Source organism: Procambarus clarkii, chromosome 38, assembly GCF_040958095.1.
Source record: "Procambarus clarkii isolate CNS0578487 chromosome 38, FALCON_Pclarkii_2.0, whole genome shotgun sequence".
NCBI classification, from domain to species: Eukaryota; Metazoa; Arthropoda; class Malacostraca; order Decapoda; family Cambaridae; genus Procambarus; species Procambarus clarkii.
The window spans coordinates 34,132,910-34,277,088 of NC_091187.1; positions in this window are offsets into that span (position 1 = coordinate 34,132,910).

A 144,179-nucleotide genomic window follows, 5' to 3' on the forward strand; every position below is an offset into this window, starting at 1 on the left:
CTCCTGGGGTACAGTGTGGGGATTATCTCCTGGGGAACAGTGTGGGGATTATCTCTTAGGGGTACAGTGTGGGGATTATCTCCTTTGGTACAGTGTGGGGATTATCTCCTGGGGAACAGTGAGGGGATTTTCTCTTAGGGGTACAGTGTGGGGATTATCTCCTGGGGTACAGTGTGGGGATTATCTCCTTTGGTACAGTGTGGTGATTATCTCCTTTGGTACAATGTGGGGATTATCTCCTGGGGTACAGTGTGGGGATTATCTCCTTTGGTACAGTGTGGGGATTATCTCCTGGGGAACAGAGTGGGGATTATCTCCTGGGGTACAGTGTGGGGATTATCTCCTGGGGTATAATGTGGGGATTATCTCCTGGGGTACAGTGTGGGGATTATCTCCTGGGGAACAGTGTGGGGATTATCTCTTAGGGGTACAGTGTGGGGATTATCTCCTGGGGAACAGTGTAAGGATTATCTCCTGGGGTACAGTGTGAGGATTATCTCCTGGGGTACAGTGTGGGGATTATCTCCTGGGGAACAGTGTAGGGATTATCTCCTGGGGAACAGTGTGAGGATTATCTCCTGGGGTACAGTGTGAGGATTATCTCCTGGGGTACAGTGTGGGGATTATCTCCTGGGGAAAAGTGTGGGGATTATCTCCTGGGGAACAGTGTGGGGATTATCTCCTGGGGAACAGTGTGGGGATTATCTCCTGGGGTACAGTGTGGGGATTATCTCCTGGGGTACAGTGTGGGGATTATCTCGTGTGGTACAGTGTGGGGATTATCTCCTGGGGAACAGTGTGGGGATTTTCTCTTAGGGGAACAGTGTGGGGATTATCTCCTGGGGTACAGTGTGGGGATTATCTCCTGGGGAACAGTGTGGGGATTATCTCTTAGGGGTACAGTGTGGGGATTATCTCCTTTGGTACAGTGTGGGGATTATCTCCTGGGGAACAGTGAGGGGATTTTCTCTTAGGGGTACAGTGTGGGGATTATCTCCTGGGGTACAGTGTGGGGATTATCTCCTTTGGTACAGTGTGGTGATTATCTCCTTTGGTACAATGTGGGGATTATCTCCTGGGGTACAGTGTGGGGATTATCTCCTTTGGTACAGTGTGGGGATTATCTCCTGGGGAACAGAGTGGGGATTATCTCCTGGGGTACAGTGTGGGGATTATCTCCTGGGGAACAGTGTGGGGATTATCTCTTAGGGGTACAGTGTGGGGATTATCTCCTTTGGTACAGTGTGGGGATTATCTCCTGCGGAACAGTGTGGGGATTAACTCCTGAGGAAGAGTGTGGGGATTATCTCCTGGGGAACAGGGTGGGGATTATCTCCTTTGGTACAGTGTGGGGATTATCTCCTTTGGTACAGTGTGGGGATTATCTCCTGGGGTACAGTGAGGGGATTATCCCCTTTGGTACAGTGTGGGGATTATCTCCTGGGGTATAGTGTGGGGATTATCTCCTGGGGTATAGTGTGGGGATTATCTCCTGGGGTACAGTGTGGGGATTATCTCCTGTGGCACAGTGTGGGGATTATCTCCTGTGGTACAGTGTGGGGATTATCTCCTGGGGTACAGTGTGGGGATAATCTCCTGGGGTAAAGTGTGGGGATTATCTCCTGGGGAACAGTGTGGGGATTATCTTCTGGGGTATAGTGTGGGGATTATCTCCTGGGGTATAGTGTGGGGATTATCTTCAGGGGAATAGTGTGGGGATTATCTCCTGGGGTATAGTGTGGGGATTATCTCCTGGGGTACAGTGTGGGGATTATCTCCTTGGGAACAATGTGGGGATTATCTCCTGGGGTATAGTGTGGGGATTATCTTCTAGGGTATAGTGTGGGGATTATCTCCTAGGGTACAGTGTGGGGATTATCTCCTGTGGTACAGTGTGGGGATTATCTCCTGTGGTATAGTGTGGGGATTATCTCCTGGGGTACAGTGTGGGGATTATCTCCTAGGGTATAGTGTGGGGATTATCTCCTGGGGTATAGTGTGGGGATTATCTCCTGGGATATAGTGTGGGGATTATCTCCTGGGGTACAGTGTGGGGATTGTCTCCTGGGGTACAGTGTGGGGATTATCTCCTGGGGTACAGTGTGGGGATTATCTCCTGGGGAACAGTGTGGGGATTATCTCCTAGGGTATAGTGTGGGGATTATCTCCAGGGTATAGTGTGGGGATTATCTCCTGGGGTACAGTGTGGGGATTATCTCCTGGGGAACAGTGTGGGGATTATCTCCTGGGGTATAGTGTGGGGATTATCTCCTGGGGTACAGTGTGGGGATTTTCTCCTGGAGAACAGTGTGGGGATTATCTCTTAGGGGTACAGTGTGGGGATTATCTCCTGGGGAACAGTGTGGGGATTATCTCCTGAGGTATAATGTGGGGATTATCTCCTGGGGTACAGTGTGGGGATTATCTCCTGGGGAACAGTGTGGGGATTATCTCTTAGGGGTACAGTGTAGGGATTATCTCCTGGGGAACAGTGTAAGGATTATCTCCTGGGGTACAGTGTGAGGATTATCTCCTGTGGTACAGTGTGGGGATTATCTCCTATGGAACAGTGTGGGGATTATCTCCTGGGGAACAGTGTGAGGACTATCTCCTGGGGTACAGTGTGAGGATTATCTCCTGGGGTACAGTGTGGGGATTATCTCCTGGGGAACAGTGTGGGGATTATCTCCTGGGGAACAGTGTGGGGATTATCTCCTGGGGTACAGTGTGGGGATTATCTCCTGGGGTACAGTGTGGGGATTATCTCCTGTGGTACAGTGTGGGGATTATCTCCTGTGGAACAGTGTGGGGATTTTCTCTTAGGGGTACAGTGTGGGGATTATCTCCTTTGGTACAGTGTGGGGATTATCTCCTTTGGTACAATGTGGGGATTATCTCCTGGGGTACAGTGTAGGGATTATCTCCTTTGGTACAGTGTGGGGATTATCTCCTGGGGAACAGTGTGGGGATTATCTCCTGGGGTACAGTGTGGGGGTTATCTCCTGGGGAACAGTGTGGGGATTATCTCCTTTGGTACATTGTGGGGATTATCTCCTTTGGTACAGTGTGGGGATTATCTCCTGGGGTACAGTGTGGGGATTATCTCCTTTGGTACAGTGTGGGGATTATCTCCTGGGGTATAGTGTGGGGATTATCTCCTGGGGTATAGTGTGGGGATTATCTCCTGGGGTACAGTGTGGGGATAATCTCCTGGGGTACAGTGTGGGGATTATCTCCTGGGGTATAGTGTGGGGATTATCTCCTGGGGTACAGTGTAGGGATTATCTCCTGGGGAACATTGTGGAGATTATCTCCTGGAGAACAGTGTGGGGATTATCTGCTGGGGTACAGTGTGGGGATTATCTCCTGGGGAACAGTGTGGAGATTATCTCCTGGGGTACAGTGTGGGGATTATCTCCTGGGGTATAGTGTGGGTATTATCTCCAGGGGTACAGTGTGGGGATTATCTCCTGGGGAACAGTGTGGAGATTATCTCCTGGAGAACAGTGTGGGGTTTATCTCCTGGGGTATAGTGTGGGGATTATCTCCTGGGGTACAGTGTGGGGATTATCTCCTGGGGTACAGTGTGGGGATTATTTCCTGGGGTACAGTGTGGGGATTATCTCCTTTGGTAGTGTGTGGGGATTATCTCCTAGGGAACAGTGTGGGGATTATCTTCTGGGGAACAGTGTGGGGATTATCTCCTGGGGTACAGTGTGGGGATTATCTCCTGGGGTACAGTGTGGGGATTATCTCCTGTGGTACAGTGTGGGGATTATCTCCTGGGGAACAGTGTGGGGATTTTCTCTTTGGGGTACAGTGTGGGGATTATCTCCTTTGGTACAGTGTGGGGATTATCTCCTTTGGTACAGTGTGGGGATTATCTCCTGGGGTACAGTGTGGGGATTATCTCCTTTGGTACAGTGTGGGGATTATCTCCTGGGGTACAGTGTGGGGATTATCTCCTGGGGAACAGTGTGGAGATTATCTCCTGGAGAGCAGTGTGGGGTTTATCTCCTGGGGTATAGTGTGGGGATTATCTCCTGGAATACAGTGTGGGGATTATCTCCTGGGAACAGTGTGGGGATTATCTCCTGGGGTACAGTGTGGGGATTATCTCCTGGTGTACAGTGTAGGGATTATCTCCTGGGGTACAGTGTGGGGATTATCTCCTGGGTTACAGTGTGGGGATTATCTCCTTTGGTACAGTGTGGGGATTATCTCCTGGGGAACAGTGTGGGGATTATCTTCTGAGGAACAGTGTGGGGATTATCTCCTGGGGTACAGTGTGGGGATTATCTCCTGGGGTACAGTGTGGGGATTATCTCCTGTGGTACAGTGTGGGGATTATCTCCTGGGGAACAGTGTGGGGATTTTCTCTTAGGGGTACAGTGTGGGGATTATCTCCTTTGGTACAGTGTGGGGATTATCTCCTTTGGTACAGTGTGGGGATTATCTCCTGGGGTACAGTGTGGGGATTATCTCTTAGGGGTACAGTGTGGGGATTATCTCCTGAGGAAGAGTGTGGGGATTATCTCCTGGGGAACAGTGTGGGGATTATCTCCTTTGGTACAGTGTGGGGATTATCTCCTTTGGTACAGTGTGGGGATTATCTCCTGGGGTACAGTGTGGGGATTATCTCTTAGGGGTACAGTGTGAGGATTATCTCCTGAGGAAGAGTGTGGGGATTATCTCCTGGGGAACAGTGTGGGGATTATCTCCTTTGGTACAGTGTGGGGATTATCTCCTTTGGTACAGTGTGGGGATTATCTCTTAGGGGTACAGTGTGGGGATTATCTCCTTTGGTACAGTGTGGGGATTATCTCCTGGGGAACAGTGAGGGGATTTTCTCTTAGGGGTACAGTGTGGGGATTATCTCCTGGGGTACAGTGTGGGGATTATCTCCTTTGGTACAGTGTGGTGATTATCTCCTTTGGTACAATGTGGGGATTATCTCCTGGGGTACAGTGTGGGGATTATCTCCTTTGGTACAGTGTGGGGATTATCTCCTGGGGAACAGAGTGGGGATTATCTCCTGGGGTACAGTGTGGGGATTATCTCCTGGGGTATAATGTGGGGATTATCTCCTGGGGTACAGTGTGGGGATTATCTCCTGGGGAACAGTGTGGGGATTATCTCTTAGGGGTACAGTGTGGGGATTATCTCCTGGGGAACAGTGTAAGGATTATCTCCTGGGGTACAGTGTGAGGATTATCTCCTGGGGTACAGTGTGGGGATTATCTCCTGGGGAACAGTGTAGGGATTATCTCCTGGGGAACAGTGTGAGGATTATCTCCTGGGGTACAGTGTGAGGATTATCTCCTGGGGTACAGTGTGGGGATTATCTCCTGGGGAAAAGTGTGGGGATTATCTCCTGGGGAACAGTGTGGGGATTATCTCCTGGGGAACAGTGTGGGGATTATCTCCTGGGGTACAGTGTGGGGATTATCTCCTGGGGTACAGTGTGGGGATTATCTCGTGTGGTACAGTGTGGGGATTATCTCCTGGGGAACAGTGTGGGGATTTTCTCTTAGGGGAACAGTGTGGGGATTATCTCCTGGGGTACAGTGTGGGGATTATCTCCTGGGGAACAGTGTGGGGATTATCTCTTAGGGGTACAGTGTGGGGATTATCTCCTTTGGTACAGTGTGGGGATTATCTCCTGGGGAACAGTGAGGGGATTTTCTCTTAGGGGTACAGTGTGGGGATTATCTCCTGGGGTACAGTATGGGGATTATCTCCTTTGGTACAGTGTGGTGATTATCTCCTTTGGTACAATGTGGGGATTATCTCCTGGGGTACAGTGTGGGGATTATCTCCTTTGGTACAGTGTGGGGATTATCTCCTGGGGAACAGAGTGGGGATTATCTCCTGGGGTACAGTGTGGGGATTATCTCCTGGGGAACAGTGTGGGGATTATCTCTTAGGGGTACAGTGTGGGGATTATCTCCTTTGGTACAGTGTGGGGATTATCTCCTGCGGAACAGTGTGGGGATTAACTCCTGAGGAAGAGTGTGGGGATTATCTCCTGGGGAACAGGGTGGGGATTATCTCCTTTGGTACAGTGTGGGGATTATCTCCTTTGGTACAGTGTGGGGATTATCTCCTGGGGTACAGTGAGGGGATTATCCCCTTTGGTACAGTGTGGGGATTATCTCCTGGGGTATAGTGTGGGGATTATCTCCTGGGGTATAGTGTGGGGATTATCTCCTGGGGTACAGTGTGGGGATTATCTCCTGTGGCACAGTGTGGGGATTATCTCCTGTGGTACAGTGTGGGGATTATCTCCTGGGGTACAGTGTGGGGATAATCTCCTGGGGTAAAGTGTGGGGATTATCTCCTGGGGAACAGTGTGGGGATTATCTTCTGGGGTATAGTGTGGGGATTATCTCCTGGGGTATAGTGTGGGGATTATCTTCAGGGGAATAGTGTGGGGATTATCTCCTGGGGTATAGTGTGGGGATTATCTCCTGGGGTACAGTGTGGGGATTATCTCCTTGGGAACAATGTGGGGATTATCTCCTGGGGTATAGTGTGGGGATTATCTTCTAGGGTATAGTGTGGGGATTATCTCCTAGGGTACAGTGTGGGGATTATCTCCTGTGGTACAGTGTGGGGATTATCTCCTGTGGTATAGTGTGGGGATTATCTCCTGGGGTACAGTGTGGGGATTATCTCCTAGGGTATAGTGTGGGGATTATCTCCTGGGGTATAGTGTGGGGATTATCTCCTGGGATATAGTGTGGGGATTATCTCCTGGGGTACAGTGTGGGGATTGTCTCCTGGGGTACAGTGTGGGGATTATCTCCTGGGGTACAGTGTGGGGATTATCTCCTGGGGAACAGTGTGGGGATTATCTCCTAGGGTATAGTGTGGGGATTATCTCCAGGGTATAGTGTGGGGATTATCTCCTGGGGTACAGTGTGGGGATTATCTCCTGGGGAACAGTGTGGGGATTATCTCCTGGGGTATAGTGTGGGGATTATCTCCTGGGGTACAGTGTGGGGATTTTCTCCTGGAGAACAGTGTGGGGATTATCTCTTAGGGGTACAGTGTGGGGATTATCTCCTGGGGAACAGTGTGGGGATTATCTCCTGAGGTATAATGTGGGGATTATCTCCTGGGGTACAGTGTGGGGATTATCTCCTGGGGAACAGTGTGGGGATTATCTCTTAGGGGTACAGTGTAGGGATTATCTCCTGGGGAACAGTGTAAGGATTATCTCCTGGGGTACAGTGTGAGGATTATCTCCTGTGGTACAGTGTGGGGATTATCTCCTATGGAACAGTGTGGGGATTATCTCCTGGGGAACAGTGTGAGGACTATCTCCTGGGGTACAGTGTGAGGATTATCTCCTGGGGTACAGTGTGGGGATTATCTCCTGGGGAACAGTGTGGGGATTATCTCCTGGGGAACAGTGTGGGGATTATCTCCTGGGGTACAGTGTGGGGATTATCTCCTGGGGTACAGTGTGGGGATTATCTCCTGTGGTACAGTGTGGGGATTATCTCCTGTGGAACAGTGTGGGGATTTTCTCTTAGGGGTACAGTGTGGGGATTATCTCCTTTGGTACAGTGTGGGGATTATCTCCTTTGGTACAATGTGGGGATTATCTCCTGGGGTACAGTGTAGGGATTATCTCCTTTGGTACAGTGTGGGGATTATCTCCTGGGGAACAGTGTGGGGATTATCTCCTGGGGTACAGTGTGGGGATTATCTCCTGGGGAACAGTGTGGGGATTATCTCCTTTGGTACATTGTGGGGATTATCTCCTTTGGTACAGTGTGGGGATTATCTCCTGGGGTACAGTGTGGGGATTATCTCCTTTGGTACAGTGTGGGGATTATCTCCTGGGGTATAGTGTGGGGATTATCTCCTGGGGTATAGTGTGGGGATTATCTCCTGGGGTACAGTGTGGGGATAATCTCCTGGGGTACAGTGTGGGGATTATCTCCTGGGGTATAGTGTGGGGATTATCTCCTGGGGTACAGTGTAGGGATTATCTCCTGGGGAACATTGTGGAGATTATCTCCTGGAGAACAGTGTGGGGATTATCTGCTGGGGTACAGTGTGGGGATTATCTCCTGGGGAACAGTGTGGAGATTATCTCCTGGGGTACAGTGTGGGGATTATCTCCTGGGGTATAGTGTGGGTATTATCTCCAGGGGTACAGTGTGGGGATTATCTCCTGGGGAACAGTGTGGAGATTATCTCCTGGAGAACAGTGTGGGGTTTATCTCCTGGGGTATAGTGTGGGGATTATCTCCTGGGGTACAGTGTGGGGATTATCTCCTGGGGTACAGTGTGGGGATTATTTCCTGGGGTACAGTGTGGGGATTATCTCCTTTGGTAGTGTGTGGGGATTATCTCCTAGGGAACAGTGTGGGGATTATCTTCTGGGGAACAGTGTGGGGATTATCTCCTGGGGTACAGTGTGGGGATTATCTCCTGGGGTACAGTGTGGGGATTATCTCCTGTGGTACAGTGTGGGGATTATCTCCTGGGGAACAGTGTGGGGATTTTCTCTTTGGGGTACAGTGTGGGGATTATCTCCTTTGGTACAGTGTGGGGATTATCTCCTTTGGTACAGTGTGGGGATTATCTCCTGGGGTACAGTGTGGGGATTATCTCCTTTGGTACAGTGTGGGGATTATCTCCTGGGGTACAGTGTGGGGATTATCTCCTGGGGAACAGTGTGGAGATTATCTCCTGGAGAGCAGTGTGGGGTTTATCTCCTGGGGTATAGTGTGGGGATTATCTCCTGGAATACAGTGTGGGGATTATCTCCTGGGAACAGTGTGGGGATTATCTCCTGGGGTACAGTGTGGGGATTATCTCCTGGTGTACAGTGTAGGGATTATCTCCTGGGGTACAGTGTGGGGATTATCTCCTGGGTTACAGTGTGGGGATTATCTCCTTTGGTACAGTGTGGGGATTATCTCCTGGGGAACAGTGTGGGGATTATCTTCTGAGGAACAGTGTGGGGATTATCTCCTGGGGTACAGTGTGGGGATTATCTCCTGGGGTACAGTGTGGGGATTATCTCCTGTGGTACAGTGTGGGGATTATCTCCTGGGGAACAGTGTGGGGATTTTCTCTTAGGGGTACAGTGTGGGGATTATCTCCTTTGGTACAGTGTGGGGATTATCTCCTTTGGTACAGTGTGGGGATTATCTCCTGGGGTACAGTGTGGGGATTATCTCTTAGGGGTACAGTGTGGGGATTATCTCCTGAGGAAGAGTGTGGGGATTATCTCCTGGGGAACAGTGTGGGGATTATCTCCTTTGGTACAGTGTGGGGATTATCTCCTTTGGTACAGTGTGGGGATTATCTCCTGGGGTACAGTGTGGGGATTATCTCTTAGGGGTACAGTGTGAGGATTATCTCCTAAGGAAGAGTGTGGGGATTATCTCCTGGGGAACAGTGTGGGGATTATCTCCTTTGGTACAGTGTGGGGATTATCTCCTTTGGTACAGTGTGGGGATTATCTCTTAGGGGTACAGTGTGGGGATTATCTCCTTTGGTACAGTGTGGGGATTATCTCCTGGGGAACAGTGTGAGGATTATCTCCTGAGGAAGAGTGTGGGGATTATCTCCTGGGGAACAGTGTGGGGATTATCTCCTTTGGTACAGTGTGGGGATTATCTCCTTGGGTATAGTGTGGGGATTATCTCCTGGGGTATAGTGTGGGAATTATCTCCTGGGGTACAGTGTGGGGATTATCTCCTGGGGAACAGTGTGGAGATTATCTCCTGGGGAACAGTGTGGGGTTTATCTCCTGGGGTATAGTGTGGGGATTATCTCCTGGGGTACAGTGTGGGGATTATCTCCTTTGGTACAGTGTGGGGATTATCTCCTTTGGTACAATGTGGGGATTATCTCCTGGGGTACAGTGTGGGGATTATCTCCTTTGGTACAGTGTGGGGATTATCTCCTGGGGAACAGTGTGGGGATTATCTCCTGGGGTACAGTGTGGGGATTATCTCCTGGGGAACAGTGTGGGGATTATCTCCTTTGGTACAGTGTGGGGATTATCTCCTTTGGTACAGTGTGGGGATTATCTCCTGGGGTACAGTGTGGGGATTATCTCCTTTGGTACAGTGTGGGGATTATCTCCTGGGATATAGTGTGGGGATTATCTCCTGGGGTATAGTGTGGGGATTATCTCCTGGGGTACAGTGTGGGGATAATCTCCTGGGGTACAGTGTGGGGATTATCTCCTGGGGTATAGTGTGGGGATTATCTCCTGGGGTACAGTGTAGGGATTATCTCCTGGGGAACATTGTGGAGATTATCTCCTGGGGAACAGTGTGGGGATTATCTGCTGGGGTACAGTGTGGGGATTATCTCCTGGGGAACAGTGTGGAGATTATCTCCTGGGGTACAGTGTGGGGATTATCTCCTGGGGTATAGTGTGGGTATTATCTCCAGGGGTACAGTGTGGGGATTATCTCCTGGGGAACAGTGTGGAGATTATCTCCTGGAGAACAGTGTGGGGTTTATCTCCTGGGGTATAGTGTGGGGATTATCTCCTGGGGTACAGTGTGGGGATTATCTCCTGGGAACAGTGTGGGGATTATCTCCTGGGGTACAGTGTGGGGATTATCTCCTGGGGTACAGTGTGGGGATTATCTCCTGGGGTACAGTGTGGGGATTATTTCCTGGGGTACAGTGTGGGGATTATCTCCTTTGGTACTGTGTGGGGATTATCTCCTGGGGAACAGTGTGGGGATTATCTTCTGGGGAACAGTGTGGGGATTATCTCCTGGGGTACAGTGTGGGGATTATCTCCTGGGGTACAGTGTGGGGATTATCTCCTGTGGTACAGTGTGGGGATTATCTCCTGGGGAACAGTGTGGGGATTTTCTCTTAGGGGTACAGTGTGGGGATTATCTCCTTTGGTACAGTGTGGGGATTATCTCCTTTGGTACAGTGTGGGGATTATCTCCTGGGGTACAGTGTGGGGATTATCTCCTTTGGTACAGTGTGGGGATTATCTCCTGGGGTACAGTGTGGGGATTATCTCCTGGGGAACAGTGTGGAGATTATCTCCTGGAGAACAGTGTGGGGTTTATCTCCTGGGGTATAGTGTGGGGATTATCTCCTGGAATACAGTGTGGGGATTATCTCCTGGGAACAGTGTGGGGATTATCTCCTGGGGTACAGTGTGGGGATTATCTCCTGGTGTACAGTGTGGGGATTATCTCCTGGGGCACAGTGTGGGGATTATCTCCTGGGTTACAGTGTGGGGATTATCTCCTTTGGTACAGTGTGGGGATTATCTCCTGGGGAACAGTGTGGGGATTATCTTCTGGGGAACAGTGTGGGGATTATCTCCTGGGGTACAGTGTGGGGATTATCTCCTGGGGTACAGTGTGGGGATTATCTCCTGTGGTACAGTGTGGGGATTATCTCCTGGGGAACAGTGTGGGGATTTTCTCTTAGGGGTACAGTGTGGGGATTATCTCCTTTGGTACAGTGTTGGGATTATCTCCTTTGGTACAGTGTGGGGATTATCTCCTGGGGTACAGTGTGGGGATTATCTCTTAGGGGTACAGTGTGGGGATTATCTCCTTTGGTACAGTGTGAGGATTATCTCCTGGGGAACAGTGTGAGGATTATCTCGTGAGGAAGAGTGTGGGGATTATCTCCTGGGGAACAGTGTGGGGATTATCTCCTTTGTTACAGTGTGGGGATTATCTGCTTTGGTACAGTGTGGGGATTATCTCTTAGGGGTACAGTGTGGGGATTATCTCCTTTGGTACAGTGTGGGGATTATCTCCTGGGGAACAGTGTGAGGATTATCTCCTGAGGAAGAGTGTGGGGATTATCTCCTGGGGAACAGTGTGGGGATTATCTCCTTTGGTACAGTGCGGGGATTATCTCCTGGGGTATAGTGTGGGGATTATCTCCTGGGGTATAGTGTGGGGATTATCTCCTGGGGTACAGTGTGGGGATTATCTCCTGGGGAACAGTGTGGAGATTATCTCCTGGGGAACAGTGTGGGGTTTATCTCCTGGGGTATAGTGTGGGGATTATCTCCTGGGGTACAGTGTGGGGATTATCTCCTGGGGTACAGTGTGGGGATTATCTCCTGGGGTACAGTGTGGGGATTATCTCCTGGGGTACAGTGTGGGGATTATCTCCTGTAACTTAACTGTCTAAACGAACGGTTTATCAGCCACGATAAGTTAGGTTAGGTTATGGGGGATGTTTGGGTTAAGTTAGGTTAGGTGGGTTGCTTGGGTTGGTACTTTTCGTGTTAGGCTTAAAGGTGGAAGTGTTTATGGAGTGACATAATCAAGAGAAGGGCTCAGCACCCGGTAAATATTGACACCAAACCCACACATCTTAAGAAGAAAGGAAAGGAGGAAAATATCAGAGTGATAGCGCCAAGTTATTACGACTATATAGCACTGGGAAGGGTCAGGATAAGTATTAGGTATGGGACAGTGGTTGGGGGAAGGCAACCCGTTCTCGCACTTTCTTACAGTCAATATTGACTTATTAAATACGTGCATATGTGACATACTAAACATACTAGTTTACCTTGAAAAGCTTCATAGAAAACACCGACCTTACCTAACCTTCTTAGTATGTTAAGATAAGCATCTTATTGCTTCGTAATTACAATTATTACTTAACCTATACCTATAATAGGTTAAGTAATAATTGTAGGCCTTTTTTATAATTACAATTATTACTTAACCTATACCTATAATAGGTTAAGTAATAATCGTAATTACGAAGCAATAAGATGCTTATCTTAAGATACTAAGAAGGTTAGGTAAGGTTGGTGTTTTCTATGAAGCTTTTCAAGGTAAACTAGTATGTTAAGTATTTCACATATGTACGTATTTAATAAGTCAATATTGTCTATACGAAAGTGCGAGAACGGGTTGCGGAAGGAATGTTGCCCAACCACTTGTGGACGGTCGGGTATTGAACGCCGATCAGCATGAAGCGAGACCGTCGCTCTGCCGTCCAGCCCAAGTGTTTGGTTGAATGGACCAAGATGCTTCGGTCCGTCTTGGACCCTTTTAGAAGGAGTGTTAGTAAAAAGATATCTAACATTTTTAAGCCTTATTTGGCCCTTATTAAGGACTTATTTATCATTTAGACATTATTTGTCCTTATTTAGTTTTATAATGAGCATAAATTCTCCATACTTACATGAGAGGAAAGAGTGTGGGAGGAATGGGCAATGGTTTAACAATGCCACAAAGCAAAAGTGTAACATAGGAGGAAGTGGAACAAATTCATAGAAAAAACTCTGATGCAGTAAGCCTAGAAGCGAATACGTCAACATATACTGATAATCAGACAAAAAATATAATGAAAATCACATTTCATCCAACCAATCGAAGCTGTTTCATAACAGCATTTAAAGGAAAATGATATTGAATGACTAGCTAAGTTAAACCAACGTAGAGGAAAAGAAGCAATAAAATGATGAAAGCAGGAAAATAGGTCGGGGGTCAGTACATAGGCAATTGACGATCATTAAGGCGGTGTCTTACACCTAACATCTCAATCCAGCCGGCACAAATAGTAAACACACACACACACACATAGCTGGCTAATGTTCAACCCTGTCAACACACACACACACGCACACACACACACACACACACACAGGCAAGAGGCACTGAACTACAGGTCAGTGTCCTGGACTTGTATACCATGCAAGGTGATGGAGAAGATCGTGAGAAAAAACCTGGTAGCACATCTGGAGAGAAGGGACTTCGTGACAAATCGCCAACATGGGTTCAGGGAGGGTGAATCTTGCCTTACAGGCTTGATAGAATTCTACGATCAGGTGACAGATTAAGCACGAAAGAGAGGGCTGGGCGGACTGCATTTTCTTGGATTGTCGGAAAGCCTTTGACACAGTACCGCATAAGAGGCTGGTACATAAGCTGGAGAGACAGGCAGATGTAGCTGGTAAGGTGCTCCAGTGGATAAGGGAGTACCTAAGCAATAGGAAGCAGACAGTTACGGTGAGGGGTGAGACCTCCAATAAGCGTGAAGTCACCAGTGGAGTCCCACAGGGCTCTGTACTCGGTCCTATCTTGTTTCTGATATATGTAAATGATCTCCCGGAGGGTATCGATTCATTTCTCTCAATGTTTGCGGACGATGCCAAAATTATGAGAAGAATTAAAACAGAAGAGGACTGTTTGAGGCTTCAAGAAGACCTAGACAAGCTGAAGGAATGGTCGAACAAATGGTTGTTAGAGTTTAACCCAACCAAATGTAATGTAATGAAGATAGGTGTAGGGAGCAGGAGGCCAGATACAGGGTATCATCTGGGAGGGGAAATTCTTCAGGAGTCAGAGAAAGAAAAAGACTTGGGGGTTGATATCACGCCAGACCTGTCTCCTGCAGCACATATCAAGAGGATAACATCAGCGGCATATGCCAGGCTGGCCAACATACGAACGGCATTCAGAAATTTGTGTAAAGAATCATTCAGAACTTTGTATACCACATATGTCAGGCCAATCCTGGAGTATGCAGCCCCAGCATGGAGTCCATATCTAGTCAAGGATAAGACTAAACTGGAAAAGGTTCAAAGGTTTGCCACCAGACTAGTACCCGAGCTGAGAGGTATGAGCTATGAGGAGAGACTATGGGAATTAAACCTCACTTCGCTGGAAGACAGAAGAGTTAGGGGGGGACATGATCACCACATTCAAGATTCTGAAGGGAATTGATAAGGTAGATAAAGACAGGATATTTAACACAAGGGGCACACGCACAAGGGGACACAGGTGGAAACTGAGTGCCCAAATGAGCCACAGAGATATTAGAAAGAACTTTTTTAGTGTCAGAGCGGTTGACAAATGGAATGCATTAGGAAGTGATGTGGTGGAGGCTGACTACATACACAGTTTCAAGTGTAGATATGATAGAGCCCAATAGGCTCAGGAATCTATACACCTGTTGATTGACGGTTGAGAGGCGGGACCAAAGAGCCAGAGCTCAACCCCTCCCCACAAACACAACTAGGTGAGTACACACAGCTTCCTTCACTAGTGGGGGAGGGTGGGTGAAAATGGATATAGGAAAGTGAGCTTCAAGGTAATGTACTCAAACATCGATGGGATTACCAACAAAGCAAGTGAACTGGCAGAAAGGGCGCAGGAAAAAAACCCTGATGTAATAGAACTCACAGAAACAAAATTGCCAGGAGTCATAACAAATGCTGCGTTTCCAAAGGACTACTATATAGTAAGGATAGAGAGGAAAGAGAGAGGAGGAGGAGGAGGAATGGCTCTGCTGATAAGGAAGGACTGGAGCTTTGAAGAGATGAAAATTCCGGGCTGCAACGGATTCAGAGATTACATAACAGGAACTATGACAATGGAGGGACCTAAGATAATAGTGGCAGTCATTTACAACCCTCCACTAAATGACAGAAGACCCAGACAAGAGTTCCACAGAAACAACATGGCTACCATTTACATAATAGAGAGAGCAGCTTCAGTTGCCTGCAGGAATGTATCCAGGCTCTTAATCATGGGCGATTTCAACCATGGAAAGATAGACTGAGAGAATGGAGACCCACATGGAGGTGAAGATACATGGAGAACTAAACATTTGGAAGTGAGTACAAGGAACTTCCCGAGCCAACATGTCAAGGGACATGTTGGCTTCACAAGAATGAGAGGAAATGACGAACCAGCTAGACTCGACCTGATATTCCCCTTAAATGACTCAGAAATAAGGAAACTCAAATTTGAAGCCCCCTTTAGGAATGAGTGACCACAATGTATTAACATTTAAGTATCTGGTATAAGTAGAGATAACCTATCCAAGGATGGGATTGGAAGGAAAAAGGCTAAATTACCGAAGAGGAAAATATGACGAGATGAGGAACTTCCTAATGGTAATACCATGGGAAACCGAACTCAGAGAAAAGACTGTACATGATATGATGGATTATGTCATTCAGAAGTGTCAGGAGGCTGCAGACAGGTTTATCCAAGTGCAAAAAGAGAAAAATGAAAAGCAACAGAAGAATCCGTGATTCAATCAGGAATGTGCGGCAGCGAAGCAATTGCGTAAAAGAACATGGAGAAACTACAGGAATAGCAGAACACCAGATAGCAGGAAGAGATACAAGAGGGCCAGAAATGAGTACCTCAGAGTGAGAAGGGAAGCAGAGAGACAGTATGAAAAGGACATCGCGAGTAAAGCTAAGACCCAACCAAAACTGCTCCACAGCCACATCAGGAGGAAAACAGCAGTGAATGAACAAGTGATGAAACTCAGAAAAGAGGAGAACAGATACACAGAGAACGACAAGGAGGTGTGTGAAAAACTCAACAAGAGATTCCAGGAGGTCTTCACAATAGAACATGGAGAGGTCCCTGCACTAAATGAGGAGGAAAACCGAGCAACCATGGATGAATTTGACCTCACCAGTGATGACGTCAAATGGAATCTGTTGGACCTGACAGAATCTCACCTTGGATACTAAATGAAGGTGCAGAGGCACTAAGTGTGCCACTCTCTATGGTGTATAACAGGTCACTGGAAACGGGAGACCTTCCGAAAAGCTGGAAGACAGCTAATGTAGTCCAAATTTACAAAAAGGGTGACAAGTAAGAGGCACTGAACTACAGGCCAGTTTCCCTAACTTGTATACCACGCAAGGTATGGTATACAAGATCGTGAGGAAAAGGATTGTAGAGCATCTGGAGGGAAACAGCTTTGTAACACACCACCAGCATGGGTTCAGAGTTGGTAAATCGTGCCTCACAGGTCTAATAGAATTCTATGACCAAGCAACACAAATTAGGCAAGAAAGAGAAGGGTGGCAGACTGCATTTTCTTGGACTGTCAGAAAGGCTTTGACACAGTACGTCACAAAAGGCTGTTACAAAAGTTGGAGCAACAGGCATGAGTAAAATGTAAGGTGCTCCAGTGGATAAAGGAGTATCTAAGCAACAGGAAACAGCGAGTAACTGTGAGAGGGAGGCATCAGAGTGGCGAGATGTCACCAGCGGGGTTCCACAGGGCTCTGTACTTGGACCCATTCTGTTTCTAATACATGTAAACGATCTTCCAGAGGGTATAGACTCATTGCTCTCAATGTTTGCTGATGATGCAAAAATTATGAGAAGAATCAAAACAGATGAAGATAGACAGAGACTACAGGACGACCTGGACAAACTGGTGGAATGGCCTAGAAAATGGCTACTACAGTTCAATTCAGGAAAGTGTAAAGTAATGAAATTTGGCAAAGGGAACAGAAGGCTGAATACAATGTACCATCTGAGAGGTGATATCCTGCAAGAGTCAAAGAGAGAGAAAGATCTGGGGGTTGATATCACACTGAACCTGTCTCCAGAGGCCCATATCAAAAGGATATCATCAGCGGCATATGCTAGACTAGCCAACATAGGAACTGCCTTTAGAAACTTGTGTAAGGAATCGTTCAGGACCTTGTATACCACTTATGTCAGACCAATCCTGGAGTATGCAGCTCCAGCCTGGAGTCCATACCTAGTTAAACACAAGACGAAGTTAGAGAAGATTCAGAGGTATGCCACAAGACTGGTCCCGGAACTGAGAGGTATGAGCTACGAAGAAAGGCCAAGGTAGCTGTACCTCACATCCCTGGAAAACAGAAGAGTTAGGGGAGACATGATAACCACCTACAAAATTCTCAGGGAAATTGACAGGGTGGACAAAGCCAAACTCTTTAGCACGGGTGAAACACGAACAAGGGGACACAGGTGGAAACTTAGTACCCAGATGAGCCACAGAGATATTAGAAAGATTTTTTTCAGTGTCAGGGTAGTTAACAAATGGAATGCATTATGTAGTGATGTGGTGGAGGGTGGCTCCATACACGGTTTCAAATGTAGATATGATAGAGCCCAGTAGGCTCAGGAATCTTTACACCAGTTGATTGACAGTTGAGAGGCAGGACCAAAGAGCCAGAGCTCAACCCCCGCAAGCACAAATAGATGAGTAATAGGTGAGTACACACATACATACATACACACACACACATCCACCCACACCCAGACAAACACTGCATATGTGTGAATGCATAAGAGCTGCCAGTCAGAGAGTTGGGGCAGGTGAGGGTTAAAATGCTCTCAGAGGCCAACTTTAGTCTTCTACCTTTAATCTCGCGGGGGACAAGATGCAGCACAGACGCCTGTCGCTAATATTTCGCTCATGGCGCTAGATTTATCGGCCGCAACTTGCTCGTGGGGTTTATTTCAGTACTTAAGCAGCAGTCGGGTTTTATGTGAAAGATTCGATTTTAGAAGCTTAGTTACCAACAGGAAACACATCGCAAAGGTTATTGTTCCACGTGGTAGCCTGTATCTTGTTATTTTGTGGAAATTGCTTGACAAAAGCTTGACTCAAAGGGGCAAGCTCTTGAAAGGAGGCGGCAAGGCAACTTAATGACTATATGGCACTTGGAAAGGTTATGAGGATAATGAGCTGGGATACGAGGACAACGAGCTGAGATACGAGGACAAGGAGCTGGGATATGATTACAAGGAACTGGGATATGAGGACAAGGAGCTGGGATATGAGGACAAGGAACTGGGATATGAGGACAAGGAACTGGAATAACAGGACAAGGAACCGAAATAACAGGGCAAAGAGCCGAGATTGGACAAAGGCGAGTAACGATCGGTAACCACTTGGATCATCAAAGGTCGAACAACCACCTATATGAAGCGAGTCCGTTGCCGTACAGACTATTCCTACTGACTGGAACGAAGTCTCGTTAATCCATAATGAGGCCACCTCCACGTAGAATCTTGATAAAGTGAACGAGCTACTCATAGTCGAGAACGAAGAGGGGAAGCGAACACATGTTTGGCTGCAAAGCTGGCCATGATGGGTACTTTTGTGTTTCCACAGGCTCTGTGGAAACACAAATGCTTCAGGTGAAGCATTTCAGGTGAAGCATTTCGATCTGTCCTAAAACCTTGCTCCAGTTGATCTTTCATTTTTCTTGTTTGAGGAGGGAAGGATGGCTGTCACACCTCTCAGCATCCTTCAATTTCCCATGATTTTGGCACAAAACAGGTGTCAGAGAGTAAGCATGAGGGGCGAAGAGTCGGACTGGCGTAGAGTAACAAGCGGGGTGCCTCAAGGATCGGTGCTGGGACCCATACTATTCCTCATTTATGTCAATGACTTGACTGCAGCAATCGAGCCTTTTATGTCAATGTTTGCAGATGACGCAAAACTAATGAGGAGGGTTGAGACAGATTAGGATTGTAAAATTCTCCAGGATAACTTCAACAGGTTGCAGAGCTGGTCTGAGAAATGATTGCTACAGTTCAACAGTAACAAGTGCAAGGTGATGGAAATGGGGACAAGAGCCAGTGACGTCACTGAGTGCCCGTGGCAGCGCCAGCGGAGGTGGCGTCAGAGTTGACACGACTGTGGGCGTGAGAGGACTTGTGTCGATCAGCTCTCGAGGATTGGAGTCTCTGGGAGTCTCCCTCAGTGGATAATAGGCAGTAATCGCAGCCCAACATTGTTACTGGAGACCCTGTGCTTCTGGGAAGCAAGAAGAAACCAAGTTTATTGGGCAAAGAAGTGTAAAACTTGAGGAATCAGTCAGCGACGATGCTGAAGGGCGCCGCCTGAGGCCCAAGGGCCTGGATGGTGTGGCAGGCAGGCCTGCTGTTCCTAGGTTAAGAAGCAATGCCTTTGTGGAAAGAACGATTGTGAATACAGTGATTAGCTCAGTGACCACTTGTTGGACCAGGACTGGAATATCTGAACTCTTTGAGTGGCATGGCAATGATGCAACAGCTTCACGACACCTGTGGTCTTGCAACACGTTACTGGATCGTCAAGGACCGACTCAGGAAGCGTGGGCACCTCACACCATCGAGGGACAGGCGTCGTGAGCCAAAAATGTTGAAGGTAGATCAATTTTCCCTCCCATTACCCCTTGTTGATTAGGCTAGTTAGACCACAATATATATATATATATATATATATATATATATATATATATATATATATATATATATATATATATATACATATAATATATATATATATATATATATATATATATATATATATATATATATATATATATATATATATACATTTATATATATATATATATATATATATATATATATATATATATATATATATATAAATGTATATATATATATATATATATATATATATATATATATATATATATATATATATATATATATATATATATATATATATATATATATATATATGTTTCAGTACATTATTGGTACATTAGTATTAGGATAGGCTGCAGGGCAGCGTGTGTCTACGACTGTTGAAGAGGACGGTGTGTGTGTGTGTGGATGTCGCGACAGTTCGAGAGGCGGTGGCCGACATTGACGAAGGGTCCCCAGTATGAGGGTGAGAGATCCCTCTTTAAATCTGCCCAGCTGAACGAGTTGCCAGAGGTAGAGAGAGAGGAATTGTCGACGATCTCCAGATCATTTATTCTCTATATCCATTCCTGTATCATTATTAATTGTATATGTGATCATGTAGCTTATGTTAGTAAATATCACAGAATAGAGAACAGTAAGTTTTACATAGAAGTTTCTTAGTGGCTGGAGAGCGGTAAAGTAAGTAAGAAATTATCAAAAGGAAGGCACCAAACCGGGAAGACTATGTAGCACCATCAAATGCACGGGATAATCAAAGGGCGCTAAATATCACCAAGGATGCCAATACAAGAACAGAAACGCATAAAGTGAATGATTTCAAAAGTATCCGAATCACTAAGAATACTATCGAGGGACAAGCGACTGCGGGGGATGGTCGGAAAACAAGACACACGCTTGTCCCGGAAGTCAGGACATTCAACAAGGATATACATGACTGTAAGAGGGACAATGCAATTAGGACAATAAGGAGAAGGGCGGCGCTCCATCAAGTGACCATGAGTTAAGCAAGTATGGTCAATACTCAATCTCGCCAGGGCTGTTTCCCATCGCCGGTTACAGTGGTAGGAGGACAGCCACGAGGACACACAACTTTTAAAAGAACGTAGTTTGTTACCAGTAACAGACGACCAACAAGCTTGCCAATGGGTAAGGGTGGAGGAATGGATAACCGGGTAAAAGTCGTAATAAGGAATACCTTTACGAGAGATGAGACAAGAGCGGACAGCCTCCCTGGTGGCAGCATCTGCATGCTCATTTAAAGAGACACCAATATGGCTGGGAACCCAATAAAACTCAACCGACTTAAATTTACTGTGAACAATGAAACAGCCAATGCTGGATCTCGACAACCACTGGATGAACCGGATTAAAGGACCCGAGAGCCATGAGGGCACTACGAGAGTCAACAACAACTACAAAGGAAGATTGACAACGAGAGAGCAGGAGACAAAGAGCATAGAGAATAGCATAAAGCTCCGCTGTGAAGATGCTAGTCTCCGGAGGTAAGCGACACATATAAGTGTGATCAGGAAAAACAACAGAGTAGCCAACACCATCCGCAGACTTAGACCCATCAGTGAAGATGGAAACGGAGTAGGAGTGAGAAGAAAAGTGCTCGAGAAAAAGGCGTTTTAGAACCGTAGGAGGGGTAATAGCTTTAGGGATGCGGGTCAAGGACGTACAAAACTGTGGAAGGGGGGACTCTCCAAAAGGCAAAGAAGGAACTACACGAGGAGAAATATTAGAAATACGAACGGAAAGAGAATCCTGTAAGCGAGATAACCGAACAGAAAAAGGGAGGCGGTGAAGAGGAACAGGAACCGCAGGACGGGTAAAAGTTAAAGCATGACAGAAGCGAGAGGAAGGATGTTTAAAGGACCTCGCTAGTTAGCGAAGATAGTAGCGATCACGGCGGTCCTGAAGAGATAGGAAGCCAGTGTCAACATACAAGCTGAGGACGGGAGTCGAACAAAAGGCACCAGAACTGAGGCGCAACCCAGTATGGTGCAAAGCATCAAGACAGCGAAGAGTGCAAGGAGAAGCCGTCGAGTAAGCAGGGCAACCATAATTGAGCTTAGACAGGACGAGAGAGGAATGTAAAGCAAGGAGAGTGCACCTATCCACTCCCCAAGAAGTATGGGACAATACCCAAAGGAGGGTAAGGGCCTTAGAGTACTCAACACGGAGGTAAGAGATATGGGGAGACCAAGACAAACGAGTGTCAAAGAATAACCCCAAAAGCTTCAAGGAATCTTTGTACTCAAGGGGATGACCATAGAGTGACAAAGAGAGGACAAAGAACGACCCGTTTCCGAGTAAAAGTCATAGCACAAGTCTTAGTAGTAGAGAACTTGAAGCCATGATCGGTAGTCCAAGACAACACGGCATCAATCGCAAGTTAAAGCTGGCGTTGAAGGAGAAGCGAATCATCACCCTGACAGCAAAGGGTAAGATCATCCACATAGAGAGCGAGGAAGACGCCTGAAGAAAGAGAGGAAAGAAGACCATTGAGGGAAACCAGAAAAAGAGCAGTGCTCTGAACACTACCCTGGGGCACACCTTCGTATTGCTGAAAAGAGGCAGAGAGAGTGGTACCAAGCCGCACCCGAAAGGAACGACGAGAGAGGAAGCTGCGGAGAAAGAGAGCGAGATGACCACGAAGGCCAAAAGAATGAAGCTGGGATAGAATATGATATCGCCAAGTGGTGTCGTAAGCCTTTTCCAGGTCAAAAAGGACGGCAACAACGGAGGTCTTCGCAGCAAAATCAGTACGAATATAGACCTCCAAGTTCACCAGGACATCTGTTGTGCTGCGGCACTTGCGGAAACCAAACTGAGAAGGGGAGAGGAGGTGATGGTGTTCCAGAAACCACATCAGACGAACATTAATCATACGTTCAAAGAGTTTGCAGACACAACTTGTGAGGGAAATAGGGCGAAAGTCCTTAGTGGATGTTCCCAGAGACCCTGGTTTGAGAATAGGGAGGACAACGGCATCGAGCCAGTTCTCAGGGACTGACGACGACTCCCAGATCCGATTATACAGACTCAGTAAACACCGAGACGTGCACGGAGGGAGATGGCGAAGCATCTAATAATGAATACCATCGGAGCCCGCCGCCATAGAACCACAGAGGGTCAGGGCAAAACGAAGTTCAGAGAGAGAGAAGGGATCATTATAGGGAAGTCGAAGACGAGTGCAGAAATCTAAAGGACGAGACTCAAGGACAGGTTTACAAAGAAGGAAAGATTGGGGAAGATGAAGACCAGAGCTAACAGAAGAAAAGTGGAAGCTCAGTTCGGTAGCGACCTGCAATGGGTCCGCCACAAGAGTACAATGGAGGTGAAGGACCGGTGAAACATCGGGAACGAACTTACCTGCTATCTTGCGGATGTGCTTCCAGATCTGTGGTAGAGGAGTTTCAGACGTAATGGTGGAGACATAAGATGCCCAACATTCACGTTTAGCCATACGGATGGCCCTACGGGCCACCGCACTCGCCTTCCAAAAAAAAAGAAAAGAATCGGCTGTCTGCCGACGGCGGTGTCTCTTCCAGGCTGCATGCTTACAGCGGACAGGCCAAGCACAGTCTGCATTCCACCAGGGAACGCACTTCCGTAGACCCCGAGAGGAAGAGCGAGAAATAGAGCGGAGAGCAGCGTCGAAGACAGTGTCATGAAAAAGGAAGAAAGAGCGAAAGAGTGGCAGAAGGGAAAAGTCAGAAAGAGCAGCACTGAGGGTAAAGAGGTTCCAGTTCGCTATCGCAAACTGCCACCTAGGGAAAGAGAGGGGGAGGGCAAAAAGAGAAAAAGGTAACAAGGATGGGGAAATGGTCACTGCCATGGAGGTCATCAAGAACCTGCCACGTGAAATCTAAGTAAAGAGAAAACGAGCAAAGGAAGACGAAGAGAAAGATCAAGACAGGAAAGGGTGCGAGTCTGAGAGTCCAAATGCGTGGGCTCACCAGAATTCAGAAGAGACAGGGAAAAAGAGAGGATAAACGGCTCAAGAAGGTGCAACCGGGTGTTCGTCAGAACATCACCCCAAAGGGAATGCCGACAATTGAAATCACCCAGCAGGAGCACAGGCTCCGGCAAGGAGTCCAGTAGGTGTCTCAGATCAGGAAGAGAAAGCGGGACACTCAGGGGGAGATAAATGGAGCAAACAGTGTACCATTTCCCCACAAAGATACGAGCAGCAGAACAATGGAGAGGCGAAGGAAAAAGTAAGGGGACAAAGGGAACATCAGAGCGAATCAAGAGAGCAGAAGTTAGGAGCCCCAGCAACAGCTGGGGGGGGGGGGAGAGAAAGGAATAGCCATGAAAGCGACTAAGAAGAGCACCAAGCATCGGCTCCTAGAGACAGACACAAAGGGGCGAAAATCGCGAAATCAGAAATTGGAGTTCAAGAATTGGCGTAATAACCTCGAACGTTCCATTGAAGAATAGACATCAACAAGAAGAGAAAGGACAACAACAGAGAACAAGGAAGAGACAAAGGCAAAAGAGCAAAATAACACTTTAAAGAAGATCAGGGTTAGGGTTCGGGTCAGCAAAGTCAGGGTTAAGGGGCATGGGTAAACTGAGCAAAGATGGAGGGAAGGAAGTGGGCGAACAGACCAGAGGTGGACAGGCGGAGTCCGGAGGAGGAAGAGGAGGAGGCAACGGAGAGGAGTAGTCAAGGACAGCCGCAGGAGGAGAGGGAGTATAAAGAGGGGAGCGCACCTCAGCAAGGGCAGCAAACGAGAGGGAAACGGGGGCCAAAGAAACCTCCATAGCAGGAACAGGGGGCGCAACCACCGAAATGGGAGGGGAAGGGGCGATAGAGTCAGAAGTACGGGCCGAGGAAGAAAGCGAAGCCTTCTTACCCACCGAGGAGGAGGAAGGAGAGGAGCCAGACTTACGCTTCTGACTTAAAGAGACAGGTGTCCCAGCAACTAAGTACTGGGCAACGGATTCCAGCGTCTCAACAGGAGAAGCTGAACGAGAGCACACACGACGGCTGTTAGGAGAGCGATGGACATCATCCCGCACTGACAGGCGGTGGGGAGAGTCAATAGATGGAGGAGAAGGATGGGAAGGAGGATCGGAGGGAGACGAGGAAGAAGACACAGGAGACATTTATTTATTTATTTATTTATTTATATATATACAAGAAGGTACATTGGGTTTGTGAGAATACATTGGATAGTACAGTATTTACATTCTTGCAAAGCCACTAGTACGCGCAGCGTTTCGGGCAAGTCCTTAATCTAGCTGATAATTTTAAGTAGGTAATTTCAATCAGAATTGATAAATGAAAGATACATTACAAGAGAAAAATGAGATGAGAGAGATAAGTAAGTATATTAAAGCACATTGTTATATTAAAGCTCTGATTGATTACATTGACAGCTTGATTAGTAATTTAAACAAGATTAATAGACACCATACAGCAGATTGACAGCACATATAAGACAGTAATGATCACAATGGTAAAGATGTTCAGAATGGGTACATAAAGATTGAGAGACTGGGTAGCAAAAGATACAGATAACAAGATTTATAAACACCATATAACAGATTGGCAGCACATATAAGAAAACAGCAATGTTCACAATGGTAAAGATGTTCAAATTGGGAACATAAAGGTTGGGAGATTGGGTAGCAATAGATACAGTGCAATTTTAAGGCAAAAGTGAAAAATTATGAAGATGAAATTAGGTACTTTTTAGTATTGATTTTGAATGATGTAAAAGTTGGACAGCTTTTCAATTCAGTAGGGAGTGAGTTCCATAAACTGGGTCCCTTTATTTGCATAGAGTGTTTACACAGATTAAGTTTAACTCTGGGGATATCGAAGAGATATTTATTTCTGGTGTGGTGATAATGGGTCCTATTACATCTGTCCAGGAAGAGTTTCAGACAAGGATTTGCATTTAAGAACAGGGTTTTGTAAATGTAGTTGACACAAGAGAATTTGTGGAGAGAGATTATGTTTAGCATGTTTAGGGAGTTAAACAAGGGGGCTGTGTGTTGTCTGAAAGCAGAATTTGATATAATTCTGATAGCAGATTTTTGCTGGGTGATGATGGACTTGAGGTGGTTTGTAGTGGTTGAACCCCATGCACAGATACCATAGTTGAGATAGGGATAGATTAGTGCATAATATAGAGAGATGAGAGCAGAGTTACGAACATAATATCTGATTTTGGAGAGTATACCAACTGTTTTAGAGACTTTCTTAGTTGTGTTGTATGTGGGTACTGAAGTTGAGTCTCTTGTCTAGGAATATGCCTAGAAACTTTCCATCATTTTTAATGCTAATGTTTACATTATCAATCTGAAGCTGAATTGCATTTGTAGATTTGCTTCCAAATAGGATGTAGTAGGTCTTTTCTATGTTAAGTGTTAGTTTGTTGGTTGACATCCATAAGTGGACTTTTTTTAGTTCAATATTAACAACATCATTTAGTGTATGTGGGTTGGGGTTGGAGTAAATGAGGGTACTATCATCAGCAAACAAAATAGGTTTCAGAATGTTAGAGACATTAGGCAGATCATTAATGTATATAAGAAATAGTAGGGGTCCCAAGATGCTGCCCTGTGGCACTCCAACGGTTATTGGTAGAATGGGAGAGATAATATTATTGATGGCTACACATTGGTGTCTATCAATAAGATAGGATTGGATATAGTCCAGTGCATGGCCTCGGATTCCATAATGATGGAGTTTACATAAGAGGTAATCGTGATTAACCGTATTAAAGGCCTTTCTCAGGTCAATGAAGAGTCCAATTGGAAACTCATTTTTGTCAAGGGCTGAGTAAATTATATCAAGGAGACTAATAATTGCATCGTTGGTACTCTTTTGAGAGCGGAAGCCAAACTGACAGGGGCTAAGAATGTCGTATTTTACGAGATAGGAGTAGAGCTCTTTGTGGATAATTTTTTCAAATGTTTTTGATAGTATGGGTAGGTTCGATATTGGTCTGTAGTTGTTTATGTCTGACGGATTACCTCCTTTATGAACTGGCGTTACTCTTGCGTTTTTAAGGATATCAGGGAAGGTATGACACTCAAGGGATTTGTTGAACAGCAGAGCTATAGGTGGTGCAAGGGCATGGGAGGCGCTCTTGTATACAATGGATGGGATTTCACTGATGTTCCCAGCTTTGGTTTTTAGTGAGTGTATGATGGACACAACATCTGACGGGCTGACTGGTGAGAGGAGAAAGAGTTTGGATAGCTGCCTGAGAGATATGTATTGATATGCGTCTGAGTCTGTGGGATTTTACTTGCAAGGTTAGCACCAATCGATGAAAAGAAGCTATTAAATTCATTCGCCATTTCTAAGTCAGATGACGGTGTAAGGCCATCTTTAGAGAGTGTTATCTGGTTGTGGGAGTGTTGTTTAGTTCCCAGGATGTTAGAGATGGTATTCCATGTGCTTTTCATGTTGCCTTTTGCTTCTTTGAATCTAGTCTCATAATACGAAAGTTTTGCTTTTCTTATGATACTGGTAAGCACTGATGAGTACCTTTTAACTACTTCCATTGAAACTAGGCCACCCCTAAATTTCTTTTCGTATTCATGTTTTTTGTTGATTGATTTAATTATGCCACTTGTGAGCCACGGGTTATTTTTTCTTTTATCAGTTACTTGTTTGGTAAGGAGGGGACAGTGAGTGTTGTAGAGGCTTAGAATTTTGGAGAGAAAGAGGTTAGTTGATGAGTTTATATCCTGTGAATTATTAAATTCAGATTCCCAGTTAATATTGTGAAGTGCATTAGAGAGATTGCCTAAAGCTGATTCACTATGTAGCCTGAATGAGAGTTTTTTGGTTTCTGGTGGTGATGTGTCAATGTTTGCTATGAGGAAAGTAGGATAGTGGTCAGTTGTTCTGTCATAAATTACCCCAGATGTAAGGGGAGCTGTTATATTAGTCCATAGGTGATCCAGGGTAGTGGCAGATGTTTGAGTGACTCGGGTGGGCTTGGTGATTGTGGGGATTAGCATACAGGAGTGCATGCTGTTACGGAAATAGTCAACTTGAGGGTTGTTTTGAAGACCCAGGTCAATACTGAAATCACCTCCCAGAATGATGTGATTTTTGTTGAGATTGTTATTTATGATAAGATTCCTTACATTGTCAGAGAATAAAGCTATGTTGGTATTAGGAAATCTATAGATGGCACCGATTATCAGGGAAGATTTAAGGGATTTACTGGAGAACTTGGCAAAGGTATATTCACAATAGTCGTCTCTATCACTAATGACACTATTGCAAGTGAAGGTATCTTTGTAATATATTGCTGTACCGCCACCTTTTGTATTAGGCCTGCAGTTATGAATGGCTTTATAACCAGCTAAATTGTAGAGTTGGGTATAGTCATTACTTAGCCAAGTTTCTGTTAAAATGATGAAAGATAATTTAGTACCTAGTGCTGTAAGTAGTGCATTTATATCATCAAAATGTTTACCAATTGACCTAACATTTTGGTTGTAAACTGATAAGCAGGTGCTATTTAGGAGTTTGTTTTTTGCAAGATTTGCTGTGTAATACCTGCAATAATGATGATCAATGTGCTGATTTGTGTGGATATGGGACAGAAGATTTCGATCAGGATCAATATCAGTAAGCATATAGATAAGATAATGTCACGATACAATAAGATAAGCAATTACAGGAACAGATGAAAACTAAATCTGCTGTAAAATAGAAAGTAATTATAGCAAAACACAACAATATAATAATATAACAATACAATAAGAGCTTACAAAGTATTGAGTCTGCTAAAATTAGAAATAATTATGGCAAAACACAACAGTAAATGCAAGTAAACAAAAGAATTGAAACAATTAAAGGTAGAATTAAGGTCACTAGATAGCCATGGAGGATACACAAGTTTGGTGGAGAAAACAAAAAATCAGTAGAGACTGTCAAGATGAATATATATAAAAAATTTGACAAATGATAATTGTAAAGTAAAATAATCTTAAAGATAATAAATTTTATTTAGCTTAGTTTTAACCTATAAGTAGTAGGAACTTAATTAAAAGAACAAAAATGAGATCAATAATTGATTTCAATAAATGACATAGATCAATACAATTAAATTTAAAATTTAAATGGAATAGGGTAAGATTAGGTTTAAGAGTAAAATTTTACAATGAAACTGAGGTAGATGCTTGCATAAGTGCATGGAGACTTGATGGATTATTTAGGAAATTATATGAATGAGAGAACATTAGGTAAAAGGTAAGGCAGAGACAGCACCGTAGACAAAGTTAGATTAAGTTAGGTTAGGCTCAGGCACTGAAAGAGTTATTTTAAGTACTGGCATTGGTCGGGTTCAGGTTTTCAGATATACCACAATCACTAAAGAAGGCCAGTAGTTGTTGGTCACATTTTATTTCATATCTTTTTCCTGTACTTTCCTTCTTCGCACAAATCGTTCCATTCCTAGTGTAGCACTGCTTGATAAGACCAAAGTTTTGTTTGCGAATTTGACGCAGCCTGAAGAGGAGGGAGCCACGCTGCTTTGTAAGACACTCATTTATATAGAGGTTGGTTTTTTGCTTAGCAGCTGATTGTATGAGGTCAAACTTCGCAGAGGGATTTGCAAGTTTGATGAGCATTCTCCTACTGTTACGGGGACTGTTTTTATCTATCCTGATAGCTGATTTGATTTCAACATTGACTCTGATCTTTGAATTAATTAGGGTGTGGGCTATGTTACAACAATTCTCACCTTGTTGTTCATCAGGTAGATCAGTAGAGCTAATTATCAGGGAGTCATGAAGTTGTTGTTGCTCTTGGTCATCTTCGGAAGCCGCCTGGTGAATCTGAAGGTGATTGATCTGTTTTTCCAGCTTTTTAAGGAGGTCACTTTGAGCTGAGAGGGTTTCCTCGGCCTGAATCTTATGTATTTGATCCATTGCACCATTTGCAACAGTTTGTAAGTTGAGAATTTCTTGGTTGTTGTTCGTCGACGATTCAAGGAGGCAGTCTATGGTTTGTTGTTGTCGGGTGACTGTGGCTTGGAGGGCCGAAATAGCTTCAGATTGCATTTTCACAAGGTTGTGCAGTTTCTGAAGCCATGGGTTACTTCTGAGAGGTTTGAAGTTTAGACAGGGAGCCATAGATTGAATGAATTCTACAGCTAGAGATTCGAGGTGAGTTGAAGGGGGGGGGAGTGAGGAGGGGGAGCGGATGCTGTGTTTACCAACATCGGCGAGGGTTGCAGCGTTGCCAGTGTTTCACTCAGATCTCTAGGAGTAATGGATCCAGAGCGAGAGGCACCCCTACCTTGCTTGTTGTTATGTTTGGGCATGTTTTCGGCGAATAGATTCTTGGTAGTGTTTCTAGAGGTAGATACTTGGTGAATTATAGTAGGGATGGGCGGATAGGGAACGTTTGGCAGAAGGGTCGTAGAAAGGCAGGCGAAAATTGGTTAATTTTGGTTGATTACTGTTGAGGTTCACTGTGAGTTATGGCATATTAAGTCTCCATGCACTTAACTCGTGCTGGGCAGAGCACAGACATGACAGACCAGGCAGAAAGAAGGGGAACCCCAGACAGAGGACCAGGAGGGGGACAGGGTCTAAGGGTCCCTGAAACAGTTGTGGGTCTGAGGAAGGTGGGAAGGATGAGCGCAACACGCGAGCATAAGAGACGTTAGCATAAGGCGGGAGCCAGCAAACCTGGCGCCTTGCCTCAGGAAAAGATAAACACTCCCGGTGCTTCAAGTTGAGGACGACTGCCTCAAGCTTGTAATAGATACAGGCACGGGAGAAGGTAGGATGGGCCTCACCGCAGTTGAGGCAGCGAGCCTGGGGAGAAGTGCATTCCGACTTAGAGTGACTTTCGCCCCCACACAAAGAACAGAGAGAGACAGTCCCAGAGCAGTGGAGGGCACCATGCCCAAACCTCCAGCGCTTGTTACAAAGCCTAGGAGAAGGAATGTACTCCTGGACAGAGCACCTGGCACCAGCAAGAATGACAGAGGATGGAAGGATCCTACCATCAAAGGTAATCTTCACAACCTGAAGGGGTTGAAGGCGACGACCACGAGGGGGACGAGGTAAACGAGTCTACCTGGAGGACAGAATGGCCCTGGGCATCGAGGATATGCCGAATATCATCGTGGCAGTCCTGCAGATTCCGAACACCGGTTGCAACATGGGGCGGGAGGAAAATAGTGCCAACATTGGCATTCAACCAAGTGTTCTTTGAGACCCGAACAGGGATCTCGCCAAGGCAGGATAAGGCAGCCAAGCGAGAAGCCGCATCCTGAGAAGGAGCAGCAACGACACATGTACCGAGACGAGTGGGGTTGAAGGTAACAGAGGCATCCACGGAATCAACAAGATGCCGATGGAGGGAGAAATCGTCAGGAGGCACAAAATCAAGAGGGAGATCAAAGTATTTGGCTCATGAAGCGGGACCAAACAAGGCCTGATACGCTTCAGTACGGGAAGGAATCGAGCGAGTGCAGCCGTGGCACGAACGGCGTTGAGAACTTCCAGAGAGAGAGGGGTTAAAAGGCGCAGTAGTCACAACGAGAGACTTGGCCGCACCAGGGGACAGAGAGGTCACCACTGGGGGCTATCTTGAGATGATTTCGGGCATTTTAGTGTCCCCGCAGCCCGGTCCTCGACCAGGCCTCCATCCCCAGGAAGCAGCCTGTGACAGCTGACTAACACCCAGGTACCTATTTTACTGCTAGGTAATAGGAGCATAGGGTGAAAGAAACTCTGCCCATTGTTTCTCACTGGCACCTGGGATCGAACCCAGGACCACAGGATCACAAGTCCATCGTGCTGTCCGCTCGACTGACTGGCTCCCATCCGGGGCTTGAGGCTCGACCCAACCACAGAGGAGGGAGGGGAGCTGGGGGAAGAAGTCAGGAGGGTCAAAGGGGGAGCAAGGTTGGGGCCCAACGCAACGGGGGCTACAGAGCCTAGTCTTCCAATACAGGCCAACTCGGGGCTTGGTCGCCCACCCAATGAGCCTGAGGGGGTACAACAGAAACATTCAATGACATACAGACGAAGAGTAACAAATTCATCCACGAATGTGCCCCAATACCCACCATGGAGCCACAATTAGAGGCAGGACACCCAACAGGAAGCTATCGCCGATCATGCCGGGGCCCTCTAGGGGTGCGTCGTGAGTATATGCCCCACAAATGCCACCTAAGAACCGTCAGTCCGTCGAGATCAGGTTCAGTGACGAAAGGGGGATTGACAATAAAAAGTTCTCCTCGCTCTCGACGTTGGGTACTACAGTTCTACGGGTGTAAGAGTATGCCTCCTCAAGCACCCGGGCGTCAAAATAGAAGAAGTATAAAGGAATAACCAAATCAAGCAAAAGGTCGGCAGGAAACGACAAGCAGATAGGAGTCGAGGGGGGGAGAAAAACGAAACAGAAGGAAAAGGAAAAGTCGTTCAGCACAATTAGAGAGGACAGCAGCATGAGCACAAGGCCACAAAAGGACAGAGGACTGTCCAAAGGAGCATCACACTCCGACAGCCGCCCACTAAGCCCCCCCTCATGGCGTCAACGGGCTGAACAGGGAGGGGGGGGGGGAGAGAGCGGTAAAACAACACAAACATTTATGAAAGCATACCCTAGGCTGGGCGGTCCTGTGTCAACGCTGTTATAGTAGCAACACTTTGGCAACAGACACATGGTGTATACCCACTGAACTGCATTGCTGGGGTGCAGAGATATTAACCCCAGCTGGCGATCTTGTTGTAAACAGAGAAACGCAGGTGGGAAAGGAATTCCTGCAACTTTTTGTTTGGCAGGCAAGGACTCAGGGGAGATGTTATTAAAGATAAGTCTGAGTCTTACTTCACTCCTTCATGGGACTAGCCGGAATTGCTAATAGCAGTGTCCCCGTGGTTAACTGAAGGGCTCCCAGGGTGAGTCAGCGGCACCTCGGTGGTGGGAGCGAAGACCTGTGGTGGTGGGCATTTCTTGGTCCTCTCCTGTGGGATCATTTGACTAGTGAATCACTTGAGTCTGGGGGACTGAGTATACTGTCTCCTGAGCCCCTACAGCCCCCCTTGGCTAACAGAGCCCCAGCACCCCCCCCCCCCGTAACAAAAATTGGAGTAAAAAATTGGCTCCAACAAATGGCAAACCACTTTGGGATCAGACTGAGGGACAACTAAGGTAGAGGAGTGTAGGATAGGGATAATGGCACAACTCACAGCTCGAGAGGAGACATCAGGAGAGAAACCATTCCAAGAAGGGCTGTCCCAAGGTGGGCTGTCCCAAGCAGAGCTGTCTCAAGCACCTACCAGTGTGGCCACAACTCCCAGTGAACGTGGAAGCAGTGGGAAATCCAGAGGTAGCAGGAAGAGCGTGCAGCTGGAGCTAATGTGAATGCAATTAGAGGCCCAACTGCATCGAGAGGAGAAAGAAGCACAGCTGCAAAGGAGAGAGAGGCGCAGCTGCTGTGTGAAGAGCAGGAGAGAAAGGCGCAGTTGCAGCATGAAGAGCATGAGAGAGAGGCGCAGCTGTGGCGCGAAGAGCGCGAGAGAGGTGCAGATGTGGCATGAAGAGCGTGAGAGAGTTGCGCAATTGAGACGGAAGGAAAAAGAAGTGCAGCTGCAGCATGAGGAGCAAGAAAGGGAGGCACAGCTGAAATGAGAAGAGAGGTGCAGCAAAATGAGAAGACAGGGAAGTACAGCTACAAATGTGGCGAGCTGAAATAGAGGCGAACAGGGAGGTCTAACTGATGCGCGTTGAATGTGAGCTAGTCTCGATACCTGCACGTAGGGATGACCTCAAGGTGCAGGAGCACGATCTACCCACCTTTGAACCACTGGAGGCCGAGGCTTTCTTCGAGTAGAAAGGAGTGCACCAAGGTGTTCAAAAATATCAAGACTATTTTGAGAGGATAGCAACATTGAAGGTATGGCCAGAGGAGTATTGGTGGCATTAGTGCTGAGTAGATTAACTGGTGAAGCCAGAGAGGCTAATAACATGTTGGATATCAAGGAGTGCACCATATATGACTCAATCAAGAAAGCAATGCTCCACTCATATAGACTTACCCCGGAGGTCTATGGGAAACGATTCCGTAATTGCACAAGGGCATCAGGAAGGTCATATGCCGAGACTGCTCGTGACATAGAGCACAGGTTTCTACGATGGCTGAAGGCCGAAGAGGTAGAGACGATGGAGGAGCTGAAACAGTTGATTGTTGATCGAAAAAATACATGTCGATGCTCCATCCGGAACTCAAGGTCAGATTGAAGGAGGCAGGAATAACACCTTTAACTGCCCCACGCACCTGCAGGCCCATTGTTTCTAGGGTGCGCTACGTGCCTCGGGTATTTGTATTTTTCACGTTCCATTCAAAACTCCCGGGACTACATGGGGTCACATCAGCTTCCTCAGGCTCTTGTAAACAGACACCATCTTTTAAAAAAATCGTGGCCACATTTCTCAGTAGTGAGTGAGAACCAAGACCGGCGCACGCAGCATAAGCTCACAGCACTGCTGTTCAGCTTGTAACCACAGCATCGCCTAATAATGTCAAAATATATATATAAATTGTTTTATTAGGCATGATAGTATTACAGAGGAGCCTGAGTGTGATAATAACTGTGTACAATGTTCAAATATTAGTGATTCAATGCTATTCACGATGTTCACAGTGCTAGCTACAGCACCACAGCATTATTTCGTCCATCTAGGAAACTTCAAACGACTTTCTAGGTTCCTTTACAAAATAAACTTGTTGTCAAGTATGTATTTACTGGATTAGTGACCAGTATTGTGATAACAGCAGGATTGTGGTGTTAATAAGCACTGTGCGTAGTAGTATGGGAGGAGTAATTGTCGGTGAGGGAGCGAGGGAGAGAATGGAGGTAACCTCACTGTGGCAGCCACCTCTTGTTTTGCTCGTCCTGGTCACAAAAACATGGGCAGCAGAACAATGGATAGGGGACGGAAGATGTAGGAGGAAGAAGGGAATATCAGAACGAATTAAAAGAGCAGTAGAGTTATGGGCCCCAGCAAGAGCTGGGGGGGGGGAGAAAGAAAGGAATAACCACGAAAGTGACCAGGACGAGCACCAAGCATTGGTTCCTGGAGACAAACACAAAGTGGTGTAAATTGTGTAATTAGTAGTTGGAGTTCATGGAAGTTGGCATAAAATCCATGAATATTCCACTGAAGAATAGACATTATCAAAGAGAAAGGACAGTAACAGAGAACAAGAAAGAAATTAAGGGAAAGAGGAACACAGTTTATTAAATGATCTCGGGATCAGGGTCTGGATCAGGAGCAGTGGTCGGCAAAATCAGGATTAGGGGGCATGGTAAACTTAGTAAGGAGAGAGGGAAGGGAGCGAGAGAACAGACCCAGAGGCAGACTGACGGGGTCCGGAGGAGGAGACAAATGAGAGGGGCAGGCAAAGGACAGTCTTGGAGGATGGAGGACAGGTAAGGGGGTTAGCTAATCATAGTGAGGGGTGGGGGGCAGGAAAGACACAGGGAGTGCAACCTCAGGAAAGGGCAGCAACAGAGAGGGAATCGGGGTGGAAGACAACCTCCATAACAGAGACAGGGGGTTCGACTACTGAATGGGAAGGATGTAGTGACAGTCAGAGGGAGGGGGCGAGGAAGAAAGCGAAACCTCTTACCCGCCGGAGAGGAAGGAGAGGAGCCAGGCTTACGTTTCTGACTCAAAGAGACAGGCGTTCCAGTAACAACATACCGGGCGACAGACTCAATGGTCTCAGCAGGAGAAAAGGAACGAGAGCGAACAACATGAAGATTGCTGGGAGGATGATGGATATCAGCCTGGACAGACAGGTGGCGTGGAGGGTCAAGAGACTGGGGGGAGGGGAGGAAGAAAGAGTGGGGGGAGATGGGGAAGATGACAAAGGAGATATGCGGACTGGGTAGGAAGGGGGGAAATCCAGAAGGAGAACCGGGAGGGAGACCTTCCGGGACAGGAGGCAAAGGAATAGGGGAGGAGGTGGTGGTGTGGTCGAGTTTAAGGCCTGGAAACGGTTGTGAGACTGAGGAAGACGGGAAGGACGAGGAGAGGTAGAACGCAAAACGCGAGCATAGGAGACGCCCGCGAAAGGGGTGAGACGGACGAACTTGGCTTCTCGCTTCAGGAAAAGACAGACGATCACGGTGCTTCAAGTTGAGGACGGCTTCCTCGAGTTTGTAGTGCATACACGAGCGTGAGAAGGTAGGGTGGGCTTCACCGCAATTGAGGCAGCGAGCCTGGGGAGAAGTGCACTCGGACTTAGAATGACTATCGTCCCCACACAAGGGGCACAGATACACAGTACTGGTGCATTTGAGGACACCATGCCCGAACTTCCAACACTTATTGCATATTCTAGGAAAGAGAATGTACTCCTGAATGGAGCATCTGGCACCAGCAAGAATAATACTGTCCTATGCTTACAAAACAAGTCACAACCAAAAGGCTTAACAATCCCTGGCTTACAAAGGGAATACTTAAATCTATTAATAAAAAACATGACCTTGAGAAGAAGTATAGGTTAGGAATTGTCTCCAAAGAATTCTCAAAGAATTACTCATTATTGCTGTCTAAGATAATTAGACGAGCCAAAACTAAATACTACGAAGATAAATTTACCCAAATAAAGAGCAACATTAAAACAAACTTGGAAAACAATTTCTCAATATTGGGATCAAAGAAGTCTTTAAATAACAAACCGACTCTCCTGTCTAATAACGATGGTCAGCTTTCAGCCTCTGATTCTGCTACTGAGTTCAATAGGTTCTTCTCTTCCATTGGTTCATCCCTTGCAAATGATATTCCATCTTCCAGTACAGACATTAATGATTATCTTTCAGGTAACTATCCACAGTCTCTGTACCTAAAGCCTATTATTTTCACTGACGTCAATGAGATAATCCTTTCCCTTAAAACCAAGTCTGGTGCCCTTGAGGAGATACCAACTTTAATTTACAAAAAAGCCTCCAGATCTTTAGCCCCTGCTATTGCTTTGCTCTTCAACAAGTCACTTGAACTCCAAACCTTCCCAGATATTCTAAAAAAAGCGAGAGTAACGCCTGTCCACAAATGTGGTAATCTCACAGATGTTAACAACTACAGACCTATATCTATCCTGCCAAACTTGTCAAAATTTTTGAAAAACTAATCTATAAGCAGCTTTACTCATATCTAGCCAAACTCAATATACTTAGCCCTTGCCAATATGGCTTCAGACCCAAAAAAAACACTAACGATGCACTTATTAGTATGCTTAACTCGATTCATACAGCTCTTGAATAAAATGAGTTCTCTGTTGGGTTGTTTGTGGACCTGCGTAAAGCTTTTGACACTGTCAACCACCAAAACCTTCTTCTTAAATTACATCATTATGGAGTCAGAGGACACTCCCTACAATACCTCAAATCCTACCTTACTGACAGGCTCCAATATGTTTCTGTGAATAATACAATTTCTCCCACCCTACCCATCAACATTGGTGTTCCCCAGGGCAGCATACTTGGCCCTCTCCTCTTTCTCATCTACATTAATGACCTTCCAAATGCCTCCCAACACCTCAAACCAATTCTATTTGCTGACGACACAACCTTCATTTACTCCAGTCCTGATCCCTTGCTCTAAATGCCACAGTAAATACTGAGCTAAATAAAGTCCATCTGTGGCTAACTGCCAACAAACTCACCCTTAACATTGACAAAACCTTTTATATTCTGTTTGGCAATAAATCCTCTAATCAAATAAATCTCAAAATAAACAATACCCAAATTTGTAACAAATTAGATGGCAAATTCCTTGGCATTCTCATTGACCACAAGCTTAATTTCCAGGGACACATTCTAAACATATCAAAAAAAGTTTCAAAAACTGTGGGCATTCTTTCTAAGATCAGATATTATGTACCACGCCCTGCCCTGGTGACTATTACTCCCTTATCTATCCATATCTCAACTATGGTATTTGTGCTTGGGGCTCTACTACCCAAAATCACTTACGTCCTCTAATTACTCAACACAAAGCTGCTATTAGGACAATATCCAATTCTGGCCCCAGACATCACTCGGTACCCCTACTTAAATCTCTGAATATGTTAGACATTAAGTCACTGCACATTCTCTCATGTGTATTATACATATATAAAACGCTAAACTATAATGCCAATCCTGATCTCAAAGGCTTCATAGAAGGTTGTATCAGAACCCATGAGCATCACACCAGAAATAATACAGTTTTTGATATTCCTAGAGAACGACTTAATCAAACTAGAAATGCTCTACAAATCAAGGGGCCCAGAATGTGGAATGACCTTCCCAACCATGTTAAAGACTGTAGCTCTCTCAACCAGTTTAAGTTAAAAGCGAAGCTATACCTAATAAATTCCCTGTAACCTACCTTACCCTTCTATTGTCAACCAATGTCTGTTTTTTTCTTTAAAGAGCGCTGTTTGTCGACATAATTGTATTTGTGCTGCTTTTTCATCTATGTTTTCATTTCTTGTTTTCATTCTACTCATTATGCTCAATTAGTATTAAGCTTGTCATTTAAGTTTATCATGCCCGAAACGCTTTGCGTAATAGTGGCTTTAGGCATTGTATGTACTAGCTATACCTATAAGTTAAACAATCCTTGTAAATATTTATTGTATGTATGTACCTTACCTAAATAAAATTGTATTGTTGTATTGTATTGTAATAGAGGGCAGAAGGGTCCTACTATCAAAGGTGATTTTTACAACTCGAAGGGGCCGACGGCGATGACCACGAGGGGGTCGAGTAAGCGTGTCCACCTGGAGGATAGAATGGCCTTGGGCTGCGAGGATATGTTTAATATTCTCATGGCAATCTTTGAGGTCCCGAACACCAGTTTCAACATGGTGCGGGAGGAGAACAGTGCCAACACTGGCATTTAACCGAGTGTTCTTGGAGACCCGAACAGGGGTCTTTCCAATGCAGGACAAAGCGGCGAAGCGAGTAGCTGCATCCTGAGAAGGAGCAGCGACGACACGCGCACCGTAACTGGTGGAGTTAAAAGCAATAGAGGCATCTACTGAATCAACAAGGTGTTTATGGAGGAAGAAATCGTCAGGAGTAGAAGAATCCAGATGGTGGAGATCAAGTATTTAGCCCACGTAGCGGGACCAAACAAGGCGTTGTAAGTAGTATTACGGGAAGGGATCGTGCGAGTGCGGCCGTGGCGGGAACGGCGTTGAGAACCCCCGGTGTTCATGGGGGTAAAAGGCGCAGTAGTCACAATGAGAGACGGAGCCGTGCCAGGGGACGAGGTGGTCACCACTGGGGACTAGGGACTCGAACCTACCACAGAGGAAGGAAGGGAGCTGAGGGGAGTAGTCAGGTCGTCAGGGCCCAATGCAGCAGGGGTTACAGGGCCTGGTCTTCCAACACAGTCCGACTCGGGGGCTTGGTCGCCCACCCCACGAGCCTGAGAAAATACAGTACAAGGGAAACATTGTCAGCCATGAAAACGAGGAAAAACTTTCATTCATGAATGTGCCCCCACACCCACCATGGAGCCACAATTAGAGGCAGGACACCCAACAAGAAGCTATCGCCGATCTTGCCGGGGCCCCCCCAGGGGTGCATCGTGAGTATACGCTCCACAAACGCCACCTTAAGAACCGTGAGTCCGTCGAGAGGATGAGGGAAGGGGACGTTCCCTCCATGCTAGATTTTATATTTACCAGGAAGGAGGAAGAAATATTTGACATTCAGTACCTTCCTCCCTTGGGTAAAAGTGAATATGTCTTTTTGGGAATAAAGTATGCAATGCGTTATAATCTGGAAGAAAATATGACGGTCGATGCAATTGAAAAACCTGACTTTAGGAGAGGACATTATGGCAACCTAAGAAATTTTTTAGTGAGTATAATTGGACAGACTTGTTGCTAGGCAAGGAAGTGAATGAGATGTATGTCAGGTTTTGTGAAATATATGATAAAGGCACAAAAAAATTTATACCAAAACAGAGAAGCAGAACTAGGAAACAGGATTGGATCAACAGAAGTGCGAGAGGGCCAGAGACCAAAAGACACAAAAATGGAATCAATACAGGAAGAGGCCGAACCCCCAAACATACCAGCAATACAACGATACAAGAAACAACTACACAGCAATGAGGAGAGAGGCAGAAAATTTTTTTGAAAAAGGGATTGCAGACAAATGTAAAACAGAACCAGGTCTATTCTATAAATTTATAAACAATAAATTGCAGGTAAAGGATAATATTCAGAGGTTGAGAATGGGAAATAGATTCACGGAAAATGAAAAGGAAATGTGTGAAACATTAAATGAAAAGTTCCAAAGTGTGTTTGTACAAAATGAAATCTTCAGGGAATCAGATACAATAAGAATGCCAGAGAACAACATAGAGCACATAGAGGTGTCTATAGACGAAGTGGAAAAAATGCTCAAGGAGCTAAATAAGAACAAAGCAGTTGGTTCAGATGGAGTTTCACCATGGGTTCTGAGAGAATGTGCACCTGAGCTCAGCATTTCTCTTCAACTGATTTTTCAGGCATCCCTGTTTACAGGAGTTGTAGCTGGTGTGTGGAAAAAGGCTAACATAGTTCCAATCTACAAAAGTGGATGCAGGGAAGACCCCCTTAATTATAGACCGGTATCATTGACAAGTGTAATAGTCAAAATATTGGAAAAAATAATTAAATCTAAATGGGTAGAACACCTGCAGAGAAATGATATAATATCAGACAGACAGTATGATTTTCGATCTGGAAGATCCTGTGTATCAAATTTACTAATTTTCTATGATCGAGCAACAGATATCTCTGAATCAAATATTCAAATCTCTGAATATGTTAGATATTAAGTCACTGCACATTCTCTCTTGTGTATTATACATATATAAAACGCTGAACTGTAATGCCAGTTCCTGACCTCAAAAGCTTCATTGAAGGTTGTAACAGAACCCATGAGCACCACACCAGAAATAAATACAGTTTTGATATTCCAAGAGTACGACTTAATCAAACTAGAAATGCTCTACAAATCAAGGAACCCAGAATGTGGAATGATCTTCCCAACTATGTTAAAGACTGTACCTCTCTCAACCAGTTTAAGATAAAAACTAAACTGTACCTAATAAATTCCCTGTAACCTACCTTACCCCTCTATTGTCAACCCATGTCTGTAATTTTTTTCTTTTTTAATCAACACTGTTTGTCAACCTATTGTATTTATGCTGCTTTTTCAGTCATGTTCCCCCTTTTTTTTATCTTATTTGTATTTGTTCTCAACACATTTTATTCTTTATGCTCAATTAGTATTAAGTTCTAGATATTAATGTTTTTCCTGCCCGAAACGCATTGCGTAATAGTGGCTTTAGGCATTGTATGTACTAGCTCTATCTATATATCGATCCATTAATGTAACATTACTTGTATGTATGTACCTTACCTGAATAACATATTTATTTATATTTATTTATATATTACAGGAAAGAGATGATTGGGTTGACTGCATCTATCTGGACCTAAAAAAGGCTTTCGACAGAGTTCCACATAAGAGGTTGTTCTGGAAACTGGAAAATATTGGAGGAGTGACAGGTATGCTTCTAACATGGATGAAAAATTTTCTGACTGATTGAAAAATGAGGGCTGTGATCAGAGGCAATGTATCGGACTGGAGAAATGTCACAAGTGGAGTACCACAGGGTTCAGTTCTTGCACCAGTGATGTTTATTGTCTACATAAATGATCTACCAGTTGGTATACAGGATTATATGAACATGTTTGCTGATGATGCTAAGATAATAGGAAGGGTAAGAAACTTAGATGATTGTCATGCCCTTCAAGAAGACCTGGACAAAATAAGTACATGGAGCGCCACTTGGCAAATGGAATTTAATGTTAATAAATGCCATGTTATGGAATGTGGAATAGGAGAACACAGACCCCACACAACCTATATATTATGTGAGAAATCTTTAAAGAATTCTGATAAAGAAAGAGATCTAGGGGTGGTTCTAGATAGAAAACTCTCACCTGAGGACCACATAAAGAATATTGTGCGAGGAGCCTATGCCACGCTTTCTAACTTCAGAATTGCTTTTAAATGGATGGCGATATTCTAAAGAAATTGTTCACGACTTTTGTTAGGCCAAAGCTAGAATATGCAGCAGTTGTGTGATGCCCATATCTTAAGAAGCACATCAACAAACTGGAAAAGGTGCAAAGACATGCTACTAAGTGGCTCCCAGAACTGAAGGGCAAGAGCTACGAGGAGAGGTTAGAGGCATTAAATATGACAAAACTAGAAGACAGAAGAAAGAGGTAATATGATCACTACATACAAAATAGTAACAGGAATTGATAAAATCGATAGGGAAGATTTCCTGAGACCTGGAACTTTAAGTACAAGAGGTCATAGATATAAACTAGCTAAACACAGATGCCGAAGAAATATAAGAAAATTCACTTTCGCAAACAGAGTGGTAGACGGTTGGAACAAGTTAGGGGAGGTGGTGGTGGAGGCCAAGACCGTCAGTAGTTTCAAAGCGTTATATGACAGAGTGCTGGGAAGACGGGACACCACGAGCGTAGCTCTCATCCTGTAACTACACTTAGGTAATTACACTCCGGCAGCAGCCCACCAAACCCCCTCACGGCGACAACGAGCCAGACAGTGAGGGGGTGATTACTAAGAAACAAATTCCAAGTTACTTTAAATATAACAGGGTAATAAAGAACCCTAGGTTAGTGACAAGGGGATTAACTAAGAACAAATAATGAAGAGTAAAAACAAGAAATGTCAACAACAAAGATGACAAAATAAAAAAATAATAATATTAAAAACCATTGGAAAGGAAAAGCAGAGCTTAGTACACTTAGGTAGTAATGAGACTACAATTTATGTTCTGTTTATACAGCTGTTATCCCACAGTCATCCAGGAAAGAAGTGAGGTGTGCCTCAGTGGTTATGACATAAGTTTTTCCAGAGTCAGTTTTCCTTGCTATTATTTTACCATATCGCACAAAACAATGTTTAATTGTAGTGGATCTTTTGCAGATTCCACGTAGCTTAAATAAGAGATTTTGTTTGAATCTGGTTAGACATTCGTTCACATAAACAGTGGATTTCTTAGCGACTGCAGCACTGATAAGTGCCTGAACTAACTATATCAACTTAGTTGTACAGTTGTGGTGAACAAAACATGTAGATACTTATATATAACGTCTGTATATAGTGAATAAAAGCAAAAACAGTATTGTGGGAGGAGAATGTGGGTGAGTGAGGTGTTGAGGGAGTGAGTGGCAGCGAATGGCTGGCTAGTGTGTTGCGGTCACTCCTCGTTGCTTTTTGGCTCATAATACCAGCTTAGTGGTTCGTTATGGTGAACAAAACATGCAGATACTTATATATAACCTGTGTATATAGTGTAATAGCCGACAAAGTATTTGTTCACTGCTTAATGAACATAATAATTGAAGCAACAATATGCACACCATAATTTTGAGTACAGCGATGATTCACTCATTTTATTATATAAATGTATCACACTACACACTATTGAATAATATTACAGAAAAAAAATCTATGACAAATCAATCAGAGACATTAAAATAATTGGGTAATTATCTCTTTGTGGCCACTCCTGCCTGACAGCTGGCGAGCAACAGACCATCTGGGACGCACGCTAAGTCAGCGCCTGTTTTTTGCCAGACTTCCCCGCCATATACATAGTGGGCAATATATGCCACTTATGATTTTTTAATTTTTTTTCCATGATCAGAGAACACAAATTAACTGGTTTAGAAGAAAAGATATATATTTTTTTTTTTTTTGTATGCGCCTGTAGTGACAAATGCTAAATAGCCCAGAGCCACCCAAGGGTTAAACTGGCTTGAGGTATTGAGAGGCATTCAGAATGTCATTAATGTAGATGCGGAAAGAGTATGAAAGTAATTATCAAAAGAGGGCACCAATCCGGGAAGGCTATGAAACCAACCCGTCCTCTTAAAAATAACGTCACTTTTGGCTCGTATGCGCGATATGGCTAAATTTGGACGTAATTTGAAATGAAATCGACTCACAAAAGTGACGTTCTGTTCCGTTTTCTATTTGAGTTGTCCGGTGTACGCGCAGAGGTTATAAGAGGACACTTTAAATTAACGTTTTTCATAACGTTTTGGAACTTTATGAGAATTTCCTGCCCACCTAACCTATCAGAGGACCCTTAACTTACTGTTGTTGAAAAAAAAAATCCCAAATTTATTTTCATTTTTTTTTCATTTTCAAATTACGTCCAAATTCGGCCATACGGGTAAACGGCCAAAAGCGACGTTCTTTTTAAGAGGACAGGTTGATGAAACACCATCAACTGTGTGGGTTATTAAAAAAAAAATAGTAAAAATCACTAAGGATGCCAATTCAAGAACAAAAGGGCAAAGGATATCAAAGGTATCTGATTCATCAAGGATTCTATCGAGGGACAAGTGACCACGAGGGACAACCGGGACAAAAGACACACGCACCTATTGGAAGTCAGGATATTCAACAAGGATATGCCCAACCGTAAGAGGGACAATACAGTTTGGACAATAAAGAGCAGGGCGGCGCTCCATTAAGTGACTATGAATTAAACGTGTATGGCTAATACGTAATCTCATCAGAGCCACTTCTCACCACCGGTTATGGTGGTAGGAGGAAGACCATGGGGACATGCTACCTTTAAGAGTACACAGTTTGTCACGAGTAACAGAAGACCAACAACCCTGCCAACGGGCAAGGATTGAAGAATGAATAACTGGGTAGAAGTCAGAATAAGGAACATGTTTATGGCAGATGGGGCAAGTGCAGATAGCCTCCTTAGTGACAGAGTCTTCACACTAATTTAAGGACACACCAATATGGCTGGGAAACCGGAAAAACTCCATCATCTTAAATCTACTGGAGATAAGAAACAGCCAAGGTTGAATTTCGACTACCACAGGATGGACTGGATTAAAGAGCTCGAGAGCCATGAGAGCATTATAAGAGTCAACTACAACAGTAAAGAAAAATTGACAGCGAGAAAGCAGTTGACGAAGAGCATACAAAATAGCATAAAGTTCTGCTGTGAAGATGCTAATCTCTGGAGACAGGCGACACATAGGTGTGGCCAGGAAAAACAACAGAGTAGCCTACACAATCTGCAGACTTTGACCCATCTGTGAAGATGAAAATGGAACAGGAGTATAAAAAAAAGTGTGCAAGGGAAAGTAGAATATAAATGAGAGTGAGGGGGGTGTTGTAGGGACTGTGCAATGTAGCGAAGACAGTAGAGATCACGGCGATCCTGTAGAGATAGGATCCCTGTTTCAACATACAAGCTTAGGGTAGGAGTCAAACGCAAGGCACCAAAACTGAGGCATAACCCAGTATGGTGCAGAGCATCAAGACTGCAAAGAGTAGGAGAGCCAGATGAGAAAACATAACCATAATCGAGTTTAGACAGCATGAGAGAGGAGCGTGTTCGTATCAGCTCCCCAGGAAGTATAACTTACCTTAAGTAAGTTAAGGTCCTTAGAGCATTCAACTCGGAGGTAAGAGATATGGGGAGACCAAGACAAACGTGTGTTAAAGATTAACCCCATAAGTTCAGCAGAATCTTTGCACGAAAGGGGACTAGCATAAAGTGACACAGGGAAACAAAGAACGACCTACTTCTGAGTAAAAGTAATAGCACAAGTTTTAGTTGTAAAGAACTTGATGCCATAATTGGTGGCCCAGGACGACAAGGCATCAATCGCAAGTTGAAGCTGCCGTTAGAGGAAAGGCAAATCATCACCTTGACAGCAAAGGGTAAGAGCGTCAGCATAGAGGGCTGAGAAAATGCCAAAGGGAAGATACAATTATCTTTCTCACCTTTCTCATCTTCTTCTGAGTAAAGATCATTGAGAGCAATCAGGAAAATGAGTAAGTGCTCAGAACACTACCTTGGAGGTACACATTTGTATTGCCAAAAAGAGACAAAATGGTACAAACCCTCACCCTAAAGGAATGATTAGAGAGGAAGCTTCGAAGGAAGAGAAGGAGATTACCACGAAGACCAAAAGAATGGAGTTGGGACATAATATGCTCTCTCCAGGTGGTGTCATATGCCATTTCCTAGTCAAAAAAGGACAGCAACAACAGAGGTCTTTGCAGCAAAGGCGGTATTAATTTAAACCTCCAAGTTCACCAAGACATCAGTCGTGCTTTCACACTTGCGAAAGTCAAATTGAGACAGGGGAGAGGTGGCAATAGTGTTACAAGAACTACATCATATAGACATTGAACATGCGTTAAAAGAATTTGCAGATGCAACTCGTGAGAGCAATGGAGCAAATGTCCTTAGGAGCGGTCCCTATAAACCCTGGTTTCTGAATAGGAAAAACAACCACCTCATGCCAGTCCTTAGGGACAGATGACAACTCCCAGATATGGTTAACCCTTGTGTTGCTCAGGGCTAATTGTAATAATAATAATAATAATAATTTTTATTTAGATAAGGTACATACATAAAGAGATTTTACAAAGTTTGTTGGCTTTATAGATAGAGCTAGTACAAACAATGCCTAAAGCCACTATTACGCAAAGCGTTTCGGGCAGACAAATTAGAATTTGTCACCCACAGGCGCATACCAAAAAAATATATATATATATATTTTCTTCTAAACCTGTTGATTTGTGTTCTCTGATCACGGGAAAAATAAAAATACAATCCTAAGTGGCATATATTGCCCGCTATAGGGCCAGTGGCAGCCCCGCCACTGGCTGCTACTTCCTCCTTCCCTCCCTCAACTCACCTGACTCACCCACATTCTTCTGACTCACCCACATTCTCCTGCCACAATACTGTTTTTGCTTTTATTCACTATATACAGACGTTATATATAAGTATCTACATGTTTTGTTCACCACAACTGTACAACTCAGTTGATATAATTAGTTCAGGCACTAAGAGACGTCGCTACACACAGTCAGGTGGCGGCTGCTTCCCTCACACATTCAAGGTGACATACACTAAAATTTCACCCCCCAGCAATACTCTTTGTGGTGTTATTACCCTATATACAGACATTATATATAAGTATCTACCTGTTTTGTTCACCATAACTATTCAACTAAGCCAGTATAATGCCCAAAGAGCATAGTGGCCACCCCCTACCAACATGACAAATCATGCAGATGTTGCCACACCCATCACCAAAATGGCTTCTCTCCCACACTCCTTTTGCTGTTATTACACTGTATATACACGTTATATATAAGTATCTACATTCGTGTTCACCATAACAAATCACTAAGTTGGTATGCTGAGTGGCAGTGGCAGCCCACCACTGGCTGCCACTCCCTCCCTCGCTCACCTCACCTGACTCTTCACCATTCTCCTCCCACCATACTGTTTTTTGCTTTTATATATAGACGTTATATATAAGCATCTGCATGATTTGTTTACCATAGCAAACAACTAAGCTGGTATAGTGAGTCCAGACAGTAAAAGGTGGTCACACAGAGTCAGCAGACAATGCTACCTCCCTCCCCACCAATATTACTCCTCCCACTACAGCGCTAATTATCACAACAATCCTGCTATTTTCAGAATCCTGGTCTTTTTATCACAGTCAGGGGGTCTTCTGTAATAATATCACTAAATAATAGCATGAACATGTATATTATGGCATTTTTAGGCGATGCTGTGGTCACAAGCTGAACAGCAGTGGTGTGAGCTCATGCTGCGTGTTATCTTTTGTTTCGTAAGGCGAGTGTAGTCCGTACTGCTAAAAGTGAGCGTTCCACCAGGGAACGCACTTCCGCATGCCCCGGGAGTTAGAGCGAGGAATAGAGCGGAGGACAGCGTCTAAATATGGTGTCATGAAAAAGGAGTAGGGCTCAAGGGAGAGGCAGATCGGAGAGGTCGGAAAGAGTAGCATGTAGGGTGAATATATTCCAGTCAGCTTTGGCTTGGTGGCTCACTCAATACTGAGACCTTCACACCCAGGAATTTGGCCCACAATTTTTTTTTTTAAGTGGTGTCTGTTTACAAGAGCCCTGATGAAGGTAAGGTGAACCCCGTGTATCTGCGGGCCGTTTAAATCTTGCGTAGTACTCCAATACATCATATTGGATGCGCAATTTATAGCAAGTCACTCAACCCATCATATGATATGTTGAGCAACTTAAGGGTTAAACAGATTCAGTATATATTGAAACGTGCATTGAGGGAGATGACATTAATTATGAGATGTTTCGCCATCTGAGCCCGCTGGCGTAGAACCGCAGAGAGTCAGGGCAGACGGGAGTTCGGAGAGAAAGGATCATTATAGAGAAGCTGGAGATGAGTGCAAAAATCTATGGGACAAGATTCAAGAAGGTGCTTACGAATAAAGAAAGATGGAGGAAGACTAGAACTGGAGCCAACAGTCGAAAAAGGGGGACCCAGTTCAGTGGCGACAGACATTGGATCCGCTACAATAGAACCACGGAAGTGAAGGACTGGTGAGACATCTGTAACTAACTTACCTGATATTTTATGGATTTTCTTCCAGATCTCGGACAGAGGACTATCATACGTAATGATGGAGTCAAAGATTTCCAACTCTCACTTTTAGCAGTACGGACTACACTCGCCTTACAAAACAAAAGATAACAAACACCCATCTGTCTGCATCTATCTTGTTCTTTCTGCATCTTCTTTTCTTTGCTTTGCTCTTACAGCAGACAGCTGAAACACAGCCTGCATTCCACCAGGGAACGCACTTCCGCATGCCCCGGGAGTTAGAGCGAGGAATAGAGCAGAGGACAGCGTCTAAATATGGTGTCATGAAAAAGGAGTAGGGCTCAAGGGAGAGGCAGATCGGAGAGGTCGGAAAGAGTAGCATGTAGGGTGAATATATTCCAGTCAGCTTTGGCTAACTGCCCCCTAGGAAGGAGAGGGAAGAGTGAAAGGAGAAAAAGGTGACAAGGATGGGGAAATGGCCACTGTTATAGAAGACACAAATAACACGCCATGTGAAATCTAAAAAAAAAAAAAAAAAAAAAAAAGCAAGAGAGAAAAGATCAAGACGGGACAGTACACCTCATCAAGGGCTGCATCCGAGAGAGAGAAAGAGAATCAAGGGACAAGAGAATCTCCATATTCGGGACAAGAGACTTAGCCACTGAAATGGGAGGGGATGCAGGGATAGAGTTGGTGTCAGAAGGTGAGGAAGAGTAGTAATTATCAAAAGAAAGCACCAAGCTGGGAAGGCTATGTAGCACCATCAAATGTGCGGAATAATTAGAGGGCACTAAATATCACCAAAGATGCCAATACGAGAACAGAAACGCATAAGGCGAACGATATCAAAAGTATCCGATTCACCAAGAATTCTATCAAGGGACAAGTGACCGCGAGGGACGGTCGAAAAGCAAGAGACACACTCATCCTGGAAGTCAGGACATTCAACAAGGATATGCCTGACTGTAAGAGGGACAATGCAATTAGAACATTACGGAGCAGGGCGGCGCTACATTAAATGACCATGAGTTAAGCGAGTATGGTCAATATGCAACCTTGCCAGAGCTGTTTCCCACCGCCGGTTACGGTGGTAGGAGGAAGGCCAGGGGGACACACTACACTTAAGAGTATGCAGTTTGTTACCAGTAACAGAAGACCAACAACCCTGCCAACAGGCAAGGATGGAGGAATGCACAACTGGGTAAAAGTTGGAATAAGGAATACCTTTACGGGAGATGGGACAGGTGTGAATAGCTTCCTTAGCGGCCGCATCCGCATAATCATTTAAAGAGACACCAACATGGCTGGGAACCTAGAAAAACTCTACCGACTTAAATTTACTAGAGATAGGAAACGGCCAATGTTGAATCTCAATGACCACCGGGTGGATCAGATTAAAGGACCCCAAAGCCATGAGGGCACTACGAGAGTCAACAACCACCACAAACTAGGATTGACAACGAGAAAGCAGGAGACAAAGAGCATAGCGAATAGCATAAAGTTCTGCTGTGAAGATGCTACCCTCTGGAGGAAGGCGACACATATAAGTGTGGTCAGGAAAAACAACAGTAGCCCACACCGTCAGCAGACTTAGACCCATTGGTGAAGATGGAAACGGAGTTGGAGTGTGAAGAAAAGTGCTCGAGGAAAAGGCATTTCAGAACTGTAGGAGGGGTAAAAGCTTTAGTGATGTGGGTCAGGGAAGTACAAAATTTGGGAAGGGGGGGGACCCTCCACGGGGGCAAGGAGGGAACAATACGAGGAGAAACATTGGTAATACGAACTGAAAGAGAATCTTGTAAGCGAGACAAACGGACAGAAAGGGGAAGGTGGTGAAGAGGAACAGGAACTACAGGAGGGGTAAAAGTCAAAGTACGACAAAGGCAAGAATGAGGATGTTGTAAGGACCGTGCAAGATAGCGAAGACAGTAGCAATCACGGTGATCTTGGAGAGATAGGAAGCCAGTGTCAGCATAGAAGCTGAGGGTTGGAGTTGAACGCAAGGCACCAGAGCTGAGGCGCAACCCAGTATGGTGCAAAGAATCAAGACGACAAAGAGTAGAAGGAGAAGCAGAAGAGTATGACGGGCAACCATAATCGAGTTTAGACGGGATAAGAGAGGAGTGCAATTAGAGGAGTGTGTGCCTATCCGCTTCTCAAGAAGTATGGGACAAAACCGTTAAGTAGGTTAAGGGCCTTAGAGCATTTAACTCAGAGGTAAGAGATATGGGGTGATCAAGACAAACAAATGTCAAAGATTAATCCCATAAGCTTTGTGGAATCTTTGTACACAAGGATGACATGCTTTCGAGTAAAAATCAAAGCATAAGTCTTAGTTGCAGAGAACTTGAAGCCATGATTGGTGGCCCAAGACGACACAGCATCAATCGCAAGTTGAAACTGCCGTTGAAGGAGAGGTGAATGATCACCTCGACAGCAAAGAGTAAGATCGTCGACATAAAGAGCAGAGAAGATGCCAGAAGGAAGGGAGGAAAGAAGACCATTGAGGGCAACAAGAAAATGAGTAGTGCTTAGAACACTACTCTGGGGCACACCTTCGTACTGCTGAAAAGAGACAGAGAGAGTGGTAAGCCTGACCCGAAAGGAACAACGAGAGAGGAAGCTTTGGAGGAAGAGAGGGAGATTACCACGAAGGCTAAAAGAACAAAGTTGGGATAGAATATGGTATCTCCAGGTTGTGTAATAAGCCTTTTCCAGGTCAAAAAGGGCAGCAACAATGGAGGTCTTCGCAGCAAAAGCAGTACGAATATAGACCACCAAGTTCACCAAGACATCAGTTGTGCCTCGGGATTTGCGAAAATCAAATTGAGAAGGAGAGAGGTGGTGATGGTGTTCCAAGAACCACATCAGACGAACATTTACCATACGCTCAAAGAGTTTGCAGACACAACTCATGAGGGCAATAGGGCAGGAGTCCTTAGGGGATGTCCCGAGAAACCACGGTTTCCAAATTCCACATCAGAATCGAGCCAGTTCTCACGGACTGACGACGACTCCCAGACCTGGTTATACAGACTCGGTAAATACCAAGTCGTGCAAGGAGGGAGATGGCGAAGCATCTCATAATGAATGTCATCTGAGCCTGCTGCCGTAGAACCGCAGAGGGCTAGGGCAGACTGAAATTCAGAGAGAGAGAGAAGAGAGAGAGAGAAGGGATCATTATAGGGAAGGCGGAGATGAGTCCGGAAATCTAAGGGACGAGATTCAAGAAAGGGCTTACAAAGAAGGAAGGATTGAGGAAGATGAGAACCAGAGCTAACAGAAGAAAAGTGGGAACCCAGTTCGGTCGCGACCTGTACTGGGTCCGCCAAAAAGAATACCACGGAGGTGAAGAAACGGCAAGATATCTGGAACAAACTTACCCGCAATCTTGCAGAGTTTCTTCCAGATCTGCGGTAGAGGAGTATCGGACGTAATACATGTAGTGGAAAAGTAAAATTTCCAACTCTCACGCTTAGCTGTATGGATGGTCCTACAAGCCACGGCACTTGCTTTCTGAAACAAAATAAAAGAATCAGCCGTCTGTCAGCATCGGTGTTTCTTCCAGGCTGCATGCTCACAGCGGATAGCCCAAGCACAGTCTGCATTCCACCAGGGAACACACTTCCGCGTGCCCCGGGAGGTAGAGCAAGGACTAGAGCGGAGGGCAGCATCAAAGATGGCGTCATGAAAAAGGAGGAGGGCACGAGGAAGAGGCAGAGAGGAGAGGTCAGTGAGAGTAGCACGGAGGGTGAATAGGGTCCAGTCAGCTTTGGCAAACTGCCACCAAGGGAAGGAGAAGCGAGGGTGAAAAGAGAAAAAGGAAATAAGGATGGGGAAATGGTCATTGTTACAGAGGTCATCAAGAACCCGCCACGTGAGATCTAAGTAAAGGGACGACGAGCAGAGAGAAACATCAGGACTGGAAAGGGTGCAAGTTCAAGTCTACATGGGTGGGTTCACCAGAATTCAGAAGAGATAAGGAAGAAGAGAGGACGAACGGTTTGAGAAGGCGGCCTCGGGTGTTTGTCAGAACATCACCCCAGAGGGTATGTCGACAGTTGAAATCACCCAACAGGAGCACTGGCTCTGGCAAGGTGCAGGAGGAGAACAGAACCAACACTGGCATTTAACCGAGCGTTTTTGAAGACCCAAACAGGGTTCTTCCCAATGCAGGACAATGCGGCTAATCAGGTAGCTGCATCGGGTGAAGGAGCAGCGACGACACGTGTACCTAAATGGATGGGGTTAAAAGTAACAGAGGCGTCCACCGAATCAACAAGGTGTTTATGGAGTAAGAAATCGTCAGATGTAGAATCCAGATGGAGGAGATCAAAGTATTTAGCTCACAAAGCAGGACCAAACAAGGCTTAGTTTGGTACATATTAGTATGGGAAGGGATTGTGTGAATGCAGCCATGGTGGGGATGGCGTTGAGAACCTCTAGAGAGAGAGAGGGGTTAAAAGGTGCAGTAGTTACAATGAGAGACTGAGCCGTGCCAGGGGACAAGGTGGTCACCTCTGAGGGCGTATGGCTCGACCCAATCACAGAGGAGGGAGGGGAGCTGGGGGGAGTAGTCAGGAGGGTCAAAGGAGGAGCTAGGTCTGGGCCCAATGTAGCGGGGGCTACAGAGCAGGGTCTTCCAACACAGTCCAACTCGGGGGCTTGGTCGCCCACCCCACGAGCCTAAGAAGTCATAAAAGGGATGGTATTTATCGACATGAAAAGTAGGAGGTAAGACTTTCATTCACGAATGTGCCTCCATACTCACTACGGAGCCGCTATTAGAGGCAGGACACCCAACAAGAGACTTGGTGCCGATCTTGCCGGGGCCCCCCAGGGGGTGCGTCAGGAGTATATGCCCCACAAACGCCACCTTAAGAACCGTCAGTCCGTCGAGATCGGGTTCAGTGGCGAAAGGAGGACTGACAATAAAAAAAAGTCCCCCCTAGCTCAAGACGTTGGGTACTACAGTTCTGTGGGTGCAAAAGTATGTCTCCTCAAACACCTGGGCGTCAAAACAAAAGAAGGCCGAAAGAATGATTAAAAAGGCAAAAGGTCAGCGGGAAATGACAATTAGAAAGGAGAAGAAGGGGAGGTGGGAGAAAAACGAAAACATAAGGAAAAGGAAAAAGTCCAGCACAATTTGTGCGGACAGCAACAGGAGTATAAGGCCACAAAAGGACAGAGGGCTGTCTCGTGGAGCATCACACTTCAGCAGCAGCCCATGCCCAAGCCCCCTCACAGCATCAATGGGCTGGACAGTGAGGGGGAAGGTGAGGAAAAGATTGATGCCTTCTTACCCACCAGGGAGGAAGAAGACGACGAGCCAGGCTTACGTTTTTGACAGACAGGTGTGCCAGCAGCAACGTACTGGGCGACAGCCTCTACAGGCTCAACAGGAGAACAGGAGCAGTCAACATGAAGATTGCTGGGAGGATGGACGACCTGGATGAACAGGCAGTGTGGAGGGCCAAAAGACAGAAGGGAGGGCTGAGAAGGATTGGGGTGAGAAGGAAAAAGAGGACACAGGAGACAGGGAAGACTGGGAAGGAAGGAGACACCAGACAGAGAACCAGGAGGAAGACCCTCTGACCTAGAATTTAAGAGAGCAGGTGAGGTGGTGGTGGAGGAGTCCAGGTCCAAGGCCTTGAAACGGTTGCAAAACTGAGAAAGTGGAAGAGGGCAAGAAGGGAACGCAACACACGAGCATAAGACATGCTAGAGAAAGATGGAAGATGGTGTACTTGGCGTTTTGCCTCAGGAAAAGATAAATGATTCTGATGTTTCAAATTGAGGATGGCTTCCTCAAATTTGTAGTGCACACATATGCGGAAAAAGGTGGAATGGGCGTCACTGCAATCGATGCAGTGAGCTTGGGAAGAAAAGCCGTCTTAGAATGACCTGAGTATCCACCCAAGGGGCAAAGAGACACGGCACTTGTGCATTTGAAGAAACCATGCAAAAATTTCCAGCACCTATTGCAGAGGCGAGAGGAGCAGATGCACTCCTGAATGGAGAATCTGGCACCAGCAAGAATTACGTAAGACAGAAGGGACCTACTATCAAAAGTGATCTTCATTACGCAAAGAGACTGGCCATGACGACCACGAGGGGAGTCGAGTAACATATCAATCTGAAGGATAGAATGGCCTTGGGCCTCAAGGATATTTTAAATATCCTTGTGGTAGTCTTTCAGTTCTCTATCATCAGTCGCTATATGGTGCAGGAGAATAACTGTGCCAATCCTGGCATTTAACCAGGCATTTTTGGAGATCTGAACCAGTGTCTCCACAATGCAGGACAATGCAGTTAAGCAGACAGCTGCTTCCCGAGAAGGAGCTGCAACGACACGTGTACCAGTACGAGAGGGGTTAAAAGTGACAAAGGTATCCACCGAATCAACTAGGTGTTTATGGATGAATAAATCATCAGGACAAATAGAATCAATATGACTAAGAAGGAAATACTTTTTCCATGTAGCAGGACCAAACAAAGCTTGGAACATATTAGAACCGAAATGAATTGTGCTAGTATGACTGGAGGGGATGGCACCGAGCACCCCCAAGAAGATGGGGGGGGGGGGGTAAAAGGAGCAGTTGTTACAATGAGAGATGGAGCCACTCCATGTAATGAGGTGGTCATCACTGAGGGGGTTGAGGCTCAACCCTGCCACAGAAGTGAGAGGGGAGCAGAGAAGGGTAGTCGGGACCTGGTGGACCAAGCTCTCACCAGTCACTCTTGGCCTCAGGCCGGGCTTGGGGAGTAGAAGAATTCCCAGAACCCTGTCAAGCAGTTATCAAGCAGGGAGAGTCAGGAGCTGCTTGGTCTGGGACCAATGCAGCGGGGGCTACAGAGCTAGGCTCTCCATCACAGTCTGACTTGGAGGCCTGGTTTCTCACCCCACATCTGAAAAGTTAAAAAGAGTGTCAGATATCAGCATGTAAATGAACAGGTAAACATTTCATCAATGAACAAGTCCCCATACCCACCATGGAGCCACAATTAGAGTATAGGATACCCGATAAGACGGGGGGCCCCCAAGGTGCATCGTGGATATACACCTTACAATTGCCACCTTAAGAACCATCAGTCCGTCAAGATTGGGCTCGGCAACGAAGGAAAAGATTAATAATAAAAGTGTCCCCTTGCTCGACAATGCTGGGTACTACAGTTTTACGGGTGAGAGACTGGGCCTCCTCAAACACCCGGTGTCAAAACAGAGAAAGACATCTGAAAGAATAATCAAGAATAGCAAAAAGTTGCAGAGAAATAGCAATTAAAAAGGAGAATTGGGAAGGGAAAATGAAACTTTATACTAAAAAGCATTCAGCATAATTAGAGAAGATGGCAGCAAGAGCATAAGGCTTCAAAAGGACAGAGGACACTGTCCCATGGAGCATCACACACTAGCATCCATCAACTAAGCCCCCTCACGATGGAAACAGGCTGGAAAAGGAGGGGGAGTTGAGAAAGACAAGAAGGCAAAGAATACTGCCCGGTTGAACACCAGTGTTAATGGGTAGAGTGGGAAAATTAGAATCATTCACATACAAACTGGAGCCTGTCACTGAGGAAAGATTGTAGGTATTGGAGGGAGTGACCTTTTACTCTAAAGTTGTAATTTAATTAAGAAGGTTAGTATGTTAAGTGTCAAAAAGTCTTATGTAGGTCAACAAATAAATGAACGGGGTACTCATTTTTTTTCCAAGAGCTGCATATATCAAGTTAATCATACTACTCCATGTTAATCATATATGATTGGTCCTTTTTTGGGCCTGAAACCATTATGGCAAGAACTAAGTATATTTTGTTTTGCTAAATAGGAGTAAGGCTGCTTGTAGATTAACACTTTAAAATATTTAAGACAAAATTGGCAGAATTGATATTGGACTATAATTGTTGACTTCAGTGAGATTGGCACTTTTATGGACTAAGGTTACTCTTGCTTTTTTGAGAATAACAGGAAAGGTTGGGAGTTCAAATTATTTGTTGTAGAGCAGGAGCTAAAAATCTAGAAGCTTTTTTGTAAATTAAGGTTGGCATCTTAAAACACAGTATCTTTGCATGGGGTTTATTCATCCACTGCAAATTCCCTCAAGTCCATCATAACCCAAAAACAATCTGCTATCAGAACTATAAAACTGTCTTTAAACAACACACAGCCCCTCTGTTTAAATCCCTAAACATGCCAAATATACACACATGCTCTACACATTCTCTTGTGCTATTTACATGAACAAAACCTTGTTCCTAAATGCTAATCCTGATCTGAAACTCTTCAATGATAGATGAAATAGAACCCAGGAGCACCACAACATGAATAAATATCTCTGATATAAATTGACAGTCATGCTAATATAATTGCCAGTCAGGCTTATGTAATTCACAATCATCTTAATACAATTGCCAGTTTGGATAATATAATTGACAAGAGAGGATTATGCCAGTCAGGCTAACATAATTGCCAATGAGGCTAATATAACGTCGAATCAGGCTTTTTCATCCACAGGGTTTTTGATCGATGATGCTGCCTACCCGGCGAAAAACTGCCGAATTTCAAAATATACCTTGATCATCATGTATACCCCCCATCATCAAGGCAAATGAGGGGACGGGGGGGTCCACCTTCAACAAGCCGCCAGCTTCCTGGTGTCCTCCAGGCCAGAAGGGTTAGTGGCCCTCAGTTAAATCAGGTAAAATATTATTCCCAGACAATTACCGAATAACTGATAAAGTTAGGCAAGAGTAAATAAATTTCCACAGAGAGCAAAAACAGAAAGCACATAATTATTTACATAAATATGAAGAAAAACCTTTAAAACTTTGTTCTATCTTTGCTAAACTAATGAGATATTTCTACACTTATAAGCAATTTTGAGTTTTCTTATAGTGACAGTTTCTCTAGATATGACTTCTCTTGGTCATCTAGCTTTCATAAAAGATCAATATAATAAAATATCTTCAGATCTTTACCTCTCATGGTGAGATGTTTTTTCTCAAACAAAATATAATTACCCCTGAAGAACATCCAACTGACATTGTGATAGCACACTGTTAGATTAAAGGTAAGTTAATATACTATTATGAGCCTCATTATCCTTCAACATTCTCTTAATTGTCTTCCACACTCAAAGTGTTTAGCCTATCATCTGCATGTATCTTCTTGTGCTTCTTCATATTGCCATGCTGACTGAATCTCTTCCCACACTCCGGACATTTATAAGGTTTATCACCTGAATGCACTAGCATGTGCCTTATTATAGTTCCACGTTCTCTAAATTTTTTGCCACATTCGGCACATTGAAAAGCTCTCTCATCCACATGCACCATCATGTGCGTCTTCATATTTCCACGCTGACTGAATCTCTTTCCACACTTTGGACACTCGTGGGGTTTCTCACCTGAATGCACTAACATGTGCCTTATTATAGTTCTACGTTCTCTAAATTTTTTGTCACACTCGGCACATTGAAAAGCTCTCTCATCCGCATGCACCATCCTGTGCTTCTTCATACTTCCACGCTGACTGAATCTCTTCCCACACTCTGGACATTCATGAGGTTTATCACCTGAATGCACTGACATGTGAGACTTCATACCACCACGTTGACTGAATCTCTTCCCACACGCTAGACACTCATGAGGTTTATCATTTGAATGCACTAACATGTGAGTCTTCACATCTCCTCGCCGACTGAATCTCTTCCCACACTCTGAACATTCATGAGGTTTATCACCTGAATGCACTAACGTATGTCGCTTCATATTTCCAAGACGACTAAATCTCTTCTCACACTCTGGACACTCGTGAGGTTTATCACCTGAATGCACTAACATGTGAGTCTTCACATCTCCACGCAGACTAAATCTCTTCCCACACTGTGGACACTCATGAGGTTTAGCACCTGAGTGCACTAACATGTGAGACTTCAAACGTCCAGGACGGGTGAATACCTTCCCACACTGTGGACACTGGTGAGTCTTCATCTTCTTTATGACAGGTGCAGTTTGTGTGAAGGTTTTCTCCTCCGGATGTCGGGAGACGTGTCAAGGCTTGAGTGTTGTTTCTTAGAGTTTGACTTGATGTGAATACTTGGCGGTCAATGGTGGTGCTTATTCTTTATGATAGGTGCAGTTTGTGTCAAGGTTTTCGCTTAATGCCCGTGCTGGACATCACGGGCTGGCGCTGCTAAAATGGTGGCTGTCGCTTAACTCGCTCATCACCTAAGCGTTCCAATGTTTTTGTTTGGTTCCACATATCAATTTTCCTACTTCTTATTTTTGTTTATAACTGGGTATTTACAATTAACACTTGTATTTATCATTGTGGTTTTCAATCAAAGAATGTACTTGGAATTGCTTCTTTAAACACATTGCCACATGATTATACTTTTTGTAGAAAACAGCTCTCCCATAGTGAATGCTCTTTTGCGCATGCGCAGAGCTGACCAGCACGCGTCATATTAACTTTTATTTATTTATATACAAGAAGGTACATTGGGTTTGTGAGAGCATTGTGTTTACATACTTGTAAAGCCACTTGTTACGGCCACTCAGGACCAATAACCAGGGGCCGGATTCAGGAAGGTACTTACGAAGGTTTTTCCTCTTAGCTAAGAGCGTTTTTCGTCTTAGCGCCTTCGTGGCGGCTACGTCCGTATTCAATTAACTACCCTAAGTGGAAAAATCTTCGTAAGTTCATTCCGGGATTTAGGTGTGGTTGCGACCACTCGTAGCTTTACGTAAACTGGATATAAGTCATTTTTTCTCTACTACATAACACTGGGATCGATTTATGATATTGGAACATGACCAAAATATTATAGCTGGTGAATCTACTGAAGAGAAGTCCTTCGTGTTAGTTATATATGCATTCTCTGCTTGAAACTTGAAGTAAATATGTGTTTGATGATAGTAGAATTAGTTTTATAATAGCAAGATATTATACCAGTAGTTATTAAGTAAATAAACACTGGTGAACATGAAATATGAGAAAAGGTGATGAGCCCTGCCTGATGGGATCATTTACTATCACCAAATTCCCCTGTTCACCTAGTAGTAAGGGTGTACCTTAGCTATACATACCTATTTCTAATTTATTTAGTTTGGCTTTATTTTGAAATTAAATCTGGGTGAGACATAAAATAAAAATATGCTGCACAAATGATGTTAGGTAAGGAAAAGGGTAAAAATGTCAAAAACTTTATTCATTGAATACTTAAAGCTATAATTATGACTATATAGACTACTAAAAAAGAGAGAGGGAAGTAGGGGTCCAAGACCTCTTCCTGTTATACAATTTGGGTGTGGAACAAGTAATTATCAAAAGAAGGCACCATGCCGGGAAGGCTATGTAGCAGTAAGGCAGTGAGGTGAGGCAGCTACTTATTTGAGAAATGCTTATTTTATTTACCTTATAAGCTGAGGCAACTTATTTTATTTGAGGAATACTCAGCTGATTCCTCTACATTTAGCATGGAACAAATTTGTGTCCAAGACCTCTTCCTGTTACTCAATTTGGCTGTGTGTAACCAAACTAGAAGTGCTCTACAAATCAAGGGACCCAGAATGTGGAATGACCTCCTGAATCATGTCAAAGGCTGTACCTCTCTCAACCAGTTTAAGAGTTAAACCAAGTACTGCCTAATTAACTCCATGTAACCTAACTTACCTCCTAAATGTCAACCCATGTCTTGCTATTTTTTAAACAACGCTGTTCACCAACATGTGCAATTGCTGATTTATGCTATGTTAACCCCCTTTTTGTATTTTTTATTCCTTCATTCAACACAATTTATACCTAATCTTGATTGCTATTAAGTTTTAGTCTGTGTTTTTTTCCCCCCCACACCTTGCCCGAAATGCTATGAGTATTAGTGGCTTTAGGTATTGTATGTACTAGCTCTGCCTATAAATCCAACATTATGTTTGTAAATCAACTGTATGTACTTTTCCTGAATAAAATGTATTTATTATTTATTTTTTAATCAGTAAGTATTAAAAGAAGGCACCAAGCTGGGAAGGCTATGTAGCACCATTGTGTGTAACAATAAACCAAATTTTTTTTTAACAAATAATGCACCTGTATGGGATAACAAATCCTGTCAGCTGTAAAAATATTGATGCAGTTATTTAAATGAAAAATATAATGAAAGAAATATTACTGGTTTATTTTTATCCTATCTTTTTGTACTGTACAGTATATCCAAGGAAGTGAAAAATTAAGACATAATGCACAATTTAATGAATGATTAGCATGGATTAGCAGTTCAAAAGAAATATGACTTGTATTACATATCAACATGAGATCTTAATGATCCATGGTCAACATGATTTAATAAGGATAATACAGTACTGTATTTGTAATAATACAAACTATAATTTAAAATCTTTATTACTGATTTTTTTTATTAAGAAGATTAGGTATACACAGCAATGTGCTGCTACCCTATTCTATATGGAATATTACACAGTGTAGATAAAAAACTAGCTATAAGTTTATCTAATACTCCCATCTCACAGGATGGTTAGACATACTGTACATGGAATCAATTTAGAAAATACCAGCCTCAATACAAAAAACAAATCAACTCTGACTAAACAACTCTAAGCAATTTTCACAAGAGGTAAGCACTGAATCATGAAAACATTATATTATAATTACTCTTACCAGTTTCTACAAAACTCCTCTCAAACAATGTATTTTTAAACATGTTTAGGTATACGCAGCAATGTGCTGCTTCCCTATTCTGTATAAAGGACCACACAGTGTAGATCAAAAACCAGCTACAAGCTCATCCAACATCCTCACCTCACAGGATGGCCAGTCATACATGGAATTAGGAGAGAACAAAATACTTAATGCTGATCTATTAGCCTCCACTGGCAAAATCTGGGTGCAGCACAAGAATATCTTCCAATATTCCTGAGTGTATGAAGTAATTACAGAGCTCAAAGTACCTCATACCATTTGGTATGAAGTCACTGATAACAGGACAATCACAGATATAGTGTTGGAGAGTATGTTCTCTCAAGTAGGACTGAAAACAGATGTTTTTTTTTTCCACCAAGAGGGCTATAAACCCATGGAACCGCCTACCCGCTGAAGCCGTAAATGCCAAATTCCAGCTAAAAAATAACATTAATTCAATTGGCGGGCCCTTTAACAAGCCGCCGGCTTTCTGTCCTCTTCGAGGTCACTAGATAGTTAGTGGCCATTGGGTAAATTCAGTAAATATATACAATAATTGTCAGCGCATCTTCCGAGCAACAAGGATAGCTACACAGTATCTCTTAGAATTACGTAGGTAAACAACAAATGTAACATATTTGTTTACTACAATGTCGGTGCTGGCTGTAGAAGTTGAAAAAACATTGTTTTACTTCGAAATATACTAATTTTATAAGAAAATTCGACGTAAATAGGAGGCAGTAGAGCTCCTATAAGCCAGCGCTAAATCTTCAATATGAAGAATGTTGCTGCTCTCTGATTGGCCAAACGAAACACAGTAGTGACCTCTATCAGCACGCAGGTGAACCAACAATTTTCTTCCTAAGCATACCTTATTGAATCGCACCTAAGCATCTTCTTAGGGCGCACTTAGGAACCTTCGTAGCAAACCCACTTACGAAGAAATACACAGAGCTTCCTGAATCTAGGTCCTGGACCTAGATACACGAAGCTCAATGTATTTCTTCGTAAGTAGGACCTAGATTCAGGAAGCTCTGTGTATTTCTTCGTAAGTGGGTTTGCTACGAAGGTTCCTAAGTGCGCCCTAAGAAGATGCTTAGGTGCGATTCAATAAGGTATACTTAGGAAGAAAATTGTTGGTTCACCTGCGTGCCGATAGAGGTCACTACTGTGTTTCGTTTGGCCAATCAGAGAGCAGCAACATTCTTCATATTGAAGATTTAGCGCTGTCTTATAGGAGCTCTACTGCCTCCTATTTACGTCGAATTTTCTTATAAAATTAGTATATTTCGAAGTAAAACAATGTTTTTTCAACTTCTACAGCCAGCACCGACATTGTAGTAAACAAATATGTTACATTTGTTGTTTACCTACGTAATTCTAAGATATACTGTGTAGCTGTTCTTGTTGCTCGGAAGATGCGCTGACAATTATTGTATATATTTACTGAATTTACCCAATGGCCACTAACTATCTAGTGACCTCGAAGAGGACAGAAAGCCGGCGGCTTGTTAAAGGGCCCGCCAATTGAATTAATGTTATTTTTTAGCTGGAATTTGGCATTTACGGCTTCAGCGGGTAGGCGGTTCCTTGGGTTTATAGCCCTTTTGGTGGAAAAAAAAAACATCTATTTTCAGTCCTACTTGAGAGAACATACTCTCCAACACTATATCTGTGATTGTCCTGTTATCAGTGACTTCATACCAAATGGTATGAGGTACTTTGAGCTCTGTAATTACTTCATACACTCAGGAATATTGGAAGATATTCTTGTGCTGCACCCAGATTTTGCCAGTGGAGGCTAATAGATCAGCATTAAGTATTTTGTTCTCTCCTAATTCCATGTATAACTGGCCATCCTGTGAGGTGAGGATGTTGGGTGAGCTTGTAGCTGGTTTTTGATCTACACTGTGTGGTCCTTTATACAGAATAGGGAAGCAGCACATTGCTGTGTATACCTAAACATGTTTAAAAATACATTGTTTGAGAGGAGTTTTGTAGAAACTGGTAAGAGTAATTATAATATAATGTTTCCATGATTCAGTGCTTACCTCTTGTGAAAATTGCTTAGAGTTGTTTAGTCAGAGTTGATTTGTTTTTTGTATTGAGGCTGGTATTTTCTAAATTGATTCCATGTACAGTATGTCTAACCATCCTGTGAGATGGGAGTATTAGATAAACTTATAGCTAGTTTTTTATCTACACTGTGTAATATTCCATATAGAATAGGGTAGCAGCACATTGCTGTGTATACCTAATCTTCTTAATAAAAAAAATCAGTAATAAAGATTTTAAATTATAGTTTGTATTATTACAAATACAGTACTGTATTATCCTTATTAAATCATGTTGACCATGGATCATCAAGATCTCATGTTGATATGTAATACAAGTCATATTTCTTTTGAACTGCTAATCCATGCTAATCATTCATTAAATTGTGCATTATGTCTTAATTTTTCACTTCCTTGGATATACTGTACAGTACAAAAAGATAGGATAAAAATAAACCAGTAATATTTCTTTCATTATATTTTTCATTTAAATAACTGCATCAATATTTTTACAGCTGACAGGATTTGTTATCCCATACAGGTGCATTATTTGTTAAAAAAAATTTGGTTTATTGTTACACACAATGGTGCTACATAGCCTTCCCAGCTTGGTGCCTTCTTTTAATACTTACTGATTAAAAAATAAATAATAAATACATTTTATTTAGGAAAAGTACATACAGTTGATTTACAAACATAATGTTGGATTTATAGGCAGAGCTAGTACATACAATACCTAAAGCCACTAATACTCATAGCATTTCGGGCAAGGTGTGGGGGGGGGGGGGAAACACAGACTAAAACTTAATAGCAATCGAGATTAGGTATAAATTGTGTTGAAAGAAGGAATAAAAAATACAAAAAGGGGGTTAACATAGCATAAATCAGCAATTGCACATGTTGGTGAACAGCGTTGTTTAAAAAATAGCAAGACATGGGTTGACATTTAGGAGGTAAGTTAGGTTACATGGAGTTAATTAGGCTGTACTTGGTTTAACTCTTAAACTGGTTGAGAGAGGTACAGCCTTTGACATGATTCGGGAGGTCATTCCACATTCTGGGTCCCTTGATTTGTAGAGCACTTCTAGTTTGGTTACACACAGCCAAATTGAGTAACAGGAAGAGGTCTTGGACACAAATTTGTTCCATGCTAAATGTAGAGGAATCAGCTGAGTATTCCTCAAATAAAATAAGTTGCCTCAGCTAATAAGGTAAATAAAATAAGCATTTCTCAAATAAGTAGCTGCCTCACCTCATTGCCTTACTGCTACATAGCCTTCCCGGCATGGTGCCTTCTTTTGATAATTACTTGTTCCACACCCAAATTGTATAACAGGAAGAGGTCTTGGACCCCTACTTCCCTATCTCTTTTTTAGTAGTCTATATAGTCATAATTATAGCTTTAAGTATTCAATGAATAAAGTTTTTGACATTTTTACCCTTTTCCTTACCTAACATCATTTGTGCAGCATATTTTTATTTTATGTCTCACCCAGATTTAATTTCAAAATAAAGCCAAACTAAATAAATTAGAAATGGGTATGTATAGCTAAGGTACACCCTTACTACTAGTTGAACAGGGGCATTTGGTGATAGTAAATGATCCCATCAGGCAGGGCTCATCACCTTCTCTCATATTTCATGTTCACCAGTGTTTATTTACTTAATAACTACTGGTATAATATCTTGCTATTATAAAACTAATTCTACTATCATCAAACACATATTTACTTCAAGTTTCAAGCAGAGAATGCATATATAACTAACACAAAGGACTCCTCTCCACTAGATTCACCAGCTATAATATTTTGGTCATGTTCCAATATCATAAATCGATCCCAGTGTTATGTAGTAGAGAAAAAATGACTTATATCCAGTTTACGTAAAGCTACGAGTGGTCGAAACCACACTTAAATCCCGGAATGAACTTACGAAGATTTTTCCACTTAGGGTAGTTAATTGAATACGGACGTAGCCGCCACGAAGGCGCTAAGACGGAAAACGCTCTTAGCTAAGAGGAAAAACCTTCGTAAGTACCTTCCTGAATCCGGCCCCTAGGTGTGCTACGAAGGTTCCTAAGTACGCCTTAAGATGCTTACGTGCGATTTATTTATTTATTTATTTATTTATTTATTTATTTATTTATTTATATATGTACAAGAAGGTACATTGGGATTGTGAGGATACATAGCATAGTAATTACATTCTTGTAAAGCCACTAGTACGCGCAGCGTTTCGGGCAGGTCCTTAATCTAAGAAAATTTTAAGTAGGTAAATACTTTCAAAATTTATAAAAATGATAACAGTTACATAGCAAGAAAAAAATATAAGATGAGAGAAAGTTGAAGGTGTATTAAAGCACATAGGTAGCTCAGATTGATTGCAATGACAGCTTGAATGGTAGTTTAACAAAAATTAGTAGGCACAATACAGCATATGGCTAGCACATAAAGGCACAAATTCAGTAAGGTTGTAACGGTTTTATTGTTACGTAAAGTATGGTGACAATAAACACACACTAAGAGAATATATATATTTAATCGAGTATACAGAAGTATGCCGGTGATACTATGGCGAGCAATGGTGTGAGTTGAGCGCACTAGCTCGGTACAGTATCTTGCATTAAGTGTCTGTTCTAGACCACACCTGAAAGTAGATTCGTTTTTATTCTTTGTTGTTGTTGTTTCAGATTTAGCTACTCAGAACGAAGTGTCCATGTAGCACGGGCTATGTTGAGCCCGTAATCGAGTTCGGTTATTCTCGATAACCTTGTTTCTGTGATATATGGGTCTAAGTTTAAAATGAAGGAGGGGATTCCTCCTTTTTCCCTGTTTATTTATCGCTTTTGTTCTAGTGCACTGGTTTTAGTCTTGTTTTATTAACATTATCTTGGAGGCGGATGTAGATGCAGAATGCTTACTAGTGAGTCCCATTCCTCAACGGCTTTTCTAATCATTGTAGTCGCGGTGGAATGTGCATCTAATGCAGCTGCTGTCGTTGGGTTTGATATGCAGGGCTTCAGTAACTTCACATTCCAGTAAGTAGTGCAATAGTGGCGCCTCTGCTTCTGTTTCACAGATATATATATTTCATATTCTCAAACCTATATTGTTTGCTGACGATACTACCCTTATCTACTCAAACCTCAACCCACATACACTAAATAATGTTGTGAATAATGAATTAAAAAAAGTCCACTTATGGATGTCAACGAACAAACTAACATTAAACATCGAAAAGACTTACTACATCTTATTTGGAAGCAAATCATCAAATGCAATTCAGCTACAGATAGACAACATTAACATCAGTAATAAAAATGATGGCAAGTTTCTTGGCCTATTCCTAGACAAGAGACTCAACTTCAGCACCCACATTCAACACATAACTAAGAAAGTCTCTAAGCCAGTTGGTATACTCTCCAAAATCAGATATTATGTTCCTAACTCTGCTCTCTTCTCACTATATTATGCACTAATCTACCCCTATCTTAATTATGGTATCTGTGCATGGGGGTCTACCACTGCAAACCACCTTAAGCCCATCATCACACATCAAAAATCTGCTATCAGAATTAATAACTAACTCTGCTTTCAGACAACACTCAGCTCCCTTGTTTAAATCCCAAAACTTGCTAAATATTAACTCCCTCCACACATTCTCTTGTGTCAACTACATTTACAAAACCCTGTTCTTAAATGCAAACCATGCTCTGAAACTCTCCCTGGACAGATGTAATAGGACCCATTATCACCACACCAGAAATAAATATCTCTCTGATATCCCCAGGGTCAAACTTAATCTGTGTAAACACTCTATGCAAATTAAGGGACCAAGTCTATGGAACTCACTCGCTAGTGAATTGAAAAACTGTAAAACTTTTGCCTTATTTAAAAGCAAAACCAAAAAGTACCTAACTTCATCTATTTAGTTTCCTACACTGAGCTTTAAATTTGCTCTGTACCTAGTGTTACCCAATCTCCTAATTTTTATGTAATATCAAACAACCTTATCATTGTGTTCATTGCTGTCTTCTTTTATGTGCTAGCCATATGCTGTATTGTGACTACCAATTTTTGTCAACTACCATTCAAGCTGTCATTGCAATCAATCTTATATTGTTTCTGCTGTATTGTGCCTACCAATTTGTTGTCAACTACCATTTTAAGCTGTCATTGCAATCAATCATAGCTACCTATGTGCTTTAATATACTGTACCTATAATTTTCTCTCATCTTTTTTTTCATTCCATGTAATCTGTTATCATTTTTTTGTCTATAAATTTTGCAAGTATTTACCTCCTTAAAATTTTCTTAGATTAAGGACCTGCCCGAAACGCTGCGCGTGCTAGTGGCTTTACAAGACTGTAATTACCATATTTGTATCCTCACATTCCTTATGTACATTCTTGTATATGCATAAATAAATAAATAAATAAATAAATAAATAAATAAATAAATAAATATGACACTCTAACTATTGGGTTCATTACCTCCCAGCAGCACTTTTTTATTTATTTATTTATTTATTTATTTATTTATTTATTTATTTATTTATTTATTTATTTATTTATTTATTTATTTATTTATATACAAGAAGGTACATTGGGTTTGTGAGAATACATAGCATGGTACAGTAATTGCACTCTTGTAAAGCCACTAGTACGCGCTGCGTTTCGGGCAGGTCCTTAATCTAACAGATAATTTTAAGTAGGCAAATTCTATCAGAATTAATAAAATGATAACAAACTTGTAACCAAGTCTGAGTCTGTGTATGGATACTGCAGTGTCCCTGGATATCTTTTTGCCAGGCTTGAAAGAGGAGTAGCCAGTGGCTTGTTCGTACCATATCGCAGTGGATCTTCCTTCCTTCCGCTACTTTGGCTCTGTGACGACTTTTGATAGTAGAGTTATTATTCGTTATTATTCATGATTGATTGATGAAGATTAAGCTATCCAAACGGTGGCACAGGCATGAATAGCCCGTAAGTGGTGGCCTTTTTTAGCCATTACCAGTATCAATAGCTGATACTGGAGATCTGTGGAGGTGCGACTGCACCCTGCGTGACGGGAGATGTCTCCCGTGGTTATTATTTGCTACTCTGCTGCTTATATGCTCGGGCAACACCTCACCGTTCTCCAAATGCTGGCAGGAATATTAACTGGAAGTAGGGAAAGGTTTGAGTTCCATAATTAGTACTAAGAAGTGCTTTGCCTCTCTCATTAGGCTAATGCGTTTGGAGCGAGTATATTATTGGGATAATCTACTCACTACAGAACTCCCCCTCCCAGGGGATGAAAGGAAAAACACTTAATTGATCAAGGAATCAAAATAAATCAAATCAAATCAAATGTTTATTTAGGTAAGGTACATACATACAAGAGATTTTACAAAGAGTGATGGATTTATAGATAGGGCTAGTACATACAATGCCTAAAGCCACTATTACGCAAAGCGTTTCGGACATGAAAACTTAAATGACTAAAGCTTAATACTAATTTAGCATAAAGAATAAAATGAGTTGAGAACAAATAAAAAAAGAGATAAAAAGGGGGGAACATGGCTGAAAAAGCAGCACAAATACAGTTCGGTCGACAAACAGCGTCATTTAAGAACACTGTTTTTCCCAAAAACGGTGGGTTTTCTGAGGGAAGAGAACGTATGTCTGGAAGCTGACTTTAACCACCCCAAGCTGCGCGCGCAACGAGCCGAGGTTATATAAACCCGGACGCAGACTGCGTGGCCCCTCTTCCCGACAAGCCAGCAACTGCTCTCTTACAAAACGGTTTTGGTGGCCACAGAATATACTGCGGCCTCCCAGGCCGCTGGTTTCTCCAGACGTTTTGTCTGCCCAATGTAGCCAGGAAGGTTGTCATAGCCGCTGCCGTCTTCGCTGTCTGCGTTCGGGGGTTCATGTCCAGCCGACGTTCTTCCTGTGATGAGTTAAGCCGGCGATGTTATTCAGGTATCTTATTTACATTGGTCATATAAATATGCGGCCTTCCAGGCCGCTGGTTTATCCAGACATGTCTGCCCGGTGTAGCCCGGAAGTCACAGTGGCCCCCCAGGCCGCTGGTTTATCCAGACGTTTTGTCTGCCCAATGTAGCCAGGAAGGTTGTCATAGCCGCTGCCGTCTTCGCTGTCTGCGTTCGGGGGTTCATGTCCAGCCGACGTTCTTCCTGTGATGAGTAAAGCCGGCGATGTTATTCAGGTATCTTATTTACATTGGTCATATAAATATGCGGCCTTCCAGGCCGCTGGTTTATCCAGACATGTCTGCCCGGTGTAGCCCGGAAGTCACAGTGGCCCCCCAGGCCGCTGGTTTATCCAGACGTTTTGTCTGCCCGGTGTAGCCCGGAAGGTTAATCTCTTGAAGAATCTCTCCATTCCCTTGTTGGCTCCCAGGTTCTATATGGTCCCTAATTGTCTTGCAGTTGGACTTCTACTTATAACCGAAGATTTCCCTGGTGGCCAGTTGCCACTACTTATTTATCTTTGGCAGATGTTGATGCACCAGTTGCCAATGTCCAGCTGCTGGTGTTCAGAGGCAGGATTTTACAGTTTACATTTGGCAACTGTTGTTTGTTAAGCCCTTATTTTGCCGTTGTTGACCACTAGTGTTCGTGTTGTGCATGCTACGTTATTGTTGGTTTGTTAAAGTTAGGGGTTTCCCTGCTTACTTCCTCCTCCCCAGTGTGGGACATTTACTTATTTATCTATTTATACAGTTCCTACTGTATCATACTACTACTTATTTAAGTTCTTTATTATTAGGTCCGGGTTTTAGTCGCCTTACTTCTACCCTCCCTCTGCTTTACTTGTTATCGTTTTCTCTGGCATTTTTCGCCATACCCTCGGTCGGCCCGTACTAAGCCCATTAGCTGGGCCAGTCCGTTACGCCCTTAGCCGGGACCCCTGTGGAGCCCTTAGCTGGGCGGGCCCGCCCTGTTAGCCGGCTAATGGTCCTGCTACCTAGTACTTTGGAAGGAGTATTTTGTGCTTTTCCCTATCCTTCTAGTGCTTATGTCTCTCTTTTACATTTTCTTAGTGAAAACTTCGTTATATTTGTAAGGTACTATTTATTGCTTGTGAATGTATGTGTGTGTGTGTGCATATGTATATGTATGTGTATATATATATATATATATATATATATATATATATATATATATATATATATATATATATATATATATATATATATATATATGTGTGTGTGTGTGTGTGTGTATGTATATATTCATTAGTTGCTATACTAATTTATAGTACTATCATTCAATTTTTATTCCCATCTCGTCCGTAGTAATTTATTATGAGTCTGGGAGTTGGTTTACTATTTTCGTCCTTATTTCTGTTATCTTACTATATTAATTTAATTACATTAATTATTTTACATTTACGGATCCCTAGCTTTCCTGGTGTCCATTTCTCTTTGCCTCAGATCCCCAGATCTTGAAGTTCTTGGGGTACTGCTGCTCGCAGAATGCTCATTGACACTCAGACTAAACTCATTTACGCCTCTTAAGGCAGTTTCTTAGGCTAACTATTCAGCTCTTACCATGCTTTCGGAGGCCAACATACAATGGAGATCACTGTAACGGACTCGGTTACCATCCTTATAATTCGTGTCACTCTGGACGCAAGCATGTTGTAGTTACGCCTTAAGACCTGTTTCTTATATTTGATTTATGGTTTTATTTATATATTGATTTGATATTATATACATAGTGGTCATATAAATATTGATTATGTTGGGCTGTTCTATTGTTTTATATTATTCTATTGGATTATTTTGAAATGAATTATTACTTGCTAGATCCCTCCCCATGGATTAACTTCTGCCCTTGACCCAGATACGGTAACTGGTTTTCCCCAACCTTTTTTACTTGTCTGTGTTTTTTCCCGCTAAAGTTCTGCTCGGTTTGGTAGTTACCTTACTTCGTACAGACTAGTTTCCTGGAAGATCTTTTTCTTTTCCTTACCCCTCTAGTCACTCCTATTCCCTGTGCCAGTGTTCCTTTTCAGAGTTTCTGCAGGATATCACCCTGGCTTTATCCATTAATGACACTTGCCCAGTTCGCTTCCGGAAATGTCCCCCTCCTCTTAGAAACTAATTCCAGCAGTACCCTTAAGGGGTAGGTTCCTTGCCCGTCACGTTCATACTGCATGCCCGTTTCTGCCCACCCTTACTGCCTTAATACTTCCAGAACCGACTACGGAAGGCGCACAAGGTACACCATTGATGAACAAGGAAAAGGGATGGAGCCCGAGGGCAGACTACTGCACCCATGAGGTCGACACACATTCCTAGTTACAGCGGCCAGCCGCCGCGTTTGCCCTTCGGGGTTGGGGGTTCCGCGCCGCTGGCCCTCGCGGGATTGGGGGTGCTCCGCCGGAACCCCCAAAGTGATAAGCCTGCAGATAGCTAAGAAATATTCCCATGAATTGTAATTAGTGTAATTAAATTAATGCAACTTTCATTTACTACCTATGGATGTAGTTATTAATTGTAATTGCTTTCTACTTTATCATTAAGGATTATTCATTATAATTATTCCTTAATACTTTATTGTTATGCACTAGTCAATAATTATTTATCATTCATCCTAATTAGCTATTTGATTCATTAAAAATAATTGCTTATCATTATACTATTTATTATTATTATTTATTATATAATAATAATTAATTTATTATTTATTAATTTATTACTTATTAATTTATTATATATTAATTTATTATTTACCATTATAAAATAAACAGTCCCCAATCTGAGCACGTTTTCTTCCGACCTCAGAAAAAGAACACTGTTTTTCCCAAAAACGGTGGGTTTTCTGAGGGAAGAGAACGTATGTCTGGAAGCTGACTTTAACCACCCCAAGCTGTGCGTGCAACGAGCCGAGGTTATATAAACACAGACGCAGACTGCGTGGCCCTCTTCCCGACAAGCCAGCAGCTGCTCTCTTACAACTCACCCACCCTCCTCCCGGGATCCTCTGCATCCTCTGTTTTATTTTTGAAAGGGACGGCCCACAGACGTGCTCAAGGGGCACTTGTTCTAGCATGCTAAGCATTTGCTGTATCTTTGGGGGTGCTCCGCCGGAACCCCCAAAAAGTCCCCAATCTGAGCACGTTTTCTTCCAACCTCAGAAAACTCCAAAATAGCACCTGTCTATCAGTTTACAACCAAAATGTTAGATCACTTGGTAAACATTTTGACGATTTAAATGCATTACTCACAGCACTAGGTACTAACTTATCGTTCATTATTTTAACAGAAACTTGGCTAAATAAAGACTATACCCAACTCTACAACTTAGCTGGTTATAAAGCCATTCATAACTGTAGGCCTAATAAAAAAGGTGGTGGCACAGCTATACATTACCGAGATACATTTATCTGCAACAGTGATATTAGTGACAGACATGACTACTGTGAATATACTTTTGCTCAGTTTACAATTAAATCCCTTAAATCCTCTTTGACTATTGGAGCCATCTATAGATTTCCCAATACTAACATAGCTTCTTTCTCAGACAACCTAAGGAATCTTATTATAAACAACAATCTCAACAAAAATCACATCATTCTGGGAGGAGACTTTAATATTGACCTGGGTCAACAAAATTGCTCTCAAGTTGACTATTTCCTTAACAGCATGAACTCCTGTATGCTGATCCCCACAATCACCAAACCTTCCCGAGTCACTCAAACATCAGCCACTACCTTGGACCACATATGGACAAACATAACAGCTCCCCTTGTATCTGGAATAATCTACGACAGAACAACTGACCACTATCCTACCTTTCTCATAGCGAACATGGATATAACACCACCAAAAAGCAAGAAACTTTCATTTAGGCTACACAGTGAATCAGCTTTAGGCAATCTTACAGATGCACTTCACAATATTAACTGGGATTCTGAATTCAATAATACCCATGATATAAATTCATTAGCTAACCTCTTCCTCTCCAAAACTCTAAGCCTCTACAACCTTCATTGTCCCCTTCTTACCAAGCAAGTAACCGACAAAAGATTAAACAATCCATGGCTCACAAGTGGCATTCTCAACTCAATTAACAAGAAACATGAATATGAAAAGAAACTTAGGATTGACCTAGTTTCAAAGGAAGTAGCTAAAAGGTACTCATCAATGCTTACCAGTATCATAAGAAAGGCAAAACTTGCATATTATGTGAATAGATTCAATGAAGCAAAATGCAACATGAAAAGCACTTGGAAAACAATCTCTAGTATCCTATGAACTAAACAACACTCACATAACCAAATAAAACTCTACAAGGATGGGGATATACCGTCAACTGATTTAGAAATGGCAAATGAATTTAATAGTTTCTTTTCATCGGTTGGTGCTAATCTTGCCAGTAAAATCCCACAGGCTCAGACACATATTAATACATGTCTCTCAGGCAGCTATCAAAACTCTCTTCTCCTTTCACCAATCAGCCCGGCAGATGTTGTGTCCATCATACACTCTCTAAAAACCAAGGCAGGGAACACCAGTGAAATTCCGTCCATTGTGTACAAGAGAGCCTCCCATGCCCTTGCCCCACCCATAGCACTACTGTTCAACAAATCTATAGATTCAGATTCAGATTCAGATTCAGATGTTTATTCAGGTAAGGTATATACATACAAGTGATGTTACATTAAAGGATTGATATATAGATAGAGCTAGTACATACAATGCCTAAAGCCACTATTACGCAATGCGTTTCGGGCAAGAAAAAACATTAATATCTAGAACTTAATACTAATTGAGCATAAAGAATAAAAGATGTTGAGAACAAATACAAATAAAGATAAAAAAAAAGGGGGAACATGACTGAAAAAGCAGCACAAATACAATAGGTTGACAAACAGTGTTGATTAAAAAAAAGAAAAAAAAAAAGAAAATAACAGACATGGGTTGACAATAGAGGAGTGAGGTAGATTACAGGGAATTTATTAGGTAGTGTTTAGTTTTTATCTTAAACTGGTTGAGAGAGGTATAGTCTTTAACATGGTTGGGAAGGTCATTCCACATTCTGGGCCCCTTGATTTGCAGAGCATTTCTAGTTTGATTAAGACGTACTCTAGGAATATCAAAACTGTATTTATTTCTGGTGTGGTGCTCATGGGTTCTGTTACAACCTTCTATGAAGCTTTTAAGATCAGGATTGGCATTATAGTTTAGCGTTTTAAATATGTATAATACACATGAGAGAATGTGCAGTGACTTAATATCTAACATATTAAGAGATTTGAGTAGGGGTACCGAGTGATGTCTGGGGCCAGAGTTGGATATTGTTCTAATAGCGGCTTTGTGTTGGGTAATTAGAGGACGTAAGTGATTTTGGGTAGTAGAACCCCAAGCACAAATACCATAGTTGAGATAAGGATAGATAAGGGAGTAATAGAGAGTCACCAGAGCAGGGCGTGGTACATAATATCTGATCTTAGAAAGAATGCCCACAGTTTTTGAAACTTTTTTTGATATATTTAGAATGTGTCCCTGGAAATTCAGCTTGTGGTCAATGAGAATGCCAAGGAATTTGCCATCTAATTTGTTACAAATTTGGGTATTGTTTATTTTGAGATTTATAAGACTAGAGGATTTATTGCCAAACAGAATATAGAAGGTTTTGTCAATGTTAAGGGTGAGTTTGTTGGCAGTTAGCCAAAGATGGACTTTATTTAGCTCAGTATTTACTGTGGCATTTAGAGCAAGAGGGTCAGGACTGGAGTAAATGAAGGTTGTGTCGTCAGCAAATAGAATTGGTTTGAGGTGTTGGGAGGCATTTGGAAGGTCATTAATGTAGATGAGAAAGAGGAGAGGGCCAAGTATGCTGCCCTGAGGAACACCAATGTTGATGGGTAGGGTGGGAGAAATTGTATTATTCACAGAAACATATTGGAGCCTGTCAGTAAGGTAGGACTCGAGGTATTGTAGGGAGTGTCCTCTGACTCCATAATGATGTAGTTTAAGAAGAAGGTTTTGGTGGTTGACAGTATCAAAAGCTTTACGCAGGTCCACAAATAACCCAACAGGGAGCTCCTTTTTATCAAGAGCTGTATGAATCGAGTTAAGCATACTAATAAGTGCATCGTTAGTGCTTTTTTTGGGTCTGAAGCCATATTGGCAAGGGCTAAGTATATTGAGTTTGGCTAGATATGAGTAAAGCTGCTTGTATATAAGTTTTTCAAAAATTTTTGACAAGTTTGGCAGGATTGATATAGGTCTGTAGTTGTTAACATCTGTGGGGTCACCACATTTGTGGACAGGCGTTACTCTCGCTTTTTTTAGAATATCTGGAAAGGTTTGGAGTTCAAGTGACTTGTTGAAGAGCAAAGCAATAGCAGGGGCTAAAGATCTGGAGGCTTTTTTGTAAATTAAAGTTGGTATCTCCTCAAGGGCACCAGACTTGGTTTTAAGGGAAAGGATTATCTCATTGACGTCAGTGGAGTTAATAGGCTTTAGGTACAGAGACTGTGGATAGTTACCTGTAAGATAGTCCTTAATGTCAGTACTGGAAGATGGAATATCATTTGCAAGGGATGAACCAATGGAAGAGAAGAACCTATTGAACTCAATAGCAGAATCAGAGGCTGAAAGCTGACCATCGTTATTAGACAGGAGAGTCGGTTTGTTATTTAAAGATTTCTTTGATCCCAATATTTGTGAAATTGTGCTCCAAGTTTGTTTAATGTTGCTCTTTATTTGAGTAAATTTATCTTCGTAGTAATTAGTTTTGGCTCGTCTAATTATCTTAGTTAGCAATAATGAGTAATTCTTTGAGAATTCTTTGGAGACAATTCCTAACCTATACTTCTTCTCAAGGTCGTGTTTTTTGTTAATGGATTTCAGTATTCCCTTTGTAAGCCAAGGATTGTTAAGCCTTTTGCTTGTGACTTGTTTTGTAAGCCTAGGACAGTGGGTGTTATAAAGGCTAAGAGTTGTTTGTAGAAAAGATTGCACTGCTAGGTTGATGTCCCCTATGTTACCTAATTCGGACTCCCAGTTGACATTATCAGCAGCAGTTATAAAATTGTTTATAGCAGTTTCATTGTGCAGCCTAAAGCTTAACTCCCTTGTTTCTAGAGGTGGTTTGCTAATGTTAGTTAAGAGAAATGTGGGGTAGTGGTCTGTAGTGCTATCGGTGATTATACCTGAAGTAAGCGGAGAGGTTATGTTGGTCCAGATGTGATCTAGAGTCGTGGCAGTGCTATCAGTGATTCTAGTAGGTCTAGTGATTAAGGGTATGAGGAGGCAGGAATTCATACAGTTGAGGAAGCTAACAGCAGTAGGGTGTTCTGGCTCGCAGAGGTCAATATTAAAGTCCCCTGCGATAATTAGGTGGTTTTTGTTCAGTCTGTTATCAAGTATTAGATTTCTAAGGTTTGAGATATCCTCAAAAAAGCAAGAGTAACGCCAGTTCATAAAGGAGGCAATCCGGCGGACATAAACAATTATAGACCAATATCAAACCTACCCATTCTATCAAAAATATTAGAAAAATTATTCACAAACAGCTCTATTCCTTCCTCGTAAAATTCGACATACTCAGCCCCTGCCAGTTTGGCTTCCGGTCCCAAAAGAGCACCAACGATGCAATCATTAGTCTCCTTGACGTTATCTACTCAGCCCTTGACAAAAATGAGTTTCCGATTGGACTCTTCATTGACCTAAGAAAAGCCTTTGATACTGTTAATCACAACTACCTCTTACTTAAACTCCAGCATTATGGAATCCGAGGCCTTGCCCTTGACTACATCCGATCCTATCTTAGTGACAGACACCAATATGTAACCATCAATGATACAACTTCTTCCACTCTACCAATTACCGTTGGAGTGCCACAGGGCAGTATCTTAGGTCCTCTTCTATTTCTTATATATATAAACGATCTGCCTAATGTCTCTAATTTTCTCAAACCTATATTGTTTGCTGACGATACTACCCTTATCTATTCAGACCTCAACCCACATACACTAAATAATGAATTAAAAAAAGTCCACTTATGGATGTCACCGAACAAACTAACATTAAACATCGAAAAGACTTACTACATCTTATTTGGAAGCAAATCATCAAATGCAATTCAGCTACAGATAGACAACATTAACATCAGTAATAAAAATGATGGCAAGTTTCTTGGCCTATTCCTAGACAAGAAACTCAACTTCAGCACCCACATTCAACACATAGCTAAGACAGTTGGTATACTCTCCAAAATCAGATATTATGTTCCTAACTCTGCTCTCCTCTTACTATATTATGCACTAATCTACCCCTATCCTAATTATGGTATCTGTGCATGGGGGTCTACCACTGCAAACCACCTTAAGCCCATCATCACACAGCAAAAATCTGCTATCAGAATTATAACTAACTCTGCTTTCAGACAACACTCAGCTCCCTTGTTTAAATCCCTAAACCTGCTAAATATTAACTCCCTCCACACATTCTCTTGTGTCAACTACATTTACAAAACCCTGTTCTTAAATGCAAACCATGCTCTGAAACTCTCCCTGGACAGATGTAATAGGACCCATTATCACCACACCAGAAATAAATATCCCTTTGATATCCCCAGGGTCAAGCTTAATCTGTGTAAACACTCTATGCAAATTAAGGGACCTAGTCTATGGAACTCACTCGCTAGTGAATTGAAAAACTGTAAAACTTTTGCCTTATTTAAAAGCAAAACCAAAAAGTACCTAATTTCATCTTCTTATTTTCCTACACTGAGCTTTAAATTTGCTTTGTACCTAGTGTTACCCAATCTCCTAATTTTTATGTATTATCAAACAACCTTATCATTGTGTTCATTGCTGTCTTCTTTTATGTGCTAGCCATATGCTGTATTGTGACTACCAATTTTTGTCAACTACCATTCAAGCTGTCATTGCAATCAATCTTATATTGTTTCTGCTGTATTGTGCCTACCAATTTTTGTCAACTACCATTCAAGCTATCATTGCAATCAATCTTAGCTACCTATGTGCTTTAATATACTGTACCTACAATTTTCTCTCATCTTTTTTCATTCCATGTAACTGTTATCATTTTTTTGTCTATAAATTTTGCAAGTATTTACCTCCTTAAAATTTTCTTAGATTAAGGACCTGCCCGAAACGCTGCGCGTACTAGTGGCTTTACAAGACTGTAATTACCATTTTATGTATCCTCACATTCCCAATGTACATTCTTGTATATGCATAAATAAATAAATAAATAAATAAATAAAAATAAATGATCCTATGGGGGGGACATCAAGGCATTAATATTACGTATCACAAAATTTTAAAGTATTTTTTCTGGCCCAAGCTGAAAAGCGATGTGGCAAAATTTTGTAATGCATGTATTGTTTGTCAAATTATTGGGAAACTAAACCAGACTCCACCGAAAGCTCTTCTAAGGCCTATTGTCGTGCCAGAGGACAACCCGTTCTCACACAAGACAGCACATATATGACTTAATGCTTAAAGTCAATATGTTGAATGTGATTTAGTACATATGTGATATATTCCCAGTTACCTTTTTTACCAAGGCCCAAACTCATCCTCACGTACCAATTTACGTCTCACAGTACCCGCCCATCAACGTAGATAGCAGAATAGTCGTGATTGGTTCAATCCCAGCAAACATTTTCATGTTTTTAAAACATCCTAAAAACGACATTCCATTGTTTTCAGCACGTTTATAATTACGTTTAGAAAAGTTTTTTTGAGAACTTTTATATACAACCTTAGAACGTAAATAATTAACATTTCTAAAAACTTTTTTATAATCTTTTAATTACCTACATTAAAACGTTTAGGGTAAATTAGGGTATAATAATTTTTTAATTCATATCTGAAATAGAAAAGGAGAGAAAGAAAGAAGACATATCTGAGAAAGAAATGGACATCCTATATATGTATGTGTAAATTACAAATAAATAGGGTACAAAAAGAGAATTAAAATATTATATTTATTTAATTAAGAATGAGTAATACAACAAAATATATGTAATAGCTCTAAATATATAGACTATATCTATAACAGAATATAAAAGTAAAAATTTTAAAATCTATATATGCAATATGTGAACACAATAGATTTTGTGATCAAGCAGCCTGTGATTCATGTCATGCTGAGATCAGTCTGACGTTACAAGCAGTTATTGTTACTTAAAACTAAAACAAGTAAAATTTTCCGAGTATACATATAACACTATAGTTTGTCTATGACTAATAATAAAAATCTATTAATCAAAAGTTTAGGACTAATTAACTAAAAATAAAAATCTACAAGTGAATGTAAACACAGTCAAGTATAATATTCATGTAGAAAGAGAAAGAAAAAGAGAGAGAGAAGGAAAGAAAGAGAAAGAAAGGGAGAAAGAGAGAGAGAAAGAAAAGAAAAAACAGTCATGTATAATATTCATATTAGCACCATGCAATATAACTTAGATTAAGTAAAAATCTCAGACATTTTTAAATCAAATGAAATATGAGAGCCAGAGAGAGAGACCCAGAGCCAGAGAGAGAGAGCGAGAGCCAGAGAGAGAGCGCCACAGAGCCAGAGAAATAGAGCCAGAGAGAGAGCGCCACAGAGCCAGAGAGAGAGCATGAGCCAGAGCCAGAGAGAAAGCCAGAGCCAGAGAGAGAGAGCCAGAGAGAGAGAGAGAGAGAGACAGAGAGAGAGCCAGAGAGAGAGAGAGAGCCAGAGAGAGAGAGAGAGAGCCAGAGCGAGAGAGAGAGAGCAAGAGAGCCAGAGAGAGAGAGCGAGAGAGAGAGAGAGAGAGAGCGAGAGAGAGAGAGCCAGAGAGAGAGAGAGAGAGAGAGAGAGAGAGAGAGAGAGAGAGAGAGAGAGAGAGAGAGAGAGAGAGAGAGAGAGAGAGAGAGAGAGAGAGAAAGAGAGAGACAGACAGACAGAAAGACACACACACAACAAAAGAGGAGACAGAACAAAATTAAGGCAAGGAGAGAGAAGACAGAACAGAAACAACAAAGAGAGGAGAGAAATGAGAAATCATTGAAGAGAAGGGGAAGAGAAACACAAGATAAGAAAAAGATACAAGATAAAAATGACATAAATGAATACCACAAATATAAAAAGTAAAGGAAGAGAGAAGCTAGAAGAGACAGGAAACGAGAGGTGTTAGAAGAGAGGAGGAAAGGAGAGATTAAAAGACAAGAAAAACAGGAGAGAAACGTAAAAGAAATAAAAAAAGGGACATTTGTGAGGAGAGAAAATAAAGAGACCAGAGAAGACCATATATCAAGAGTGTGAGGATAAAGACTTATATATTTTCTTAGTAGACATCCTCTGGCTCTTGTTGCCCCTCTTGTATACGAATTGTACTTGCAAGTTTTCCCTGAAAAGATATTAACAAAATTAATATTTAATTATTTATTTATATAAATTACACACACACAAACTTTATATATATATATATATATATATATATATATATATATATATATATATATATATATATATATATATATATATATATATATATATGTCGTACCTAGTAGCCAGAACTCACTTCTCAGCCTACTATGCAAGGCACGATTTGCCTAATAAGCTAAGTTTTCATGAATTAATTGTTTTTCGACTATCTAACCTACCTAACCTAACCTAACCTAACTTTTTCGGCTGCCTAACCCAACCTAACCTATAAAGATAGGTTAGGTTAGGTTAGGTAGGGTTGGTTAGGTTCGGTCATATATCTACGTTAATTTTAACTCCAATAAAAAAAATTGACATCATACATAATGAAATGGGTAGCTTTATCATTTCATAAGAAAAAAATTAGAGAAAATATATTAATTCAGGAAAACTTGGCTTATTAGGCAAATCGGGCCTTGAATAGTAGGCCGAGAAGTGCGTTCTGGCTACTAGGTACGACATATATATATATATATATAGAGAGAGAGAGAGAGAGAGAGACCAGAGACCAATTATATATATATAAATAATTTCGTAAGCCTCACCCTGTAAACATTCATGTTTCTACATGTTAAACAAGCTACAAGGATGAGGGAAGGGGATGTTCCCTCCATGCTGGATATTATATTTACCAGGAAAGAGAAAGATATATTTATCATTCAGTACCTCCCTCCTTTGGTACCTCCCTTTTCCTCCTTTCAGTACCTCCCTCCTTTTACCCAAGTGACATGGTCACTTGGGTAAAAGTGACCATGTCTTTTTGGGAATAAAGTATGCAATGCATTATAATCTGGAAGAAAATGAGCTTGAAGCAGTTGAAAAACCTGACTTGTGGAGAGGTCATTATGGGGAACTCAGATATTTCCTTAAGGAATTTGACAAACACTTGCTGTTAGGACATGAAGTAAATGAGATGTATGTCAAGTTTTGTGAAATATATGATAATGGCACAACAAAATTTATACTAAAGCAGAGATGCAGAACTAGGAAAAGGGGAAAAATTGCCCAAACATACAAGCAATACAAAGATGCGAGAAACAACAATAGCAGTAAGGAGAGGGGCAGAAAGACTATGACTTTCGGTCATATTCAACAACACAAATATACATACACACACACACATTATTGGAAAAAATTGGAATTGGAATATTGGAAAAAATAATTAAAACTAAATGGGTAGAACACCTGGAGAGAAATGATATAATTTCAGACAGACAGTATGGTTTTCGATTTGGAAGATCCTGTGTATCGAATTTACTCAGTTTCTATGATCGAGCAACAGATATATTACAGGAAAGAGATGGTTGGGTTGACTGCATCTATCTGGACCTAAAAAAGGCATTCGACAGAGTTCCACATAGAGAGGTTGTTCTGGAAACTGGAAAATATTGGAGGGGTGACAGTTAAGCTTCTAACATGGATGAAAAATTTTCTGACTGATAGAAAAATGAGGGCAGTAATCAGAGGCAATGTATCGGACTGGAGAAATGTCACAAGTGGAGTACCACAGGGTTCAGTTCTTGCACCAGTGATGTTTATTGTCTACATAAATGATCTACCAGTTGGTATACAGAATTACATGAACATGTTTGCTGATGATGCTAAGATAATAGGAAGGATAAGAAATTTAGATGATTGGCATGCCCTTCAAGAAAACCTGGATAAAATAAGTATATGGAGCACCACTTGGCAAATGGAATTTAATGTTAATAAATGCCATGTTATGGAATGTGGAACAGGAGAACATAGACCCCACACAACCTATACATTATGCGAGAAATCTTTAAAGAATTCTGATAAAGAAAGAGATCTAGGGGTGGTTCTAGATAGAAAACTATCACCTGAGGACCACATAAAGAATATTGTGCGAGGAGCCTATGCTACGCTTTCTAACTTTAGAATTGCGTTTAAATACATGGATGGTGATATACTAAAGAAATTGTTCATGACTTTTGTTACGCCAAAGCTAGAATATGCAGCTGTTGTGTGGTGCCCAACAACAGAAGTTGGCCCATATCTTAAGAAGCACATCAACAAACTGGAAAAGGTGCAAAGACATGCTACTAAGTGGCTCCCAGAACTGAAGGGCAAGAGCTACGAGGAGAGGTTAGAGGCATTAAATATGCCAAAACTAAAAGACAGAAGAAAGAGGTGATATGATCACTACATACAAAATAGTAACAGGAATTGATAAAATCGACAGGGAAGATTTCCTGAGACCTGGAACTTCAAGAACAGGAGGTCATAGATTGAAACTAGCTTAACACAGATGCTAAAGAAATATAAGAAAATTCACTTTCGCAAATAGAGTGGTAGACGGTTGGAACAAGTTAGGTGAGAAGGTGGTGGAAGCCAAGACTGTCAGTAGTTTCAAAGCGTTATATGACAAAGAGTGCTGGGAAGACGGTCTCATCCTGTAACTACACTTAGGTAATTACACACACACACACTATATATATATATATATATATATATATATATATATATATATATATATATATATATATATATATATATATATATATATATATATATATATGCAAACAAGCCTGAATGGTCCCCAGGACTATATACAACTGAAAACTCACACCCCAGAAGTGACTCGAACCCATACTCCCACAACTGGTATGTACAGGGACGCCTTAATCCGCTTGACCATCACGACCGGACAAAAGGAAGTGATAGCCGAGGCTATATGAACCACTTCCCCGCCGGCACTCGGATGGTAATCTTGGGCATAGCATTTTATCAAATCACCTCATTCTTTGGGGCACACGTGAGGAACACAAATGCAAACAAGCCTGAATGGTCCCCAGGACTATATACAACTGAAAACTCACACCCCATTGTTAAATGCTATGCCCAAGATTACCATCCGAGTGCCGGCGGGGAAGTGGTTCATATAGCCTCGGCTATCACTTCCTTTTGTCCGGTCGTGATGGTCAAGCGGATTAAGGCGTCCCTGTACATACCAGTTGTGGGAGTATGGGTTCGAGTCACTTCTGGGGTGTGAGTTTTTCAGTTATATATATATATATATATATATATATATATATATATATATATATATATATATATATATATATATATATATATATATATATGTCGTACCTAGTAGCCAGAACGCACTTTTCAGCCTACTATGCAAGGCCCGATTTGCCTAATAAGCCAAGTTTTCATGAGTAATATATTTTCTCTATTTTTTTTCTTATGAAATGATAAAGCTATCCATTTCATTATGTATGAGGTCAATTCTTTTTTTATTGGAGTTAAAATTAATATAGATATATGACCGAACCTAACCATCCCTACCTAACCTATCTTTATAGGTTAGTTATGTAACTGAAAATGTTAGGTTAGGTAGTCGAAAAAACATTAATTCATGAAAACTTGGCTTATTAGGCAAATATATACATATATATATATACATATATATATATATATATATATATATATATATATGTATGCCATATACATATATATGCTATGTTGTATGCTACAACTTGGCTGATAATAAAGCCATTCACAACTGCAGGCCTAATAAAAAAAGGAGGTGGCATAGCAATATCTTACAAAGATACCTTCATCTGCAATAGTCTCATTAGTAATAGAGACGACTATTGTGAATATACCTTTGCCAAGTTCTCCAGTAAATCCCTTAAATCCTCCTTGACTATAAGTGCCATCTATAGATTTCCCAATACCAACATAGCTTCATTCTCAGATAACGTAAGGAATCTTATCATAAATAACAATCTCAACAAAAATCAAACCAACTTAGTGGTTTGTAATGGTGAACAAAACATGCAGATACTGTACTTATATATAACCTGTGAATAGAGTGTAATAACAGCAAAACTATTTGTTTATTGTTTTATGACCATAATAATTGAATCACTAATATGATTCACTAATATATAATCCTAATAATAATCACTAATATATAATCCATTGAGCATGCTGCATCTCTTTCAGTCTCTTTGCAATTTGAACAAGAGGGCTTTTAATTGATCGAACCATATTCTTAAAGTAAAGTAAATGAGATGTATTCCATATTTTGCAAAATATACGATGAAGGCACACAAACATTCATACCAAAACTGAAGGGCAGGATTTATGAGGAGACATTAGAGGCATTAAATATTCCAAAACTAGAAGACAGAAGGAAAAGAGGAGATATGGCTGAAGTATGTTGACCAGACCACACACTAGAAATTGAAGGGACGACGACGTTTCGGTCCGTCCTGGACCATTCTCAAGTCGATTGTGAGAATCGACTTGAGAATGGTCCAGGACGGACCGAAACGTCGTCGTCCCTTCAATTTCTAGTGTGTAGTCTGGTCAACATACCAAATATACTACACATACACAATACTAGGATGCACAATAAACTACCCTACCCAGGCTGAGTATGGTGTGTACAATAAATGATTAGCTAAAAGATAAGAATGAGTTTGTATAAATGGGGTTAAATCAGAGTGGGAAAATGTAAGTGGAGTTCCTCAAAACTCTGTCCTGGGACCTCTGTAATTCATAATATATACAAATAATTTAGACTCAGGTTTGATCAGCAATATTTGAAAATTTCCAGATGATACAAAAGGGATTTTTTTCTGGATTCAGGATTATTTTTTTTATGGCTGAAAACATGTTTTCAGCAATAAAAGAAATACAGTATTGCTGGAACAACCGTCGACACCTTCAAGAGAAAACCTGAACATCTTCAAGAAGTGCTGGACAAACAAGGCTGTGGTGGATATGTGGGCCTGAGGGGCCTGTCCAAGCAACAGCCTGTTGGACCAAGCTCTCACATGTCAAGCCTGGCCTTGGAAGGGCTTGGTGAGTAGAACAACTACCAGAACCCTATAATGCATGTATCAAGCAGATAACTAGGTTGTAGAGGATAGATAACATAGTGATTATAAGAAAACTAAAAACTCACTGGAAGCAATATAAATTACAAGAGTTGATACTCAACTTCTTTCCATTGTACCTCCCGTGTGTCAGCTTATCACTCTACTGCTAATATCACGGTATTGCAGAATATCTGTCTCTACATTGCCAAGGTGTCCAGGCAGTGAGCACCACATAATGCAGTGCAGTCCTGTAAGAATAAGCACAGTAAGTATGGGCATGGAGGGGGGTGCAGCAGTGGCTTGTGAAGGGCTGGAGAGTAAATGGACAAAGCAGACAGATAAGATGGCAATATATAAGGGGAAAAAATTAAAAAGCTAGGATATAAAACTAATTGAGATCAAAAGCATAAATTACTAAAGTAGGGGAAAAAATAACAAATGACTTCATAAAAAAATTATCCAATTGCCAACAGCAACTTGGTAGTACGAGTCTAAGTCTAAGAAACAAAAAAAATTTAAATGCTGTTATCTGCAATGAAACAATACATACTATTGCACGTACCGAAACATTGATGAATGTAAAAAATAGAGAACTATTTGCTGAATGTCCCATAAATGGATTTAAACTATTTTACACAAAGAGGGGGAGAAGCCATGTATGTTAGGGAATATTTGAAATGTAGTCTCGAAAAGTACACAACTGTGATAGTAAAATTAGGTCACATGGAGGAGTGGGTCTGTATACTATGGAAGACCTTGTATGCTCGGAGCTCCTTAACATTACAAATGAGGTGGTAGAGGTATTGGGATTAAAAATAGAGAAAATAAATTTAGTGATTATTCTAATATACAAACCGCCAGATGCAACGGCCGAGGAATTCACAGAACAGATAAACAAAATGGAGAACTCGATACCTCATATTATCTTCCTAGGTGACTTCAACTTGCCTAGTCTAAGATGGAGAATAGCAAACAATAATATTATACCAGGAAATTTATCGAGACCTAACCACTCAGCTTCCTGGCAATACGTTAGTAATGAATAAATATGATATATTTACTCATTATAATGTTGGTGCTGAATGTACAACACGAAAAAACATAATTTTAATCTGAAAAAGTATCTTTTTATAAAGAAATTAGACGAAAATAAAGAGCTGGTGACGCCAAATCAAGTCGACGATCCAAGCGTCGGTTAGGTTAAGTTAGGTCAACCTAACCTAACATATTATATTTATTCATTACTAACGTATTGCCAGGAAGCTTTGTGAAGCTTGTGGTAGCTTGTGGTAATTAAACGGACCCTCATTTTAACAGAAACTTGGCTAAGTAAAGACTATACCCAACTCTACAACTTAGCTGGTTATAAAGGCATTCATAATTGCAGGCCTAGTAAAAAAGGAGGTGTTATACCAAAACAGATGCAGAACTAGGAAACAGGATTTCTTCAACAGAAATTTTGAAATTGTTCACAATTTTTGTTAGACCAAAGTTGGAGTATGCAGCAGTTGTATGGTGCCCATATCTTAGAAAGCATATCAACAAACTGGAAACGGTGCAGAGACATGCCACTAAGTGGCATTAACTAAATGCCATTAAATATGCCAAATATACTACATAAATATACATACTACACATGCACATTAATTGTCCAGGGCCATCAACACACCTCCAGGGCCACCAACACACCTCCAGGGCCATCAACACACCTCCAGCTAGGGCCACCAACACACCTCCAGGGCCATCAACACGCCTCCAGGGCCATCAACACAACACCACCATCAACACACCTCCAGCCAGGGCCACCAACACACCTCCAGGGCCACCAACACACCTCCAGGGCCACCAACACACCTCCAGGGCCATCAACACACCTCCAGGGCCATCAACACACCTCCAGCTAGGGCCACCAACACACCTCCAGGGCCATCAACACGCCTCCAGGGCCATCAACACAACACCACCATCAACACACCTCCAGCCAGGGCCACCAACACACCTCCAGGGCCACCAACACACCTCCAGGGCCATCAACACAACTCCAGGGCCATCAACACACCTCCAGCTAGGGCCACCAACACACCTCCAGGGCCATCAACACGCCTCCAGGGCCATCAACACAACACCACCATCAACACACCTCCAGCCAGGGCCACCAACACACCTCCAGGGCCACCAACACACCTCCAGGGCCACCAACACACCTCCAGGGCCATCAACACACCTCCAGCTAGGGCCACCAACACACCTCCAGGGCCATCAACACGCCTCCAGGGCCATCAACACAACACCACCATCAACACACCTTCAGCCGGGTCCATAGAATTACCCAAATCGACCCAAATCAGGCCAAAACTACCCAAATCGTATTAGCATTACGTAAGTAATGAAGAAATATGGTATATTTACTTACTATAATGTTGGTGCTACACGTAGAACATGATCAAACCTATTTTTACTCTGAAATAATCTAATTTCATAACGAAATGAGACGTAAATATGTGAGAGGTGACGCCATAGGAAGTCGACGGTCCAAGCGACAATTGTGTGGAGCGACTTATCCAAGATATATGGTCGCCTGGAGAGTGTTTGCTGCCATAACAGCCTCCTGTACACAGTGATCCAGTCGTCGTATTTCATGGCTCAAATTGTCGCAAATTTAATTGGTAATATTAACAAGTAGAATGTGTATTTATAATAATATTTTTCATAAACAGCCACAAAATATTTAATATTTATTAAAAAAAAATTTCTGGAAGTTAAATCAATTCCACATGACAATAAATTTGTTATATAGATACTAGCGTTATTCGTTGGTATGCGTTCGCTATTTAAACTACTCCAGTCCTTTTCGTTCATAGAACACCGAACCCTACACGCTCTCTGATATATTGCTTAATTAACAAATATTCACAAATAAAGATTATATTTATATATGTTATCAGAAAGGCAGATATAAAATAGTTTGTGTTAATGCATCACAGAGATTATACCTTATTAGAGAGGAAAAATATTCATATTTTAAACAAGGCTTCTTGGCCGACACTCTCCCTTTCGATGGGAACTATGACCTTTTGAAAATCAATGTTAATTGAATCTATATATTGTAAAAAACGAAGTTTTTTATGTCATCAGAAAGACATATAAGCTGCATGTTAATACTTTGGTATAAATATAACTGAAGTGAAAGTGAAGATATATGCCTTTTTATAGTTACTAGATGGCTCGCTCAGGGAGTGTGAAGGCCTGCACACAAGCCAATCAATTTTATAATTAATGTACATATATGCAAAGTAACGTCAAAGGTTTTTATTTCAGAATAAAGACAGATGTAGACGATAATGTAAATACATTTCAAGGAAAACATATCTTAAATGAAAGCAAAGATATGGTCAAATAAATAGGCAATACCACACCATCGCCAGTGTCCGGACACATGAATATTCGAATTAGGTAGGTGAAAGGAAATGTACCCAACCATTTCCATTTACGCGACCAGTTTCCGTTCTTATGTTCTTACATTTATTGAAATTTATCACCATCATCATTTACAGAAATAAATTAACATAAAAATGTAGTAATTTTAATACACAAAACAGAAGTAGATATGTATGTAAATTATGACGCAGGATAGGATCACTATTGCAGAACTATTCGCATACTTTGCGTCATTATATACAGTACTGGAATTTAAAAAAAATCGCGGAATTCAGAGATAACACCATCATTGGTGTCCAAGAAAAGTGTAAGTACTTCATTTATAATGATGTGCTGCCCGAAATCTTAGCGAAGTATCTAAAATTTGCTTACTGTAAGTAATTCATGCAAATGATTGTAAAGCCGTCGCCCAGTTGGGGTTGGGTGGGTGTGGAGCACATGACTGTTAAGCTGCCGCCCAGTTGGTTGGGTGTGGAGCACATGACTGTAAAGCTGCCGCCCAGTTGGGTGGGTGTGGAGCACATGACTGTTAAGCTGCCGCTCAGTTGGGTGGGTGTGGAGCACATGACTGTAAAGCTGCCGCCCATTTGGGTGGGTGTGGAGCACATGACTGTTAAGCTGCCGCCCAGTTGGGTGGGTGTGGAGCACATGACTGTTAAGCTGCCGCCCAGTTGGGTGGGTGTGAAGCACATGACTGTTAAGCTACCGCCCAGTTGGGTGGGTGTGGAGCACATGACTGTTAAGCTGCCGCCCAGTTGGGTGGGTGTGGAGCACATGACTGTAAAGCTGCCGCCCAGTTGGGTGGGTGTGGAGCACATGACTGTTAAGCTGCCGCCCAGTTGGATGGGTGTAGAGCAAGACTAGTAATTGGACGACTCACCATAGATGTAAAGTGCCTTGTATAGTGACTTGTGAGCCTCTTGTTGAATCACTTGTGATACAAAGATTATTGATGTGTGTATTTGTGTGGGTGATTGAATATGTATGTGAATGTATATGTATATATGCAATTGACGATCACGAAACAATAATCATTTGTATGCGGAAAATTCCATATTTCATTTCTGTGGATTTACCGCATATGTATATATATGTACATGTATGTATGATTATGTGTACATGTATATATAACATTAATAAGAAGAAATGAAGATGAAGAAATGATAAAAAGAATGGCAATAGTGGATAGTAGTAACACACTTAAGAATTATTCAGTAATAAATACAAACTCGTCCTTCACCTATGGTAAAGGAAAGTCAACTTGGAAGGATTCAATTTACATGAGATTAAGATTAGGATACAAATATATCTGGCAATACGGAGTTGATGTCAGTGAAAAAGATAAGGATTGTAAATTATGTAGTATGCCGCACGCCCACACCTTAGAACATTATGTATTAGAGTGTCAACTTATTGATAACTATAGAAATAAGGAAATAAGTAATGTACCACATCAAATTGTTTGTATGTGTGATAATGGTATGATAGACAGTATACTTAGGAGCTACAAAAATTTTGCCCCAAGAGTGTAACAATTAGATGCTGTACTTACTATATTAACCTGCAATGTTAAATGGGATTCTTGTAATGTTAATTGTCTATTTGTACTTAATGAATTTGTGCGCCCCTTGAGGGACTTGAAGTAGAGGGGGTAGAAATAGCCTAAGTTACTCTATCCCTTTGAAATGTATTTTTTTCTTGTCTCAATAAACATACTTGAACTGGAACTGTAACTATTTGTGGCTTCCTGACCATAAAGTTACCGCCGCAGAGGGTAAGAGACCGGATGTACCCCATATACAAGCCGCACTAGCTATTAGTTCATAAAAGCTGACAACTTACCCAGATAAACATTACTTCCTAATTATATATATATGCAAATAATACAATTGAAATGTTTAAAACGTGATTATATATATGTATCATGTGGACAATTTTTAATGTAATTTTTTCTCCTGATATTCGGGTTCTTTATTATTCTTCATCTTGAGGCAAAGCCCAATACCTTACGCCATATTGATGCTCTGTCCACAGATCATTCTCTCTCTCTCTCTCAAATCATATACATTGATAGTTTCCTACCCCGCCACACGGGTGCAGCTGCAAGTGCAGTTGCATCTACCCATCAAACAGAATTATTTGCCTTGCTTGTTACACTAAAATGTGTACAAGTGTGTATGTCTATGTATGTATTAACACGATGTACTGAACGGGGTGAGAATAGCTTGAGCTACCTCATCCCTTTGTGTGTATTTTACCTCAATAAACTTATTTCAATTTCAATTTCAATTCAAGTCTCCAAACTTGATGCATTAATTGTGATTTTCTACCATCCTTCATTAATTGTAAGTAATTTCTATCATCCTTAATTGCGCGCAACTCTTTAAGACACAATTGTAACATGACCGTGTCCGAAGCTAGACAGAAAAACACAACATTATTAGTGATGGTAACATAATCCATTTCATGTGAAACCATCTTCGTTGACCTCCGAAACTTGAGGAATGGTCCAGAAAATAGCTACTAAAGTTGTGAAGTGTGAAGATACTTTAGTTGATACTTAGATACTTCCAATAAGTGTAAACATAAGTGCTGACGATGCTACCTTCATCTATTCATACCCCAACCCAAACGCACTATATAATAATGAAAATAACAGATTTAAAAAGTCCACTCATGGATGTAAACTAACAAACTCACATTAAACATAAAAAAGACCGACTACTATTTTTGTTCAGAAGTAAATCCTGAAACTAAATTCAACTTCATATACACAATGTTAACATTAGCAATAATGATTATTGAAAGTTCCTTGACTTATACATAGACAAGAGACTGAACTTCAGCATCCACATACAACACATATGTGGGTGTATACGCACACACACACACACACACACGCACACGCACACGCACGCACACACACGCACGCACACACACACACACACACACCAGGAAGACATTTACAGAGAGTAGGGAATTAATTAGGTATCTGGGAGCTAGTTAAGTGGTGTAGGATTTATATCTTGAGGTACTGTATACAATGTTCACAACATAGCAATGTATAATCATTTCATTGTATACAACACATTTTGGTGAAATCCCACGGTATTCCTAGACCAGAATCATATAAACATCTCTGACTTCCCACAGCAAGGCGCCGGGCACTGCGGGCTCCAGGCATGATGATTTATGTTTATTTCTCAGAGCAGTAAACAGCCTGCGGCAAAGCTACCCATATGTGTAGAGCTCAGTACTACAGATGAAGAACAACAACATAAACATTTTTGACGTTGATTAGCTTGCTCAAACACCACTAATTTCCATAAAATAAATATAGACAAAACATTTCTGCTACAAAAATAAATGAGAGTAAGAATGCTTGTGGTCTCTTGAAGTGCAGGATAATTAAAATAAGTTTTATATTTTATAGATATAGTACTTGTTTACAGACTATATAAATCACCACGTTAATTTCAGTACAACCTAATTGTTCTTTCGGTTATTGAGATTCTGCATTTCTTGGTCCCGCTTCTCAACTCTCCAATAACTGGTATATTACAGTACTGAAATCAATGTATGTATTTTCATTTATATTTTCGGTTTACATTACGACCGTTAATTTATAACCTTGGCGGAAACTGGGTCAAAGGCTCTTGTTGTTCATGGCTCGTCGCTGAGTCGGAACTTAAGATAAATTGGAGGGCCACTCTATTCTTAGTCAATACTGTCAGAGTTCTATTTTACAGTAATAATTGCGTTATTTTATCTAGTATGCAAACAAGACAAAAATATAGTTATATATAGTTAGTGGTGTATGTTGATAGTGGTGTATGGTGTTAGTGATGTATGATGTTAGTGGTGTGTGGTGTATGGTGTTAGTGATGTATGGTGTTAGTGGTGTATGGTGATATTGGTGTATGGTGTTAGTGATGTATGGTGATATTGATGTATGGTGTTAGTGATGTATGATGTTAGTGGTGTATGGTGTTAGTGGTGTATTGTGTTAGTGGTGTATGGTGTTAGTGGGGTATGGTGTTAGTGATGTATGGTGTTAGTGGTGTATGGTGATATTGGTGTATGGTGTTAGTGATGTATGATGTTAGTGGTGTATGGTGTTAGTGGTGTATTGTGTTAGTGATGTATGGTGTTTTGTATGGTGTTAGTGATGTATGGTGTTAGTGGTGTATGGTGATATTGGTGTATGGTGTTAGTGATGTATGATGTTAGTGGTGTATGGTGTTAGTGGTGTATTGTGTTAGTGGTGTATGGTGTTAGTGGGGTATGGTGTTAGTGATGTATGGTGTTAGTGGTGTATGGTGATAACCTCAAGATAACCTCAAGGTGTTAGTGATGTATGGTGTTAATGGTGTATGGTGTTAGAGGTGTATGGTGTTAATAGTGTATGCTGTTAATTGTGTATAGTGTTAGTAGTGTATAGTGTTAGTGGTGTATGGTGTTAGTGATGTATGGTGTTAGTGGTGTATGGTGTTAGTGGTGTATGGTGTTAGTGGTGTATGGTGTTAGTGATGTATGGTGTTAGTGGTGTATGGTGTTAGTGGTGTATGGTGTTAGTGGTGTATGGTGTTAATTGTGTATAGTGTTAGTAGTGTATAGTGTTAGTGGTGTATGGTGTTAGTGGTATATGGTGTTAGTTGTGTATGATGTTAGTGATGTATGGTGTTAGTGGTGTATGGTGTTAGTGATGTATGGTGTTAGTGGGGTATGGTGTTAGTGATGTATGGTGTTAGTGGTGTATGGTGTTAGTGGTGTATGGTGTTAGTGGTGTATGGTGTTAGTGATGTATGGTGTTAGTGGTGTATGGTGTTAGTGGTGTATGGTGTTAGTGGTGTATGGTGTTAGTGATGTATGGTGTTAGTGGTGTATGGTGTTAGTGGTGTATGGTGTTAATTGTGTATTGTGTTAGAAGTGTATAGTGTTAGTGGTGTATGGTGTTAGTGGTATATGGTGTTAGTTGTGTATGATGTTAGTGATGTATGGTGTTAGTGGTGTATGGTGTTAGTGGTGTATGGTGTTAGTGGTGTATGGTGTTAGTGGTGTATGGTGTTAGTGGTGTATGGTGTTAGTGGTGTATGGTGTTAATAGTGTATGCTGTTAATTGTGTATAGTGTTAGTGGTGTATGGTGTTAGTGGTGTATGGTGTTAGTGGTGTATGGTGTTAATGGTGTATGGTGTTAGTGGTGTATGGTGTTAATAGTGTATGCTGTTAATTGTGTATAGTGTTAGTGTTGTATGATGTTAGTGGTGTATGGTGTTAAGGGTATGGTGAGTCACTAAACCATATCCTGAAACTGACTATTGATTGGAAACCCCAAAAACTGCCAGAATTAATTGAAAAAATTTGCAATGTTTCAACGCTCCAAATGCTAGATCTGAGGAGAGCATTACACGGAGAAGGAAATTATATAATATCATCCAATTTAGATAAGTACCTGTGTTCCTAAGGAAGTTTGGGACCAATTAAAAAACTAAAGCTGAAAAGAGAGATTACTTATGGTGCATTATATCAAGAAAACCTTATAATGAAAATACTAAAATGTATGACAAAAACAAAATTTTAATATATATTATGTTTCCAAATTTCTGATGATACACAACATATTGTGGTTTATAATTAAGTTCTTATTAATAGTGATCCTGCATCAAAATTAACAATGTTCAAATTCGGTTTTGTATGTTAAAATTAACTACATTTTTATGTTAATTTCTTTCTGTAAATAATGATGATAAAGTGCAATAAAGGTATGATTGAGACAATGTTAAATCGTTAAATCCTAAATATATCTTGATTCTTATACTTGAAATATTAAATGAACATATAGTGTGTAGTGTAGTGTTTCAATTATTATTAACAGGGAAGGGTTGGGGGTAATGGTTCATATGTCTACATTCGAATGCCCCTCTTCCCAAGACTGGGGGTGCGGGAGTGTACAATAAACTATACCCACCTCCGGCAGCAGCTTGTCGAAGGCGGAAGTGGAGTCTAGGCCGTTTGTCATGAAAATTATAGTGTGATGGCTCTTATTTTTATTATGGGTACATAATAAGATTATGCCTTTATTCTTAATTTATATTACAATGCTGGTAAAATACACTTCTTGATGAGTATGGAGTACTAATGAACTCATTGTGTACCCTATACTCACAGGATGAGTATAGGGTACACAATAAACTACCACTCACATCATGGGTATGGGTTGCACAAGAAACTATCGGAGAGCAGAGTATGGAAAGCAAAGTAAACAAAGATTCACACGATGAGAAAGGGTTCCACAATGTCCTATGAATCACAGGATGAGTATGAGGTGCATAATAAATTACCATTCATAGGTTGAGTATGGGTTTCACAATAAACTAAAGGTAACAGGATGAGCATGGGTTGCACAAACTATTGGTAACAGGATGGGTATGGGTTGCACAATAAATTACTGTGCTAGGATGAGTGTGAGTAGGATATATATATAAACATATTGTGGTTTATAATTAAGTACTTAATAGTGATCCTATCCTGCATCATAATTTACATAATATATATATATATATATATATATATATATATATATATATATATATATATATATATATATATATATAATTAGGAAGTAATGTTTATTTGGGTAAGTTGTCAGCTTATATGAACTAATAGCTAGTGTGGCTTGTATATGGGGTACATCCGGTGTCTTACCCTCGACGGTACCCTCCTTACCCTTATCCGCGGCGGTACCTTTATGGTCAGGAAGCCACGGATATTTACAATGGGGCTCGGTCAGTCAATATGATTCCTTTGACATCACTAAACTGTAACTCTTATGTATTCTGTTCTCGTATTGACAATTTGAATGACATCAAGAATATTTTGAATATCTTCTGACATAGATGGTGCTGTAGTTGATTGTTGTTCATGACTTGTCCAATGGGTCGAGACTGGTCTCATTAGCATCGCTCAGATTAGTGGGAAGAAATTCTTGCTGCAACAATGTGTGTTCTCAGAGCTAACTAGGGTAACTAAAATACTTATTTCCTAAATAAATACTTTAATTGTAAATATTTGAAAATATATGGTATGTTTCAGAATTTCTGACGATATAAAACATATTGTGGTTTATAATTAAGTTCTTAATAGTGATCCTATCCTGCATCATAATTTACATAATATCTACTTCTGTTTTGTGTATTAAAATGACTACTTTTTATGTTAATTTCTTTCTGTAAATGATGATGATGATAAAGTTCAGTAAATGTAAGTAAGAACATAAGAATGAAGGTAACTGCAAAAGACTTATTGGCCCATACGAGGCAGCTCCTCGTATGGAGCTGCCTTTGATAAGTAATTACCAAAGAAGGCACCAAGCCGGGAAGGCTGTGTAGCACAATAAAATAAGTCAACTGCTCCTGAAGAGGACGGTATTACTTACAGTTTACTGAGATTAGTCTCACAAGTACCAGGTAATCCACTTTTAGTGTTGTACAGAATGAGTTTAAGTGAAGGAGTATTACCTGATGATTGGACAGTGTCATTGTTCCCATCCCCAAAGCACACTCAGATAATTATAGACCCATATCTCTAACATAATTTTGTCTATTAGCACAGTTTTCGGCGTGAATGCATTTTGGTTCTACAAGGTAGCCAACTCCATCAAAATATTAAATATGTACCCAACTCAATTAACGATTAATCAACCAATTACTCCATGGGATAACTTGGATCTAGCAGTTGATTTTGTAAATGCACCCAAGAAAGATAATGTACACTCTACATTATTAAAACAGTTAACACTGTGAAGCATCACTGAAAGTACTCAGAGTATGGGTAACGATGTGTATCAGTGCTATACCGACGGTTCTGTAGAAGAAGGTGGACGATGTACCGGATGTGCATGTAATATATTTGAACAATCTTCTCTCGTACATACATGAATGAAGCGCTATGCTGAACTGTGTAATTACTATTTGAGTACTGGAACACTTGATGATATATTGAACTTGTACCCTAGATTGACCATGTAACGTATCAATTATACAATGAATGTATGTGATGTAACTCTATAACCTGAGCTTGTGAAAGCACCTTAATCACCTTCAGTGATTAAGTGCTTAATTGCACACTAGTTTCTCTATCAGTTATCTCACCTTGTCAGAGTAAAAGAGACAAATATATGTGTATGTATCTGTATATATATGTATGTATATATATGTATATGTACGCATACGTCTGTGTGTGTATATGTATGTGTATAAAGTATATGTGGAAGCTGGTCAGAATTCAATTTCACCTTTGTAAATGCACGTTAATGACACTATGTAAAAGACACATCGAACACTTTATGTAGGGCATACGTAAATCTGTGTATTTATGTATTTACGTATGTAGCTTAGCCTAGCATTTTAAAAACACTACAATCACCTTATGTGGTTGATTGTTCAATAAATCCCTGAACTATATGTTTAACAAATCTCTAACCCTATCAATGGAGTTAGTTTAGTTCTTATATTATGCACCCTATACCCATCTTGTGGGCGGTAGTGGAAAGGGTTAGAGTCCATGGCGGACTGAAGAAAATGTATATATGCTGGTTAGCATTGTTAATGTGTGGCCACGTCTGTGGTAGAAAATAATACAAAAAATCAAATAAAGGTATTATTGAAACTTTATAGGAAAACATTAAATCCTAAATATATCTTTAATATTATACTTGAAATATTGTATACTTTGCTCTCTCCATCGTACTTCTGCACCTGCTGGCAAGTGGTTCGGTGCAGTGTGCAGGTGATGTTCATTACTGGGTGAGCTGGCAGGTGGTGCTCACCTGCCAGCTCACCCAACGAAAATTTGGTTTTTAATACACTTACACATTTATTGGGTCTTTCCTTCACCTTCATTCAAGCACTAGGGTATTACAGTAAGTGTTTTAATTATAATATTTATTAACGTTATTATTTTTAATTGTTATTATTATTATTATTATTATTAACAGGAGAGGATCGAGTGTGTGTGTGTGTGGGGGGGGGGGGGGTATAATGGTACACATGTCCACATCCCAATGCCCGCCCTTCCAGGACTGGGGGTGCGGGGGTGTACAATAAACTATACCCACATCCGGCGGCAGCTTGTCGAAGGCGGAAGTGTAGCCTAGACAATTTGTCATGATAATTAGTGATGACTCTTATTTTGATTATGGGTCCGTAATCCAGTTAAGCTTTTATTCTTAATTTATATTACAATGCTGGTAAAATACACTTCTTGATGATGAGTATGGAGTACAAATGAACTCATTGTGTACCCAAGTTCAAGTTCAAGTATGTTTATTGAGATAAGCAATAAATACATCTCAAAGGGATAGAGTAGCTTAGGCTATTTCAACCCCCCTCTAATTCAAGTCCCTCAAGGGGCGCACAAATACTGTGACTACAAATAGACAAATACCATTACAAGAATTCAAACAAGAATTGTGTACCCTATACTCACAGGATGAATATAGGGTACACAATAAACTACCACTCACATCATGGGTATGGGTTGCACAAGAAACTATCGCGCAGAGGATGAATATGGAGAGCAAAGTAAACAAAGATTCACACGATGAGAAAGGGTTGCGCAATGTCCTATGACTCACAGAATGAGTATTAGCTGCACAATAAACTACAGGTCACAGGATAAGTATGGGTTGCACAATAAATTACAGGTCACAGGATGGGTATGGGCTGCACAAACAAGCGGTAACAGGATGAGTATGGGATGCACAATAAATTACGGGTCACAGGATGAGTATGGGTTGCACAAACTGGTTGGGTAAATGGAAATGGTTGGGTACATTTCCTTTCACCTAATGCGACTATTCATGTGTCCGGACACCGGCGATTGTGTGGTATTGGCTATTTATTTAACCATAACTTTGCATTCATTTAATAATTATATTAAGATATGTTTTCCTTGAAATGTAGTTACATTATCGTCTACATGGCTTTATTCTGGCATAAAGACCTATGGCGTTACTTTGCATATATGCAAAGTAATTATAAAATTGATTGGCTTGTGTGGAGGCCTTCACACTCCCTGAGCGAGCCATCAAGTAACTATAAAAAGGCATATATCTTAACTTTCAATTCAGTTATATTTATGCCAACGTATTAACATGCAGCTTATATTTATGTCTTTATGATGACATAGAAAACTTCGTTTATTACAATATCTAGATTAAATTAACATTGATCTTCGGAAGGTCATAGTTCCCATATCGGTAAGGAGAGCGTCGGCCATGAAGCCTTGTTTAAAGTATGAATATTTTTCCTCTCTAATAAGGTATAATCTCTGTGATGGATTCACAAAAACTATTTTATATCTGCCTTTCTGATAACATATACAAATATAATCTTTATTTGTGAATATTTGTTAATTAAGCAATATATCAGAGGGCGTGTAGGGTTCGGTGTTCAATGAACGAAAAGGACTGGATCACTGTGTACAGGAGGCTGATATGGCAGCAAACACTCTCCTGGCGACCATATTTCTTGGATAAGTCGCTCCACACAATTGTCGCTTGGACCGTCGACTTCCTATGGCGTCACCTCTCACATATTTACGTCTCATTTCGTTATGAAAATAGATTATTTCAGAGTAAAAATAGGTTTGATCATGTTCTATGTGTAGCACTAACATTATAGTATGTAAATATGCCATATTTCTTCATTACTTACGTAATGCTAATACGATTTGGGTAGTTTTGGGCTGATTTGGGTCGATTTGGGTAATTCTATGGACCGCTCCAGCCAGGGCCATCAACACAACACCACCATCAACACACCTCCAGCCAGGGCCATCAACACAACACCACCATCAACACACCATCCAGCCTACCACCACAAGCTTATATATATACTACACATGTCTAAGAGCAAATAAAAGAAAACAGTTACCTTAACTATTGAAGATGCAGCAGGATTTTGTGGATAAGCCAGCAGCAGTCCCTCTCGACACGGTTTTAAAATGGCGGCGACTACCACAACATGCAACGAGCCTAAAGAATGTCCAGCGCTGGCATTATCTAAACGCTATTATATATTATCAAGCAATACGGAAATCTAAAATAAAAAAATGATACAAATAATTGTATTAAATATTTATTTGCAATTACAATACCTCGGGAATATATTTTTGCGTTAGCAAAACATATTAAGTTCGTATTTAGTTTAACTCATTTAAATTCTTTACAAATAATAACCTGATTTTACCTGATGGCCACTAACATTAATGTTTTATGTTGATACATTTCATACCCTTATTATTTCAATTTCTTTCTTTATTATGCACCCCATACCCATCCCGTGGGCGGTGGTGTAAAGGATTACAGAGGCACATAATGGGTTCAGGAACTGAACTCTCTAGTTTGTTTAGCTAAGCAAATAACAATTTTTGACGCTAGTTACAAAATTATTAATGTTATATATACATGTACACACTCTCATACATACATGTACATATATATATATATATATATATATATATATATATATATATATATATATATATATATATATATATATATATATATATATATATATATACGTATACATATATACATACACATACATATTTATAATCACCCACACAAATACACACATCAATAATCTCTGTGTCACTTATTTTATACATGTTCTTGTAGAACATTCTATTGCGAACACATTGGGCGCTGCCCAATAAACTCGCCCCTCGGGGCAAAATTATTTTTTTTTTTTAATCTTGGTGGAACATAAAATGGCCGCCTGTGTTTTTGCTGTCGTCAGATGGCGCTGTGACGTCACAGGTGAGGGAAGCACGTACTGCGCATTAATGCCTCGATCCCTCGTTATTCATTTATTTTATTTATTTATATATATACAAGAACGTACATTGGGGGTTAAGAGACAACATAGAGCTTAACTGAATTATAATCTTGTAAAACCACTAGCTTGCATATAGCGTTTCGGGCAAGTCCTTAAACTAATCTTTGAGCAAATTCTTAAACAAAGTTTTAGAGAAATAATTAAATGTAAAATTGATAACAAGTGTTTAACAGGTACATTACAGCTTTACTTTACAAGTACAGATGATTTTAAGTAGGATAATTACAGTAAAATTGTCAAAAAATTGTTTACAGGTACGATGCAAGAATTTTCGACACAAAAGCAGATCAGAACAATACACAATAATAACAATACACAATAATGAACAAGGAATCCTAAGTACAATTAGGAAAACATCTCAGGGTTATACATTGGATTACTGAAGCACAATATGAGGATCATTACAAATAGTAATGCAGTAGAATATGCACTCATATTCTATTATTAAGTTAATATTAAGTTCCTTCCTCATGTTAAGTATCTTTGTGGTACTAGGGACATCCAAGGATTATCTTCAAGGCTTCGTTCTGCAAGTTTTCAAGCCCTTTAAGCTTTCTTTCAGTCATCAAGGCAAGCTGAGATGCAACATAATCCACTAAAGATCTGATGTATGCAAGGTACATCATTTTGACAATTGTGACATTGGCACCATAGCCTGAGTGATAACCTGCAACATCTCCAAGAGGGCTTATGGAGCCTCTCATTATACTGACGACAGAGTCTGAATACAACAGGACAATACAAGACCAAGGTATTTGAATCTGTTAACATAGTCAAGCTGGGAACCATCATACAGTTGCATCTTGCGAACAGCTCCTCCCTGCCTGGGTGGACACCCGTTTAGTATCTTTGTTTCCTCTGCTGAGATATGACTAAACCTAAGTCCTGACATATAAGACTAATACAGAGTTAAGAGTGTTCTGCATGTTAGCATAACAAGTAGCAAGAGGTAATCGTGATTAACAGTATCAAAGGCCTTTCTCAGGTCAATGAAGAGTCCAATTGGAAACTCATTTTTGTCAAGGGCAGAGTAAATTATATCAAGGAGACTAATAATTGCATCGTTGGTACTCTTTTGAGAGCGAAAGCCAAACTGACAGGGGCTAAGAATGTCGAATTTTACGAGATAGGAGTAGAGCTGTTTGTAGATAATTTTTTCAAATATTTTTGATAGTATGGGTAGGTTCGATATTGGTCTGTAGTTGTTTATGTCTGACGGATTACCTCCTTTATGAACTGGCGTTACTCTTGCGTTTTTAAGGATATCAGGGAAGGTATGACACTCAAGGGATTTGTTGAACAGCAGAGCTATAGGTGGCGCAAGGGCATGGGAGGCGCTCTTGTATACAATGGATGGGATTTCACTGATGTTCCCAGCTTTGGTTTTTAGTGAGTGTATGATGGACACAACATCTGACGGGCTGACTGGTGAGAGGAGAAGAGAGTTTGGATAGCTGCCTGAGAGATATGTGTTGATATGTGTCTGAGTCTGTGGGATTTTACTTGCAAGGTTAGCACCAATCGATGAAAAGAAGCTATTAAATTCATTCGCCATTTCTAAGTCAGATGACAGTGTAAGGCCATCCTTAGAGAGTGTTATCTGGTTGTGGGAGTGTTGTTTAGTTCCCAGGATGTTAGAGATGGTATTCCATGTGCTTTTCATGTTGCCTTTTGCTTCTTTGAATCTAGTCTCATAGTATGAAAGTTTTGCTTTTCTTATGATACTGGTAAGCACTGATGAGTACCTTTTAACTACTTCCATTGGAATTAGGCCACTCCTAAATTTCTTTTCGTATTCATGTTTTTTGTTGATTGATTTAATTATGCCACTTGTGAGCCACGGGTTATTTTTTCTTTTATCAGTTACTTGTTTGGTAAGGAGGGGACAGTGAGTGTTGTAGAGGCTTAGAGTTTTGGAGAGAAAGAGGTTAGTTGATGAGTTTATATCCTGTGAATTATTAAATTCAGATTCCCAGTTAATATTGTGAAGTGCATTAGAGAGATTGCCTAAAGCTGATTCACTATGTAGCCTGAATGAAAGTTTTTTGGTTTCTGGTGGTGATGTGTCAATGTTTGCTATGAGGAAAGTAGGATAGTGGTCAGTTGTTCTGTCATAAATTACCCCAGATGTAAGGGGAGCTGTTATATTAGTCCAAAGGTGATCCAGGGTAGTGGCAGATGTTTGAGTGACTCGGGTGGGCTTGGTGATTGTGGGGATTAGCATACAGGAGTGCATGCTGTTACGGAAATAGTCAACTTGAGGGTTGTTTTCAACATTCAATAAAGAAATTCTGGAGGGCTTCTGTGCAAGGGTTAGGATGAGCTAGCCTAAGCATTTTTATACCAATTTGACAGTTATTTTCAGTAACACGATAAACAACGCTCGGAATATGAAGTTCCTTTCTCATATTAAGTATCTTTGTGGTACGAGGGCACCCAAGGATTATCCTCACGGCTTCGTTCTGCAATTTTTCAAGCCCTCCAAGCTTTCTTTCAGGATGCCTTAAAGTTAGTTTAGTTCATTTATTATGCACCCCATACCCATCTTGTGGGCGGTAGTGGAAAGGGTTGCAGAGGCACATAATGGGCTCAGGGACTGAACCCCACAATTCATTTAGCTAAGCAAGTTACAATCTTGATGAGCTAGTTACAAAATTCAGTATAAGTCGTCACATCAACAATGGGTTCGAGATCGATCACAAGTACAGTTTCTAAATTAAGCAACTGACATATGTGGAGAGCTAGTGTCACAATTGATTTGTTTGTCCTGCACACCGCCCCCCATCCAGTGGGCAGCGGTGGATAGGTTACAATCACTTTGTTACTACTTACAGTTAGCAAACTGGGGATATTTGGCTAAAATTTCTGGTACCAGATCATTTTGAATGAAATATTGACACATCGTTGGTACATTGGTTATAGAATTGTCTCTGAATTCACTATCACATAGTGACGGAGGGTGTGCAAATAATTTTGTTGACAGTTAACATTTGGTCAGGTCTACATCGGCAGATAATGAGAATTCCCAGAAATACTTGTAACCGAGTCTAAGCCGAGCAGTAGTAACATCTAGAAGTCTGCTGATTTTATTGGATGAACCATAGATGTGTCGCTCCTCTTGCATAATAGTATTGAACGAAAGTTAATCTCCCCAAACACTTTCGCGTTTTGAGCAAGTTACCCCTCCACTCTCTCCATTTTTTTTTTGGACATTCCCTGGTAGTGTGCGGAAATACTGAAAAGTGTATACTCTTTTCAACTTTGTCACCTTAATTCTCGTCCTATGTCTTTCATTTTGATATCAATGTGTTCGCAATAGAATTCCCAACAGAACTATGTGCATATAATGTCAAAGACAGCAGCGCGCTCCACCCGCCGACAAGATGAATGTAGGCCAAGGGTACCAGAAAAAGAAAGCTGAGCCACCCTCAGGCAACTCTCATTACATTAGAGAGCGTGGTAATACTGAAAAGTATATACCCTTTTCAACTTTGTTACCTCAATTCTCATCCTAGGTTTTTCAATTTAGCATCAATGTGTTCGCAATAGAATTCTCTACAGGACTAAAGGCATATAAACTCCAAAAGCCCGGCTTACCATACGCAACAAACAGAGAAAGCGAGAGCGTGTTACCAGGGAGCGCACAAGAGCGATAAAATGTATACACTCTTTTCATTCTGGTCACCTCAATTGTCATCCTAGGTCTTTCATTTTGGTATCAATGTGTTCACAATTGTATCTGCTGGCATTTTACCCTTTGCTTGGATCTGAAGTGTTTTAGGCTCACCACGATGCAATCTGATAGTACCACACGTGTATATACCTATCTTCAAGCAGCAATTCACTCATTCAAACCGACTTATAATAGTTATCCATATATAAATGGTAATCTTTGTTCTACCTGTTAACCTGTCATATGAAGAAAGATTGTCAAAGCTTATATTACATTCTCTAGAAAAGCAAAGAATTAGGAGTGACATATGGTAGAGGTGCACAATGGGATGAATGGACATAACAAAGGGGACATTAATGGTGTATTAAAAGTAGCAACACAAGACAGAACTCGAAACAAAGTGTAAAAATTTGAAAAATTTAGATTTAGGAAAGAACTGCATGGGTAAATACACTGGGTTTGTACCTCAAGGTTCATGTATGCAATATTACAGAGTTCCAATTAACTCCCATGCATGCTGTTAATTTATGTTATGTTCATGTTTTTTATGTTAAAATGTTTTTGTTGATTTGTTTGTATATTTTCATAAGTAAAGCATGCTTACCGTCTTATTCCAAGTTTTATGATAACTTTACAAGGTTTAAAACATAAAGTTCAATATATATTCTGGTTTTCACACAGGAATTATACGTTAATATAACATCATAATAACGTAATGATGTCGTGTAAATAACGTTATACTGACGTCATATAAATGTTATATTTATGTTATAAGAACGTAAATTGGATAGCTTTACAGAAAGTAAACAAAAAAAACTAAATGTTGACTGAAAATTATTTATTCTTAAATATAAAGCATGAAAACATTATAATACCATAGCATTCACTATTATTTTTAAATTTTTACATAAATCTTAAAAAACTGTGTCATAAGAATATATGTTTTTAGTTATATCCTTTGATTTTAAGAACGTCAGATATACGTATTTATGTCAAAAGTTACAGTATTACCTTTGTGGAACCATTTAAAAACGTCCACAAACGTTCTGTGTTTGCTGGGATTATAATGAAAATTGTAGTTTTCAGGTCCCACATGGGTTGTGAAATTTACCTTCTATTGTCCATGCTCTTAGAATATTACAGATCAGCTACATCCTATTGAAGGCTCGTAGTTTTGTTTTGAGAAATATTAGTTGTTCTTAGTAAATTATAATAAGCACTATAAATTATTACATAGAATAACAGTCTCCGTGGTGTAGTGGTAAGACACTCGCCTGGCGTTCCGCGAGCGCTATGTCATGGGTTTGTATCCTGGCCGGGGAGGATTTACTGGGCGCAATTCCTTAACTGTAGCCTCTGTTTAACGCAACAGTAAAATGTGTACTTGGATGAAAAAACGATTCTTCGCGGCAGGGGATCGTATTCCAGGGACCTGCCCGAAACGCTACGCGTACTAGTGGCTGTACAAGAATGTAACAACTAAACTATATAAACTATATATCTAAAAAAAAAAATAAAAAAAATAACAGTGCTTCACCAATCAATATTTTATACAATAGTTTGTGCTTTAAAAATCTTTAAAGAATGTTTTGTAGGAACGCTAACAGAAAACGATGTTACGTTGGAATGTTTATGGGGTAAACTACTGCAAACAGCATGGTATGGTGTCTACTATACCAAATATTGGATGGGTATAGGGTCCAATACCACCTGTTAGGTGGGTAAGGGGTCCAATACCACCCGCAGGATGGGTATGGGGGTCACATCCACCCACAGGATGGGTATGGAGATCACTTCCACTCACAGGAAGGGTATGGGGTCCAATACCATCCACTGGATGTGCATTGAGTCCACTACCACCCACAGGATGGGTATGGGGCTCACAACCACCCACAGGATGGGTATGGGGTTTAATACCATCCACAGGATGAGTATGGCGTCCACTATCACCCACAGGATGGGTATGGGGCTCCAACCACCCACAGAATAAGTATGGGGTCCAATAACACCCACTGGATGTGTATGGCGTCCATTGCCGCTTACAGGATGAGTATAGGGTCCAGTATCGCCAACAGGATTAGTATATAGGGTCCACTGCCGCCCACAGGGTCGGTAGGGTGTTCAATACCTCCCACAGGGTTGGTAGGGGTCCAATACCGCCCACAGGGTCGGTAGGGGGTTCACTACCGCCCACAGGGTCGGTATGGGGTCCACTGCCACCCACAGGGTCGGTATGGGGTCCACTGCCACCCACATGGTCGGAATGGGGTCCACTACCGCCCACAGGGTCGGTAGGGCGTCCACTACCGTCCACAGAGTCGGTAGGGGTCCACTGCCCCCCACAGGGTCGGTAGGGGGTCCACTGCCGCCCACAGGGTCGGTAGGGATCCACTCCCGCCACAGGGTCGGTAAAGCGTCCACTACTGTCCACAGGGTCGATAGGAGTCCACTACCGCCCACAGGGTCGGTAGGGGGTCCACTGCCGTCCACAGGGTCGGTAGGGGGTCCACTACCGCCCACAGGGTCGGCAGGGGGTCCAGTACCGCCCACAGGGTCGGTAGGGGGTCCACTGCCGCCCACAGGGTCGGTAGGAGTCCACTACCGCCCACAGGGTCGGTAGGGGGTCCACTGCCGTCCACAGGGTCGGTAGGGGGTCCACTAGCGCCCACAGGGTCGGCAGGGGGTCCACTACCGCCCACAGGGTCGGTAGGGGGTCCACTGCCGCCCACAGGGTCGGCAGGGGGTCCACTACCGCCCGCAGGGTCGCTATGAAGTCAACTACCGCCCACAGGGTCGGCAGGGGGTCCACTACCGCCCACAGGGTCGCTATGAAGTCAACTACCGCCCACAGGGTCGGCAGGGGGGTCCACTACCGCCCACAGGGTCGGTAGGGGGTCCACTGCCGCCCACAGCGTCGGTAGGGGGTCCACTACCGCCCACAGGGTCGGTAGGGGGTACACTACCGCCCACAGGGTCGCTATGAAGTCAACTACCGCCCATAGTGTTTGTATAGTGTCCACTACCGCCCATTGTGTTATTATGGGGTCCACTACCCCTCACAGTGGCGGTATGGGGGTCCATTACTACCCACAGGGTGTGTCTGGGGTCTATTTTTTTCTGTATAGCAGAGGTGGCAATACTGCTTTTCCAATCTCTTGTTGTTCATTGTAAAATATTTGTTGCTCGACTTGCAACAATTTATATATATATATATATATATATATATATATATATATATATATATATATATATATATATATATATATATATATATATATATATATATATATATATATATATATATATATATATATATATATATATATATATGTCGTACCTAGTAGCCAGAACTCACTTCTCAGCCTACTATTCAAGGCCCGATTTGCCTAATAAGACAAGTTTTCATGAATTAATTGTTTTTCGACTACCTAACCTACCTAACCTAACCTAACCTAACTGTTTTCGGCTACCTAACCTAACCTAACCGTTAAAGATAGGTTAGGTTAGGTTAGGTAGGGTTGGTTAGGTTCGGTCATATATCTACATTAATTTTAACTCCAATAAAATAAAATTGACCTCATACATAATGAAATAGGTTGCTTTATCATTTCATAAGAAAAATATTAGAGATAATATATTAATTCATGAAAACTTGGCTTATTAGGGAAATCGGGCCTTGCATAGTAGGCTGAGAAGTGCGTTCTGGCTATTAGGTACGACATATATATATATATATATATATATATATATATATATATATATATATATATATATATATATATATATATATATATATATATATATATATATATATACACATTGATTTGCATTCACTATGTAGTTATATATTTTTCAAGTATTTAAAATGGGTTATGAAAATACACACATTGGTACATTATTACAAAGGTATAATACTATATACATATATATATATATAAATATATATACAAGACAAATGCTTAAAGGTTATGGATCTCTTGAAGCTCCTCCGCTTCTGGACAGGAACCGAGGACGCAGCAAGCATTTCCCCTCTGGATCGCCACACTGAGACGCTGAAACAAAAAACTGGAAGCCCTTGGGTCTCTGGTGACGTCAATGAGCTTGGAACCCAATTCCTTGAGAAATCCCAAGGCACTCTTGCCCCAGGGGCCATGCGTCTCAGACGCTATGGGAACAAAGAGGTATTGACCTTCCAGTCGCTTGTACTTGAGTGATTTTGCTGTTTCCCTGTGGTTGGCCGCCCCACCTGCTTGATCAGCTCCGAAGTGTACATAGGTGTCAGCCAGGGTGGATACACATGTGTAGTCCCACACCAACTGTCTACCCTCCTTCCATGAGTATATGGTGATGCCATACGGGCGAACTGCGGGGAAATCCGGGTTTTGGACCCCTAGGATGCGAGGTTCTCTCTCCGCTGGGCACCCAGCTGAGACGAGGCTTCTCTTGATGATGTCATTGACCTCGTTGTGTCTTGCATGCCAGCCCTTTGTGCTTCCGCAATGCAACCCATGCAGTCCGTATTGGTCTGCTTCCACCCTGTTGCAAATACACTTGTATTCAGTGTGAATTGGGGCACCAAGGCGGAGGGCCACTGCTACACGAAGGGATTCTGGATCTAGGCGCGTGCCCATTGCTGACATGGGTACTGCCAGGAGGAAGTCTCCTGCATGGGGGGCACGCACTGCTCTGAGGCGGGCTTTCTCCTTGTCTGATGTTGCGACGCTGAGAATGGCATCAGCTACTTTTTCCACTAGAGGGTGGTCCCAGCCGGACTGTTTGTGTTGTTTTGTTGGCTCTATAATGGTTGCTGGGGCTGCAAGAACATCCCACTGATTTGAACATTCAGTGAAAGCAGGATCGTGTATTCCTGCTGAATCTCTCAGGGTTGCAGGTAAAATATCTCTGACGAGGTCGTGCGATGCGTGAGAGGAGGAAAGGAAGGCTGGTAGAGCAATTTGGGAGGCTGTGCGGACACCAAGGCCGCCGAGTCTTACAGGAAAGGTTGCTTGCTCCCACTGAGAGTCGTCCAATGGCAGGTTCAGGACTTTCACCAGCATGGTCCTAAGAAGGGTGTCATACACATTTAACTTAGGGCTGCTGTAGGATTGAGAACATCTCAGAAAGTAGGTCAACTTAGGGAGAGACAGGCATCTTGTAAGGAGAAAGAGAGCATCATGGGCATCAATCTTGTCAATCCTGTCCAGCATTCTGTTTAGGTCAGTGATTTTTGCAACCAGGACCTCCTCGATTGCTCGTGGGCCAATGGGGGCAATCAGGAGAGTGCAGTCCGGTGGCTCGACAACGAGAATGTCTAGATATATATATATAAATATATATATATATATATATATATATATATATATATATATATATATATATATATATATATATATATATATATATATATATATATATATATATATATATATATATATATATATATATATATATATGTATATAGTATTATACCTTTGTAATAATGTACCAATGTGTGTATTTTCATAACCCATTTTAAATACTTGAAAAATATATAACTACATAGTGAATGCAAGTCAATGTACATTTATATATTTATATATTTATTTATTTATTTATATACAAGAAGGTACATTGGGTTAGAGAGAATACATAGCATAGTATTTGCAATCTTGTAAAGCCACTAGTACGCGCAGGGTTTTGGGCAGGTCCTTAATCAAACAGATAATTTTAAGTAGGTAAATTCTAGCAGAATTAATAAAATTATAACAGATACATTGCAAGAAAAAGAAATGAGATGAGAGAGAGAATAGTAAGTATATTAAAGCTCATTGGTTTATTAAAGCTCTGGTTGATTACATTGACAACTTGATTGGTAATTTGAAATGAAATGAAATGAAATGTTTATTTAGGTAAGGTACATACAAACAATAAATTTTTACAAAGAATGGTTGACTTATAGATAGAGCTAGTACATACAATGCCTAAAGCCACTATTACGCAAAGCATTTCGGGCATGATAAACTTAAATGACAAGCTTAATACTAATTGAGCATAATGAGTAGAATGAAAACATAGATGAAAAAGCAGCACAAATACAATTATGTCGACAAACAGCGCTCTTTAAAAAAAACAGACTGGTTGACAATAGAAGGGTAAGGTAGGTTACAGGGAATTTATTAGGTATAGCTTCGTTTTTAACTTAAACTGGTTGAGAGAGGTACAGTCTTTAACATGGTTGGGAAGGTCATTCCACATTCTGGGCCCCTTGATTTGTAGAGCATTTCTAGTTTGATTAAGTCGTACTCTAGGAATATCAAAACTGTATTTATTTCTGGTGTGGTGCTCATGGGTTCTGTTACATCCTTCTATGAAGCTTTTGAGATCAGGATTGGTATTACAGTTTAGCGTTTTATATATGTATAATACACATGAGAGAATGTGCAGTGACTTAATGTCTAACATATTCAGAGATTTGAGTAGGGGTACCGAGTGATGCCTGGGGCCAGAGTTGGATATTGTCCTAATAGCAGCTTTGTGTTGAGTAATTAGAGGACGTAAGTGATTTTGGGTAGTAGAGCCCCAAGCACAAATACCATAGTTGAGATATGGATAGATAAGGGAGTAATTGAGAGTCACCAGGGCAGGGCGTGGTACATAATATCTGATCTTAGAAAGAATGCCAACAGTTTTTGAAACTTTTTTTTATATATTTTGAATGTGTTCCTGGAAATTCAGCTTGTGGTCAATGAGAATGCCAAGGAATTTGCCATCTAATTTGTTACAAATTTGGGAATTGTTTATTTTGAGATTTATTTGATTAGAGGATTTATTGCCAAACAGAATATAGAAAGTTTTGTCAATGTTAAGGGTGAGTTTGTTGGCAGTTAGCCAAAGATGGACTTTATTTAGCTCAGTATTTACTGTGGCATTTAGAGCAAGGGGGTCAGGACAGGAGTAAATGAAGGTTGTGTCGTCAGCAAATAGAATTGGTTTGAGGTGTTAGGAGGCATTTGTAAGGTCATTAATGTAGATGAGAAAGAGGAGAGGGCCAAGTATGCTGCCCTGAGGAACACCAATGTCGATGGGTAGGGTGGGAGAAATTGTATTATTCACAGAAACATATTGGAGCCTGTCAGTATGGTAGGATTTGAGGTATTGTAGGGATTGTCCTCTGACTCCATAATGATGTAATTTAAGAAGAAGGTTTTGGTGGTTGACAGTATCAAAAGCTTTACGCAGGTCCACAAATAACCCAACAGGGAACTCATTTAAACAAGATTAACAGACACCGTACAGCTGATTGATAGCACATATAAGAAGACAGCAATGATCACGATGGTAAAGATGTTCGGATTGGGTACATAAATATAGGGAGATTGGGTAGCAATAGATACAGTGCAATTTTAAAGCAACAAGGTAAAAAAAACTATGCACATGAGATTAGGTACTTTTTAGTTTTGTTTTTGAATGACGCAAAAGTTGGACAGCTTTTCAATTCATTAGGGAGTGAGTTCCATAGACTGGGTCCGTTTATTTGCATAGAGTGTTTACACAGATTATGTTTGACTCTGGGGATATCAAAGAGATATTTATTTCTGGTGTGGTGATAATGGGTCCTATTACATCTGTCCAGGGAAAGTTTCAGAGCAGGATTTGCGTTTAAGAACAGGGTTTTGTAAATGTAATTGTCACAAGAAAGTTTGTGGAGTGAGATTATGTTTAGCATGTTAAGGGAGTTAAACAAGGGGGCTGAGTCTTGTCTGAAAGCAGAATTTGTTATTATTCTGAGAGCAGATTTTTGCTCGATGATGATGGACTTGAGATGGTTTGCAGTGGTTGAACCCCATGCACAGATACCATAATTAAGATAGGGATAGATTAGTGCACAATATGTAGAGATGAGAGCAGAGTTAGGTACATAATATCTGATTTTGGAGAGTATCCCAACTGTTTTAGAGACTTTCTTAGTTATGTGTTGTATGTGGGTGCTGAAGTTGAGTCTCTTGTCTAGGAATAGGACAAGAAACTTTCCATAATTTTTATTGCTAATGTTTACATTATCTATCTGAAGCTGAATTGCATTTCTAGATTTGCTTCCAAATAAAATGTAGTAGGTCTTTTCTGTGTTAAGTGTGAGTTTATTGGTTGACATCCATAAGTGGACTTTTTTTAGTTCATTATTAACAACATCATTTAGTGTATGTACGTTGGGGTTAGAGTAGATGAGGGTAGTGTTGTTCCGAACCATAATGGAAACAGACCCAACTATGAGATGGGTTAACGCAAGTATCGCGTTTCCAAAAGGGTCGCCCATGTTGGAAAAGACGAACGCCGAAAGAATATTGTTGAAAACATCTTGATGACTTATTAACCCGAAATTATTTATTAGTCAGAAGAAAGACAAATACGCGATCTATATGTAAAACTTCTACCAGACAAATATTTTAAGTAAAACTGATGATATATGGCCACTGCTTCGCAAGCGGGGATGTTTCTGATGGGGGAGAAAGAAACAATTGCGCAGCGCGTCCCACAGCGTTGCGCGTCCCGCGGCGTTGCGCGGGCAGTCTGGGGCCATATAAATACTGGGGTAAAGAGGGGCTCTGCCCTCGCCACTGCCCTCGCATCCACCCGACCGTCGCAGTACTCGAAACTGCGCCGCGCCTCAACGACACGTGGACCAGTACTCAGTCCTGCATTCATCAGTCTGTCGATACGGCAGGGGCCCCTGCCCTATTCATCCTACTCTAAGGTAATGTAAAAATTTTCTGTTAAAGTTTAGTCAGGACTGTCCAGTGTCTGGCGTGTGTTGGCGCCTTCCCCCCGCGGTCCGTGTGGGCCACCTTAGTTCCCTAGTGCCTTCTGCACGTTCGCCTGTGTTGAGGTATGCAGGCGCGCCTTTCAGTCTGCGCCAGGCGCTGCCGCAATGCCCCGGGTAGGCGTGTGTTTACGCCGTGTCCCGAGTGAACCGCCCTGGTAGTGTATTCTCCCAGGCGTGCACTATGGGCACTGGTCAGCTGTGTTCCCTAGGCGTGTGCCTAGGGGCCCGGTTCGTGCCCCGCTCGGACGTGCGTGCCTGGCCGGGCCCCCTGCGAGCGGCCTGGCGTCGCCCTTGGAGGTGCCCCCACGTGGACAGGTTGCTGTGGTCCTATGCCAAGGGCCATGGTGCGTGCCGTGCCCGGACGTGCGTGCACGGCGGGCTTCCTGTGAGCGGCCTGGCGGCCTCCAAAGGATACCTGATCAACCAGGCTGTGCCTCATCGTCAGGCTGCGATGAGCCGCATCCAACAGCCTGGTTGATCAGTTCGGCTACCAGGAGGCTTGGTCGACGACCGGGCTGCGGGGACGCTAAGCCCCGGAAGCTCCTCAAGGTAGGCCCTTGGCGGGGGCGCCACGTGATCAGGTTGCAGTGGTCCTATGCTCCTTGGGCCCGACCTTTGGGGCCCATGCCCGGTCGGTGTCGCCTTCGTGCCATGGCGCTCAGAGGAGCGCTTGCCCTGGGTTGTGTCTCGCTTCCTTCCTGACCCTCTTGGGTGCTAAGCCACGCGGATTAGCGGTGTGGCCTTCCCCGGGGCGAGGGTCTGTCTGCATTCATGTCGTACCCGGGCGTGCTCGCTTGTGGGGGGCCTGCCTCACGCCCACGGGCTGGAGACGCCCACGCCTGGCGGCGGTGTCCCGGTCGGCAGGCCCTCAGGCTTCTTTGCCTAGGGGCTGCCTCGTCGTCAAGTTGGGCTTATCCGCGTGCCTCCCCGTCCCCTGCTGTTTTGGCCCAGGCTATCCACCGTTCTATGGTCCGTTCTGTTCTATGGTCCCCTGTTCTGTTTGGGGTGTCTTGGTGAGCCTGGGCGCGCTCAGGCGTGTTTTGCGTTCATCAGGTATGCAGGTATGTTTGTACAGTAGGTATGGTAACATACCTGCAGGTATGTTTGTCTCCAGACGTCTCGTCCGGCCGGTTTAGCCCGGCACGTTCGTACCCAGATGTTTTCGCCTGGCCGGTTTAGCCGGCACGTTTGTACCTAGACGTTGTCGTCTGTCCGGTGTAGCCCGGTACATTTGTTCCCAGACGTTTCGTCCGGCTGGTATAGCCGACACGTTCGTACCCAGACGTTGTCGTCTGTCCGGTGTAGTCCGGTACATTTGTTCCCAGACGTTTCGTCCGGCTGGTATAGCCGGCACGTTCGTACCCAGACGTTGTCGTCTGTCCGGTGTAGCCCGGTACATTTGTTCCCAGACGTTTCGTCCGGCTGGTATAGTCGGCACGTTCGTACCCAGACGTTGTCGTCTGTCCGGTGTAGCCCGGTACATTTGTTCCCAGACGTTTCGTCCGGCTAGTATAGCCGGCACGTTCGTACCCAGACGTTTTCGTCTGGCCAGTGTAGCCCGGTACGTCAATTCCACCACGTTTCGTTCGAACGCTGTAGCACAGTACTCCCGTGGTTTTCCTCGGTTGCGTGTACCACATGTTGGTCTGCCTGGAGTGCCCGGTTATGCTGCCCCTTCCCCATCACAAGTTTTCAGCGTCCAGCCCATCGCCTGGCCGTGCGGTCTGCCGCTTGAGCGACTTCAAATCAAATCAAATGTTTGTTTAGGTAAAGTACATACATACAAGAGGAGCGACTTCAAATCAAATCAAATGTTTATTTAGGTAAAGTACATACATACAAGAGGAGCGACTTCAAATCAAATCAAATGTTTATTTAGGTAAAGTACATACATACAAGAGGAGCGACTTCAAATCAAATCAAATGTTTATTTAGGTAAGGTACATACATACAAGAGATTTTACAAAGAGTGATGGATTTAATTCTAATTATTTCGGTCATTTATTATTTAATTCTGTTCATTTTTAATACATTCCTTTATTTAGACTTTCAGCTTGATTAGTTTCATTACGCGGCAAATTTAGGAAATTTATAGCATTGCTTACACCTCTTGCCTTAAAAATTTTTTATTTTCGTAAAAGAATTCGTATTTTCATGTCAATTTAGTGAACGGGAGCCCGCTCCTGTTTTGGTGATTTATGTTCCTCCATCATTAACTATACCCTTACTTAAATAACTTGTTATATTCTTAGTCTTTCAGTCATGATGCGTATTAAGACTTGCCTCATTTATTCCTCAAGTTATTCCTCAATTTAGCATTGCGCAAGCCTTTGGATTTAGATCCTTTAGTTTTAGAGGTAATTAGGTATTCGTTTTCATGTCAATTTAGTGAACGGGAGCCCGCTCCTGTTTTGGTGATTTACGTTCCTCCATCATTAACTAAACGCTTACTTAAATAACTTGTTATATCCTTAGTCTTTCAGTCATGACGTGTATTAAGACTAAAGTTATTCCTCAATTTAGCATTGAGCAAGCCTCTGGCTTTAGATTATTCCTGCACTTGATTTATGAGTCAATTACCCTCAGCAATTTGTTACTGCAATTTATGCATTGCGTTTGCTCCACGTTTTATTTAACTTTTGTGCCGCAATTATGTTTGTGTAACTGTCGCTTTTGTCATTGAGTTTAAGTTAAGTCAACTAGGATGAGCTAGTTAGGTTATACTATGGTGTCTTTCAGTCACGACGTGTATTAAAGACTTTCAGTTTATTCCTCAATTTAGCCGGAAGGTACCGCGGCTTCCCAGCCGACGTCCTTCCTGTGACGAGTTAAGCCGGCGATGTTTTCAGTTTTATATTTATTTGGTCATATAAATATGCGGCCTCCCAGGCCGCTGGTTTACCCAGACGTGTTGTCTGCCCGGTGTAGCCCGGATGTCACAGCGGCCTCCGGTCGCGAAGTTCCAGCCGAAGCGTTCCAGCTGACGTTGTGTCTATTTTCACTCCTTTTCGTTATTGTATTTGGTTGTATTTACCTCGGCTCAAAGTGTTAATCCCGTTTCTCTAACGAGTTATAGTCCAGCTTTATTATGAGCATACTTTGTTTTGCAATTTATAATTAGTTATAATCAATTATAGTTATAATTGGTTTATAATTTTATTATTTACACCATTTATTTACGATTATTCATATTAATATAATTTATTACATTGTTAGGCTTTTCCAACGACGTCGTCCCAGCCGTCGTTGTCCCAGACGGTGTTGTTCCTGCAGAGGATGGGCCAGCTGGTGGCTCGGCCGAAGCTGTTGCAGCGGGCGCCCTCACAGTCTCAGCTAGTTTCAGCAGACGATGTTACAGCTGCTAACACCCCAGTTCCATGTTAGGCTTCCCGGCAGCCGATGCTTCAGTCATGAAGCTCCAGCTGAAGCGTTCCACCCGACGTTGCGCCCATCAATTTATCACTCTTTTCAGTTTTTGTAATTCTCGCTTTCCCAGCTTCATGAATTGTTCCCGTTATTTTCTATGACAGTTATATCCCAGTCTTTAGCCTAAATTGTCTTGCAGCTGGCCTTCTACTTACCACTAAGGTCTTCCCTGGTGGCCAGTTGCCGCTATTTTCCTCCCTTTATCAGATGTTGATACTCCAGCTGTCGATGTCCAGCTGCAGGTGCCCAGCTCCGATGCTCCAGCCGCTGATGGCAGGATTTTGCAGTTCAACATTCGGCAACGATCGTTAAATTAATCCATTATTTTGCACAATTTTGACTACTGGTGTTTGTATTACACGCTACGTTAATGTGGGTTTAAGGTCCAGGTTCTACCCACGTGCATAATTCTTTAACTTATAAAACCCGTGCTTATTGTATTTGAGTTATTAACTAAGCCAGCTAGGTTGTGCTAGTTGCCGTGTCACAGGCCTCTTGCCTCTTGCTTCAGTTTCCCTGGCTTCGCATTTTCCACTAGCCTACTCACTTTATTCCCGCTCAGGATGCTTTGTCTTGTTGCATGTTTCTTTTACTGTGTTTACAGTATGTTTGTTTAACTTTTGCTTTGCCTTAAGTTACTAAGTAAAGTCAGTTAGGATGTGCTAGTCGCGGTGTTACGGGCCCTTGTCTCCTGCTTTAAGTTTCTGGCCCTGCATTTATGTTTAGTTCCTCTGTAAATTATTACTGTTATTACGGGTAGCCTTGTGGCATATTTGTTGTTTCTCCTGGTTACGTTATGTGGTTTATCATTTACGGCCTAAATGTTTACATTTAGCCTATCACAGTTTAATTCTTCAATTGATGCCCTCCCAACACCAGCTGCAGGTTTTACTTCCCGGTGGAAATTTATGCTTGTTCGCTCGACTTTGTTTAAGTTGTTAGGTAAGGCCAGTTAGGCTGAGCGAGTGGCTACTCGCCGTCTCAGTTATCTCTAACTTAAGCTTTGACGCCCTGGCGTCGTGCGGTATGCCGTTTTGGTGATTTATAATTTATATTATTTGTGAACAATTTTAAAATATATCTTGATTACTAGACTTTCAGGTATGAGTTGTAATACTTCCGCAATTTATAGCATTGCTTTCGCCTCATGCCTAAAAAATTTTTTTATTGTTGGACTCTCAATTATGATTCGTATTTAACACGGCAATTTTTTCCCATAATTTACACTTTGCTTAAGTTTCACGTTTAATTTGTTATATTAAGGGACTTTCAATTAGGATTTGTATTAATCTATTGCTTTGCCTCTGCGCCATTAAGTTAATTTCAGCTAGGGTACGCTAGTTGCAGTGCATTCGGGGTTGGGTCCCCCCCCCCCCATTTTTTCCTCTGGTTATTTCGTCCTATTACACTCGTTTCCCTCAATATATATTCTAAATATTGTGCATTATATTTGACCACCCATTCTTCATCGTTTTGGCAGTACATTAAGATACATTTGGAATGCTACAGAGAAGTTTAGCATGGCCTCGCGCACGGTGTCATGCAAACTGGCCATTCGGCCTTCCATACGGCAAGAATAAGCCAGTCATTCGCATGATGTCGGCCACCATGCTGTTGGTCAGCAGTCAGCCAGCATGTTGTTGGCCATACGGTCGCTAACGTTCTCTGGCCATCCGGCCTTCTGGGCTAATTTACGCTTCTTGTTCCTTCGCCATTGTTGTTTCTTACTACGTAATAGTATTCTATTTAATTTAACCTCATCTATCATTAGGTTAGGGGCCCTTACCTCCAACTGCTATTCCTTCCCCTGTGCTCTGCCCGCTTGGCGCACAACGTCGGCTTCTTCTGTTCCCTTTTTTCGCAGCCACGACAAGCCGGAACCCCCCCCCCCCCTCCTCACCCTACTGCGGCGAGGAAGAGAACGCGAGCCGGATATTCCTCTTATTACCGTTACAACGCACGCAGCAACGCCGGGATGCAGCCGCCCAGGGCCTACGTTAATACTATTATCTTCCCTTATTTGCTGGGCTATATTGTAGTATTAATATTATTCCGTATCGTTATTGTCATTCCAGTATTATTTTATTAAGAATATAAATTGTTAATATGGTTTGGCGTTGCTTTCTTAATTTCTTCTATTCTGCGGCACTTGCCGTCATCGGTTATTTACGATATTACATTGTATTCTTACATTGTACTGTTATTTACGACATTGTATTCTTAATATTATCCTTATTACAGTTACTGAATGCCAGTTCTCTGCCGTCGATTTCACTTTGCTCCTGTCCTAAAAGATGTAGTCGAAGTTCACGGCGTACTAGCTGCGGCTTGCAGACGCTCATTGACAACACAAGACTACACTCAGCGGCCACTTAAGGCAGACTCCTTGGCTTCTATTCAGCTCTATCACCCGTCTGGAGGCAGAGATGGGATGGAGACCAAGGGTAATGTTCCCCGCTCACATTCTACATCCGCTTAGGACACAATTAAGCATGTTACAGATTTGGCTTTAAGAATTGGTTCTTATTCCATTTTATTGTTTATGTATATATTGCTTTGTTGTATATACCCGTTCTTGGTATATGTATTGTTTATATTATCAAGATTTATAGTGTTTCGTATTATCCCTGTTTATATAGTTGCTTTGTGCTTCCTTGCTGTTCTCCTACTGGCTTTCTCCCATCTTTGCTCCTAGCAAAGGTACTTCCCCCTTCCGTTTGCTGGAAGATTCTTAGAATTGTTAGCTCCCTTCGTTGCTACAGTATAGTTATTCGGAAAACTCTTATTCATCCAGGATTGTTAATTAAGGAATCTCTTAATTCCTGCTGCTGGGGCCCCCTCCCCCCATTTTTTCGTCTCCTCCGTATTGATTCAGCTGGGGTTTACCTCTCGTCTGTGCTCTTGCCTGTCACGATAACACTGCATGCCGCTTCTACCCGCCCTTACTGCCTTATATCTTTCAGCCAGGGGGAGGTGATCTACGCGACAAAAAATCGACGCACGCTCTGACTGGACCAGGTATCGTTTACATGGTCAGGAATCAACACTTTTCGGATCCTACAAGCACAGCGCAGGATGCACGCATACCCTAGCCCAGCGAGCGCACCCCCCCCCCCCCCCGACAAGTTCTACCCGGCCCGTGCCCCAGTGAAAAGGCAAGACTTCTCCAGGGCGATTAATTCGCGCCGCCCTCGCAGAGCTAGGCTCGCCTCCAGCCGACCACGCCCTCTTACCTATAGAACTGGCAGGGCCGCTCTCTTGACGGCCTCGCCAACGGAGATAATGGCGGGTCCAGCAACCAGCTGGAACCCCCAGCTGACTACGTCCGGGACGTTGTTGCTCTGCCACTCTGAGGCCTCCTTGCGGCCAGCGGGCCTCGCCCTTCGGGGGGGGGGGGGGGATCCGGCCGCTGGCCTGCGGTGGGGGTGCAGCGCCGGTCCCCAAGTGTCCTGCTGTCCGCAGCTAATACTTTGCCCAGTCTAGGTGCTAGTAAGCCCTACTTGTAGTCACCCCCCTTCTCCTTATTCATTAGGTCTTTACGGCTTCTTGGTCCGGTCCATTATGTGTTATGTGGTCTCTCACTTATTAGTTACTCTTTGTGTCCTGCCTGTTATATCCTAGTGTTATATAATTACTACACATTTGCACACGGCCTTAATTCTAGTACCAGTTAAGCTTTAGGTTTCTGCAGATTTCGTTTCCATGTCACTAGGCTAAGCTTATCTCATACTTACTACGGGTGTACCTTTTAAGTTAAATCTAGTCCTCGGACTTGGAATTGTTACTTTTGTTAATTCTTACTTTACATATCTACATGTTCTGCAGAATTTATTTTATCAATAAACATTTAAGCCCCATACTGTCAGTATCTTTCTCCCCCTGATCAGAAATTGTAGTTTTATAAAAGGGGCAGTTTTCATCGCTCGTCGAGCTCGAAAACCGCAGCATTCATTTATTTATTTATTTATTTATTTATGCATTTACAAGAAGGTACATTGGGAATGTGAGGATACATAATATGGTAATTACAGTCTTGTAAAGCCACTAGTACGCGCAGCGTTTCGGGCAGGAAATCTCAGAACCATGCCTATTTCACGCAGATTCCTTAATAAACGTAAGAGTTTTATATGTCACAAGAAAGATATAAATATAAGCTTCATTCTAAATACCTTACCATGGGCATATTTAGATTTAAAGCGAAGATACGTGTACTTTTATAATAGCCGAGCTCCGACCCCGGACAGATTGATCGACCGAGCAACTCTCTCTCAGAACAATGTTTATTTCACGTGAATTCGTTAATAAACATATATGTTTTATATGTCTCAAGAAAGGCAGACATATAAGCTTCACTTTAAACACTTTACCATAGACATATTTAAAGTTCTAATGAAGATACATGTATTTTAAAAATTATGGAGCTCCCACCCCGTACAGACTGAACGACAGAGCAACTCTCTCTCAGATCAATGTTTATTTCACGTAATTTCGTTAATAAACACAAATGTTTTATATGTCTTAAGCAAGATAGAAATAAGAGCTTCATTTTAAATACATTACAATTGACATATTTATAGCTCAAGTGAAGATACATATGTTTTTATAGTAGCGCTCAGTAGCTTGTCGGGCATGGAGTGCAGACGCCTACGCACTTTTTTTTTTTTTTTTTTTTGAGATATATACAAGAGTTGTTACATTCTTGTACAGCCACTAGTACGCGTAGCGTTTCGGGCAGGTCCCTGGAATACGATCCCCTGCCGCGAAGAATCGTGAATCACTTGCAGATATATTGTATCGTGAATCACTTGCCGATATATTGTATCGTGAACGTGATATATAGTGAATCGTGAATCACTTGCCGATATATTGTATAATTAACAAAGATACGCTAATAAAGCCTAAAATCTTATATGCCTCCTGAAAGACCGAGATATGAACATTATTATGATTGCACCAAATGAAATATATCATGTTCGAGAACAAAGATATATCAATTTTAAATTAAGTTTCGACTCTTGCTTGGGCGAGAGAGATGGGGCGACTCTCGCCCCATCTAGTGGAGATTCTGTCCACTAAAGACCCAAAGCTACACAAACCCTCCTAGCATTATTTAAGTAATGAAGTAATATGGTATATTTACTCACTATAATGTGGGTGCTGAATGCATAACATGAAAAAACATATATTTACTCCAAACTAATATAATTTCATTATCTTGAGGTTATCTTGAGATGATTTCGGGGCTTTTTAGTGTCCCCGCGGCCCGGTCCTTGACCAGGCCTCCACCCCCAGGAAGCAGCCCGTGACAGCTGACTAACACCCAGGTACCTATTTTACTGCTAGGTAACAGGGGCATAGGATGAAAGAAACTCTGCCCATTGTTTCTCGCCGGCGCCTGGGATCGAACCCAGGACCACAGGATCACAAGTCCAGCGTGCTGTCCACTCGGCCGACCGGCTCTTATGAAATAAGTAGCATCAAAGGAAGTCGACGGTCCAAGCGTCAATGTTGTGGAGCAACTTATCCAAGATATATCGTTGTTTGGAAAGTGTTTGTTGGCATATCCAGTTGTCGCACTTCTAAATAATAAATAATAATAAATAAATGTTTATTTAGGTAAGGTACATACATATGTAGCGAGTAGATTATCCCAATAATATACTCGCTCCAAATGCATTGTTAATATTCCTGTCAACCTTTGGAGATGAATGAGGTGAGGCGTTGCCCGAGCAACACGGTGAGGTGTTGCTCCGAGCATATAAGCAGCAGAATAGCAAACATTATCTAGTCTACTTTCAAGTGTGGTCTAGAGCAGACACTTGCGAGATACTGTACCGACGCTCAGTGCGCTCAACTCCTCACTGACAAAAGATTAGCAGACAAAACACCAGCTCAGCTTCTGCGGCATATTCAGTATGTGATGCATACTGCAACTGGCCCAGCCCCCAGCGAGATTGTGAGATCACTGTGGATACAACTCTGTCCAAAACACATCGTCACACAAAGAGCCCTCTTCAACAGTTTCCGTTACCTTCTGACCGTTTTGAGGCGGTGCATGTAGACATCGTTGGACCATTACCGTCGGCAAGAGGATATTCTTATCTGCTCACCTGCATCGATCGATTCTCCACATGGCCGGAAGCAATCCCATTAATCAACATCTCAGCTGAGTCAGTGGTCCAGGCTTTCCTCTCTGGATGGGTCGCCCGTTTTGGCAGCCCCTCTGTCATCATCACCGACCAAGGACGACAGTTCGAATCATATCTATGGAAAGAACTTATGGAATTCCTCGGCACCACACATAACCGAACCACAGCATACCACCCTGAGTCGAACGGAATGGTAGAACGCTTTCATAGACAACTAAAAGCTGCCCTAAGAGCTCAAGCACGCCCTGATGATTGGATCGACAACCTTCCATTAGTCTTGCTTGGCATCCGTTCGGCCACGAAGGAGGGCAGTGGATTCTCGGCAGCAGACTTAGTATACGGATCTAGCCTGCGGCTTCCGGGCGAATTCTTAACCCCAACGCCACTTATCACACCCCCAGACCCCACTTTTGTCCAGAAATTACGGGCGGCCATGACAAACATTCGGCCTACACCACCACGCCAACCGACAACTCGTGCTACATATGTGCCTCATGAGCTCCACACAACTGAACACCTGTTTGTAAGAGTCGACGCTGTTCGACGCCCTCTACAGTCACCTTACGAAGGACCATTTAAAGTGGTTTCTCGAACACCGAAGTTCTTCACCATTGAACGCCGAGGACAGCGGGTAAACATCTCCATCGATCGCCTTAAACCAGCACTCTGTGACGCTGCCCCAGACATCCCTCCAGAGACACATCCGCCGACTATGCAGTTCACTTTTCGACCACAGTTACCAGCAGCACCGCCACCTACGACAACAGACGATCTTGTACGACCTCCCACCCTACAACCCCAGTTACCAGCCGCACCACAACCTGATCCTACGACGACGGACGATCCTGTGCGACCTCCCACCCTACGACCCCAGTTAAATGACATCAGCGAAGAGGAGGAAGTTAACTTTGATGGTTATGTAACGCGAGCAGGGCGTACAATTCACCGACCAGCTAAGTTCCTTGATCAAGTATTTTTCCTTTCATCCCCTGGGAGGGGGAGTTCTGTAGCGAGTAGATTATCCCAATAATATACTCGCTCCAAATGCATTGTTAATATTCCTGTCAACCTTTGGAGATGAATGAGGTGAGGCGTTACCCGAGCAACACGATGAGGTGTTGCCCCGAGCATATAAGCAGCAGAATAGCAAACATTATCTAGTCTACTTTCAAGTGTGGTCTAGAGCAGACACTTGCGAGATACTGTACCGACGCTCAACTCACACCAAAGTATCACCTGTGTACTTCTGTATATTCGACCAAATATATATATAGTATCTTAGTGTCTGTGTTTATTTGTCACCATACTTTACGTAACAATAGAACCGTTACACATACAAGAAATTTTTACAAAGATTGGTGGACTTATAGATAGAGCTAGTGCATACAAGGCCTAAAGCCACTATTACGCAAAGCGTTTCTGGCATGAAAAACTTAAATGACTAAAGCTTAATACTAATTCAGCATAAAGAGTAAAATGAAAACATGAAATGAAAACATAGCTGAAAAAGCAGCACAAATACAATTCTGTCAACAAACAGCGCTCTTTAAAAAAAAACAGACATTGGTTGACAATAGAGGGGTAAGGTAGGTTACAGGGAATTTATTAGGTATAGCTTCGTTTTTATCTTAAACTGGTTGAGAGAGGTACAGTCTTTAACATGGTTGGGAAGGTCATTCCACAATCTGGGTCCCTTGATTTGTAGAGCATTTCTAGTTTGATTAAGTCGTACTCTAGGAATATCAAAACTGTATTTATTTCTGGTGTGGTGCTCATGGGTTCTGTTACAACCTTCTATGAAGCTTTTGAGGTCAGGATTGGCATTACAGTTTAGCGTTTTATATATGTATAATACACATGAGAGAATGTGCAGTGACTTAATGTCTAACATATTCAGAGATTTGAGTAGGGGTACCGAGTGATGTCTGGGGCCAGAGTTGGATATTGTCCTAATAGCAGCTTTGTGTTGAGTAATTAGAGGACGTAAATGATTTTGGGTAGTAGAGCCCCAAGCACAAATACCATAGTTGAGATATGGATAGATAAGGGAGTAATAGAGAGTCACCAGGGCAGGGCGGGGTACATAATATCTGATCTTAGAAAGAATGCCAACAGTTTTTGAAACTTTTTTTGATATATTTAGAATGTGTCCCTGGAAATTCAGCTTGTGGTAATTGAGAATGCCAAGGAATTTGCCATCTAATTTGTTACAAATTTGGGTATTGTTTATTTTGAGATTTATTTGATTAGAGGATTTATTGCCAAACAGAATATAGAAAGCTTTGTCAATGTTAAGGGTGAGTTTGTTGGCAGTTAGCCAAAGATGGACTTTATTTAGCTCAGTATTTACTGTGGCATTTAGAGCAAGGGGGTCAGGACTGGAGTAAATGAAGGTTGTGTCGTCAGCAAATAGAATTGGTTTGAGGTGTTGGGAGGCATTTGGAAGGACATTAATGTAGATGAGAAAGAGGAGAGGGCCAAGTATGCTTCCCTGAGGAACACCAATGTTGATGGGTAGGGTGGGAGAAATTGAATTATTCACAGAAACATACTGGAGCCTGTCAGTAAGGTAGGATTTGAGGTATTACAGGGAGTGTCCTCTGACTCCATAATGATGTAATTTAAGAAGAAGGTTTTGGTGGTTGACAGTGTCAAAAGCTTTACGCAGGTCGACAAATAACCCAACAGGGAACTCATTTTTATCAAGAGCTGTATAAATCAAGTTAAGCATACTAATAAGTGCATCGTTAGTGGTCTTTGGTTAATATTTTTGGGTCTGAAGCCATATTGGCAAGGGCTAAGTATATTGTGTTTGGCTAGATACGAGTAAAGCTGCTATAGATTAGTTTTTCAAAATTTTTTGACAAGTTTGGCAGGATTGATATAGGTCTGTAGTTGTTAACATCTGTGAGATCACCACATTTGTGGACAGGCGTTACTCTCGCTTTTTTTAGAATATCTGGAAAGGTTTGGAGTTCAAGTGACTTGATGAAGAGCAATGCAATAGCAGGGGCTAAAGATCTGGAGGCTCTTTTGTAAATTAAAGTTGGTATCTCCTCAAGGGCACTAGACTTGGTTTTAAGGGAAAGGATTATCTCATTGACGTCAGTGGAATTAATAGGCTTTAGGTACAGAGACTGTGGATAGTTACCTGTAAGATAGTCCTTAACGTCAGTATTGGAAGATGGAATATCATTTGCAAGGAATGACCCAATGGAAGAGAAGAACCTATTGAACTCAATAGCAGAATCAGAGGCTGAAAGCTGACCATCGTTATTGGACAGGAGTGTTGGTTTGTTATTTAAAGTCTTCTTTGATCCCAATATTTGTGAAATTGTGCTCCAAGTTTTTTTAATGTTGCTCTTTATTTGGGTAAATTTATCTTCGTAGTATTTAGTTTTGGCTCGTCTAATTATCTTAGATAGCAATAATGAGGAATTCTTTGGAGACAATTCCTAACCTATACTTCTTCTCAAGGTCATGTTTTTTATTAATGGATTTAAGTATTCCCTTTGTAAGCCAGGGATTGTTAAGCCTTTTGGTTGTGGACCTCTGCAGGACCGCAGCGGTTCTCTGCACAAATTATCACAAATAACATAACTAGCCAGAAAACATTTAACATTTATTAAAAAATATATGTTTGGAAGTTAAATCGACTTCATAGGACAATAGTTTTGTTATATATACTTGTTATTCGTTGACATGCGTTCGCTACTTAAACTACCATGTACTGTACCTATGTAAAATCTCCCATGTCTCTTCGCTCATCTCACCGAACCATACAGGCTCTGTGATATATTGTTAAATTAATTGAGATTCACAAATAAAGCTTATAATTGTATATGTTATCAAAAAGGCAGAGCTTAGTTTAGTTCATTTATTATGCGCCCCATACCCATCCTATGAGCGATAGTGGAGTGTTACAGAGGCACATAATGGGCTCAGGGACTGAGCCCCACAATTCATATAGCCAAGCAAGTTATAATCTTGATAAGCTAGTTACAAAAGTCAATGCAAATTGTCACATCAACAATAGGCTCGAGACCGACCACAAGTACAGTCTATAATTTAAGCAACTGACATATATGGAGGGCTAGTGTCACAATTGATATGTTTATCCTACACATAACCCCCCTCTTCCCCATCCAATGGGCAGCGGTGGATAGGTTACAATCAAGTCATTTTTTGTGTTTTATTCAGAGATTAGATGTTATTGGGTGACGAAAGATATTCATATTTTAAAGAAGGCTTCTTGGCTGATGCTCTCCATTGATGGAAAATATACAACCTTTTGAAAATCAATGTTAGTTTGATCTAGATATTGTAATTAACGAAAGTATTTATGTCATCAGAAAGGTAGAAATATAGGCTACATTTAAAATCCTTTGTCATAAATATAACTGAAGTGAAAACTAAGATATATGCATTTTGATAGTTACTTGATGGCAAGCTCTGAGAGTGTGAAGCCCTGCACACCAGCCAATAAATTGTATAATTAGTTTCCATATATTTTAATTAATCTTAAAAATCTATATGTCCGAAGAAAGGAAGATGTAGCCGTTAATGTGACAACATTTAAAAATATATATCTCTTAAGTTAAATAAATAATACCACCTTACCGTCGGTGTCCGGACACATGAAAACTACCTAGGTATCAGTATCCAGCCAGGCGGGGATCACAGGCTGCACAATACTGATAAATTGTGTAATGCACTACTTGTGGTCCATCTCGAACCCATTTATGATGTGACGATTTATAGTGAATTTTGTAACTAGCTCATCAAGATCGTAACTTGCTTAGCTAAATGAATTGTGGGGTTCGGTCCATTCATTTTCTTTCTTTATTATGCACCCCATAATACCCATCCCGTGGGCGGTGGTGTAAAGGGTTACAGAGGCACATAATCGGTTCAGGAACTGAACCCTCTAGTTCGTTTAGCTAAGCAAACAACAATCTTTTGACGCTAGTTACAAAATTATTAATGTACACATACTTATGCATACATGTACATATACATACACATACATATTTAATCACCTACACAAATACACACATCAGTAATCTTTGTGTCACAAGTGATCAGCAAGTGGCTCACAACAGTCACTATATAAGGCACTTTACATTTATGAGGAGTCGCACAGTTACTAGTCTTGCTCCACACCCACCCAACTGGGCGGCAGCTTTACAGTCATGTGCTCCACACCCACCCAACTGGGCGGCAGCTTTACAGTCATTTGCTCCACACCCACCCAACTGGGCGGCACCTTTACAGTCATGTGCTGCATACTTACCCAACTGGGCGGCAGCTTTACAGTCATGTGCATGCATTACCTACAGTAAGCAAATTTTGGATACTTCGCTAAGATTTCGGGCAGCACATCATTATGAATGAAGTACTTACACATTTCATGGACACTATTGATGTTGTTATCTTTAAAATCCGCGATTTTTTCACATTCCATTATATAATGACGCAAAGTATGCGAATAGTTCTGCTGACACAGTTTACATTTAGTCAAATCTACATCATCAGATATTACAAATTCCCAGAGGTACTTGTAGCTGAGCCTAAACCTAGCAGTGGTAATTAACATCTAGAAGTCTGCTAACATTATTGGATGACCCATAGACGAGCGATTCATCAAAGTTTATACAATATTGTGAAATTGAGAGTCAGTGTAGCAACATAAATTGGTAAATCATAAATATTGTAAGTTAAGAATCTGATGCATGTGTGTGTGTTGGGGGGGGGGGGGTTATACCCTTAGTAAGCGAGAGTGGAAAGTAACCTTAGACATTCTGCGGTCAATGTGGGGTGGGGAGGGAGGGTGGGAGAGTCAAATCCACCCTCCAACATCTGGACATTTTTTTTTTTTTTTTTTTTTGAGATATATACAAGTGTTGTTACATTCTTGTACAGCCACTAGTACGCGTAGCGTTTCGGGCAGGTCCCTGGAATACGATCCCCTGCCGCGAAGAATCGTTTTTTCATCCAAGTACACATTTTACTGTTGCGTTAAACAGAGGCTACAGTTAAGGAATTGCGCCCAGTAAATCCTCCCCGGCCAGGATACGAACCCATGACATAGCGCTCACGGAACGCCAGGCGAGTGTCTTACCACTACACCACGGAGACTGTCCATAGTACCAACAACCTCCACAACACTCCATCAGCCTCCAGCTGATGCTTGTAGATGCCTCATCTAACCTCACCTATGTCACACATTAACCTACAGTTCCTGTGATATTTAAACTCCTCATCACAGTGGCGTCTCACCAATATAAACTGTATTGGATTTTGTCCCGAAATAACTATATGCTGACTGGACGTGTATGTATGTATGTATGTATGTATGTATGTATGTATGTATGTATGTATGTATGTATGTATGTATGTATGTATGTATGTATGTATGTATGTATGTATGTATGCATGTATGTATGCATGTGTGCATGTATGTATGGATGTATGTACGCATGCATGTATGTATGTACGCATGCATGTATGTATGTACGCATGCATGTATGTATGTATGTATGTATGTATGTATGTATGTATGTATGTATGTATGTATGTATGTATGTATGTATGTATGTATGTATGTATGTATGTATGTATGTATGTATGTATGCATGTATGCATGTATGTATGTATGTATGTATGTATGTATGTATGTATGTATGTATGTATGTATGTATGTATGTATGTATGTATGTATGTATGTATGTATGTACGCATGCATGTATGTATGTACGCATGTATGTATGTATGTACGCATGTATGTATGTATGTATGTATGTATGTATGTATGTATGTATGTATGTATGTATGTATGTATGTATGTATGTATGTATGTATGTATGTATGTACGCATGCATGTATGTATGTGTGTATGTATGTATTTCCAATCACGTTAAAGACTCCCCCTCTATCATCCAATTAAAGAGAAAAACAACTATGTACTAAATAATCAACTCCTTGTAACTTTAATTATGCTGACCTTCCTATCTGTATTCAGACTGTGCCTACCATCATTATAGGTGATTATAACGCTAGGCATAAGAATATTGGTAATTCGCAGTTCAATAATCGTAACGGCAACCATCTGTTGTCACTATTAGGTAGTCACGATGATGCACAGACTGTGGGTGACCTTGAACCGACGAATATCTACGGGGGTATTCTTGATCTATGTCTCGGTTTCAACGTCGCCCACACCGTGTGCGCCTCGTCAATAGTGCCAGATATGGCGTCTGATCATCTGGCCATATTAGCCACTGTAAGCATTGGAAGCTCTATCCTCCCTGGTGGAGTGTTCAAGCGGAAGAGGCTGGCTGTGCCCATCGATCAACGAGACAATCTTGTTGCTCATGTGTCAGATTGGTGCAGTTCATCTGAGCCTTCATCAGTTGAAGATTTTAACAATGAGCTCACAGGTACTATCAACCAGTTTATAGAATCACTTGATCCATCGTGCAGGCCACGTAACCCAAATTACACTGGTCATAGCACTTATGCTTATTATAATGATTCTAAATTGCATGCACTAAAACGCACTGCCAGAATAATTGGACTAGCTTATTGAAGGACCTGCACTGCTGAAATGCTTCGGCTCTTTCAAGCGGCTCTGGCTAAGGCCAGGGAACGTATGGTGGAGCTGAGGCAGACAGACTGGGAAACTTTTGTCCGTGGTCTCAATTCTCACACGCCACTAAGTCGGGCATGGAAGGATATCAACAAGATCAAAGGGAAAAATGCTGCAGAGATCTGGTACCATAATCCTCTGCACAGAGCAAATGAGCTTGTTGATGCTTGGGCCACGACTTTCAGCTTTGACAGTCTTCCTCTACCCTCACAGAATGAGTTAAATAATAGATATGCTGATAGGGCAAGGCTCCTTGACTTCATGCTTCATCAAGAGGATGACTGTGACATGCTTTTTACTGAATACAAACTAGATTCTGCTCTACATAAAGGCAAAGCTACATCACCCGGGAAGGATGGAGTTACTTACGGCATACTGCTTATGCTTCTGTTAGTTCCAGGGAATCCCTTGCTTCAGTTGTATAATATGAGCTATGTAACTGGGGAGCTTCCTAAGTCATGGACCAACAGTGTTATTATTCCCATTCCTAAACCTCACCAGCCGAGTGCTTTTCGCCCAATCTCCCTCACTAGTTGTCTCTATAAGTGTCTTGAGAGGATGGTTCTCAACCGTCTCCTTTACAAAATTAATAACATGTTGTCTCCCCAGATATATGGCTTTACGCATGGAAAGAGTGTATGTCACTGTATTACCACATTCCTCACCCTGCATACTGATAGGTCATATACCACTTTCCTAGATCTTAAGTCAGCCTTTGACATTGCTAACCCACACGTCATTCTGAGCGAACTTGCTAAAATGAATGTTGGAGGATGACTTCTACGGTGGATAAGAGGCTATCTATCCAACAGGAAGTCATCTATACTGTTCCAAGGGCATAGGCGTGTAACGAGAGATTTTGAACTTGGGACTCCACAGGGAGGTGTCCTCAGTCGTACTCTGTTCAATGTGTTAATCAATGCACTTTTAAACTTAGTAACTAGAAGGTCCAGCGAACACATCATTAGCTATGTGGATGATATACTGATCCATACCAATGGATGATGGCTCTCTGCTCGACTATGTTACCAGATACAAATACCTGGGCTTGAGGTTCTACTGTACCGCAATGTTTTAGCCAGACTGGGTCGCCAATGTAGAGAGAGGCTCCGTGCTCTCAAGGCTGTGGCAGGTTGTGGCAGGCAAACACAACTGTACCGTACAGTGTTATATATTTATTTCAGTTTGAACAATTTTTAACATTAAAAGATAAATCCTTTAATTGGTTGAAATTGGTTTTAACATTCGAAATCTAATTTGTTGATGTTAAATAATATAAGGTTCAAATTTATTAAGATACATACTTTAAAAACTATTTCTATTTGATACAAACAGTATCACGTTAAGAGAAGCGTCTCGCCTAGCTAACCCAAGTATGCAAATATATAAATAAACGGTGCAACTGTACTGGTATCTGCAGTACAAATATATCTGTGTATGCTGTGGAGGAGGGACTGTCCCATTTGCAGATGGCCCAACGTGAAGAGGTGCAGTCGTTGCTTGATGAATTCTCCAGTCTGTTCGGGGAGGTCCCGACCCAGACTGATGCCATTTGCCATGATGTCAAGTTGACGGACTACACTCCCATTCGCCTTCAACCCTGTCGGATGAGTCCAGAAAATAAGGCCATCGTACGGAAGGAGGTCGACTTCTTGCTCCAGCACGGCCTTATCCGGCCGAGCCAGGGCTCTTGGTGCTCGCCCTGCCTTTTGGTCCCCAAACCAGACGGCTCCTGGCGATTATGCACCGACTATCGGCAGCTCAACAAGGTGACCATTGTGGATGCCTATCCGTTGCCCCGTCTCGAGGACTGCATCGACGAAATCGGGAACGCCACGTATGTCTCGAAATTCGATCTCTCAAGGGGGTACTATCAAATCCCACTCACTGAACGTGCTAAACAACTAACTGCGTTCGTGACACCTGAGGGTGTTTTTCAGTATCAAGTGTTACTGTTCGGCTTGCGTAATGCCCCTGCCACGTTCCAGAGGCTAATGAACTCTTTGCTCGCTAATGTGCCAAATTGTCGGGCGTATTTAGATGATATTGTGCTCTTTGATAGTAATTGGGCTGACCACATAGCTAGGTTACGCCAGTTGTTCACAATTTTGAAGAATGCAAATCTAACCTTAAATGCAAAAAAGTGTCATTTTGGCCAAGGCACAGTGACATACCTCGGTTATGAAATGGGCCAAGGAAAAGTGTTACCTCGGCAAAATAAAATCAGTGCCATTCTGGAGTATCCCATACTTCAGTCTAAAAAGGACATTCAACGATTTATCGGTATGTGTGCGTACTATCGACGCTTTTATCAGAACTTTTCCAGTGTTGCCACTCCTCACAAAGTCTTATTGCGGAAGGCCGTTAAATTTAAGTGGTCATCAGACTGTGTAAAGGCATTTAAAAATTTGAAATTGATCTTAGCTTCCGCCCCAGTGCTTGCTAGTCCAAGGTTCGACCGACCCTTTAAAATTCATGTTGACGCATCTGGCTCGGGTGCTGGTGCAGTGTTGTTACAAACTGGGGATGATCAAGTGGAACACCCAGTATATTATTACTCTGTGAAATTTGACAAGGCGCAACGCAATTATTTAGTGGTAGAAAAAGAGGCGTTAGCGCTAGTGTTAGCATGTAAAAAGCTCAAAGTTTACCTCACAGGTAATATAGTGGAAGTGTACACGGACCATAACCTACTAGTCTTCCTGACTCAGATGAAGGGGAAGAATAAACGCATCCTCAGGTGGGCATTGTACCTACAGGACTTCAATCTGTCTATTATCCACCTACCGGGCCGGCTCAACGTGATAGCCGACACTCTGTCCCGGTTGCCTGAGTAACGTTCATCTGAGCCACAGGAAGCCATATACCAACTGTCAGGCTGTAGTTATTTTTTTGTAGGTTCTCCTGTGACATTAAATATTCCGTGTCCAATTTATTTACTTCTCTGTTTTTTTGTGTATGTGTTTTTTTTTTCTTTCAGAGAATTCCTTTGTACTTTTCTTGCAGAGAAATTGTTGTTTTTTATTTTTTTTTTATGTCATAAATTTTCCTTTTTATTCTCTGTATACTCTTACAAAAAAAAAAAATATGACTACTATTCTAGTAGTCACATTTTTTTTCTCTGAAGGGGGGAGGAGTGTTACGACCCTGGGTTCCTCAGTGGAAACCAGAGGTCAAAAGTGAGCTAAATAGACTGCCTTATAGTAGTGGAAACGCATCACGAGGTGCATTTGTTTGTATCTTCCCTGCCAGACGTAAGACTATTCTTGGTTCTCAAAGAGCATTTAAGACTGAGCTTGGGGCTGATTATTAAATAATAAAATAGGCACCAACTATGTTTACTAATACTTTCTAATCATTTGTAAAGTAAATCTGAGTAAACTTGGGATAGGAATGCAGTACAATTAGTTGAGTAGTCTGCTGGCAGCGAGTCTACTGAGGGAGAATTGTGGAGATGCACGCTTCTTCTCTGTTGGCGTTCGAGGTGTAAACAGCTGGACTCTGTGGCTGCACCTTTCTCCCCTTCTACCTTTCCTCTTACTTATTTCCCTTACCTTAAGTTAAGTATATCCTGTGTTGTAAGTGTGCCTACTCTGGTAGTGAAGTTTGGTGAGACCTTGGGATAGTATTTGCCAGTGTTTTGGGGTACCCTAAGTGTAGTGTTGTGTTGTATTAGGGTACCACGTGGTCTCACTACCCTAAGCTGCATCAAGCTTCAGTTCTTAACCAGTAGTACTTTACCCTAGCTTGTTCTCAGTGTAAACCTTGTATCCTGCTTAAGTGGACCAAGGCTTTTAACGTAAGATAGTGTGGTCAAGTAATTATTATTGTTATTGGTGTGAATGTATATGGGGGGTTGTGAAGGGATTAATAAATAAATTAGTAAAGGAGTATCCATTCTTCCTGTGTAGGAGATCTATGATCAGCCTCTAGACTGACTTTGGGTAGCCAATTATTATTCTGTGGATATTCCACTTGGGGGCCGGGCCTTTGGGATCTCTCATATGTGATAACTCTTAATGATAACTACTGCCCCTACACCCATGTTATACTATATCCCCCAAGGTACAGACTCCCATCTTAGACACTGGTAACTGTGGTCGAAAAGTGAACAGCGTAGTCGGCGGATGTGTCTCTGGAGGGATGTCTGGGGCAGTGTCACAGTGTGCTGGTTTAAGGCGATCGATGGATATGTTTACCCGATGTCCTCGGCATTCAATGGTGAAGAATAATCTGCAAATTTGCAGATGATACAAAAATCGGTAGAGAAAGTAACACGGAAGAAGACTCACTATCACTTCAAATTGATCTAAATAGGGTTTTGAAATGGTCAAAAGATTGGCAGATGCAGTTTAATGCTGATAAATGTAAAGTTCTGAGGCTAGGTAATGATGAGAGTTACAAGATACGAGCTTGATGGTGTTGAGACTGCGAAGTCGGATTGCGAATAGGGTCTGGGAGTTATGATTAGTAAGAATTTAAAACAAAAGGATCAATGCCTGAATGTTCATAATAAGGCAAATAGGACACTGGGATTTATTAATCGAAGCGTTAGTAACAAGACACCTGGTGTTGTTCCTCAGCTATATCTTGCTCTGGTTAGGCCCCATTTCGATTATGCAGTTCAGTTTTGGTCACCATACTATAGAATGGATATAAATTCACTTGAACGTGTCCAGCGTAGGATGACTAAGTTAATTCCCCAAATTAGAAATCTTTAATATGAAGAAAGATTAACAAAGCTTAACTCGCTTTCACTGGAAAGGCGAAGAGTTAGGGGTGACATGATAGAGGTTTACAAGTGGATGAATGGACATAACAAAGGAGGATATTAATAGGGTATTAAAAGTATCAACACAAGACAGAACACGAAACGATGGGTATAAATTGGATAAGTTTAGATTTAGGAAAGACTTGGGTAAATACTGGTTCGGTAACAGGGTTGTTGCAGGCGATGAGTCACAATAACGTGGCTGAAGTATGTTGACCAGACCACACACTAGAAATTGAAGGGACGACATTTGTCGTCCCTTCAATTTCTAGTGTGTGGTCTGGTCAACGGGGTTGTTGATTTGTGGAACCAATTACCGCGTAACGTGGTGGAGGTGGGGTCCCTCTATTGTTTCAAGTGGGGGTTGGACATGTTTATAAGTGGGATTGGGTGGTGATAGATAGGAGCTGCCTCGTACGGGCCAATAGGCCTTCTGCAGTTACCTTGTTCTTATGTTCTTAAGAACTTCGGTGTTCGAGAAACCACTTTAAATGGTCCTTCGTAAGGTGACTAGAGGGCGTCAAACAGCGTCGACTCTTACAAACACGTGTTCAGTTGTGTGGAGCTCACGAGGCACGAGTTGTCGGTTGGCGTGGTAGTGTAGGCCGAATGTTTTTCATGGCCGCCCGTAATTTCTGGACAAAAGTGGGGTCTAGGGGTGTGATGAGTGACGTCGGAGTTAAGAATTCGCCCGGATGCCACAGGCTAGATCCGTATACTAAGTCTGCTAACGAGAATCCACTGCCCTCCTTCGTGGCCGAACAAATGCCAAGCAAAACTAATGGAAGGTTGTCGATCCAATCATCATATGAACATAAGAAGAACATAAGAACAAAGGTAACTGCAGAAGGCCTATTGGCCCATACGAGGCAGCTCCTATTCTATAACCACCCAATCCCACTCATATACTTGTCCAACCCGCGCTTGAAACAATCGAGGGACACCACCTCCACCACGTTACACGGCAATTGGTTCGACAAATCAACAACCCTGTTACTGAACCAGTATTTACCCAAGTCTTTCCTAAATCTAAACTTATCCAATTTATACCCATTGTTTCGTGTCCTGTCTTGTGTTGATATTTTTAATACCCTATTAATATCCCCCTGTTATGTCCATTCATCCACTTGTAAACCTCTATCATGTCACCCCTAACTCTTCGCCTTTCCAGTGAATGCAACTTAAGCTTTGTTAATCTTTCTTCATATGAAAGATTTCTAATTTGGGGAATTAACTTAGTCATCCTACGTTGGACACGTTCAAGTGAAATTATATCCATTCTATAATACGGCGACCAAAATTGAACTGCATAATCTAAATGGGGCCTAACCAGAGCAAGATATAGCTTAAGAACCACACCAGGTGTCTTGTTACTAACACTTCGATTAATAAATCCCAGTGTCCTATTCGCCTTATTACGAACATTCATGCATTGATCCTTTTGTTTTAAATTCTTACTAATCATAACTCCCAGATCCCTTTCGCAATTCGACTTCGCTATCTCAACACCATCTAGCTCGTATCTTGTAACTCTATCATCATTACCTAGCCTCAGAACTTTACATTTATCAGCATTAAACTGCATTTGCCAATCATTTGACCATTTCAAAACCCTATCTAGATCAACTTGAAGTGATAGTGAGTCCTCCTCCGAATTAAATTCCCTACCGATTTTCGTATCATCGGCAAATTTGCAAATGTTGCTACTCAAACCTGAATCTAAATCATTTATATATATTATAAACAACAGAGGTCCCAGGACAGAGCCCTGAGGTACTCCACTAACAACATTATCCCACTCTGACTTAACCCCATTTATACTAACTCTGTTTCCTTTGGAATAGCCATGCCCTAATCCAACTTAATATAGCACCCCCAATACCATGAGCTTCTATTTTTTTAATTAGTCTTTCATGTGGCACTGTATCAAAAGCTTTGCTAAAGTCAAGGTACACAACAGCACAATCAACTGCCTCAACTATGCTAGAATAAACAGTTAGCAAATTTGTTAAACATGAACGGCCATTTATAAAACCATGTTGCGACTCATTTATTAATTTATGTTTTTCAAGATGGAGACGAATTGTATTTGCAATTATTGATTCAAGTAACTTTCCCACAATAGACGTTAGGCTAATTGGCCGATAGTTTGACGCAAGTAATCTATCTCCTTTCTTAAAAATTGGTACCACATTAGCTACCTTCCATGACTCTGGCACTCTGCCTGACTCTATTGATTTATTAAATATGGTAGACAGTGGCTCGGAAAGCTCCTCTTTGCATTCTTTAAGCACCCTGGCAAACACTTCATCAGGGCGTGCTTGAGCTCTTAGGGCGGCTTTTAGTTGTATATGAAAGCGTTCTACCATTCCGTTCGACTTAGGGTGGTATGCTGTGGTTCGGTTGTGTTTGGTGCCGAGGAATTCCATAAGTTCCTCCCATAGATATGATTCGAATTGTCGTCCTTGATCGGTGATGATGACGGAGGAGCTGCCAAAACGGGCGACCCATCCAGAGAGGAAAGCCTGGACCACTGACTCAGCTGAGATGTTGATTAATGGGATTGCTTCTCGCCATCTGGAGAATCGATCGATGCAGGTGAGTAGATAAGAATATTCTCTTGCCGACGGTAACGGTCCACCGATGTCTACATACACCACCTCGAAATAGTCAGAGGGTAACGGGAACTGTTGAAGAGGGATCTTTGTGTGTCGATGTGTTTTCGCTCGCTGGCACTGGAGACATGAGCGAGTCCATCGTCGAACATCGGCATTGATTCCTGGCCATACGACACGCTCCGTTAGTAGTTTCTGGGAAGCACGTACTCCTGGGTGTGTTAGGGAGTGAAATGCTGAGAATGTTTTCCAGTGAAACTGGGCAGGAATGTAGGGCCTAAGTGCTTCCCTCCGTGAGGTGTCACAGATTATACTTCCACCACGTTCCATGGGAATCTCGATGAACCGAAGAGCTGTGTTAGATTGTAGCGAGTTAATCTTATACTCGCTCCATTATCTCATTAGCATAACTAATTAGCATTAATTACAGAAGCTACAATCCTTTCCCCAATTACAGGTAATACTCTTCTCACCTTGTTGGAGGGAGCTGAGATGTAATCACCATATATGGAAGCGATTTGATGAATGTCGAACAGTACAATCTCCAGTCAAGAATGTAGTACTCGGCGTGGGCAGTTCTAATCGACCTAAGACGCTACAGCTTCGACACAGAGCAGATAGCAGACTACGACCTATCCAGCTACAACGCTCTCGCTCCCCGAGTTCAGACACTCACAATTCCTAATCGAGCCGCCACGCTCTCCCGCATAGAGCTCCACGACTCCGGCCTCACTCAGCTCTCTGCTCTACTCCAGGCTTCGTCTCAACGTCTACGACACTGCTGTATCCAGGACTACTAAATAAATATGAAACTCACTAAACACTGTGTATCTAATCAACCCAACAACGTAACATTAACGTACGTTACAAGATGTTCGTAATCGCTGCAGATCAGGGTGTTCCCACTGGGCCTTGCTGATTACACAATAGTCCACCTGAGCTGGGTTTTTCATGACGTGGTTTATGGTGGGTCGATACAGTGCATCGGCTATGACATTGTTAGTTCCTTTGACATGACGGATATCCGAGGTAAATTCCAGGTGGGTGGCTACTCAAGGAGAGTGAGCATCACGTAAGAACAAGGTAACTGCAGAAGGCCTATTGGCCCATGCGAGGCAGTTTCTATTTATAACCACCCACTCCCACTCATATACATGTCCAACCCACGTTTGAAACAATCGAGGGACCCCACCTCCACCACGTTATGCGGTAATTGGTTCCACAAATCAACAACCCTGTTACCGAACCAGTATTTACCCAAGTCTTTCCTAAATCTAAACTTATCCAATTTATACCCATTGTTTCGTGTTCTGTCTTGTGTTGATACTTTTAATATCCAATTAATATCCCCCTTGTTATGTCCATTGATCCACTTGTACAGTATTGGTGTTTAGCTCAGTCTACACACAAGGAGACTGACTAGTATCAATCGCATTCTACACATCTCCCCCCATGCTGGGTACTGAGATGGAGACTCAGTCACCAGAAGAACTGGCTACTTCCCACGGCAATATTAACATGGACTCAGAAAGCAGCCAGTCGGTCGAGGAGGGTGAGTTTCAAAAAGTTCTAACCAGGCAACAGAAGAAAGGGAGAAGACAGGACGTAAGGCGTAGTGTTGACAGTGATAGTACACATAACGGAAACGACAAGAGAATGTCGAATGTCGTCTTAAGAAAGGAGATAGATCACGTGCGTCTAACTATCGACCAATTAGCCTAACGTCTATTGTGGGAAAGTTACTCGAATCCATAATTGCAAAAAAAAATTCGTCTCCATCTTGAAAAACATAAATTAATAATTGAGTCACAACATGGTTTTATAAATGGCCGTTCATGTTTAACAAATTTGTTATCTTTTTATTCTAGCATAGTTGAGGCAGTTGATAGTGGTCGAGGCAGGGGGAAGACGTACCGTGCGCGCTCCGTTAAAATCGTGACATTAACCGGGATTCTTAGGACTACTGCCATGGATTACTGATTACAGACATAACAAAGTGCATAGTGATACGCTGGAAAATTGAAAATAGTCATTAACAATAGAACTTTGTGTTAAATAGAGAATAAACGGGAGACCAGTGTGAGCCAGTGAACGAGGCTTTGTGTACATGCGTGTATTAGGGAAAAAAAAATAGTGAATGGTGATACCCGTGATGTGGAACGGGTATCACAACAACATATAAGTTGGAAGTGAAGGAAAATCGTGCATAGAATATTATAAATATAGAATACTAGAAATATAGAATAGTGGCAAGAGGCGGCATCAGTGGTTATAAATCGGGTAACTGGAAACTGGTGACATCAACCTGGGACAACAAGAGGTCACCTGTACCGACCGGGGGACCAGCTTCGCTACCCTACGCTAAGTACCTGCCATAAAGTTTGAACAAAATAACATACATAATATTACAAATATACGGTATACATATAATTTTATAATTATTAAACATATAAATATATATACATATAATTTTATAAAGAGTTAAAAGGACTGACATCAACAAGTGATCCATACAGTGAATCTCAAATAAAACACAATACATCAGAAATGGAGAGGTGTGGCGAGTGTTCGGGAGTACTGGGAAGACGTAATGCAGGCGTAACGTGTTGCATCTGTAACATAAGATTTCACCTGGGCTGTACAGAATTAGCCCCAGGATGGAAAAAGGCAAGGAATTTACTGGGTTTGCAAAGATGACAGATTAATGTTAGAGAACATAACTAAACTGATGAAAAACATTCCCGAGTCACAGAGATTATCATTCACAGACAGGCTACCAGTGATATATGCGGACTGGGAAAAGTCAACATTGGATAACGACCAAAACTCAGGAACAGATAGTTTAGAGAACCGCAGCAGTAGTGTGGAGGAGGAGACTATTGTGGTACAAAATAACAGCAATATTGCAGAGCCAGATAATATAAACGATGAGAGCAAACAGTGAGAAAGAGTGCATAGATGAAGGAATTGGGACGAAAAACGGAGATGGCTCCAATAAAGAGGTAGACAAGACAGTCACAGATATAAATACCTTGAAAAACACAAAACCGGAACACATTTGCAAATTCTACGCTAAAGGAATATGCAAATATGGAAAATTAGGAGCAAAATGCCATTTTCTGCATCCTCGAAAATGCAGGAACATGTTGGAGAAGGGTACATGCCGTTTTGGAACAGGGTGTAGATACTTCCACCCTAAATTATGTCAATTTTCAATTAGGGACAAAAAATGCTACAATCTTCAGTGTCCGGAATTCCATGTGAGAGGTACAGAGCGTTATAGACGGGAAGATCAATATGACACTACTGGAAATTTTTTAGAGGAAGGCAGAAACAGAGTAGTAAATATAAGAGAGAGGAACAGTCAGATGGAACCACTACAGGATTACAGAGGGGAACGGAGATACCCACAGGACTGGAATTCAAATTATCAACAAGCACACAGGTACTACACCAGACAACACCCGTCCTACTACCAAAACTGGACGAATCACTTCCAAAACGACACACCCTGGACGCAAACACAGTGGCCTCCTTACCAGAGACTCAGATATTAACACCAAGTAAGGCTTCCAGCACTTCCACTAACACGATAACATCATTTATATTTGCCAACATCCAGGGTATAAAAACACGCAAATCCAACAAAGTTCACTTTATAGATGGTCTCCTTCATGAGGCAAATGCAGTGTTTGCAGCCCTAACAGAAACCCACACAAAGGACTACCATGATGGTGAAATATGGATCTCAGAGTACAATCTTTTCAGATGTGATAGGAAACACCGGCTTCAGGGTGGGGTCAGCCTCTACATCAAAGACACACTCATCTGTACTGAGCTGCTAAACACCTCAAATGATATGGTGGAAGTGCTGATAATCAAAATAGAGATTCTAAATGTAGTTATTGTCCTTGTATATAAGTCACCGGAGGCAAACCCTCAGCAGTTTAAAGACCAACTAATGAAAATAGAACACTGCTTGGAAAACCTCACAAATCCAGCTCCGAACATCATCCTGCTTGGGGACTTCAACCTACGGCACCTGAAATGGAAGCACCTGGCTAATACAGTAATATCAGAAAGAATACCAGGAAGTAGCCTAAATGAACAGGCACATGCAAATGACCTGCTACGGATGTGCGACAGGTTTGCCTTAAACCAGCAAATAGTAGAACCAACTAGGAAGAACACGCTGGACCTCATTTTCACTAATAATGATGAATTGATCAGGAACATAATGATTACAAATACCTGCTACTCAGATCACAACTTAATTGAAGTTATGACAACCATGGGGAGTAGACCTTCAAAACCAGTCCAGATTCCCGGTGGAGGAGATTTCAGCAAATTCAACTTCAATAATAAACAGATAAACAGGGAGCAAATAAACCAGGACTTCACAGAAATAAACTGGGAAGAACAGCTAGAAAATGCAAACCTGAACCAGTGCCTGGAAAAAATAAGCTCAGTAGCACTAGAAATATGTTCAAACCGCATACCTCTAAGAAAAAAGAGGAAGAGATGCAGATTGGAACGGGAACGTCGTTCCCTATATAGGCGAAGAAAACGAATCGCGGAACATCTTGAGAGTCGCATCCTATCTCAAGAACGGCGAAGAAGGTTAGGTAGAGAAATAGAAACAATTGAACGGAAGCTACAAGAATCATACAAAACCCAGGAGAGGCAAAGAGAGTAAAAGGCCATCAGTGAAATAGAAAAAAATCCGAAATATTTTTTCTCCTATGCAAAATCAAGATAAAAAACCACATATATATATATGTCGTACCTAGTAGCCAGAACGCACTTCTCAGCCTACTATGCAGGGCCCGATTTGCCTAATAAGCCAAGTTTTCATGAATTATTTGTTTTTCGACTACCTAACCTACCTAACCTAACCTAACCTAACTTTTTCGGCTACCTAACCCAACCTAACCTATAAAGATAGGTTAGGTTAGGTAGGGTTGGTTAGGTTCGGTCATATATCTACGTTAATTTTAACTCCAATAAAAAAAGTTGACCTCATACATAATGAAATGGGTAGCTTTATCATTTCATAAGAAAAAAATTAGAGAAAATATATTAATTCAGGAAAACTTGGCTTATTAGGCAAATGGGGCCTTGCATAGTAGGCTGAGAAGTGCGTTCTGGCTACTAGGTAGCCAGAATATATATATATATATATATATATATGTCGTACCTAGTAGCCAGAACTCACTTTTATGCCTACTATGCAAGGCCCGATTTGCCTAATAAGCCAAGTTTTCATGAATTAATTGTTTTTCGACTACCTAACCTACCTAACCTAACCTAACCTAACGTTTTCGGCTACCTAACCTAACCTAACCTATAAAGATAGGTTAGGTTAGGTTAGGTAGGGTTGGCTAGGTTCGGTCATATATCTACGTTAATTTTTACTCCAATAAAAAAAAAATTGACCTCATACATAATTAAGTGGGTAGCTTTATCATTTCCTAAGAAAAAAATTAGAGAAAATATATTAATTCAGGAAAACTTTGCTTATTAGGCAAATCGGGCCTTGCATAGTAGGCATAAAAGTGAGTTCTGGCTACTAGGTACGACATATATATATATATATATATATATATATATATATATATATATATATATATATATGTCGTACCTAATAGCCAGAACGCACTTCTCAGCCTACTATTCAAGGCCCGATTTGCCTAATAGGCCAAGTTTTCATGAATTAATGTTTTTTCGTCTACCTAACCTACCTAACCTAACCTAACCTAGCTTTTTTTGGCTACCTAACCTAACCTTACCTATAAATATAGGTTAGGTTAGGTTAGGTAGGGTTGGTTAGGTTCGGTCATATATCTACGTTAATTTTAACTCCAATAAAAAAAAATTGACCTCATACATAGAGAAAAGGGTTGCTTTATCATTTCATAAGAAAAAAATTATAGTAAATATATTAATTCAGGAAAACTTGGCTTATTAGGCAAATCGGGCCTTGAATAGTAGGCTGAGAAGTGAGTTCTGGCTACTAGGTACGACATATATATATATATATATATATATATATATATATATATATATATATATATATATATATATATATATATATATATATATATATATATATACCAGTCTCCGTGGTGTAGTGGTAAGACACTCGCCTGGCGTTCCGCGAGCGCTATGTCATGGGTTCGTATCCTGGCCGGGGAGGATTTACTGGGCGCAATTCCTTAACTGTAGCCTCTGTTTAACGCAACAGTAAAATGTGTACT